At 35.1% G+C, this 144,179-nt stretch overlaps 10 protein-coding genes across 21 annotated transcripts; 5 read left to right on the top strand and 5 right to left on the bottom strand.

The window, feature by feature from the left end:
• Positions 1 to 36,101: 36,101 nt before the first annotated feature.
• LOC129807825 (tRNA-dihydrouridine(20) synthase [NAD(P)+]-like) lies at positions 36,102 to 37,764 on the bottom strand. The gene is made up of 4 exons (XM_055857345.1): positions 37,507 to 37,764; positions 36,682 to 37,441; positions 36,435 to 36,616; positions 36,102 to 36,375 (listed from the first exon to the last, which is right to left on the bottom strand). The coding sequence occupies exons 1-4, from the start codon at positions 37,691 to 37,693 to the stop codon at positions 36,125 to 36,127; spliced, it is 1,380 nt and encodes a 459-aa protein (XP_055713320.1). The 5' UTR covers positions 37,694 to 37,764; the 3' UTR covers positions 36,102 to 36,124.
• A 3,811-nt stretch (positions 37,765 to 41,575) lies between these two features.
• On the top strand, positions 41,576 to 62,295 carry LOC129807824 (muscle calcium channel subunit alpha-1-like). Of its 3 annotated transcripts, XM_055857341.1 has the most exons (21): positions 41,680 to 41,877; positions 45,719 to 46,449; positions 46,518 to 46,858; positions 46,923 to 47,669; positions 47,739 to 48,078; positions 49,710 to 49,908; positions 49,977 to 50,059; positions 51,915 to 52,041; positions 52,404 to 52,700; positions 53,007 to 53,094; positions 53,361 to 53,468; positions 55,313 to 55,420; positions 57,094 to 57,293; positions 57,418 to 57,889; positions 58,655 to 58,762; positions 59,191 to 59,637; positions 59,721 to 60,383; positions 60,446 to 60,654; positions 60,751 to 60,791; positions 61,275 to 61,399; positions 61,474 to 62,295. In XM_055857341.1, exons 2-21 carry the CDS (start codon positions 45,864 to 45,866, stop codon positions 61,630 to 61,632), a joined length of 5,448 nt encoding a protein of 1,815 aa, XP_055713316.1. In that variant the 5' UTR covers positions 41,680 to 41,877; positions 45,719 to 45,863; the 3' UTR covers positions 61,633 to 62,295. The 3 variants fall into 3 exon arrangements, with proteins under 3 accessions (XP_055713319.1, XP_055713316.1, XP_055713318.1); XM_055857344.1 differs by lacking the exon at positions 53,361 to 53,468 and having other exon boundaries at positions 41,576 to 41,877; positions 51,912 to 52,041; XM_055857343.1 differs by lacking the exon at positions 55,313 to 55,420 and having other exon boundaries at positions 51,912 to 52,041.
• A 2,694-nt stretch (positions 62,296 to 64,989) lies between these two features.
• On the top strand, positions 64,990 to 70,523 carry LOC129807821 (late secretory pathway protein AVL9 homolog). Its single transcript, XM_055857332.1, has 3 exons — positions 64,990 to 65,382; positions 65,443 to 67,049; positions 70,287 to 70,523. The coding sequence occupies exons 1-2, from the start codon at positions 65,122 to 65,124 to the stop codon at positions 66,970 to 66,972; spliced, it is 1,791 nt and encodes a 596-aa protein (XP_055713307.1). The 5' UTR covers positions 64,990 to 65,121; the 3' UTR covers positions 66,973 to 67,049; positions 70,287 to 70,523.
• A 4,721-nt stretch (positions 70,524 to 75,244) lies between these two features.
• Positions 75,245 to 97,418, bottom strand: LOC129807822 (cyclic AMP response element-binding protein B). 8 transcript variants are annotated; one of them, XM_055857335.1, is made up of 6 exons: positions 97,151 to 97,418; positions 96,096 to 96,273; positions 95,889 to 96,032; positions 95,620 to 95,788; positions 88,473 to 88,613; positions 75,245 to 75,608 (listed from the first exon to the last, which is right to left on the bottom strand). In XM_055857335.1, the coding sequence occupies exons 2-6, from the start codon at positions 96,237 to 96,239 to the stop codon at positions 75,400 to 75,402; spliced, it is 807 nt and encodes a 268-aa protein (XP_055713310.1). In that variant the 5' UTR covers positions 96,240 to 96,273; positions 97,151 to 97,418; the 3' UTR covers positions 75,245 to 75,399. The 8 variants fall into 8 exon arrangements, with proteins under 8 accessions (XP_055713310.1, XP_055713308.1, XP_055713311.1 ...); XM_055857333.1 differs by having other exon boundaries at positions 75,245 to 75,614; positions 97,151 to 97,313; XM_055857336.1 differs by lacking the exon at positions 97,151 to 97,418 and adding an exon at positions 96,589 to 96,865.
• A 2,731-nt stretch (positions 97,419 to 100,149) lies between these two features.
• On the bottom strand, positions 100,150 to 103,031 carry LOC129807819 (uncharacterized). The gene is made up of 2 exons (XM_055857330.1): positions 102,506 to 103,031; positions 100,150 to 100,391 (listed from the first exon to the last, which is right to left on the bottom strand). The coding sequence occupies exons 1-2, from the start codon at positions 102,903 to 102,905 to the stop codon at positions 100,357 to 100,359; spliced, it is 435 nt and encodes a 144-aa protein (XP_055713305.1). The 5' UTR covers positions 102,906 to 103,031; the 3' UTR covers positions 100,150 to 100,356.
• Positions 103,032 to 106,906: 3,875 nt separating this feature from the next.
• Positions 106,907 to 107,368, top strand: LOC129805202 (uncharacterized). The gene has a single exon (XM_055852969.1). The coding sequence runs from the start codon at positions 106,907 to 106,909 to the stop codon at positions 107,366 to 107,368; it is 462 nt and encodes a 153-aa protein (XP_055708944.1).
• Positions 107,369 to 107,702: 334 nt separating this feature from the next.
• Positions 107,703 to 108,270, top strand: LOC129807820 (uncharacterized). The gene has a single exon (XM_055857331.1). It carries the CDS (start codon positions 107,757 to 107,759, stop codon positions 108,216 to 108,218), a length of 462 nt encoding a protein of 153 aa, XP_055713306.1. The 5' UTR covers positions 107,703 to 107,756; the 3' UTR covers positions 108,219 to 108,270.
• A 12,255-nt stretch (positions 108,271 to 120,525) lies between these two features.
• LOC129807818 (PAT complex subunit CCDC47) lies at positions 120,526 to 122,285 on the bottom strand. Its single transcript, XM_055857328.1, has 2 exons — positions 122,183 to 122,285; positions 120,526 to 121,998 (listed from the first exon to the last, which is right to left on the bottom strand). Exon 2 carries the CDS (start codon positions 121,992 to 121,994, stop codon positions 120,567 to 120,569), a length of 1,428 nt encoding a protein of 475 aa, XP_055713303.1. The 5' UTR covers positions 121,995 to 121,998; positions 122,183 to 122,285; the 3' UTR covers positions 120,526 to 120,566.
• A 17-nt stretch (positions 122,286 to 122,302) lies between these two features.
• On the top strand, positions 122,303 to 123,075 carry LOC129807817 (uncharacterized). The gene has a single exon (XM_055857327.1). It carries the CDS (start codon positions 122,340 to 122,342, stop codon positions 122,682 to 122,684), a length of 345 nt encoding a protein of 114 aa, XP_055713302.1. The 5' UTR covers positions 122,303 to 122,339; the 3' UTR covers positions 122,685 to 123,075.
• LOC129807816 (transmembrane protein 268) lies at positions 122,673 to 140,668 on the bottom strand. Of its 3 annotated transcripts, none has more exons than XM_055857326.1 (4): positions 140,330 to 140,644; positions 134,085 to 134,960; positions 127,782 to 127,941; positions 122,673 to 122,846 (listed from the first exon to the last, which is right to left on the bottom strand). In XM_055857326.1, the coding sequence occupies exons 1-4, from the start codon at positions 140,540 to 140,542 to the stop codon at positions 122,791 to 122,793; spliced, it is 1,305 nt and encodes a 434-aa protein (XP_055713301.1). In that variant the 5' UTR covers positions 140,543 to 140,644; the 3' UTR covers positions 122,673 to 122,790. The 3 variants fall into 3 exon arrangements, with proteins under 3 accessions (XP_055713301.1, XP_055713300.1, XP_055713299.1); XM_055857325.1 differs by lacking the exon at positions 122,673 to 122,846 and adding an exon at positions 126,732 to 127,285 and having other exon boundaries at positions 140,330 to 140,668; XM_055857324.1 differs by lacking the exon at positions 122,673 to 122,846 and having other exon boundaries at positions 126,732 to 129,544; positions 140,330 to 140,668.
• Between the last annotated feature and the right edge of the window lie 3,511 nt (positions 140,669 to 144,179).

Raw genomic sequence — 144,179 nt, 5'->3', positions numbered from 1 at the left:
AAAATCCGCTCTAAAAACCGGAATTCTCAATATTTCTGGATGAAAATCACTAAGAATACTTGAAATGGTTCTACTAATTGATTTCCATTGCGGAATTTGCAAAATCTCGACAAAATTTTTTTTGACCAAAAAAATCAATGGACTAACCCCTTACAGTTTTTTCGAAAAATCGAAAATCCGCTCTAAAAACCGGAATTCTCAATATTTCTGGGTGAAAATCACTAAGAATACTTGAAATGGTTCTACTAATTGATTTTCATTGCGGAATTTGCAAAATCTCGACAAAATTTTTTTTGACCAAAAAAATCAATGGACTAACCCCTTACAGTTTTTTCGAAAAATCGAAAATCCGCTCTAAAAACCGGAATTCTCAATATTTCTGGGTGAAAATCACTAAGAATACTTGAAATGGTTCTACTAATTGATTTTCATTGCGGAATTTGCAAAATCTCGACAAAATTTTTTTTGACCAAAAAAATCAATGGACTAACCCCTTACAGTTTTTTCGAAAAATCGAAAATCCGCTCTAAAAACCGGAATTCTCAATATTTCTGGGTGAAAATCACTAAGAATACTTGAAATGGTTCTACTAATTGATTTCCATTGCGGAATTTGCAAAATCTCGACAAAATTTTTTTTTTACCAAAAAAATCAATGGACAGTTTTTTTCGAAAAATCGAAAATCCGCTCTAAAAACCGGAATTCTCAATATTTCTGGGTGAAAATCACTAAGAATACTTGAAATGGTTCTACTAATTGATTTCCATTGCGGAATTTGCAAAATCTCGACAAAATATTTTTTGACCAAAAAAATCGATAGGCTAACCCCTTACAGTTTTTTCGAAAAATCGAAAATCCGCTCTAAAAACCGGAATTCTCAATATTTCTGGGTGAAAATCACTAAGAATACTTGAAATGGTTCTACTAATTGATTTCCATTGCGGAATTTGCAAAATCTCGACAAAATATTTTTTGACCAAAAAAATCGATAGGCTAACCCGTTACAGTTTTTTCGAAAAATCGAAAATCCGCTCTAAAAACCGGAATTCTCAATATTTCTGGGTGAAAATCACTAAGAATACTTGAAATGGTTCTACTAATTGATTTTCATTGCGGAATTTGCAAAATCTCGACAGAAAATTTTTTGACCAAAAAAATCGGTAGGCTAACCCCTTACAGTTTTTTCGAAAAATCGAAAATCCGCTCTAAAAACCGGAATTCTCAATATTTCTGGGTGAAAATCACTACGAATACTTGAAATGGTTCTACTAATTGATTTCCATTGCGGAATTTGCAAAATCTCGACAAAATTTTTTTTGACCAAAAAAATCAATGGACTAACCCCTTACAGTTTTTTCGAAAAATCGAAAATCCGCTCTAAAAACCGGAATTCTCAATATTTCTGGGTGAAAATCACTAAGAATACTTGAAATGGTTCTACTAATTGATTTTCATTGCGGAATTTGCAAAATCTCGACAAAATTTTTTTTGACCAAAAAAATCAATGGACTAACCCCTTACAGTTTTTTCGAAAAATCGAAAATCCGCTCTAAAAACCGGAATTCTCAATATTTCTGGGTGAAAATCACTAAGAATACTTGAAATGGTTCTACTAATTGATTTTCATTGCGGAATTTGCAAAATCTCGACAAAATTTTTTTTGACCAAAAAAATCAATGGACTAACCCCTTACAGTTTTTTTCGAAAAATCGAAAATCCGCTCTAAAAACCGGAATTCTCAATATTTCTGGGTGAAAATCACTAAGAATACTTGAAATGGTTCTACTAATTGATTTTCATTGCGGAATTTGCAAAATCTCGACAAAAAATGTTTTGACCAAAAAAATCAATGGACTAACCCCTTACAGTTTTTTCGAAAAATCGAAAATCCGCTCTAAAAACCGGAATTCTCAATATTTCTGGGTGAAAATCACTAAGAATACTTGAAATGGTTCTACTAATTGATTTCCATTGCGGAATTTGCAAAATCTCGACAAAATATTTTTTGACCAAAAAAATCGATAGGCTAACCCCTTACAGTTTTTTCGAAAAACCGAAAATCCGCTCTAAAAACCGGAATTCTCAATATTTCTGGGTGAAAATCACTAAGAATACTTGAAATGGTTCTACTAATTGATTTCCATTGCGGAATTTGCAAAATCTCGACAAAATTTTTTTTGACCAAAAAAATCAATGGACTAACCCCTTACAGTTTTTTCGAAAAATCGAAAATCCGCTCTAAAAACCGGAATTCTCAATATTTCTGGGTGAAAATCACTAAGAATACTTGAAATGGTTCTACTAATTGATTTTCATTGCGGAATTTGCAAAATCTCGACAAAATTTTTTTTGACCAAAAAAATCAATGGACTAACCCCTTACAGTTTTTTCGGAAAAATCGAAAATCCGCTCTAAAAACCGGAATTCTCAATATTTCTGGGTGAAAATCACTAAGGAATACTTGAAATGGTTCTACTAATTGATTTTCATTGCGGAATTTGCAAAATCTCGACAAAAAAATTTTTTGACCAAAAAAAATCAATGGACTAACCCCTTACAGTTTTTTTCGAAAAATCGAAAATCCGCTCTAAAAACCGGAATTCTCAATATTTCTGGGTGAAAATCACTAAGAATACTTGAAATGGTTCTACTATTGATTTTCATTGCGGAATTTGCAAAATCTCGACAAAAAATTTTTTGACCAAAAAATCGATGGACTAACCCCTTACAGTTTTTTCGAAAAATCGAAAATCCGCTCTAAAAAACCGGAATTCTCAATATTTCTGGGTGAAAATCACTAAGAATACTTGAAATGGTTCTACTAATTGATTTCCATTGCGGAATTTGCAAAATCTCGACAAAATTTTTTTTGACCAAAAAAATCAATGGACAGTTTTTTTCGAAGAATCGAAAATCCGCTCTAAAAACCGGAATTCTCAATATTTCTGGGTGAAAATCACTAAGAATACTTGAAATGGTTCTACTAATTGATTTCCATTGCGGAATTTGCAAAATCTCGACAAAATATTTTTTGACCAAAAAAATCGATAGGCTAACCCCTTACAGTTTTTTCGAAAAATCGAAAATCCGCTCTAAAAACCGGAATTCTCAATATTTCTGGGTGAAAATCACTAAGAATACTTGAAATGGTTCTACTAATTGATTTCCATTGCGGAATTTGCAAAATCTCGACAAAATTTTTTTTGACCAAAAAAATCAATGGACTAACCCCTTACAGTTTTTTCGAAAAATCGAAAATCCGCTCTAAAAACCGGAATTCTCAATATTTCTGGGTGAAAATCACTAAGAATACTTGAAATGGTTCTACTAATTGATTTTCATTGCGGAATTTGCAAAATCTCGACAGAAAATTTTTTGACCAAAAAAATCGGTAGGCTAACCCCTTACAGTTTTTTCGAAAAATCGAAAATCCGCTCTAAAAACCGGAATTCTCAATATTTCTGGGTGAAAATCACTACGAATACTTGAAATGGTTCTACTAATTGATTTCCATTGCGGAATTTGCAAAATCTCGACAAAATTTTTTTTGACCAAAAAAATCAATGGACTAACCCCTTACAGTTTTTTCGAAAAATCGAAAATCCGCTCTAAAAACCGGAATTCTCAATATTTCTGGGTGAAAATCACTAAGAATACTTGAAATGGTTCTACTAATTGATTTTCATTGCGGAATTTGCAAAATCTCGACAAAATATTTTTTGACCAAAAAAATCGAAAGGCTAACCCCTTACAGTTTTTTCGAAAAATCGAAAATCCGCTCTAAAAACCGGAATTCTCAATATTTCTGGATGAAAATCACTAAGAATACTTGAAATGGTTCTACTAATTGATTTCCATTGCGGAATTTGCAAAATCTCGACAAAATTTTTTTTGACCAAAAAAATCAATGGACTAACCCCTTACAGTTTTTTCGAAAAATCGAAAATCCGCTCTAAAAACCGGAATTCTCAATATTTCTGGGTGAAAATCACTAAGAATACTTGAAATGGTTCTACTAATTGATTTTCATTGCGGAATTTGCAAAATCTCGACAAAATTTTTTTTGACCAAAAAAATCAATGGACTAACCCCTTACAGTTTTTTCGAAAAATCGAAAATCCGCTCTAAAAACCGGAATTCTCAATATTTCTGGGTGAAAATCACTAAGAATACTTGAAATGGTTCTACTAATTGATTTTCATTGCGGAATTTGCAAAATCTCGACAAAATTTTTTTTGACCAAAAAAATCAATGGACTAACCCCTTACAGTTTTTTCGAAAAATCGAAAATCCGCTCTAAAAACCGGAATTCTCAATATTTCTGGGTGAAAATCACTAAGAATACTTGAAATGGTTCTACTAATTGATTTTCATTGCGGAATTTGCAAAATCTCGACAAAAAATTTTTTGACCAAAAAAATCGATAGGCTAACCCCTTACAGTTTTTTCGAAAAATCGAAAATCCGCTCTAAAAACCGGAATTCTCAATATTTCTGGGTGAAAATCACTAAGAATACTTGAAATGGTTCTACTAATTGATTTCCATTGCGGAATTTGCAAAATCTCGACAAAATATTTTTTGACCAAAAAATCGATAGGCTAACCCCTTACAGTTTTTTCGAAAAACCGAAAATCCGCTCTAAAAACCGGAATTCTCAATATTTCTGGGTGAAAATCACTAAGAATACTTGAAATGGTTCTACTAATTGATTTTCATTGCGGAATTTGCAAAATCTCGACAAAATTTTTTTTGACCAAAAAAATCAATGGACTAACCCGTTACAGTTTTTTCGAAAAATCGAAAATCCGCTCTAAAAACCGGAATTCTCAATATTTCTGGGTGAAAATCACTAAGAATACTTGAAATGGTTCTACTAATTGATTTTCATTGCGGAATTTGCAAAATCTCGACAGAAAATTTTTTGACCAAAAAAATCGATAGGCTAACCCCTTACAGTTTTTTCGAAAAATCGAAAATCCGCTCTAAAAACCGGAATTCTCAATATTTCTGGGTGAAAATCACTAAGAATACTTGAAATGGTTCTACTAATTGATTTCCATTGCGGAATTTGCAAAATCTCGACAAAATTTTTTTTGACCAAAAAAATCAATGGACAGTTTTTTTCGAAAAATCGAAAATCCGCTCTAAAAACCGGAATTCTCAATATTTCTGGGTGAAAATCACTAAGAATACTTGAAATGGTTCTACTAATTGATTTTCATTGCGGAATTTGCAAAATCTCGACAAAAAATTTTTTGACCAAAAAAATCGATAGGCTAACCCCTTACAGTTTTTTCGAAAAATCGAAAATCCGCTCTAAAAACCGGAATTCTCAATATTTCTGGGTGAAAATCACTACGAATACTTGAAATGGTTCTACTAATTGATTTCCATTGCGGAATTTGCAAAATCTCGACAAAATTTTTTTTGACCAAAAAAATCAATGGACTAACCCCTTACAGTTTTTTCGAAAAATCGAAAATCCGCTCTAAAAACCGGAATTCTCAATATTTCTGGGTGAAAATCACTAAGAATACTTGAAATGGTTCTACTAATTGATTTTCATTGCGGAATTTGCAAAATCTCGACAAAATTTTTTTTGACCAAAAAAATCAATGGACTAACCCCTTACAGTTTTTTCGAAAAATCGAAAATCCGCTCTAAAAACCGGAATTCTCAATATTTCTGGGTGAAAATCACTAAGAATACTTGAAATGGTTCTACTAATTGATTTCCATTGCGGAATTTGCAAAATCTCGACAAAATTTTTTTTTACCAAAAAAATCAATGGACAGTTTTTTTCGAAAAATCGAAAATCCGCTCTAAAAACCGGAATTCTCAATATTTCTGGGTGAAAATCACTAAGAATACTTGAAATGGTTCTACTAATTGATTTCCATTGCGGAATTTGCAAAATCTCGACAAAATATTTTTTGACCAAAAAAATCGATAGGCTAACCCCTTACAGTTTTTTCGAAAAATCGAAAATCCGCTCTAAAAACCGGAATTCTCAATATTTCTGGGTGAAAATCACTAAGAATACTTGAAATGGTTCTACTAATTGATTTCCATTGCGGAATTTGCAAAATCTCGACAAAATATTTTTTGACCAAAAAAATCGATAGGCTAACCCGTTACAGTTTTTTCGAAAAATCGAAAATCCGCTCTAAAAACCGGAATTCTCAATATTTCTGGGTGAAAATCACTAAGAATACTTGAAATGGTTCTACTAATTGATTTTCATTGCGGAATTTGCAAAATCTCGACAGAAAATTTTTTGACCAAAAAAATCGGTAGGCTAACCCCTTACAGTTTTTTCGAAAAATCGAAAATCCGCTCTAAAAACCGGAATTCTCAATATTTCTGGGTGAAAATCACTACGAATACTTGAAATGGTTCTACTAATTGATTTCCATTGCGGAATTTGCAAAATCTCGACAAAATTTTTTTTGACCAAAAAAATCGGTAGGCTAACCCCTTACAGTTTTTTCGAAAAATCGAAAATCCGCTCTAAAAACCGGAATTCTCAATATTTCTGGGTGAAAATCACTAAGAATACTTGAAATGGTTCTACTAATTGATTTCCATTGCGGAATTTGCAAAATCTCGACAAAATATTTTTTGACCAAAAAAATCGATAGGCTAACCCCTTACAGTTTTTTCGAAAAATCGAAAATCCGCTCTAAAAACCGGAATTCTCAATATTTCTGGGTGAAAATCACTAAGAATACTTGAAATGGTTCTACTAATTGATTTCCATTGCGGAATTTGCAAAATCTCGACAAAATATTTTTTGACCAAAAAAATCGATAGGCTAACCCGTTACAGTTTTTTCGAAAAATCGAAAATCCGCTCTAAAAACCGGAATTCTCAATATTTCTGGGTGAAAATCACTACGAATACTTGAAATGGTTCTACTAATTGATTTCCATTGCGGAATTTGCAAAATCTCGACAAAATTTTTTTTGACCAAAAAAATCGGTAGGCTAACCCCTTACAGTTTTTTCGAAAAATCGAAAATCCGCTCTAAAAACCGGAATTCTCAATATTTCTGGGTGAAAATCACTAAGAATACTTGAAATGGTTCTACTAATTGATTTTCATTGCGGAATTTGCAAAATCTCGACAAAATATTTTTTGACCAAAAAAATCGATAGGCTAACCCCTTACAGTTTTTTCGAAAAATCGAAAATCCGCTCTAAAAACCGGAATTCTCAATATTTCTGGATGAAAATCACTAAGAATACTTGAAATGGTTCTACTAATTGATTTCCATTGCGGAATTTGCAAAATCTCGACAAAATTTTTTTTGACCAAAAAAATCAATGGACTAACCCCTTACAGTTTTTTCGAAAAATCGAAAATCCGCTCTAAAAACCGGAATTCTCAATATTTCTGGGTGAAAATCACTAAGAATACTTGAAATGGTTCTACTAATTGATTTTCATTGCGGAATTTGCAAAATCTCGACAAAATTTTTTTTGACCAAAAAAATCAATGGACTAACCCCTTACAGTTTTTTCGAAAAATCGAAAATCCGCTCTAAAAACCGGAATTCTCAATATTTCTGGGTGAAAATCACTAAGAATACTTGAAATGGTTCTACTAATTGATTTCCATTGCGGAATTTGCAAAATCTCGACAAAATTTTTTTTGACCAAAAAAATCAATGGACTAACCCCTTACAGTTTTTTCGAAAAATCGAAAATCCGCTCTAAAAACCGGAATTCTCAATATTTCTGGGTGAAAATCACTAAGAATACTTGAAATGGTTCTACTAATTGATTTCCATTGCGGAATTTGCAAAATCTCGACAAAATATTTTTTGACCAAAAAAATCGATAGGCTAACCCCTTACAGTTTTTTCGAAAAATCGAAAATCCGCTCTAAAAACCGGAATTCTCAATATTTCTGGGTGAAAATCACTAAGAATACTTGAAATGGTTCTACTAATTGATTTCCATTGCGGAATTTGCAAAATCTCGACAAAATTTTTTGACCAAAAAAATCGGTAGGCTAACCCCTTACAGTTTTTTCGAAAAATCGAAAATCCGCTCTAAAAACCGGAATTCTCAATATTTCTGGGTGAAAATCACTAAGAATACTTGAAATGGTTCTACTAATTGATTTCCATTGCGGAATTTGCAAAATCTCGACAAAATATTTTTTGACCAAAAAAATCGATAGGCTAACCCGTTACAGTTTTTTCGAAAAATCGAAAATCCGCTCTAAAAACCGGAATTCTCAATATTTCTGGGTGAAAATCACTACGAATACTTGAAATGGTTCTACTAATTGATTTCCATTGCGGAATTTGCAAAATCTCGACAAAATTTTTTTTGACCAAAAAAATCGGTAGGCTAACCCCCTTACAGTTTTTTCGAAAAATCGAAAATCCGCTCTAAAAACCGGAATTCTCAATATTTCTGGGTGAAAATCACTAAGAATACTTGAAATGGTTCTACTAATTGATTTTCATTGCGGAATTTGCAAAATCTCGACAAAATATTTTTTGACCAAAAAAATCGATAGGCTAACCCCTTACAGTTTTTTCGAAAAATCGAAAATCCGCTCTAAAAACCGGAATTCTCAATATTTCTGGATGAAAATCACTAAGAATACTTGAAATGGTTCTACTAATTGATTTCCATTGCGGAATTTGCAAAATCTCGACAAAATTTTTTTTGACCAAAAAAATCAATGGACTAACCCCTTACAGTTTTTTCGAAAAATCGAAAATCCGCTCTAAAAACCGGAATTCTCAATATTTCTGGGTGAAAATCACTAAGAATACTTGAAATGGTTCTACTAATTGATTTTCATTGCGGAATTTGCAAAATCTCGACAAAATTTTTTTTGACCAAAAAAATCAATGGACTAACCCCTTACAGTTTTTTCGAAAAATCGAAAATCCGCTCTAAAAACCGGAATTCTCAATATTTCTGGGTGAAAATCACTAAGAATACTTGAAATGGTTCTACTAATTGATTTCCATTGCGGAATTTGCAAAATCTCGACAAAATTTTTTTTGACCAAAAAAATCAATGGACTAACCCCTTACAGTTTTTTCGAAAAATCGAAAATCCGCTCTAAAAACCGGAATTCTCAATATTTCTGGGTGAAAATCACTAAGAATACTTGAAATGGTTCTACTAATTGATTTCCATTGCGGAATTTGCAAAATCTCGACAAAATATTTTTTGACCAAAAAAATCGATAGGCTAACCCCTTACAGTTTTTTCGAAAAATCGAAAATCCGCTCTAAAAACCGGAATTCTCAATATTTCTGGGTGAAAATCACTAAGAATACTTGAAATGGTTCTACTAATTGATTTTCATTGCGGAATTTGCAAAATCTCGACAAAATTTTTTTTGACCAAAAAAATCAATGGACTAACCCCTTACAGTTTTTTCGAAAAATCGAAAATCCGCTCTAAAAACCGGAATTCTCAATATTTCTGGGTGAAAATCACTAAGAATACTTGAAATGGTTCTACTAATTGATTTTCATTGCGGAATTTGCAAAATCTCGACAAAAAATTTTTGACCAAAAAAATCAATGGACTAACCCCTTACAGTTTTTACGAAAAATCGAAAATCCGCTCTAAAAACCGGAATTCTCAATATTTCTGGGTGAAAATCACTAAGAATACTTGAAATGGTTCTACTAATTGATTTTCATTGCGGAATTTGCAAAATCTCGACAAAATTTTTTTTGACCAAAAAAATCAATGGACTAACCCGTTACAGTTTTTTCGAAAAATCGAAAATCCGCTCTAAAAACCGGAATTCTCAATATTTCTGGGTGAAAATCACTAAGAATACTTGAAATGGTTCTACTAATTGATTTTCATTGCGGAATTTGCAAAATCTCGACAGAAAATTTTTTGACCAAAAAAATCGATAGGCTAACCCCTTACAGTTTTTTCGAAAAATCGAAAATCCGCTCTAAAAACCGGAATTCTCAATATTTCTGGGTGAAAATCACTAAGAATACTTGAAATGGTTCTACTAATTGATTTCCATTGCGGAATTTGCAAAATCTCGACAAAATTTTTTTTGACCAAAAAAATCAATGGACAGTTTTTTTCGAAAAATCGAAAATCCGCTCTAAAAACCGGAATTCTCAATATTTCTGGGTGAAAATCACTAAGAATACTTGAAATGGTTCTACTAATTGATTTTCATTGCGGAATTTGCAAAATCTCGACAAAAAATTTTTTGACCAAAAAAATCGATAGGCTAACCCCTTACAGTTTTTTCGAAAAATCGAAAATCCGCTCTAAAAACCGGAATTCTCAATATTTCTGGGTGAAAATCACTACGAATACTTGAAATGGTTCTACTAATTGATTTCCATTGCGGAATTTGCAAAATCTCGACAAAATTTTTTTTGACCAAAAAAATCAATGGACTAACCCCTTACAGTTTTTTCGAAAAATCGAAAATCCGCTCTAAAAACCGGAATTCTCAATATTTCTGGGTGAAAATCACTAAGAATACTTGAAATGGTTCTACTAATTGATTTTCATTGCGGAATTTGCAAAATCTCGACAAAATTTTTTTTGACCAAAAAAATCAATGGACTAACCCCTTACAGTTTTTTCGAAAAATCGAAAATCCGCTCTAAAAACCGGAATTCTCAATATTTCTGGGTGAAAATCACTAAGAATACTTGAAATGGTTCTACTAATTGATTTCCATTGCGGAATTTGCAAAATCTCGACAAAATTTTTTTTTACCAAAAAAATCAATGGACAGTTTTTTTCGAAAAATCGAAAATCCGCTCTAAAAACCGGAATTCTCAATATTTCTGGGTGAAAATCACTAAGAATACTTGAAATGGTTCTACTAATTGATTTCCATTGCGGAATTTGCAAAATCTCGACAAAATATTTTTTGACCAAAAAAATCGATAGGCTAACCCCTTACAGTTTTTTCGAAAAATCGAAAATCCGCTCTAAAAACCGGAATTCTCAATATTTCTGGGTGAAAATCACTAAGAATACTTGAAATGGTTCTACTAATTGATTTTCATTGCGGAATTTGCAAAATCTCGACAAAATATTTTTTGACCAAAAAAATCGATAGGCTAACCCCTTACAGTTTTTTCGAAAAATCGAAAATCCGCTCTAAAAACCGGAATTCTCAATATTTCTGGGTGAAAATCACTAAGAATACTTGAAATGGTTCTACTAATTGATTTCCATTGCGGAATTTGCAAAATCTCGACAAAATTTTTTTTGACCAAAAAAATCAATGGACTAACCCCTTACAGTTTTTTCGAAAAATCGAAAATCCGCTCTAAAAACCGGAATTCTCAATATTTCTGGGTGAAAATCACTAAGAATACTTGAAATGGTTCTACTAATTGATTTTCATTGCGGAATTTGCAAAATCTCGACAAAATTTTTTTTGACCAAAAAAATCAATGGACTAACCCCTTACAGTTTTTTCGAAAAATCGAAAATCCGCTCTAAAAACCGGAATTCTCAATATTTCTGGGTGAAAATCACTAAGAATACTTGAAATGGTTCTACTAATTGATTTTCATTGCGGAATTTGCAAAATCTCGACAAAATTTTTTTTGACCAAAAAAATCAATGGACTAACCCCTTACAGTTTTTTCGAAAAATCGAAAATCCGCTCTAAAAACCGGAATTCTCAATATTTCTGGGTGAAAATCACTAAGAATACTTGAAATGGTTCTACTAATTGATTTCCATTGCGGAATTTGCAAAATCTCGACAAAATTTTTTTTGACCAAAAAAATCAATGGACTAACCCCTTACAGTTTTTTCGAAAAATCGAAAATCCGCTCTAAAAACCGGAATTCTCAATATTTCTGGGTGAAAATCACTAAGAATACTTGAAATGGTTCTACTAATTGATTTCCATTGCGGAATTTGCAAAATCTCGACAAAATATTTTTTGACCAAAAAAATCGATAGGCTAACCCCTTACAGTTTTTTCGAAAAATCGAAAATCCGCTCTAAAAACCGGAATTCTCAATATTTCTGGGTGAAAATCACTAAGAATACTTGAAATGGTTCTACTAATTGATTTCCATTGCGGAATTTGCAAAATCTCGACAAAATTTTTTTTGACCAAAAAAACCAATGGACAGTTTTTTTCGAAAAATCGAAAATCCGCTCTAAAAACCGGAATTCTCAATATTTCTGGGTGAAAATCACTAAGAATACTTGAAATGGTTCTACTAATTGATTTTCATTGCGGAATTTGCAAAATCTCGACAAAAAATTTTTTGACCAAAAAAATCGATAGGCTAACCCCTTACAGTTTTTTCGAAAAATCGAAAATCCGCTCTAAAAACCGGAATTCTCAATATTTCTGGGTGAAAATCACTAAGAATACTTGAAATGGTTCTACTAATTGATTTCCATTGCGGAATTTGCAAAATCTCGACAAAATTTTTTTTGACCAAAAAAATCAATGGACTAACCCCTTACAGTTTTTTCGAAAAATCGAAAATCCGCTCTAAAAACCGGAATTCTCAATATTTCTGGGTGAAAATCACTAAGAATACTTGAAATGGTTCTACTAATTGATTTCCATTGCGGAATTTGCAAAATCTCGACAAAATTTTTTTTTACCAAAGAAATCAATGGACAGTTTTTTCGAAAAATCGAAAATCCGCTCTAAAAACCGGAATTCTCAATATTTCTGGGTGAAAATCACTAAGAATACTTGAAATGGTTCTACTAATTGATTTCCATTGCGGAATTTGCAAAATCTCGACAAAATATTTTTTGACCAAAAAAATCGATAGGCTAACCCCTTACAGTTTTTTCGAAAAATCGAGAATCCGCTCTAAAAACCGGAATTCTCAATATTTCTGGGTGAAAATCACTAAGAATACTTGAAATGGTTCTACTAATTGATTTCCATTGCGGAATTTGCAAAATCTCGACAAAATATTTTTTGACCAAAAAAATCGATAGGCTAACCCGTTACAGTTTTTTCGAAAAATCGAAAATCCGCTCTAAAAACCGGAATTCTCAATATTTCTGTGTGAAAATCACTAAGAATACTTGAAATGGTTCTACTAATTGATTTTCATTGCGGAATTTGCAAAATCTCGACAGAAAATTTTTTGACCAAAAAAATCGGTAGGCTAACCCCTTACAGTTTTTTCGAAAAATCGAAAATCCGCTCTAAAAACCGGAATTCTCAATATTTCTGGGTGAAAATCACTACGAATACTTGAAATGGTTCTACTAATTGATTTCCATTGCGGAATTTGCAAAATCTCGACAAAATTTTTTTTGACCAAAAAAATCAATGGACTAACCCCTTACAGTTTTTTCGAAAAATCGAAAATCCGCTCTAAAAACCGGAATTCTCAATATTTCTGGGTGAAAATCACTAAGAATACTTGAAATGGTTCTACTAATTGATTTCCGTTGCGGAATTTGCAAAATCTCGACAAAATTTTTTTTGACCAAAAAAATCAATGGACTAACCCCTTACAGTTTTTTCGAAAAATCGAAAATCCGCTCTAAAAACCGGAATTCTCAATATTTCTGGGTGAAAATCACTAAGAATACTTGAAATGGTTCTACTAATTGATTTCCATTGCGGAATTTGCAAAATCTCGACAAAATTTTTTTTGACCAAAAAAATCGATGGACTAACCCCTTACGGTTTTTTCGAAAAATCGAAAATCCGCTCTAAAAACCGGAATTCTCAATATTTCTGGGTGAAAATCACTAAGAATACTTGAAATGGTTCTACTAATTGATTTTCATTGCGGAATTTGCAAAATCTCGACAAAAAATTTTTTTGACCAAAAAAATCAATGGACTAACCCCTTACAGTTTTTTCGAAAAATCGAAAATCCGCTCTAAAAACCGGAATTCTCAATATTTCTGGGTGAAAATCACTAAGAATACTTGAAATGGTTCTACTAATTGATTTTCATTGCGGAATTTGCAAAATCTCGACAAAATTTTTTTTGACCAAAAAAATCAATGGACTAACCCCTTACAGTTTTTTCGAAAAATCGAAAATCCGCTCTAAAAACCGGAATTCTCAATATTTCTGGGTGAAAATCACTAAGAATACTTGAAATGGTTCTACTAATTGATTTCCATTGCGGAATTTGCAAAATCTCGACAAAATTTTTTTTGACCAAAAAAATCGATAGGCTAACCCCTTACAGTTTTTTCGAAAAATCGAAAATCCGCTCTAAAAACCGGAATTCTCAATATTTCTGGGTGAAAATCACTAAGAATACTTGAAATGGTTCAACTAATTGATTTCCATTGCGGAATTTGCAAAATCTCGACAAAATATTTTTTGACCAAAAAAATCGATAGGCTAACCCCTTACAGTTTTTTCGAAAAACCGAAAATCCGCTCTAAAAACCGGAATTCTCAATATTTCTGGGTGAAAATCACTAAGAATACTTGAAATGGTTCTACTAATTGATTTTCATTGCGGAATTTGCAAAATCTCGACAAAATTTTTTTTGACCAAAAATATCAATGGACTAACCCGTTACAGTTTTTTCGAAAAATCGAAAATCCGCTCTAAAAACCGGAATTCTCAATATTTCTGGGTGAAAATCACTAAGAATACTTGAAATGGTTCTACTAATTGATTTTCATTGCGGAATTTGCAAAATCTCGACAGAAAATTTTTTGACCAAAAAAATCGGTAGGCTAACCCCTTACAGTTTTTTTCGAAAAATCGAAAATCCGCTCTAAAAACCGGAATTCTCAATATTTCTGGGTGAAAATCACTAAGAATACTTGAAATGGTTCTACTAATTGATTTCCATTGCGGAATTTGCAAAATCTCGACAAAATTTTTTTTGACCAAAAAAATCGATGGACTAACCCCTTACAGTTTTTTCGAAAAATCGAAAATCCGCTCTAAAAACCGGAATTCTCAATATTTCTGGGTGAAAATCACTAAGAATACTTGAAATGGTTCTACTAATTGATTTTCATTGCGGAATTTGCAAAATCTCGACAAAATATTTTTTGACCAAAAAAATCGATAGGCTAACCCCTTACAGTTTTTTCGAAAAATCGAAAATCCGCTCTAAAAACCGGAATTCTCAATATTTCTGGGTGAAAATCACTAAGAATACTTGAAATGGTTCTACTAATTGATTTTCATTGCGGAATTTGCAAAATCTCGACAAAATTTTTTTTGACCAAAAAAATCAATAGGCTAACCCCTTACAGTTTTTTCGAAAAATCGAAAATCCGCTCTAAAAACCGGAATTCTCAATATTTCTGGGTGAAAATCACTAAGAATACTTGAAATGGTTCTACTAATTGATTTCCATTGCGGAATTTGCAAAATCTCGACAAAATTTTTTTTGACCAAAAAAATCAATGGACTAACCCCTTACAGTTTTTTCGAAAAATCGAAAATCCGCTCTAAAAACCGGAATTCTCAATATTTCTGGGTGAAAATCACTAAGAATACTTGAAATGGTTCTACTAATTGATTTCCATTGCGGAATTTGCAAAATCTCGACAAAATTTTTTTTGACCAAAAAAATCAATGGACTAACCCCTTACAGTTTTTTCGAAAAAACGAAAATCCGCTCTAAAAACCGGAATTCTCAATATTTCTGGGTGAAAATCACTAAGAATACTTGAAATGGTTCTACTAATTGATTTTCATTGCGGAATTTGCAAAATCTCGACAAAATTTTTTTTGACCAAAAAAATCAATGGACTAACCCCTTACAGTTTTTTCGAAAAATCGAAAATCCGCTCTAAAAACCGGAATTCTCAATATTTCTGGGTGAAAATCACTAAGAATACTTGAAATGGTTCTACTAATTGATTTTCATTGCGGAATTTGCAAAATCTCGACAAAATTTTTTTTGACCAAAAATATCAATGGACTAACCCGTTACAGTTTTTTCGAAAAATCGAAAATCCGCTCTAAAAACCGGAATTCTCAATATTTCTGGGTGAAAATCACTAAGAATACTTGAAATGGTTCTACTAATTGATTTTCATTGCGGAATTTGCAAAATCTCGACAGAAAATTTTTTGACCAAAAAAATCGGTAGGCTAACCCCTTTCAGTTTTTTCGAAAAATCGAAAATCCGCTCTAAAAACCGGAATTCTCAATATTTCTGGGTGAAAATCACTAAGAATACTTGAAATGGTTCTACTAATTGATTTCCATTGCGGAATTTGCAAAATCTCGACAAAATTTTTTTTGACCAAAAAAATCGATGGACTAACCCCTTACAGTTTTTTCGAAAAATCGAAAATCCGCTCTAAAAACCGGAATTCTCAATATTTCTGGGTGAAAATCACTAAGAATACTTGAAATGGTTCTACTAATTGATTTTCATTGCGGAATTTGCAAAATCTCGACAAAAAATTTTTTGACCAAAAAAATCGATAGGCTAACCCCTTACAGTTTTTTCGAAAAATCGAAAATCCGCTCTAAAAACCGGAATTCTCAATATTTCTGGGTGAAAATCACTAAGAATACTTGAAATGGTTCTACTAATTGATTTTCATTGCGGAATTTGCAAAATCTCGACAAAATTTTTTTTGACCAAAAAAATCAATGGACTAACCCCTTACAGTTTTTTCGAAAAATCGAAAATCCGCTCTAAAAACCGGAATTCTCAATATTTCTGGGTGAAAATCACTAAGAATACTTGAAATGGTTCTACTAATTGATTTCCATTGCGGAATTTGCAAAATCTCGACAAAATTTTTTTTGACCAAAAAAATCGATAGGCTAACCCCTTACAGTTTTTTCGAAAAATCGAAAATCCGCTCTAAAAACCGGAATTCTCAATATTTCTGGGTGAAAATCACTAAGAATACTTGAAATGGTTCTACTAATTGATTTTCATTGCGGAATTTGCAAAATCTCGACAAAATTTTTTTTGACCAAAAAAATCAATGGACAGTTTTTTTTCGAAAAATCGAAAATCCGCTCTAAAAACCGGAATTCTCAATATTTCTGGGTGAAAATCACTAAGAATACTTGAAATGGTTCTACTAATTGATTTTCATTGCGGAATTTGCAAAATCTCGACAAAATTTTTTTTGACCAAAAAAATCAATGGACTAACCCCTTACAGTTTTTTCGAAAAATCGAAAATCCGCTCTAAAAACCGGAATTCTCAATATTTCTGGGTGAAAATCACTAAGAATACTTGAAATGGTTCTACTAATTGATTTTCATTGCGGAATTTGCAAAATCTCGACAAAATTTTTTTTGACCAAACAAATCGATAGGCTAACCCTTACAGTTTTTTCGAAAAATCGAAAATCCGCTCTAAAAACCGGAATTCTCAATATTTCTGGGTGAAAATCACTAAGAATACTTGAAATGGTTCTACTAATTGATTTCCATTGCGGAATTTGCAAAATCTCGACAAAATATTTTTTGACCAAAAAAATCGGTAGGCTAACCCCTTACAGTTTTTTCGAAAAATCGAAAATCCGCTCTAAAAACCGGAATTCTCAATATTTCTGGGTGAAAATCACTAAGAATACTTGAAATGGTTCTACTAATTGATTTCCATTGCGGAATTTGCAAAATCTCGACAAAATTTTTTTTGACCAAAAAAATCGATGGACTAACCCCTTACAGTTTTTTCGAAAAATCGAAAATCCGCTCTAAAAACCGGAATTCTCAATATTTCTGGGTGAAAATCACTAAGAATACTTGAAATGGTTCTACTAATTGATTTTCATTGCGGAATTTGCAAAATCTCGACAAAAAATTTTTTGACCAAAAAAATCAATGGACTACAGTTTTTTCGAAAAATCGAAAATCCGCTCTAAAAACCGGAATTCTCAATATTTCTGGGTGAAAATCACTAAGAATACTTGAAATGGTTCTACTAATTGATTTCCATTGCGGAATTTGCAAAATCTCGACAAAATATTTTTTGACCAAAAAAATCGATAGGCTAACCCCTTACAGTTTTTTCGAAAAATCGAAAATCCGCTCTAAAAACCGGAATTCTCAATATTTCTGGGTGAAAATCACTAAGAATACTTGAAATGGTTCTACTAATTGATTTTCATTGCGGAATTTGCAAAATCTCGACAAAATTTTTTTTGACCAAAAAAATCGATGGACTAACCCCTTACGGTTTTTTCGAAAAATCGAAAATCCGCTCTAAAAACCGGAATTCTCAATATTTCTGGGTGAAAATCACTAAGAATACTTGAAATGGTTCTACTAATTGATTTTCATTGCGGAATTTGCAAAATCTCGACAAAAAATTTTTTTGACCAAAAAAATCAATGGACTAACCCCTTACAGTTTTTTCGAAAAATCGAAAATCCGCTCTAAAAACCGGAATTCTCAATATTTCTGGGTGAAAATCACTAAGAATACTTGAAATGGTTCTACTAATTGATTTTCATTGCGGAATTTGCAAAATCTCGACAAAATTTTTTTTGACCAAAAAAATCAATGGACTAACCCCTTACAGTTTTTTCGAAAAATCGAAAATCCGCTCTAAAAACCGGAATTCTCAATATTTCTGGGTGAAAATCACTAAGAATACTTGAAATGGTTCTACTAATTGATTTCCATTGCGGAATTTGCAAAATCTCGACAAAATTTTTTTTGACCAAAAAAATCGATGGACTAACCCCTTACAGTTTTTTCGAAAAATCGAAAATCCGCTCTAAAAACCGGAATTCTCAATATTTCTGGGTGAAAATCACTAAGAATACTTGAAATGGTTCTACTAATTGATTTTCATTGCGGAATTTGCAAAATCTCGACAAAATTTTTTTTGACCAAAAAAATCAATGGACTAACCCCTTACAGTTTTTTCGAAAAATCGAAAATCCGCTCTAAAAACCGGAATTCTCAATATTTCTGGGTGAAAATCACTAAGAATACTTGAAATGGTTCTACTAATTGATTTTCATTGCGGAATTTGCAAAATCTCGACAAAAAATTTTTTTGACCAAAAAAATCAATGGACTAACCCCTTACGGTTTTTACGAAAAATCGAAAATCCGCTCTAAAAACCGGAATTCTCAATATTTCTGGGTGAAAATCACTAAGAATACTTGAAATGGTTCTACTAATTGATTTCCGTTGCGGAATTTGCAAAATCTCGACAAAATTTTTTTTGACCAAAAAAATCAATGGACTAACCCCTTACAGTTTTTTCGAAAAATCGAAAATCCGCTCTAAAAACCGGAATTCTCAATATTTCTGGGTGAAAATCACTAAGAATACTTGAAATGGTTCTACTAATTGATTTCCATTGCGGAATTTGCAAAATCTCGACAAAATTTTTTTTGACCAAAAAAATCGATGGACTAACCCCTTACGGTTTTTTCGAAAAATCGAAAATCCGCTCTAAAAACCGGAATTCTCAATATTTCTGGGTGAAAATCACTAAGAATACTTGAAATGGTTCTACTAATTGATTTTCATTGCGGAATTTGCAAAATCTCGACAAAAAATTTTTTTGACCAAAAAAATCAATGGACTAACCCCTTACAGTTTTTTCGAAAAATCGAAAATCCGCTCTAAAAACCGGAATTCTCAATATTTCTGGGTGAAAATCACTAAGAATACTTGAAATGGTTCTACTAATTGATTTTCATTGCGGAATTTGCAAAATCTCGACAAAATTTTTTTTGACCAAAAAAATCAATGGACTAACCCCTTACAGTTTTTTCGAAAAATCGAAAATCCGCTCTAAAAACCGGAATTCTCAATATTTCTGGGTGAAAATCACTAAGAATACTTGAAATGGTTCTACTAATTGATTTCCATTGCGGAATTTGCAAAATCTCGACAAAATTTTTTTTGACCAAAAAAATCGATGGACTAACCCCTTACAGTTTTTTCGAAAAATCGAAAATCCGCTCTAAAAACCGGAATTCTCAATATTTCTGGGTGAAAATCACTAAGAATACTTGAAATGGTTCTACTAATTGATTTTCATTGCGGAATTTGCAAAATCTCGACAAAATTTTTTTTGACCAAAAAAATCAATGGACTAACCCCTTACAGTTTTTTCGAAAAATCGAAAATCCGCTCTAAAAACCGGAATTCTCAATATTTCTGGGTGAAAATCACTAAGAATACTTGAAATGGTTCTACTAATTGATTTTCATTGCGGAATTTGCAAAATCTCGACAAAAAATTTTTTTGACCAAAAAAATCAATGGACTAACCCCTTACAGTTTTTTCGAAAAATCGAAAATCCGCTCTAAAAACCGGAATTCTCAATATTTCTGGGTGAAAATCACTAAGAATACTTGAAATGGTTCTACTAATTGATTTCCATTGCGGAATTTGCAAAATCTCGACAAAAAATTTTTTGACCAAAAAAATCAATGGACTAACCCCTTACGGTTTTTACGAAAAATCGAAAATCCGCTCTAAAAACCGGAATTCTCAATATTTCTGGGTGAAAATCACTAAGAATACTTGAAATGGTTCTACTAATTGATTTCCGTTGCGGAATTTGCAAAATCTCGACAAAATTTTTTTTGACCAAAAAAATCAATGGACTAACCCCTTACAGTTTTTTCGAAAAATCGAAAATCCGCTCTAAAAACCGGAATTCTCAATATTTCTGGGTGAAAATCACTAAGAATACTTGAAATGGTTCTACTAATTGATTTCCATTGCGGAATTTGCAAAATCTCGACAAAAAATTTTTTGACCAAAAAAATCAATGGACTAACCCCTTACGGTTTTTACGAAAAATCGAAAATCCGCTCTAAAAACCGGAATTCTCAATATTTCTGGGTGAAAATCACTAAGAATACTTGAAATGGTTCTACTAATTGATTTCCATTGCGGAATTTGCAAAATCTCGACAAAATTTTTTTTGACCAAAAAAATCGATGGACTAACCCCTTACAGTTTTTTCGAAAAATCGAAAATCCGCTCTAAAAACCGGAATTCTCAATATTTCTGGGTGAAAATCACTAAGAATACTTGAAATGGTTCTACTAATTGATTTCCATTGCGGAATTTGCAAAATCTCGACAAAATTTTTTTTGACCAAAAAAATCAATGGACTAACCCCTTACAGTTTTTTCGAAAAATCGAAAATCCGCTCTAAAAACCGGAATTCTCAATATTTCTGGGTGAAAATCACTAAGAATACTTGAAATGGTTCTACTAATTGATTTCCATTGCGGAATTTGCAAAATCTCGACAAAATTTTTTTTGACCAAAAAAATCAATGGACTAACCCCTTACAGTTTTTTCGAAAAATCGAAAATCCGCTCTAAAAACCGGAATTCTCAATATTTCTGGGTGAAAATCATTAAGAATACTTGAAATGGTTCTACTAATTGATTTTCATTGCGGAATTTGCAAAATCTCGACAAAATTTTTTTTGACCAAAAAAATCAATGGACTAACCCCTTACAGTTTTTTCGAAAAATCGAAAATCCGCTCTAAAAACCGGAATTCTCAATATTTCTGGGTGAAAATCACTAAGAATACTTGAAATGGTTCTACTAATTGATTTTCATTGCGGAATTTGCAAAATCTCGACAAAATTTTTTTTGACCAAAAAAATCAATGGACTAACCCCTTACAGTTTTTTCGAAAAATCGAAAATCCGCTCTAAAAACCGGAATTCTCAATATTTCTGGGTGAAAATCACTAAGAATACTTGAAATGGTTCTACTAATTGATTTTCATTGCGGAATTTGCAAAATCTCGACAAAAAATTTTTTGACCAAAAAAATCGATAGGCTAACCCCTTACAGTTTTTTCGAAAAATCGAAAATCCGCTCTAAAAACCGGAATTCTCAATATTTCTGGGTGAAAATCACTAAGAATACTTGAAATGGTTCTACTAATTGATTTCCATTGCGGAATTTGCAAAATCTCGACAAAAAATTTTTTGACCAAAAAAATCAATGGACTAACCCCTTACGGTTTTTACGAAAAATCGAAAATCCGCTCTAAAAACCGGAATTCTCAATATTTCTGGGTGAAAATCACTAAGAATACTTGAAATGGTTCTACTAATTGATTTCCATTGCGGAATTTGCAAAATCTCGACAAAATTTTTTTTGACCAAAAAAATCGATGGACTAACCCCTTACAGTTTTTTCGAAAAATCGAAAATCCGCTCTAAAAACCGGAATTCTCAATATTTCTGGGTGAAAATCACTAAGAATACTTGAAATGGTTCTACTAATTGATTTCCATTGCGGAATTTGCAAAATCTCGACAAAAAATTTTTTGACCAAAAAAATCAATGGACTAACCCCTTACGGTTTTTACGAAAAATCGAAAATCCGCTCTAAAAACCGGAATTCTCAATATTTCTGGGTGAAAATCACTAAGAATACTTGAAATGGTTCTACTAATTGATTTCCATTGCGGAATTTGCAAAATCTCGACAAAATATTTTTTGACCAAAAAAATCGATAGGCTAACCCCTTACAGTTTTTTCGAAAAATCGAAAATCCGCTCTAAAAACCGGAATTCTCAATATTTCTGGGTGAAAATCACTAATAATACTTGAAATGGTTTTACTAATTGATTTCCATTGCGGAATTTGCAAAATCTCGACAAAATTTTTTTTGACCAAAAAAATCAATGGACTAACCCCTTACAGTTTTTTCGAAAAATCGAAAATCCGCTCTAAAAACCGGAATTCTCAATATTTCTGGGTGAAAATCACTAAGAATACTTGAAATGGTTCTACTAATTGATTTCCATTGCGGAATTTGCAAAATCTCGACAAAATTTTTTTTGACCAAAAAAATCAATGGACTAACCCCTTATAGTTTTTTCGAAAAATCGAAAATCCGCTCTAAAAACCGGAATTCTCAATATTTCTGGGTGAAAATCACTAAGAATACTTGAAATGGTTCTACTAATTGATTTCCATTGCGGAATTTGCAAAATCTCGACAAAATTTTTTTTGACCAAAAAAATCAATGGACTAACCCCTTACAGTTTTTTCGAAAAATCGAAAATCCGCTCTAAAAACCGGAATTCTCAATATTTCTGGGTGAAAATCACTAAGAATACTTGAAATGGTTCTACTAATTGATTTTCATTGCGGAATTTGCAAAATCTCGACAAAATTTTTTTTGACCAAAAAAATCAATGGACTAACCCCTTACAGTTTTTTCGAAAAATCGAAAATCCGCTCTAAAAACCGGAATTCTCAATATTTCTGGGTGAAAATCACTAAGAATACTTGAAATGGTTCTACTAATTGATTTCCATTGCGGAATTTACAAAATCTCGACAAAAAATTTTTTGACCAAAAAAATCGATAGGCTAACCCCTTACAGTTTTTACGAAAAATCGAAAATCCGCTCTAAAAACCGGAATTCTCAATATTTCTGGGTGAAAATCACTAAGAATGCTTGAAATGGTTCTACTAATTGATTTTCATTGCGGAATTTGCAAAATCTCGACAAAATATTTTTTGACCAAAAAAATCGATAGGCTAACCCCTTACAGTTTTTTCGAAAAATCGAAAATCCGCTCTAAAAACCGGAATTCTCAATATTTCTGGGTGAAAATCACTAAGAATGCTTGAAATGGTTCTACTAATTGATTTTCATTGCGGAATTTGCAAAATCTCGACAAAATATTTTTTGACCAAAAAAATCGATAGGTTAACCCCTTACAGTTTTTTCGAAAAATCGAAAATCCGCTCTAAAAACCGGAATTCTCAATATTTCTGGGTGAAAATCACTAAGAATACTTGAAATGGTTCTACTAATTGATTTTCATTGCGGAATTTGCAAAATCTCGACAAAAAATTTTTTGACCAAAAAAATCAATGGACTAACCCCTTACAGTTTTTTCGAAAAATCGAAAATCCGCTCTAAAAACCGGAATTCTCAATATTTCTGGGTGAAAATCACTAAGAATACTTGAAATGGTTCTACTAATTGATTTTCATTGCGGAATTTGCAAAATCTCGACAAAATATTTTTTGACCAAAAAAATCGATAGGCTAACCCCTTACAGTTTTTTCGAAAAATCGAAAATCCGCTCTAAAAACCGGAATTCTCAATATTTCTGGGTGAAAATCACTAAGAATGCTTGAAATGGTTCTACTAATTGATTTTCATTGCGGAATTTGCAAAATCTCGACAAAATATTTTTTGACCAAAAAAATCGATAGGTTAACTCCTTACAGTTTTTTCGAAAAATCGAAAATCCGCTCTAAAAACCGGAATTCTCAATATTTCTGGGTGAAAATCACTAAGAATACTTGAAATGGTTCTACTAATTGATTTTCATTGCGGAATTTGCAAAATCTCGACAAAATATTTTTTAACCAAAAAAATCGATAGGCCCCTTACAGTTTTTTCGAAAAATCGAAAATCCGCTCTAAAAACCGGAATTCTCAATATTTCTGGGTGAAAATCACTAAGAATACTTGAAATGGTTCTACTAATTGATTTTCATTGCGGAATTTGCAAAATCTCGACAAAAAATTTTTTCACCAAAAAAATCAATGGACTACAGTTTTTTCGAAAAATCGAAAATCCGCTCTAAAAACCGGAATTCTCAATATTTCTGGGTGAAAATCACTAAGAATACTTGAAATGGTTCTACTAATTGATTTTCATTCCGGAATTTGCAAAATCTCGACAAAAAATTTTTTGACCAAAAAAATCAATGGACTAACCCCTTACAGTTTTTTCGAAAAATCGAAAATCCGCTCTAAAAACCGGAATTCTCAATATTTCTGGGTGAAAATCACTAAGAATACTTGAAATGGTTCTACTAATTGATTTCCATTGCGGAATTTGCAAAATCTCGACAAAATATTTTTTGACCAAAAAAATCGATAGGCTAACCCCTTACAGTTTTTTCGAAAAATCGAAAATCCGCTCTAAAAACCGGAATTCTCAATATTTCTGGGTGAAAATCACTAAGAATACTTGAAATGGTTCTACTAATTGATTTTCATTGCGGAATTTGCAAAATCTCGACAAAAAATTTTTTGACCAAAAAAATCAATGGACTACAGTTTTTTCGAAAAATCCAAAATCCGCTCTAAAAACCGGAATTCTCAATATTTCTGGGTGAAAATCACTAAGAATACTTGAAATGGTTCTACTAATTGATTTTCATTGCGGAATTTGCAAAATCTCGACAAAAAATTTTTTGACCAAAAAAATCAATGGACTAACCCCTTACAGTTTTTTCGAAAAATCGAAAATCCGCTCTAAAAACCGGAATTCTCAATATTTCTGGGTGAAAATCACTAAGAATACTTGAAATGGTTCTACTAATTGATTTCCATTGCGGAATTTGCAAAATCTCGACAAAATATTTTTTGACCAAAAAAATCGATAGGCTAACCCCTTACAGTTTTTTCGAAAAATCGAAAATCCGCTCTAAAAACCGGAATTCTCAATATTTCTGGGTGAAAATCACTAAGAATACTTGAAATGGTTCTACTAATTGATTTTCATTGCGGAATTTGCAAAATCTCGACAAAATATTTTTTGACCAAAAAAATCGATAGGCTAACCCCTTACAGTTTTTTCGAAAAATCGAAAATCCGCTCTAAAAACCGGAATTCTCAATATTTCTGGGTGAAAATCACTAAGAATACTTGAAATGGTTCTACTAATTGATTTCCATTGCGGAATTTGCAAAATCTCGACAAAATTTTTTTTGACCAAAAAAATCAATGGACAGTTTTTTCGAAAAATCGAAAATCCGCTCTAAAAACCGGAATTCTCAATATTTCTGGGTGAAAATCACTAAGAATACTTGAAATGGTTCTACTAATTGATTTTCATTGCGGAATTTGCAAAATCTCGACAACATTTTTTTTGACCAAAAAAATCAATAGGCTAACCCCTTACAGTTTTTTCGAAAAATCGAAAATCCGCTCTAAAAACCGGAATTCTCAATATTTCTGGGTGAAAATCACTAAGAATACTTGAAATGGTTCTACTAATTGATTTCCATTGCGGAATTTGCAAAATCTCGACAAAATTTTTTTTGACCAAAAAAATCAATGGACTAACCCCTTACAGTTTTTTCGAAAAATCGAAAATCCGCTCTAAAAACCGGAATTCTCAATATTTCTGGGTGAAAATCACTAAGAATACTTGAAATGGTTCTACTAATTGATTTTCATTGCGGAATTTGCAAAATCTCGACAAAAAATTTTTTGACCAAAAAAATCGATAGGCTAACCCCTTACAGTTTTTTCGAAAAATCGAAAATCCGCTCTAAAAACCGGAATTCTCAATATTTCTGGGTGAAAATCACTAAGAATACTTGAAATGGTTCTACTAATTGATTTCCATTGCGGATTTTGCAAAATCTCGACAAAAAATTTTTTGACCAAAAAAATCGATGGACTAACCCCTTACAGTTTTTTCGAAAAATCGAAAATCCGCTCTAAAAACCGGAATTCTCAATATTTCTGGGTGAAAATCACTAAGAATACTTGAAATGGTTCTACTAATTGATTTTCATTGCGGAATTTGCAAAATCTCGACAAAAAATTTTTTGACCAAAAAAATCAATGGATTAACCCCTTACAGTTTTTTCGAAAAATCGAAAATCCGCTCTAAAAACCGGAATTCTCAATATTTCTGGGTGAAAATCACTAAGAATACTTGAAATGGTTCTACTAATTGATTTCCATTGCGGAATTTGCAAAATCTCGACAAAAATTTTTTTGACCAAAAAAAATCAATGGACTAACCCCTTACGGTTTTTAAGAAAATTCGAAAATCCGCTCTAAAAACCGGAATTCTCAATATTTCTGGGTGAAAATCACTAAGAATACTTGAAATGGTTCTACTAATTGATTTTCATTGCGGAATTTGCAAAATCTCGACAAAAAATTTTTTGACCAAAAAAATCAATGGACTAACCCCTTACAGTTTTTTCGAAAAATCGAAAATCCGCTCTAAAAACCGGAATTCTCAATATTTCTGGGTGAAAATCACTAAGAATACTTGAAATGGTTCTACTAATTGATTTTCATTGCGGAATTTGCAAAATCTCGACAACATTTTTTTTGACCAAAAAAATCGATAGGCTAACCCCTTACAGTTTTTTCGAAAAATCGAAAATCCGCTCTAAAAACCGGAATTCTCAATATTTCTGGGTGAAAATCACTAAGAATACTTGAAATGGTTCTACTAATTGATTTCCATTGCGGAATTTGCAAAATCTCGACAAATTTTTTTTTGACCAAAAAAATCGATAGGCTAACCCCTTACAGTTTTTTCGAAAAATCGAAAATCCGCTCTAAAAACCGGAATTCTCAATATTTCTGGGTGAAAATCACTAAGAATACTTGAAATGGTTCTACTAATTGATTTTCATTGCGGAATTTGCAAAATCTCGACAACATTTTTTTTGACCAAAAAAATCGATAGGCTAACCCCTTACAGTTTTTTCGAAAAATCGAAAATCCGCTCTAAAAACCGGAATTCTCAATATTTCTGGGTGAAAATCACTAAGAATACTTGAAATGGTTCTACTAATTGATTTCCATTGCGGAATTTGCAAAATCTCGACAAAAAATTTTTTGACCAAAAAAATCAATGGACTAACCCCTTACAGTTTTTTCGAAAAATCGAAAATCCGCTCTAAAAACCGGAATTCTCAATATTTCTGGGTGAAAATCACTAAGAATACTTGAAATGGTTCTACTAATTGATTTTCATTGCGGAATTTGCAAAATCTCGACAAAAAATTTTTTGACCAAAAAAATCAATGGACTAACCCCTTACAGTTTTTTCGAAAAATCGAAAATCCGCTCTAAAAACCGGAATTCTCAATATTTCTGGGTGAAAATCATTAAGAATACTTGAAATGGTTCTACTAATTGATTTTCATTGCGGAATTTGCAAAATCTCGACAAAATTTTTTTTGACCAAAAAAATCAATGGACTAACCCCTTACAGTTTTTTCGAAAAATCGAAAATCCGCTCTAAAAACCGGAATTCTCAATATTTCTGGGTGAAAATCATTAAGAATACTTGAAATGGTTCTACTAATTGATTTTCATTGCGGAATTTGCAAAATCTCGACAAAATTTTTTTTGACCAAAAAAATCAATGGACTAACCCCTTACAGTTTTTTCGAAAAATCGAAAATCCGCTCTAAAAACCGGAATTCTCAATATTTCTGGGTGAAAATCACTAAGAATACTTGAAATGGTTCTACTAATTGATTTCCATTGCGGAATTTGCAAAATCTCGACAAAAATTTTTTTGACCAAAAAAATCAATGGACGGTTTTTACGAAAATTCGAAAATCCGCTCTAAAAACCGGAATTCTCAATATTTCTGGGTGAAAATCACTAAGAATACTTGAAATGGTTCTACTAATTGATTTTCATTGCGGAATTTGCAAAATCTCGACAAAAAATTTTTTGACCAAAAAAATCAATGGACTAACCCCTTAGAGTTTTTTCGAAAAATCGAAAATCCGCTCTAAAAACCGGAATTCTCAATATTTCTGGGTGAAAATCACTAAGAATACTTGAAATGGTTCTACTAATTGATTTCCATTGCGGAATTTGCAAAATCTCGACAAAAATTTTTTTGACCAAAAAAAATCAATGAACTGTTTTTACGAAAATTCGAAAATCCGCTCTAAAAACCGGAATTCTCAATATTTCTGGGTGAAAATCACTAAGAATACTTGAAATGGTTCTACTAATTGATTTTCATTGCGGAATTTGCAAAATCTCGACAAAAAATTTTTTGACCAAAAAAATCAATGGACTAACCCCTTACAGTTTTTTCGAAAAATCGAAAATCCGCTCTAAAAACCGGAATTCTCAATATTTCTGGGTGAAAATCACTAAGAATACTTGAAATGGTTCTACTAATTGATTTCCATTGCGGAATTTCCAAAATCTCGACAAAAAATTTTTTAACCAAAAAAATCAATGGACTACAGTTTTTTCGAAAAATCGAAAATCCGCTCTAAAAACCGGAATTCTCAATATTTCTGGGTGAAAATCACTAAGAATACTTGAAATGGTTCTACTAATTGATTTCCATTGCGGAATTTGCAAAATCTCGACAAAAAATTGTTTGACCAAAAAAATCAATGGACTACAGTTTTTTCGAAAAATCGAAAATCCGCTCTAAAAACCGGAATTCTCAATATTTCTGGGTGAAAATCACTAAGAATACTTGAAATGGTTCTACTAATTGATTTTCATTGCGGAATTTGCAAAATCTCGACAAAAAATTTTTTGACCAAAAAAATCAATGGACTACAGTTTTTTCGAAAAATCGAAAAACCGGAATTCTCAATATTTCTGGGTGAAAATCACTAAGAATACTTGAAATGGTTCTACTAATTGATTTCCATTGCGGAATTTGCAAAATCTCGACAAAAAATTTTTTGACCAAAAAAATCAATGGACTAACCCCTTACAGTTTTTTCGAAAAATCGAAAATCCGCTCTAAAAACCGGAATTCTCAATATTTCTGGGTGAAAATCACTAAGAATACTTGAAATGGTTCTACTAATTGATTTTCATTGCGGAATTTGCAAAATCTCGACAAAAAATTTTTTGACCAAAAAAATCAATGGACTACAGTTTTTTCGAAAAATCGAAAATCCGCTCTAAAAACCGGAATTCTCAATATTTCTGGGTGAAAATCACTAAGAATACTTGAAATGGTTCTACTAATTGATTTCCATTGCGGAATTTGCAAAATCTCGACAAAAAATTTTTTGACCAAAAAAATCAATGGACTACAGTTTTTTCGAAAAATCGAAAATCCGCTCTAAAAACCGGAATTCTCAATATTTCTGGGTGAAAATCACTAAAAATACTTGAAATGGTTCTACTAACTGATTTCCATTGCGGAATTTGCAAAATCTCGACAAAAAATTTTTTGACCAAAAAAATCAATGGACTAACCCCTTACAGTTTTTTCGAAAAATCGAAAATCCGCTCTAAAAACCGGAATTCTCAATATTTCTGGGTGAAAATCACTAAGAATACTTGAAATGGTCCTACTAATTGATTTTCATTGCGGAATTTGCAAAATCTCGACAAAAAATTTTTTGACCAAAAAATCAATGGACTACAGTTTTTTCGAAAAATCGAAAATCCGCTCTAAAAACCGGAATTCTCAATATTTCTGGGTGAAAATCACTAAGAATACTTGAAATGGTTCTACTAATTGATTTCCATTGCGGAATTTGCAAAATCTCGACAAAAATTTTTTTGACCAAAAAAATCAATGGACTAACCCCTTACAGTTTTTTCGAAAAATCGAAAATCCGCTCTAAAAACCGGAATTCTCAATATTTCTGGGTGAAAATCACTAAGAATACTTGAAATGGTTCTACTAATTGATTTCCATTGCGGAATTTGCAAAATCTCGACAAAAAATTTTTTGACCAAAAAAATCAATGGACTAACCCCTTACAGTTTTTTCGAAAAATCGAAAATCCGCTCTAAAAACCGGAATTCTCAATATTTCTGGGTGAAAATCACTAAGAATACTTGAAATGGTTCTACTAATTGATTTTCATTGCGGAATTTGCAAAATCTCGACAAAATTTTTTTTGACCAAAAAAATCAATGGACTAACCCCTTACAGTTTTTTTCGAAAAATCGAAAATCCGCTCTAAAAACCGGAATTCTCAATATTTCTGGGTGAAAATCACTAAGAATACTTGAAATGGTTCTACTAATTGATTTCCATTGCGGAATTTGCAAAATCTCGACAAAAAATTTTTTGACCAAAAAAATCAATGGACTAACCCCTTACAGTTTTTTCGAAAAATCGAAAATCCGCTCTAAAAACCGGAATTCTCAATATTTCTGGGTGAAAATCACTAAGAATACTTGAAATGGTTCTACTAATTGATTTTCATTGCGGAATTTGCAAAATCTCGACAAAATTTTTTTTGACCAAAAAAATCAATGGACTAACCCCTTACAGTTTTTTCGAAAAATCGAAAATCCGCTCTAAAAACCGGAATTCTCAATATTTCTGGGTGAAAATCACTAAGAATACTTGAAATGGTTCTACTAATTGATTTCCATTGCGGAATTTGCAAAATCTCGACAAAAAATTTTTTGACCAAAAAAATCAATGGACAGTTTTTTCGAAAAATCGAAAATCCGCTCTAAAAACCGGAATTCTCAATATTTCTGGGTGAAAATCACTAAGAATACTTGAAATGGTTCTACTAATTGATTTTCATTGCGGAATTTGCAAAATCTCGACAAAAAATTTTTTGACCAAAAAAATCAATGGACTACAGTTTTTTCGAAAAATCGAAAATCCGCTCTAAAAACCGGAATTCTCAATATTTCTGGGTGAAAATCACTAAGAATACTTGAAATGGTTCTACTAATTGATTTCCATTGCGGAATTTGCAAAATCTCGACAAAATTTTTTTTGACCAAAAAAATCAATGGACTAACCCCTTACAGTTTTTTCGAAAAATCGAAAATCCGCTCTAAAAACCGGAATTCTCAATATTTCTGGGTGAAAATCACTAAGAATACTTGAAATGGTTCTACTAATTGATTTTCATTGCGGAATTTGCAAAATCTCGACAAAAAAATTTTTGACCAAAAAAATCAATGGACTACAGTTTTTTCGAAAAATCGAAAATCCGCTCTAAAAACCGGAATTCTCAATATTTCTGGGTGAAAATCACTAAGAATACTTGAAATGGTTCTACTAATTGATTTTCATTGCGGAATTTGCAAAATCTCGACAAAAAATTTTTTGACCAAAAAAATCAATGGACTAACCCCTTACAGTTTTTTCGAAAAATCGAAAATCCGCTCTAAAAACCGGAATTCTCAATATTTCTGGGTGAAAATCACTAAGAATATTTGAAATGGTTCTACTAATTGATTTTCATTGCGGAATTTGCAAAATGTCGACAAAAATTTTTTTGACCAAAAAAATCGATGGACTAACCCCTTACAGTTTTTACGAAAAATCGAAAATCCGCCCTAAAAACCGGAATTCTCAATATTTCTGGGTGAAAATCACTAAGAATACTTGAAATGGTTCTACTAATTGATTTTCATTGCGGAATTTGCAAAATCTCGACAAAAATTTTTTTGACCAAAAAAATCAATGGACTAACCCCTTACAGTTTTTTCGAAAAATCGAAAATCCGCTCTAAAAACCGGAATTCTCAATATTTCTGGGTGAAAATCACTAAGAATACTTGAAATGGTTCTACTAATTGATTTTCATTGCGGAATTTGCAAAATCTCGACAAAAATTTTTTGACCAAAAAAATCAATGGACTAACCCCTTACAGTTTTTTCGAAAAATCGAAAATCCGCTCTAAAAACCGGAATTCTCAATATTTCTGGGTGAAAATCACTAAGAATATTTGAAATGGTTCTACTAATTGAATTTCATTGCGGAATTTGCAAAATCTCGACAAAAATTTTTTTGACCAAAAAAATCGATGGACTAACCCCTTACAGTTTTTACGAAAAATCGAAAATCCGCCCTAAAAACCGGAATTCTCAATATTTCTGGGTGAAAATCACTAAGAATACTTGAAATGGTTCTACTAATTGATTTTCATTGCGGAATTTGCAAAATACTTGACTTGAATTGAATACTTGACTTAATTTTTTTTTTCGAGATTTTGCAAATTCCGCAATGAAAATCAATTAGTAGAACCATTTCAAGTATTCTTAGTGATCAAAAAAATCAATGGACTAACCCCTTACAGTTTTTTCGAAAAATCGAAAATCCGCTCTAAAAACCGGAATTCTCAATATTTCTGGGTGAAAATCACTAAGAATACTTGAAATGGTTCTACTAATTGATTTTCATTGCGGAATTTGCAAAATCTCGACAAAAAATTTTTTGACCAAAAAAATCAATGGACTAACCCCTTACAGTTTTTTCGAAAAATCGAAAATCCGCCCTAAAAACCGGAATTCTCAATATTTCTGGGTGAAAATCACTAAGAATATTTGAAATGGTTCTACTAATTGATTTTCATTGCGGAATTTGCAAAATCTCGACAAAAAATTTTTTGACCAAAAAAATCAATGGACTACAGTTTTTTCGAAAAATCGAAAATCCGCTCTAAAAACCGGAATTCTCAATATTTCTGGGTGAAAATCACTAAGAATATTTGAAATGGTTCTACTAATTGATTTTCATTGCGGAATTTGCAAAATCTCGACAAAAAATTTTTTGACCAAAAAAATCAATGGACTACAGTTTTTTCGAAAAATCGAAAATCCGCTCTAAAAACCGGAATTCTCAATATTTCTGGGTGAAAATCACTAAGAATACTTGAAATGGTTCTACTAATTGATTTTCATTGCGGAATTTGCAAAATCTCGACAAAAAATTTTTTGACCAAAAAAATCAATGGACTACAGTTTTTTCGAAAAATCGAAAATCCGCTCTAAAAACCGGAATTCTCAATATTTCTGGGTGAAAATCACTAAGAATACTTGAAATGGTTCTACTAATTGATTTTCATTGCGGAATTTGCAAAATCTCGACAAAAAATTTTTTGACCAAAAAAATCAATGGACTAACCCCTTACAGTTTTTTCGAAAAATCGAAAATCCGCTCTAAAAACCGGAATTCTCAATATTTCTGGGTGAAAATCACTAAGAATATTTGAAATGGTTCTACTAATTGATTTTCATTGCGGAATTTGCAAAATCTCGACAAAAATTTTTTTGACCAAAAAAATCAATGGACTAACCCCTTACAGTTTTTTCGAAAAATCGAAAATCCGCCCTAAAAACCGGAATTCTCAATATTTCTGGGTGAAAATCACTAAGAATATTTGAAATGGTTCTACTAATTGATTTTCATTGCGGAATTTGCAAAATCTCGACAAAAAATTTTTTGACCAAAAAAATCAATGGACTACAGTTTTTTCGAAAAATCGAAAATCCGCTCTAAAAACCGGAATTCTCAATATTTCTGGGTGAAAATCACTAAGAATACTTGAAATGGTTCTACTAATTGATTTTCATTGCGGAATTTGCAAAATCTCGACAAAAAATTTTTTGACCAAAAAAATCAATGGACTACAGTTTTTTCGAAAAATCGAAAATCCGCTCTAAAAACCGGAATTCTCAATATTTCTGGGTGAAAATCACTAAGAATATTTGAAATGGTTCTACTAATTGATTTTCATTGCGGAATTTGCAAAATCTCGACAAAAATTTTTTTGACCAAAAAAATCAATGGACTAACCCCTTACAGTTTTTTCGAAAAATCGAAAATCCGCTCTAAAAACCGGAATTCTCAATATTTCTGGGTGAAAATCACTAAGAATACTTGAAATGGTTCTACTAATTGATTTCCATTGCGGAATTTGCAAAATCTCGACAAAATTTTTTTTGACCAAAAAAATCAATGGACTAACCCCTTACAGTTTTTTCGAAAAATCGAAAATCCGCTCTAAAAACCGGAATTCTCAATATTTCTGGGTGAAAATCACTAAGAATACTTGAAATGGTTCTACTAATTGATTTTCATTGCGGAATTTGCAAAATCTCGACAAAAATTTTTTTGACCAAAAAAATCAATGGACTAACCCCTTACAGTTTTTTCGAAAAATCGAAAATCCGCTCTAAAAACCGGAATTCTCAATATTTCTGGGTGAAAATCACTAAGAATACTTGAAATGGTTCTACTAATTGATTTCCATTGCGGAATTTGCAAAATCTCGACAAAATTTTTTTTGACCAAAAAAATCAATGGACTAACCCCTTACAGTTTTTTCGAAAAATCGAAAATCCGCTCTAAAAACCGGAATTCTCAATATTTCTGGGTGAAAATCACTAAGAATACTTGAAATGGTTCTACTAATTGATTTTCATTGCGGAATTTGCAAAATCTCGACAAAAAATTTTTTGACCAAAAAAATCAATGGACTAACCCCTTACAGTTTTTACGAAAAATCGAACGTCCGCTCTAAAAACCGGAATTCTCAATATTTCTGGGTGAAAATCACTAAGAATACTTGAAATGGTTCTACTAATTGATTTCCATTGCGGAATTTGCAAAATCTCGACAAAATTTTTTTTGACCAAAAAAATCAATGGACTAACCCCTTACAGTTTTTTCGAAAAATCGAAAATCCGCTCTAAAAACCGGAATTCTCAATATTTCTGGGTGAAAATCACTAAGAATACTTGAAATGGTTCTACTAATTGATTTTCATTGCGGAATTTGCAAAATCTCGACAAAAATTTTTTTGACCAAAAAAATCAATGGACTAACCCCTTACAGTTTTTACGAAAAATCGAAAGTCCGCTCTAAAAACCGGAATTCTCAATATTTCTGGGTGAAAATCACTAAGAATACTTGAAATGGTTCTACTAATTGATTTTCATTGCGGAATTTGCAAAATCTCGACAAATATTTTTTTGACCAAAAAAATCAATGGACTAACCCCTTACAGTTTTTACGAAAAATCGAAAGTCCGCTCTAAAAACCGGAATTCTCAATATTTCTGGGTGAAAATCACTAAGAATACTTGAAATGGTTCTACTAATTGATTTTCATTGCGGAATTTGCAAAATCTCGACAAAAAATTTTTTGACCAAAAAAATCAATGGACTAACCCCTTACAGTTTTTACGAAAAATCGAAAGTCCGCTCTAAAAACCGGAATTCTCAATATTTCTGGGTGAAAATCACTACGAATACTTGAAATGGTTCTACTAATTGATTTTCATTGCGGAATTTGCAAAATCTCGACAAAAAATTTTTTGACCAAAAAAATCGATGGACTAACCCCTTACAGTTTTTTCGAAAAATCGAAAATCCGCTCTAAAAACCGGAATTCTCAATATTTCTGGGTGAAAATCACTACGAATACTTGAAATGGTTCTACTAATTGATTTTCATTGCGGAATTTGCAAAATCTCGACAAAAATTTTTTTGACCAAAAAAATCAATGGACTAACCCCTTACAGTTTTTACGAAAAATCGAAAGTCCGCTCTAAAAACCGGAATTCTCAATATTTCTGGGTGAAAATCACTAAGAATACTTGAAATGGTTCTACTAATTGATTTCCATTGCGGAATTTGCAAAATCTCGACAAAAATTTTTTTGACCACAAAAATCAAATCTTTCTGGATGAAATAAAAACAATAGACTTCTTTAAAAAAAATATCCTTCTTTATTCCAGGATACTTCCATTTTCGCTGAGAGTCTTCTCATCCATCAGTCCCAAATGGAGGAGGCAGACAAGAGCAGCTCCCTGCTCGGCAAATTTCTTGTTCTTCTCCCAGAAAGAACTCGTGTATCTCTTTCCATCAAACGATATCACACTCCTGAAGAGTTTCTCTTCTCCGCAAGTCTCATACGTCGGCAACTTGAGGGAGTTCTTGTTGGCATGCAGATGGAGGATGCTCTTGGGAAGGTCATTAGCTGCAAGAATCAGGATTTATTAAAAAAAAATCCTAATGGAAAGGGGAATTCCTTCTCACTTTCTTTGTAGTTTGCTCTGACAAAAGCCACATTCTTTTCAATAATGTCCGGATCCAGTTTGATTTTCTTCTTCTCAGGTCCATCTTGAATGAGTATGGCAGCCTCCCGGCGACTGAACATACCCCGTTGCTGGTATTCCAGTTGCTTTCGCCTGCAGTAGTCCCCAAGGTCCCAGATTTGGCTGGAAGTGGTCAAGGAAAACGCTGTGGAGAGAATTTGAGGGCATCTAATGGACTTTTAGCCTACCATATTTGCTCAAGTGTTTGACTCTCAAGGAAGATCTTCCCTCGTGGAGTCTCCTGCAATTCCCGGAGCATATTCTGGACGCAGTATTTCGTGTTGTGGGCTGAATTGTCAAAGTCCACGCAAAGTTTCAGGTACTCCGTGATTACTTCGTCGAGCGGAAGCATAGAACCCTTCCGGAAAATTGATACATTCCACTCGGCAGCTCGAGCAATCATCACACTCGAAGCTCCACACTCTTCCCTAAATTTGAGGATGTCACTGTGCCTAGCAATCTCCCTGGAGCCCCCATTGGCAATCACAGGGATGGAAATTTCCTTCGCCACGGCTCTAATGACATCCGGATGGACAGGATGCTGTGGCCTTTCGTCCCTCGTGCGCCCGTGAATGGCAATTGCAGCGATTCCCAGGGCTTCAAATTCCTTCACAAGTTTCACAGTATCCTCAACTTTAGGGAAGATGCGGATTTTGCAGGTAACAGGAATACTGACATGATCCAGAAGGGCTTTGAGGATGCTTTTAGCCCTCTCAGGATCACTGAGCAGTGCAGCTCCCATTCCGCCCTTTATTGAGAATTCTTTCGGGCAGCCCATGTTGATGTCAATGGCAGAAACATCTTTCTCAACCATTTGGGCTACCCTTAAAGCCCTCTTGGGACATGCAGTGCCAATCTGAATGACCAAATTCTCCTTTTCCAAAGGACTCGTCCGGAAAACTACACTCCCATCGCTGGGATCAATAAAGTCCACAGTGTTTAGGACATCTGACAAAAAAGATCCCTGAGTATGTCCTCTGACCACTGAAAACCTTCCCAACAGCCTGACTCACCGTTAACCATCCGGATGGACTTGAGAATCTTGAAGTCAATCAACTCTTCCGTGTAAACAATGTCAGCTCCGTATTTCAGTGCTAAAAGTCGCATTGGCAGGGTTCCTATCCTCACCATTGGGGCCAGGATGATCTTATCACAGTACGAGAGCCTCTGGCTCAAGAGTTTTGCACCTTTATTTAACATTTTTTTTAAAGAGAACCTCCTCACGTGCACTGCACAACAAAACAATAACAAACCAAGTAAGGTTACCCCGGCTGAACCAATGCTAGCAAAAGAGAAGTATTGCCTGATGAATATATCCCAGCCGGACTTCTAAACATCTTCTACACGTAATGTATAAAATAATGATTATTCATTGGTAGAGCTATAGGAGAAACGGTTGTAGATATCCACGAAGTGCCTTGAAAAGTCCCCCATAATTCAACATTCACATTAATGAAATAAACTTTATTTTATTCCACTCGTTATCTTTTACGTAAAAAATATGCCTTTTGGATTATCTAAAAAACCTAGCAAGTATAGGATAAAATACCCAAGCTTCACAGTGACTAAATTTATCCTACGTTTCTGAATAAATGTGCCTTTGCAATATATTTTAAAAGCAGGACATTTTCTGGAGATAGTAATATAGATGTTTTTTATGCAAAAAATACTAAGTTATTCCAGTCACTGAATTTGAATTCTCTATGTTATAATTTTTTACAAGTTGTACTATTTATTTGTAAAGTGTAACTATCTAGTAAAAGAACTTATCAATCAGAATTCAAATAAAGAAAGAACATAGAGGAAAATTTTATCAAAATCCACGTAATGTCACATTTTCTTTGCGAAACTTCGAGCAAAAACTATGCATGATTCGACGAAGCGAGAGAAGTGCAACAAAATTTATCTCTACAGTCTACATGCATGGGGTCCCGGGGTTATGCATATTTTCAGGACCGCGCATGCGAAACGGTTTTATGCATACAGAAATTTTGCATAATCTCAGGCTAGTCCCCGGCGAGTGGCCTTCAAAATTGAAGCCAATTTCTTACTTTCACATACAAATGCGTATGGGAATTTTTCTGCACTCGTGATCGTTATGCTAAATATTTAAAAATTGAGAAGTTTTTCCGTATTATAAGATAACTTTCCGTAAGGAGGGATAAATATACTAAATATTTGTTTAAATAAATATTTTCCTCGAAGCATTGTGAGCTGAGTCCGAGATCAATGTAGGAATTGGCTTCAAATAGCTCCATAGAAATATAGAAATAGAAAGTTTCTGCAGATTCTTTGACGAATCTCTCTGCATACTCTGACGAATTCTTGCCAATAATTTGCCGATTATTTGTAGATTTTTTTAAAATATTATGTATGAGCATTATAGTTTCTTTTCCAAAAACGGTTTTGCTTAAAAGAAAATTAGAAGTGTAAAAAATAATTAGAATCAATTATCAATATGAGAATTTAAAAATTCCTCATTTTTTAGCTTAAATATTTACTATTTAGCAAATAGCTGGAGACTTTCAAAAAATATCCTAAATTCCTTCAACCTTCTACTTTACAATTATGTGCAGACATAAGAAAAAAATAACTTTAGGTAGTCAGGAAAATTTTTTTTATGGGAGACCGGTGTTCCAATCGTCCTTAAAGAGCTAAGAACGAGACGCTCTTCAGTGATCGAAAATCAACAATAATAGTGAAATAAAACAAAAGCAATGAAATGTCTTACATCTGACCTTAGAAAATCCAACAGATAAAGACAAAAAGAGCCCAAAAATTTAAATTTTCTGACTGTGTTAATGAATGATAATTTTCACTCTAATGAAAAATATTATTTATATTAAAAAAAGAAAGATTTGCTTAAAAAATTAGAAATATAAAAAAAAATGAATAAAAAAATCACACATCAATACGGTAATTTGAAAGTTCGTCACTTTTGATCTTAAATATTTAGTTATAGTATCAAACAGTTGGAGATTTGCAAAAAAAAAGTATTCTAAATTTCTACAACCTTCTACTTTACGATTACGTACGAACATTTGACAGAAATTCCATTAGGAAGTGAGGTAAAATTATTTTCTTTTAGAAGGTTTTAAAGGTCACTGAATTCAAATTCTTTATATTAATTCATTACAAATTCTATTAAATTAAGAGTAGCTATTCAGGAAGACAAATTGGTAACCAGAATTCAAATTAGGTAAGAGAATGAAGGCATATTTCAAAAAATTCGACTGGAAGTCAAATTTAATCTTCGAACCAAAACGATTCTTCAAGATTATTCACTTTTGTTAATTTTACTGAGGATTGCTACTGAGTAATACCTCTGCATGTCCCTTTACGTTGCTGTTCAAAGATTTCACTGAATGTTAATTTTGTGTAAAAAACAGATTGTGAAATAAACAGAGGAGATATTAAAAAAAAAAAGATTATTCACTGTTTTTCAAAAATTATCTATACGAAGTCATGTGTCTGTGCAAGTAATATTGGGATCTTGATCGAAAGGTGAGCAGAATCCTTTGCAGCGTTGTAGCTTAGTTTTGATGTAGGAATCTAAAATATTTTTTGCAACTTCCCAGATATTTACTGTATAATAAATATTTCAGATCAAAAGTAAAAATAAATTCAATTTTTCACATTGATGATTGAATCTTAATATTTTTTATATTTCTATTTTTAGTGCTCGAACTCAAAGAGAGAGCTGTGAAACATCTTTTTAAGCAAAAATTTTTTGAAACAAAAAGCTACATAATTTCAACAAAGTAAAAGTTATCATTATTTGGTATTTACAGGAATACTTCTTAAATTTCATGGATCATATCGTCAAAATGATACCAATCGTAAATAAGGGATTCTGTGATTCCATTTGATTCCAGTGATTCCAGATTCCAGTGATTCCAATTGATTCTAGTGATTCTGTATGTATTCTATTTGAAATTCTATCAGAGTCTGATCAGTGGTTCCATGGATTCCACGGATTCTAGCGAAAAAAATGTGTCGGTATTCCATACTTGAATAACCCCTTGCTTATTACTTACATTTTTGTGAAACAAGGGACTAAAACTCAAGCAAGTTGGTCCCTCGCACTATAATTTCAGGAAAATTTCATTTAAAATGAGAAGGAATTAACTCATGAAAAAATGTTTTGAAAAGTGAAAATATGTGTATTTCGATGTGCTCATACAAATTGAAAAGAAAAATAAATTGTTTTTGTTCAATTTGAAGCAAGATAATTATTTACACACAATTGAATCCTTCATGCTGTCTCCTGAAAAATGTCTGGGGATTAGTCAGTCCCTTGTAATTTCCAAGGAGTGATATGACAAAATTGTAATATCTATATGTAGTCCTAGAGCTCAAAGTAGCTTCACTCTCCCCTAAATAATACTCCCTATCAGTTCTGAAAAACTACATTTTATATGAAAAAATGTAGGGGGAGATGGGGCTACTTTGAGCGTACAATTGTTATATAATTTCTTCACATATTTCTAAAGGAAACTGGATTTTAACATGATGTAATTTGGATAGACAAAGCAATTGTGGATCTAAATAAAATAATTTGCAAGGACCAGCTTAATCTAGAATAGGCAAAAAATCATATGAGACGCTCAGAGCAGAAGTGGTCTCCTTTGTATGCATTTCCCTATTAAAAGAGTCCACTTCTCATATCAATTTAGCTGATGTAGCCCCACCTCCCCCTACGACTATTTTTCGGAACAGAGGGAGTAATCTTTTTCAGTTATAAAGCTTATTTTAATTGACAGAGTCTTTGATTTTATATTTTTGAATCGAGATTAAATTACTTTATTTAATCGTTCTAACTTGTTAATAACGGATAATCACCTGTTAATTGATTTTTCTTTGGAAATCCAATTCCATTTTTTTGGCACTTGGGGGAAAGTTAGATAAAGAGTTTATATTAGTACAGTTGCTAATTGATATATGGGACGAAATTCATTCATTGAGCATTCCGCAAACTTTAAGTTATTTTGCTGTACCTTAAAGACGTACATTTTTTATTAAAATATTAAGCAAGATTAATTTTCGCTACTTGGGTAGGACGGAGCAGCATCTGCGCCCGCGCGAAACCTGTTAAATGGCCCAAAAATGACTTTGAAAGCTTCAGTGGCGCCAAAAGCGATTCAACGAATTTTCATAGGAACGTCTCGGCGCTCAAAATTAGACATCAGTCAGAATCTATTTATATTTGGAGGGTCGTGGTTGAGATATCTGGCAGTGCCTTTCTTCGGGGTATTTCCCAGAGCCACTCATCACCATCCACACCAGACACCATCGTAGACATCCGCCGAACTTCCGGTGAGGTTTTGAGAGGATCTGCCACCCTTCTGCAACGTCTTTTGCGCTGGCTTTTCATTTTTCCTCAGGTCAGTCATCTCCTCGAGCCCCACACTTCCCCCCACCCCACACAGGAAAAGTGCGCGAGTGGATTTGTGCGTGAGTCACTTTTCGGCTACCCCGGAACTGTCACGATTCTTTCCTCAAAATATACGCATTCCAATTCTTAAAAACATTTTTATCAAAAAATAATCATTTCTGTGAGGATTTTTTCGATCTTTTGTAGACATAACGAGGTAGTGGAATTTCATAATGAATAGTTGAACTTTAAAATGGAAATTATGTTTTCATTAAATGAAAAGTGCTGTAAAGAAGCTTGTCTATATCTTATACTTTATAAAAATTTGGTTAAAAAGGTATTTCTCGGCCGATTTAAGTGATCCTGATACGATTAAAATTTTTTTTTTAAATGTTTAAGTTTGTTATTAAAAATGTACAAGAAATCTTTTCATAGTGCAGTTGGTTTAGAAAAAAAAGTTTAATGTGAAAAAACTAATACTAAAGGCTGTTTTGAATATAACATAGGCTTGATCTTAAAGCCCAAAAGAGCTTTTAAAAATTGCATTTGACAATGAAGATAACGCGCCTTTTATTACAAAGGCGCATTGGTTTTTTTCTTCTTAATAATTTTGAGTTATTGCTGTTTATTGGTGAGAAAATTATTTAAGTATTAATTTTATGTATAATATTCTCAACAACTTAAGACATTTATAACCAAAGAAATACACCTTTACTGGTTTTAGAAAGATTTTGTTGAATCGTCCGAGCTCTCTGAAAAGTCCAAAATTATTCAATATGAATTAGAAATGGATTTTTGGTGAATACGTTTTCTTAAAACCGGAAAAAATCTAATTTTAAAACTTCAAATGGATATTATAGGAATAACTTTTGACAAGATGTTGATCAATTTTTCTTACAGAAAGCTGCTACTTTAGAAGAACTTTTATATAGTTTATTAAACTTTCATCTACCTCAAAATAATTAAAATTGGTTTAACGGTTTGACATTGAAGTTCTTGTACGTTTTTGAAAGAAAAATTACGGAAAATAACTTTTGCGACTCTTAAGATCATTTTCACTCGATTGATCATCAATTTCTCGGGATTTTTTTTAAGAAAATGTCTTAAATAATCTTAAAATTTCAAATAAAGAAAATCGGAACGTTTTTTTTACAATTTTTAATTCCAATTTTCACCTAATGCCTCCCATCAAGAAAAGCCCATTTGGAAATATGTTTGAGGAGTTTATTATGGAAATGTTTTTGTCGTTTGCAAATAATTTGAAGATCAGATAAAAAAACTTGGAGAAAACTTCCAAAATTTCAAAGGATAATTTAAACTATTTTTGATGCATTTTTTTTTTTTTTTAAAAAGAGATCTCAAAACGTCCCATCAGCTTTGCGGAATGCTCGAACTCATAAGATAGAGCTCTCCGTGAATTAATTGTTCGCATGATCTTTCGGTGCTTATTGATCTTACAAGAGATCAAATTAATTCATAAATCACAAAAACATTTCAAAATCAAAAATTGGTAAATAAATTTTCAATTTAGAATGTTCTGGTATAAATTACAAGCATATGGACAAACAAAAAATCTAAACACGAGAAAAATAAATCACTCATGGATATTCAACCGATTCATTATACTTGACTTCAGGACCAGTTAAACTTTGACTTTTCGAAAATACAGGATAGCGATTTTTTTAGGTCATAGGTATGTTTGGACGAAATTTTCGCATGGACCAACTCCAAAACATATTCAAAAATAAAAGAAATCGTAGGGGGGTTCTCCGAAGATCAGAATTTCGTATCTCTTATCGTTTCGCCTCTGGATGGATAACAATTTTATGGACAGAAAAAAAGAATATTTAAAAAAAATTGATCAAAAATATATAGGGGAAAGTGACCATGCTTGATACTGTAAAATGATGTTCAAGGTTTGTGATTATTTTCTGATTAACACACAAACCGAAGCGATTCCTCCACTATGACAAAAAAATGTCTCACTTATTAAGTTCATAATCCATCCTCAAATAGTTCTTGGAAATCCTTAGATTTTCCTCAAGAAGAAAATGGAAATTCAGTAGCGATTTTTGTACAAGTTGGGTCCCGGGCCTTCCTGTATAATAATTGATTCGACAATTCAGATGCCCATTTTCACTGCAAAAAAATCACCGGATACAAAAAATTGCACATCAATATTTAGACGGAACTCTAATCTATCTGCTTAAGTCGTTTGTAAGACTGGTTATTAGTTTTAAAATCACTTTTATGTAATTTTTCTAAGCCATGTTTTTATGACATTAGGGCGCTAGCGAAAACCATTTTTTCACTTTGAGTCCATGAAAATGTCATTCTGCAACCTTAAAATTCAGGCAACAGGATTGAAGGCTATGTCAATTGTCGATAAAATTGGCGGATTACAATATGTGTAATTATGAAATAATCACATCTAATGATATAGTTGCCACATTAAAATTATCATTCATGGACCCTTCTTAAAATATAGGATGGACACAGGTAGAATTTATGAATTTGTTACCACCCACAAAAACAGTGTCCACCAAGTAAAAATATTTTTACATAAATATTAGTACTGATGACCCCTCAATGTGCCTATGATATTAGTTTTCGTGAACAGCGACATTAATTAAGAAATACTTATGAAATATCATGTATCGAAATTACAGTTTTGGGCCTATTTTTGATTTTTGCTTCCTGAAACTAGGAAAAAAGAGCTAGGATCCTAATTTTTTTAGGAAATGTGAGGCTTAGCACCAGCTATTGAAATATATTGCGATGAGTCATAAATATTGATTAACATAGGAAAAAAATAGTTATTATCAAGCTTGGATCGTATCAAGCATGGTCACTTTCCCCTACACGGTTAAAGAGCCTTCAATTACCCTTGGTCCTATGCCAAGTTTCTGATTTGTACTTCTTTTCACAGAGGAGTTATAGTGGAAAAAAGTCATTATTTTGTATGGGGGCTACAAGAGGGAGTGGAGAAGGGAAGAGCCTATATACAGTAGACTCTCTCTAAATCGGGCATTTCGGGCGAAATGTCATCCGGTTTTTCGATAGATTTGGTGGTCAAAGCCTTTATAAATTCCACAAAAAGCGCTCAATTATAAAGAATCACGATAAAATAGGAAGAACTACAGTAAATTTGAGCAAATTAGCTTCATAATTAAATCTGAAAATTGTCAACAAAATTTTTCGTCCAATTGAAAAAGAGCCGATTGAGCGAGAGTCTACTGTACGCGGCTAAAAAGTCTTTCATAAACTTTGATCTTATGCCAAGTTTAAGCTTTTTACTTCTTCTCAGAGAAAAATTATAATGAAAAAATCCACATTTTGTATGGGGGCTACTGGAAGGAGAGGTGGGGGAGGTGGTAGTATCTATGGATAAATAGCTAGTCATATATTGACTCCATACCGAATTTTATGAAGATCCCTTTGGCTGATGTTGAGTAATTCAATAATGTCAAAATAGTATTTTTTCGAAAGGATAAAGAAGTTTTTACATGAACTCCCAGCGAATATCGTCCTGAGTCTCGGTAGTTTTTCATCCTACTCCATTACCTATAAAATGCGTCTAGTCCCATCTGTGGTAGCCACATAGACCAACTCCTACATGTTTTTGCCCAATGTCCTTTATAAAAGAACAAAGCGAAACTTTTCCACTTAGGAGTCTAAATTAAGAGTAGCTTATTACCCTTATTCGTCTCAAAGGGCTAAACAAATTATTTGTTAAATTAATTACATAGTGGTTTACTAACTAATTTTTACAAGACTTTTAAATAAACTTAAATAGGTCATTGTCTGATATAGCAACAGGTAATCCTACTAAAATTTGTATTGTCTTGCAGGCGAGAGGAATTCGTAATCATCGGAGGATTGCGTGTGCAACAAGAGTAATAAGCCAGATTTCGCCTACATCCTCGTCAAGCGCCATCTATTGGCGATTCGTCTGTCAATAGCGTATGGCAGCAGGTACTGACCGTTACTACAGCCATGACGACGGCACCAGAAGCCGTGAATACCGAGCCGGTTGCCCAGGATCCTGGTTCTCCGCAACCGGCACCCATGACTAGCGAAGATGGCGGTGCTGCAGCTCCAAAGAGTCCACCCAAGAAACCAGTACGCCGCGGTGGTAAACCACAACCAGATCGTCCTGTGAGAGCACTCTTCTGTCTCGGTCTCAAGAATCCCATCCGGAAGCTATGTATCGACATTGTGGAATGGAAGCCATTTGAATGGCTCATCCTCATCACAATCTTTGCCAATTGCATTGCTCTGGCTGTTTACACGCCATATCCCAATTCTGACAGTAACACCACAAATGCTGCACTTGAGAAAATTGAATATATCTTCCTGGTCATCTTCACGGCTGAGTGCGTAATGAAATTAGTGGCATATGGATTTATTATGCATCCAGGAGCTTATTTACGCAATGGATGGAATCTTCTGGATTTCACCATTGTGGTCATCGGTATGATCAGTACGGCTCTGTCCAACATCATGAAGGAGGGATTCGATGTGAAAGCTTTGAGAGCTTTCAGAGTTCTTCGGCCCCTTAGGCTCGTTTCTGGTGTTCCAAGTAAGTTATCTTTCCTCTTCAAAAAAGGAAAATTGTACTTATAAAAACTTTTCCACTGCTAATTACAGGTCTGCAAGTGGTGCTTAATTCCATTCTACGAGCCATGATTCCACTATTCCATATTGCACTGCTTGTCCTCTTTGTTATCATCATCTACGCCATCATTGGTCTGGAACTATTCAGTGGAAAGTTGCATAAGACCTGTTTCGACAACAGCACCGGAACACCCATGGATGATCCTCATCCTTGTGGCGATGGCGGTTTTCAATGTGAAAGCATCGGACTTGTTTGTCGATACTACTGGGAAGGACCAAATTTTGGCATAACTAACTTTGATAACTTCGGGCTATCTATGCTGACAGTCTTTCAATGTGTCACACTTGAAGGATGGACTGATGTTCTCTATAATGTAAGTCCTGTCCTTCAAATCTCTTTCCTGAAATTCAAAATTCACTTCTAATTTTGAATTTCAGATTCAGGATGCTATGGGTAACAGTTGGCAGTGGATTTACTTCATCAGTATGGTGATTTTGGGAGCATTTTTTGTCATGAATTTGATTCTTGGTGTCCTGAGTGGAGAGTTCTCCAAGGAGAGGACAAAAGCCAAAAATCGTGGTGATTTCCAGAAATTGCGCGAAAAACAGCAAATTGAGGAGGATTTGCGTGGCTACCTGGACTGGATAACGCAGGCTGAGGACATTGAGCCGGAAGCTGAATCATCCTACGCCGATGGTGGGATGAAGGGCAAAATGGGCGAAGGTGGTGGGGCTCCGGTGGACTCAAGTGAGCATCTGGGTGACGAGAACGAAGTAGTGCAGGAATCTTGGATGAGGACGAAGAAAAAAGATCTTGAAAGGATAAATCGAAGATTGAGAAGAGCTTGCAGGAAAGCTGTTAAATCTCAGGCATTCTACTGGTTGATCATTGTGTTAGTGTTTCTCAATACAGGTGTTTTGGCCACTGAACACCATCATCAACCACCGTGGCTGGATGAATTTCAGGAAGTGACGAATCTCTTCTTTGTGGCTCTCTTTACCATGGAGATGATCCTCAAGATGTATAGTTTGGGATTTCAGGGATACTTTGTTTCTCTCTTCAATCGATTCGATTGTTTCGTCGTCCTGGGCAGTATTGGCGAAATGGTCCTTACCAATACTCATATTATGCCGCCGCTTGGTGTATCGGTGCTGAGATGCGTTAGGCTCCTCAGAGTCTTTAAGGTGAGTCTAACCACTTATCAATGGTAAAGACGGAATAGTAAGAGATATTTACCGTACTTTTTTATATAGGTGACCAAACATTGGCATGCTCTGTCAAATCTCGTGGCATCACTTCTCAATTCCATCCAATCCATCGCTAGTTTACTGCTGCTGCTCTTCCTGTTCATTGTCATCTTTGCTTTATTGGGCATGCAAGTCTTCGGTGGAAAGTTCATCTTCAATAGTACCGTAACCAAGCCTCGATCTAACTTCGATAGCTTCTGGCAGAGCCTCCTCACTGTGTTCCAGATACTCACCGGTGAAGACTGGAATGCTGTCATGTACGATGGTATCCAGGCTTATGGTGGAGTCGCCTCAATTGGCATCATAGCATGCATCTATTTCATCATCCTCTTCATTTGCGGCAACTGTAAGTTCAAATCAGTTTTGCCTTTTAATGATCGATGTAACACTGCAGTGTACTTTCTTGTACATTTCTCCAATGGAGAGGCAAGTAATGAGGGATTATTGGAGTTGAAGAGTTATCCTTGAGATCCTGCAGGTTATTATTATTATGAATCGTATCGGGGTATTTTTGTTACAATGTAATCATATTATGTTATATTGTTGTTCCCGTGTTGGAAGAATCTGCGAAGTCCATTGTAGACCGCCCAGGAGCGCCTTACCGTGATGTGAATGCTTCTTCCATGCTCTCGGAGTGTTGGGCGAAGGCGGTGCATTATATTACGTTATTGTTACATGAGAAAATTGTCTAAATCAGACATTCAGATCTTTGCACCGGGCGGGACTCGAACTCACAACTGTGAGTCAATCCTGCAGGTTATGAACACTTTATCTGCGATGTGTTAAGTTTTTTATGTCAAACCCGGATCTGGAGAGTATAAAATGCTGAATTCTTATGATCCATATCGTGAGTAATGACTACCTCAATCACCTCAGTTTTTCTTTATCTTAGGTGGTGCTACGTTCCTTTAAGGGACAGGTTCTCTTGCCTCTTGCACCACACCTCGGCACTCTCCGTGATACAAAGCAGCAACTTTCCAGCGCAACAGCATGCCCAGCTATTTAAGGACCTCGTCCACTCGAACCTCGAACGCCTTCCCTTCGGTTTCGCATTAAGTATCTCGTCGAGTTAAGTTAAGTCGAAATATCTTGGACAGTACCAAAAATCTGTCGAATGATTCGTCTCTCAAAGATCAGTAGCGTATTTTCATCGGCGCGTGTCAGTGCAACTATATCCTTACTAGTTTACTTACTTAGGTGGCTGCAATATCCTCTCGGGGGGTTCGGGCCTCTCCAACAAACCTCTTCCAGTACTGGTGACTCTCTGCCATCTCGCTCCAACACCCCAGCACCCCCTGCTGTTTAAGAACACTTTCCACTACTTACTTCCATTGTTTTCTGGGGTGTCCTCTCATCCTTGTTCCTTCAGGCTCACTGTTTAGTAGCTTTATAGGCATCCTTTCAGGTAGCATTCACTGGTTATGTCCCAGTGCTCTGATTTAGCGTGCACTAATGGTGACCATAATGTCTGGTTCTTCATAAAGGAGTTCCAGCTCATGGTTTGTCCTCCAGTTTATAGATATAAAGATGGGCTAAACTATGCTTGATCTTTGAAGACCTTGAGACGTTCTTCGCACGAAAAATTGATAAAACACCAAAGAATCTGCTTCTTGTCGCGAATCACTCATTAACCTCTACCTTAATGTCATTGTCAATTGTCAATACCGAGCCAGGGTATCTGAACATTTTTACAACCTCAAAATTCCACTGCTCGATAGTACCATTTTAACGGACGCTTGGAATCGCCTTAGACGCTCTTATGTTTTCGCTAATGATCTTCACTCCACCGCGATCCAGCTCGAACTGATTAACATTCACTCTCGTATTTCGATTCCCCTCCGCAGGGGTAAGTCACTGACATTTCGAACATTCTGCGAGTGACATCTGTATGACAAATTCAAATCTCAACGAGGCGGTTTTAAAGGACACTGCCTTGCTCAAAGGACACTTTCCAAAACATTTCCTTTAATCTTTTAGATATCCTTCTGAACGTCTTCTTGGCCATTGCTGTGGACAATCTGGCAGATGCTGATTCCCTGACCACCATCGAGAAGGAGGAGGATAAAGAAGAGGAGGGAGAGGAAGCAAAGGTCAATGCGGTTAAATCTTCACGGAGTCCTTCGCCAATTCTCGATATGGATGATCTTGGGGATGAATTCGACGAGACGGAAAACTTGTGAGTAGTTTGATTTGAAGATCGAATCCTCAACAATTTTAAATTTCCCATTTTATCTTTATCACTAGTTCTCACCATGAGGACGAAACTATATCACAGACTAGAATTCGTCTTCAAGAGGAAGAAGAGGAGTTTGAGGAGGAAGAAGAAGGTAGGCTTTATTGACTTCAAGAGTGTGTGTGAGAGAGATTTTAGGGTTCTTCCTGGTGGGTAGGCGAAAAGGCGAATTTTTAGTTACCTAGCTTTCCGAAGGAAAATTATTCCAGATCTTTCAGACCACCTGTTAATTAGTACAGAAGATTTAACTAAAAGAGACAAAAACCTTTTCTAGCAGTTTTATATAAAGAAAAAATATTAAGATTTCTCCTTAATTACGTGTCTTACGGTTTTCAAAACGAATTTGAGACAAAATAGTTGAAAACGGAAAAAATAATTTCTTGTAGTTTTCTTGACAATTGATTCCTGTAGCTTACGTTAGATCAGAGGTGTGCAAAAACCGTTTGAAACCGAAAAAACGTCAAAATAAGTTTGTTCAGGTAGCGTTTTGACCCTTATTGTACTTATTGAACTTTCATTTGACGTTTGTTCGGTTTCAAACGGTTCTTGCACTACTCTGCGTTAAATGGATAACATATTTCAAGAAAAATACTTATAGACCTATACCTAGAGACGTCATAATGCTTTGTATTTCCGACAAGATTTCCGATCAATTTCCAGAAGTCTTCTGCAAAAGAATAAATCAAAATAAATTTCTTCAGGGCTTGAAAATTAGTGTTCCAAAGGAAAAACTTCTAAAAAAATTATTGAACTTATCTTATATTCTTCGAAAGTATTGAAACACTAATTTTCATAATTTTATTTAGCAGTCAATTAGGACTGCTTGAAATACTATTCCATAAACCAACTACTAGAAAAATTCGTCTTATTGCAGTTTTCCAATGTTCTATGAAGATATAAAAATACTAATTTTCACTATTTTATTTGGCAGTCAAAACAATACTGCTGCTCGAAATACTATTCAGTAAACCAACTCTTAAAAAATAGTTTTATTGCAGTTTTTTAAGGTTATGAAAGCTCAAAGAAATTTTCAGTAAGTTCAGTGACGTTAGAGTTACGTTTTCTTGACACTATTCTCCACTATAGAAAAATGTTGCTACTCGAGTAGTCAATCTCTTAAGTTTGTAGAAAAAGCCATCAAGTACAATATTTTTGTCTAGAATTAAAAAAAACAAAAACAATTTATATCTTCCGATGATGGATATTATTTGTTGTGATATTGGGTCAACAAAATGAAAAAAATGCAATTTAAAATACTGGGAATGCTGTGGGATGATCAGAGGAGGAAATGAGCAGTAGACATGAAGCTGTAACAGCTCGTCCGAGGCGTATGTCTGACATTAGCATCAAGAAGGCCAAGAAGACTATTCCACGTGGTTCTGCCTTCTTTATCATTCCCCACACAAACAGGTAAATTTTTGGCGGAAAAATATGAAATTTTGACTTTTTTATTTTTTTAATAACGTTTTCTACATAGTTTTTCTTTTGTTTCTTTTGAATAATTGGCTTTTAAAATTTAAAATTTAAAAAAAAAAAAGAAAAAGCTAAAACGACAGAAATATTATTCTATCTCTCTCTCGCACATGATTTCATCTACGAGAAATATCTCGCTGTGTGTTGTGTTTTTGTGCCCAATGATGGTTCCCTATTCTCTGAGAGATTAATCCTTCAATATGAGGTTATGTACTGTACAAAATTGTCCCTTTCTACCAACATAACCTATACATATAACTTTTTACTCTTTTACTATTTCGGTTGTAAAAACAAGTATTTTATCTAGGATGAAAGTGTCATCCGTGCCATCTTTGTTAAAAAGTAACACAATTTTGTGTGATTACACCCAACATAACCTCATATTTAGTGATGAAAATGTGTATTTGAAATGGGGACACCATCTTATGGGTGATGTTTGGATGTGTAGCTCAAATGTCGCCACTGGTGTCCAGTAGGTGGCGATGAGGATCGTGCTATGGTGTCGGCTCGACCACGCCGAATGTCAGAACTCAATCAAATGCCAAATCAAACGCAACCAATTCCACCAGCTTCTTCTTTCTTCATCTTTTCGCAGACCAACAGGTGATCATTTGACACAACAATTTCTGTGTCCAGATCCCCTTCCAGAAAATTACATAACTGAATTAACAATAATTTATGGCACCTGCAAATAGCAAGTCCAACTAATAATTTTCTGTACTTTCCCGAAGTGCAAAAAAATTGTACTAATTGTACTAAAAAAACTTAATATTGTCGCCATATTGGATTTTTTTTGTTTTGATTTCTTTCTATTAATACTCTATTTTGCACCTTCTCTAAGTATTTCTGAATATGGAGGTTAAGAATGAGGCAGGTAATGGATCTGCTGAATTCTAACCTCATAAAATAATAACCTCATCAAAGTTTTGAAATTATCTATATTCTAATTCTGGATATTTTGACAGAATCCGCGTTTTCTGTCACTGGCTCTGCAATCACAGTCACTTTGGAAATATCATCCTGGCTTGCATCATGTTCTCCAGTGCCATGTTGGCAGCTGAAGATCCTTTAAATGCCAACAGTGAACGAAATCAGATTCTCAATTATTTCGACTACTTCTTCACGGCAGTCTTCACTATTGAACTACTCCTCAAGCTCATCTCTTACGGTTTCGTGTTCCACAAGGGAGCATTCTGTCGATCAGCCTTCAATCTTCTGGATCTTCTTGTTGTCTGTGTATCCCTTATATCCATATTTTTCAGGTTAGTACAAGTACTAAAATCCAAAAACAAACTATTTAAATATTTTTGCTATATCCTTGAACCAAGATTTTTACACACTCAAAATATAGCACATTTAATAAAATGTACTAAACACGTGATTAAATATTTGGTCCCACTAAATATTTTAGTACAACTTTCGCGGTTTTGTATTGAAGATAATCGAGTACTTGGACCAATCAGAGAACACGCTGTAATTAAAATATTTAATTTGACTGTGTACAATAGTAGAACTTATTAATAAAGTAGTACTAAAATCAAGTACTAAATAAATTTCCTTATTTTCAGTTCTGGAGCTATTTCTGTGGTGAAAATCTTGCGAGTTTTTCGTGTTTTGAGGCCACTTCGAGCCATCAATCGAGCCAAAGGACTAAAGGTATGCTTTTAGAAAATTTACTATATCAATTTTCAGATTCCACAGTTTTAGTACAACGAAAAAAATAATAATTTTTGATATGAAATCATCAGATTTTGTACAAATTTCTATTTTTGAATTTATTCCAGTATATTTTTTTACATTTATATTGTTATTGAAGAAAAAGAACTAACCGTAAAGATGATAATCCCTCGTGAAGGTTTATCTTTGATTTTCTCTTGAAAAAAATATGATAATTTCATGATATCTCGATAAAATTCTTATAGCACGTAGTGCAGTGCGTAATTGTTGCGGTTAAAACAATCGGAAATATTGTTCTCGTGACGTGTCTCCTTCAATTCATGTTTGCTGTCATTGGAGTGCAATTGTTTAAGGTAGGCCCGTCACTTAGTACACACACACCACTCTCTTTCCTATCTTTTTGTCTATCTCTCTCTTACTTTGCTGCCACGCCCACGCCACAACGTGGTCGCCTTTACGAGACTTGACAATTAAAACAAGAAAATTAAAAAAAAAATCAGCACGATGATAATGATCATTTCAAAATTACACCTGAGACTAATTTAACCTAAATTTGAAAAATTATATACTAATAAAAAAATAACAAATTAAAAAGAAATAAATAGAAATATATAAAAATAAATAACCTAAATACAGTAGACTCTCTCTCAATTGGGCATTTGGGGCAAAATGTCATCCGGTTTATCGATAGATTTGGGCGTCAAAGCCTTTGTAAATTCCACAAATAGCGCTCATTTATAAAGAATTTCGATAAAATAGGAAGAACTACAGCAAATTTGAGCAAATTAGCTTCATAATTAAACGTGAAAATTGTCAGTAAAATTTTTCGCCCGATTGAAAAAGAGCCGATTCAGGGAGAGTCTACTGTATTCCGATCTCTAAACCACAAAAGGTTAAAAAAAAAGATCTCTGAGAAAGATCACTAAATCATCGATCAGTAAACATCGTGCTGATATTTTTATAATTTTGTATGTGTGTGCGTGTGTTTTTACCCTCCCCCCCACACAAAATACAAATAAAATATAGTTTCGATTAAATCCAATGAAACGTCATTTTGACATATGTCAAAATTAAGCAAGTTTGGTTTTTTTGTTTTTATCCATGGTTTTTATTTTAGCACCGCATTTTTCCCGTTTGTATTATTGGTTGTCCTGCAAGATTTTTTTTTGGAATTACCCTTACTTAAAATAGTATGAAGAATGTAATATAAAACCAAGTCAAACGGTTTAGAAGCAATATCTGTAAATATGAAAATTATGCCTTTCAGTTTTTATACCAGGTTTCTGTTAATTATTGACATTTACACTTTACTGCATTTAATTGTTTTAATTTCATACAGAAGGGATAGTATTTAACTTTTTGAGTAAGCTCCACCCAAAAGAATATTAAAGCCACGCCTCTTTTAAACGAGTCTTTAAATGTTAAAAGATTTTTTTTTGTGATCTAAAGAACATTGATACGCTGCACATCTGCATCATAAGCAAATGCTACAGACCTTGATCCATTCAATTCATAAATACCTGTAAGCAGTATTTGTTCACATTACTTGGAAGGGGCGTGGCCTAAAATTATCCTGTTGAAAAAACTCATTAGGAACCTCAAAATCTATCTCTTCTAACCAACAATACGGATTTTTTGTAAAAAAAAACAATATATCCCTTAAGTAAAGTGTAGTTATGCCAATTAATTTTTTTGGGCCTATGATAAACAAGCTTTGTGGTGTGTGTTTAAGTTAACGACGATTTTACCACGTAAACAAAACCGAGCAAAATCTTTAATAAAATATCCTTACGAGGTTTTTCTTTTTGTTTTTTTTCGTAAAAAAAAAAATAAAATAGGTAACCAAAACAAAAATTTACAACAAAAAAATTACTTGTACTCTGTCTCTCTCTTTCTCTCACGCATCTCTTTCTCTCTCTCCCGCTCTCTTATGCATTCGCTCATATTGCCGAAAACAACTGACGATTGTTGTGTTTGCAATTGCTGGCGGCACTTTCTGGTTAATCATCATGGCGCTACAACCATGACCATCCGCCAAAATCTATCATTCAAACATACTACTATAATTTTTTGTTTTGTTTTGGCACATTTTTCCTGCCCAAACTACTCCTGTGCACCCCTCCCCGAAATAATTCCCTTTTGATCTCCGTCAATTTGACAAAAAAAAACGTTAAAATAATAATAAAAAAAAGCGCAGTATGTGGTGAAGTGCGTAGTAGTTGCCATTAAGACTATTGGCAACATAATGCTGGTCACATATTTGCTGCAATTCATGTTCGCCGTTATTGGAGTTCAACTATTCAAGGTAAATCGATTATTAGAAGCTCAGTGATGGCTCACTATTCTTACAATTGCCGATTTTTTTCATTCTCTATGTTACGCGTTTTCTGGCAGTTTTCTAGCAGTTTCTTCCTCTAAAAAAATCTTTAATCTATTATTGTTAAACCATTACTTTTCTTATTCTGAAGAATAACTGTAAGTAAAAACCAATTAAAAATATAATTTCTTTTTCTAGCAGTTTTTTGCAATTAAGAATTAAAGAGCACAACAAAAACTTTGCCTTTGCAAAAAGTAAGAATTCATTATAATTTTCTACTAAGAGTAAAACAATAAATTAATAAAAATTTATCTTGAAAAATTTGTAGAATCTTTTCAATAATTTCTAGTAGTTTTGTTCAATATATAAAAATATTAAAGTATGTTCTAGGGCTCATACTAATCAGATATGTAACGAATTTAAGTGGTTCATAATAAATTTAAGTCGAGAAAGTTAAAAGTAAACTTAGTTCACTACTATTTCTAGCAGTTTCATTTTAACAAAGAAACACAAAACAATTTTCATTGTGGTTTCTGTATGTTTCGTACATGAAATTCCAAAAAAATGCCAGCAGTTGTTGACTTTTAATACATATTAAATTGAAAGCCAAAACACTCTTAAAAATACTTAAGAAATGATAATTATTGCAGTTCTCTGGGAATTAAAATTCATAGAATAGTACTAGAACAATATATGGTGTTGAGAACAGGAGTTGGCTGTTTTAATAGGGAAATTCATATAACTATAAAGATCCATTTTTTAGAATCTCGTATGTAGTTTTTCTCATTAACAAATTCTTGCAGTTATAGTGTGAATTTTATGAGAAACTGTAATGTACAGCATAGTTTTTCAGTAACTAAAAGTACATAGGGGAAAGTACTCTCCTTTCGAACGTTCTCATACCTTCGAATAATATGAATTTTCTTTTAGTTTTCCTAAGAGACTTATACATTTTTATTAAATATTAGTTAGTTTATTATCAATTATTGATAAATATGTGATAATTATGTGCAAGCCTCTTAGGAAAAGTAAAATAAACTCACATTATTCGAAGGCATGAACGTTCGAAGGGAGAGTACTTTCCCCTATAAACTACTAACAAAGTTATCCATTGTTTTCTTTTATTTAAAAAAAAAATAATTAAGTTATCCTCTTCCAGAAAACTGCTAGAAAATGTCTTATTGGACATAATAAGTTGAAGTAAATTATTAAACATTCAAGATTGAATTACTAATGAAACGGCAATTTGGGAATTAACAGCCAGAAAATGCCATCTATTGGCAAATTCAGAACTTTCACAATATAATCGATGTCTTTTATTTTGATATTATAATTTTTGATATAAACAAGTTGAGCCTTGCGTAGTAAATGGGTCGCGTTTTATATAAATATCTTCAGAGGGATATTATTTGATATGACGGAATCGCACAGAAAAACACAAAATTAATTACTTCAAGTGAGAGCTGTAAATTTAAAATGCTTTTGAAATTTATTGACTATTCCTCTGACATAAATTCTTTGTGTGCTTTGGTTTTTTTTTTGGTTTTAAACCTGGATTTGCATGCTAAGCGTGTTTAAATGCATGCTAGCGTCTCAGTGTCCTTACTTACCAACAAAATTGTATTTGTCTGTGCTAAAGATGGTTTGGGTCTTTGCTACAGGGAAAATTCTATTCGTGCTCAGACGGTTCGAAAGCCATCGAGCCTGAATGCCATGGAACTTATTTGGTATTTGAGAATGGAGATGTGGATAAACCAGTGCTCAAAGAGAGAAGCTGGTCTAGGAAACGGTTTCACTTTGATGATGTGTCAAAGGCCATGCTGACACTCTTCACCGTATCAACATTTGAAGGATGGCCAGGGTTAGTTTCTAGAACTACCAACATAATGAGATTTTAGCCTAGATTACGATCTTTTTCCTGTTCGTTATTTTTTGAAATCCTCCATCTTTGTTTTTTTTTTCTTTTTCTTGATTTGCATTCATAGACTTCTCTACGATTCAATTGATTCAAATGCGGAAGATTCTGGTCCCATCCATAATTTTCGTCCAGTTGTAGCTGCCTATTACATCATTTACATTATTATCATAGCTTTCTTCATGGTGAACATCTTCGTAGGTTTTGTGATTGTGACATTTCAGAATGAAGGTGAACAGGAGTACAAAAATTGCGATTTGGATAAAAATCAGCGAAATTGTGTTGAATTCGCTCTCAAGGCTAAACCCGTTCGACGGTATATACCAAAGCATCGGATTCAGTATAAAGTCTGGTGGTTCGTAACGTCACCACCATTCGAATATACTATCTTTATCCTGATCATGATAAACACGATCACGCTCGCCATGAAGTACTATCGACAACCAGCGATGTATACTAATATACTCGATGTGCTCAATTTAATTTTTACGGCGGTTTTTGCCCTGGAATTCGTCTTCAAACTTGCGGCATTTCGATTTAAGGTAAGCCATTGGAATTGACGTTTAATATTAATTTAGTAGATAAACTTATATAATAACTGAATATAACGGATTATATTCACCTATAACAGCATCAAGCCTAGGTTTCTTAGGGAAGTTTTGAAATGGATTATAAACACTGGTGGCTGTATAGACAAAGTCATATGCGTTGTCCTCTCGACGTATAGTTCTTAAGTGTAAATCTTTAAAACCAAGTCAATATACTTGAAAATTAAACCTCATAAGGGTATATGGGACTATGAAAGACCCAAATGTGCACGAAGCATACTCGTGACAAAAAAGTAAATGCTTATCCCTATTGAGGTCGCGGGCCCATGACATCCAGTTTAGCAGCCCACACTTGTCGATCCTCCGCCACTTCAGGAAGATGTTCAGGTTCGATTCCAAGGTGCTCCAAGGCAAGATTCTGAATTTGATTCAGCACCTTGTCCTAGGTCTGCTTCGAGGCTGACGCGTCCTCACATTGGTTTGCATAGCCCTATACCAGAGGTGTGCAAGAACCGTTTGAAACCGAACAAACGTCAAATGAAACTTGTACGTCAATGATTAAAACGCTACGAGAACAAATTATTTTGACGTTTATTAGGTTTCAAACGGTTTTGCACTCCCCTGCCCTATACGCTCTTGATAATCAAAATTGGTCCTGATTCTACATTTAGTTGAAGATTAGATTTTTATATTTAGAACTAAACCGACTTAACATAATCATATCAAGAAAATTAATAATCATTTCTGTATCAATTGCAGAATTACTTTGGTGATGCCTGGAACGTATTTGACTTCATTATCGTTCTGGGGAGTTTTATTGATATTGTTTACTCTGAAGTTAATTCAGTAAAAACACAGGGCTCGAAGGTCAGTAAAAAGCCTATGATCAGATTTTTAACCTCATTGTTTTACAAATTTGTTATCATCGGTTCACTCACCTTGAAATATCCGTCTCAGATCTTGCACAGCGGTTTAATAACCTCAAAACGCCTGTACAAATCTTTTTCCATTAGTTTATTGACCTCAACATACCTGTATAGGTCTTATCATCTTGCATTTGATTTACTAACCTCAATATGCTCTTTTACATTGATCAACTAAACTCATCATGCCTGTATTGGCTCTTTCATATTGGTTTACTAACCCCAATATGCTTCTAGAAACCTTTTCTCTTGCTTTAGTAACCTCACGATCTTTGTATAGGATTTTTCCTATTTGTTGTCTAACCTCAAAAAGGTCGATAGGAAAAGATCTTAATTATATGTCTCTTTTGATGGATTCCTCATCTTATGTAGTCCGGTTCCACTATTATCTCCATCAACTTCTTCCGGTTGTTCCGAGTAATGAGACTGGTGAAGCTACTGAGTCGTGGTGAGGGTATCCGTACGCTACTTTGGACATTCATCAAATCCTTCCAGGCTCTGCCCTATGTAGCCCTCCTTATTGTCATGCTCTTCTTTATCTATGCCGTAATTGGGATGCAGGTCTTTGGGAAGATAGCCCTGGATACTGAGACATCTATACATCGCAACAACAACTTCCAGAGCTTCACCCAGGCTGTTCTGGTGCTCTTTCGGTCAGCCACTGGAGAAGCCTGGCAGGACATCATGTTGGACTGCAGTTCACGACCGGGTGAAGTTAATTGCGATCCCAAATCCGATGATAGTGGATCAAAGGAAGGATGTGGCTCAAGCATTGCCTTTCCCTACTTCATATCATTCTATGTCCTATGCTCATTTTTGGTAAGTTTTACCAAGCTTGAACAAATGACCTTGAAATGACCCAGATGATAAATCCTCCATGTTTTCTTCTTGCAACCTGATAGATCATTAATCTCTTTGTGGCTGTTATTATGGACAATTTTGACTATCTAACCCGGGATTGGTCAATTCTCGGTCCTCACCATCTCGATGAATTCATTCGACTTTGGAGTGAATATGATCCAGATGCAAAAGGTCGCATTAAGCATCTGGACGTGGTGACTCTTCTGCGGAAGATAAGTCCACCACTAGGTTTTGGGAAACTCTGCCCTCATCGGGTGGCCTGCAAACGTCTGGTTAGCATGAATATGCCACTCAATAGCGATGGAACCGTCTTATTCAATGCCACCCTATTTGCTGTGGTCAGGACATCGCTTAAGATTAAAACAGAAGGCAATATTGATGAGGCCAATGCAGAACTCAGGGCTACCATAAAACAGATATGGAAGAGAACGAATCCAAAGTTACTAGATCAGGTTGTTCCACCGCCAGGGGTTGAAGATGAGGTGACTGTGGGAAAGTTCTATGCCACATTTCTCATTCAGGATTACTTCAGGCGCTTCAAGAAGCGCAAAGAGCAGGAACAGAGAGATGGTGACAGAGATCACAGTGCCACGATGACACTTCAGGCTGGGCTCAGGACTCTCCATGCGGCTGGACCGGAGCTCAAGAGAGCAATTTCAGGGAATCTCGATGAATTGGCTGAAGAACCAGAGCCTATGCATCGGGTAAGGTTTTTTCTAGGTTAAATCAAGGTCATTGAGCTAAAATTGGGATTTCTTCTAAACAGCGCAATCATACGCTCTTTGGAACAGTCTGGTCGTCAATTCGACGACGATCAGCAGCACCAGCTGTAAAGAAGATGGGTCCGGGTGCTACGACAAATGGACTCAATCATGTTCAGAAACCGCCACAATCAATGCTCCATGAGGATCAGAGTGGACAAGACGGTGCTGAGCACATTCACATGCGCCCCCTTGTCATGTCCAACGTCTCCATGTGAGTAGAATTCAAAGCCTGCCAAAACCTTAAGTGAAAGAATTGGATGAATGAATAGGGATTGTCTTAAGATAAAGCTTTGTCCTCTTGTATCAGGCCTTCAGATTCATCTTGGCAGTTAGCTGGACGGCAAATTGGTAAGAGAGATTGATAAAAAATGATTTGGATACTTGTCCAAGTTAGGTGTTTACTGCTAATTTCTGAACGTTTTGTATCTCTAACTCTATTTAACAAATGAAACAATATTGGTTCAAATACGGCTCAAAGGACCAAAAATGATCTTAAACATTATTAGTAGAGCGATTGAATCTTGCGTGAATTTGTCTTTTTTCACAAATAGAAGAACAATTGCTTTTACTTTGAGTGTGTCCGCAGGGTCTGCAAGAAGTTAATTTTTTGACGTAATTTTGACAATGGCTCTATAGGCCTTTTTGTTAGCATGCTAGTAAATTTTACAGCATCTCACGCTAATTGTGTGAACAAAGACACTAAAATATTTGTTTTCATTTTTTTGATTTTGTATGTCAGATTGTCTCCTTAATGCTAAGGCTAACATTAAGTTAAGGAGTATGTCTCCGCTAGATATAATAAAATTATTTTGCTACTGGGTGTTCGTTTAGTGACAAGTGACTTCAATGGGAGTGCAACGGCTGAGAGATTCGGTCGTACCACACTAGGATCACCTCAGGATCACCGAACAGGATCAACAGAGGTTGTTGGATCGGCAGAAAGTCTGGTGGGAAGGGTAAGATGTATCTTGGCTTTATCTATCCCAAAGTATCTTTGCTAATTTTCTTTATTAAAAAAAAACATAACCAGGTTCTGGTAGAGCAGGGCCTAGGGAAGTACTGCGATGCTGATTTTGTTCGCTATACTTCGCGTGAGATGCAAGATGCCCTTGAGATGACTAAGGAAGAAATGGATATGGCTGCCCATGAATTGCTTCAGCGAGGCCCTAGGCGTCATGATGCATTATAGCGCATTTCTGTGGCTGTCAAGTGATTAGCGACAAAATGTGAATATCGACACATTTACCCAAAGTTCCCGCCTTTCATAGAAAAAAAAACACAATAAAATAAACTGCCTAACTGGGGTCACACGTAAGAAAATTTTCATTGGCAACTTTATGACATATTTTTGATCACCTTCATTTCGTTCTCCTGTGCCTTTTTTACATGATTTGAAAGAGTAAATATTTAGAAATTTGAGGTTATACTGAACATAACCTTTAAAAATTTATTCATATGAAATGGATTAAAATACATGCAAATCAGTCTACATCTGAGGCACTCTAAAACGTTTTATGAAATTTTCTTCCGTGTAAATTCAGTAAACAAAAGTATACAAATTTTCTGCAAACATAACCTAAAAATATAGAAGAAAAAATCCAATAAAAATGTGTCAAGGGAAAAACCTGAACAAAAACTTGCCGGCCAAACTATCTTACCATTTTCCCAAAAAAACACTCACTAAATTAAACAAAATTAAAATGACGGACAGTTTTAGGATTAAAGTAAAAATTATGAATCTTTTTCAATAAATGACGTCACAAGCCATAAAATATTTATGATTTTAATAAATTATGCTTGTTGAAAAATTTGTCAAATAAAATTAAGAAATGAAGAAGAAAAATATATCGAATACTTTGTTTTTTTTTACAAGGAATCGAATCATAATCGTGGACATCGTAAAAGTTTCTTTATGTAAGTGTCAACTCAGTTTAGATATTTTTCAGGACGAAGAGAATTGCAAGGATTAGCGTATAAAATGAAATAGAATCTTACACAAAATCAAAAACCCAAATAATAAAGGCCTTTTTGTAACTGGTCGAATTCCAGTCAAATGAGGGTTTGTGTCTTCGCTCAACCAACCCGATTCACCTGAAATCTTATTAGAATGAATAGACCCTTTCCAATTAATCATGGTTAGTTATTCTAATACAGTGGTGGAAATAAGTATAATTCCATCCCATTATTCTTAAAGAAACTCAACAAAAAAAGAAGTTTCGAAAAAAATCATACCTTGACCATAACGTCCTTTCATGACAACATAAAAATTGACATTTTGATTTTTTTATTCTAAGTTTTTCAGAATTATAATAGAATTTTGTTTTTTAGGTTGGAAATAAGTATAAATCCACTCAATAAATTTAGCGCTAAGTTATTTATTTCTGACCTGCAGCGGCTTTCTTTTGAATAAATCGGTCGTAAAATGAATTTCACGCGGAGTAAAAGTAGTTCAATCATAAAGATTCAATTGTTTAATAGAAATGCATTAACAAATAGTACTTTTTGACCAGAGTTCTTCAATAAATTGTTATAATATTAAAAAAAAATTACCTTAATAAAAGAAATTAAAGTTTTATTCTGAAAAAGTAGCAAAATATTTTCAAATTTCCCGCGTCGCAACATAGTATACATTCAGGCGTATTTCAAAAATGATTTCATAAATTGACTCCCAATGGTAGGCAAAGTTGCATAATTGTACGTGCATAATTCCGTCAGGTGCATAATCCCGAAGGACATAATGCCGGGACTGAGTGTACCTTAAATTAGTCAAAAATAAATACCCTAGCGCTAGATTTATTTAGTGGAATTAGGGGAAGGTTTTGCACCTTCATAATGTTGCAGCTTCGTAAAAGTTGAAGCCTAGGCCTTTTTTCTGGGTCCAAAAGGCAAAAATAAAAAATGGGTCTAAAATCGTAATAATGATGCGTAATATTTTATGCATTTTTGCACACTGCAAGTGTCTTTTCGATTTCAAGTTATAGAGGGTTTATTAGGGTTAATATTTACCGTGAAATTCTTTGGCTTGAAGTGGGTAGTTTTTGTAAGTGGAGGTAAATTCATAAAAATTACCACCCTTGCAGCTCAGGAAAATTGAATTTTGCAGATTCGTAAAAAGATCTGTCAAAATTACTGACCTCCGAATTTGATGATTCCTCACTGTTTTGGGTCACACAGATATTTGACTCATCAGAGATTCCAGATTCCACTGAATAAATTCACAAGAAAATACGGATATTGAACAATTTTCACTAAAATCTCGAAGGAAAACACGCACTTCCCCATCAAAATGAGACTTCATCAGATGTTTTTGTTTTACTTCTGTCAAATCAAACATTAAGCCTGAATCTGCCTATGGTAGATGTGATTCTTTCATTGCCACTTCGATGTATTTTGAGTATTTCTCATTCAATTTTCCTTATTTTAAAGTGGAATTTCCCACTTTTCACTTTAAATTGGTGGCTGGTCATTTTCGAAATCAGTTACGTCCGAAATATGTTCTGTGAGACCAATTGGAGGTGTCAGAGAAAATCCGAGGATTACAATAGGTGTGATTATAAAAGAATCACAACTAACCGAGCTTTTATCTGACTGTCAGAATGCAGGGAAAAAATGGTTTTCCGAGTGTCAAAAAACATGTGTTAGAAAAATAGCTTAAAAATGATTTTTAATGCGTGATACCTCCTACAAATGGTGAAAACAAGTAGATGAAAGTTCCATCTAAGAAGTGATGCCCAAATTTTTGTATCCAGTGTAATGTTTTCGGGGAAAATGAGGCCTACAGAGGTGGGAAAAAGTGGTACGAAGCTGAGTTAACCAGGGCACCTTCGTAAAAAATACCGCTACATTTTCATTTTCATGTAGAGGAAAATCCAAGGACTTCCAGGAATTTTGTCAGGCAGAATTATGAACCCAATAAGTAAGAGATTTTTTTTGATATAGTGATATAATTGATTCGGTTTGTGTGGCATTCGGTAAAAAATCTTAAATCTTGGACTCCTTTTTTAATACGAACCTTCAAAACCTTCCCCTATACTTTTTTCCAGACAAAAATGCAATATTCTATTATTATTCTGAAAAATACTTCGAATAAAAAATCAAAATGTCGATTTTTTATGTTGGCATGAAAAGACGTCTACGCATGAATTGTTTTTGAGACATCTTTTTTAATGATAATGGGGTGGAATGGGTTGGAATTATACTTATTTCCACCACTGTATTTTATAAAGTTTAGGTATTTTACTGACCATTTTGAATTATTTATTGACCCCTGGACTCATTTTAAAATTTTATAACCATAAATATTTTTCCCAATTTTGTTTATGATTTATATTTCTTAAAAAAAAACATGTTCTTTCATATTGTGAAAATATTTTAACAGAATAGAAAAGAGTGCAAATTTTTACAAACTTTTTGTAAAATCTAGTTGGCCGCATACAAACATTTTCAGTTGGAATATTCAAGCTGGATTTGAATATTCCATACGCGTATTCCTTACTGAATATCAATACGCGTATATGAAAAATTTGGCTAATGGTATGCCCACCGGGCTGCAGGTTGCTTGTCAAAAACTTCTTGGTGGAAAAACAAAATATTCTGTGCTAGTGCAAAAATTATGTTATTTCCCCGATTTTTTGGTATTTTCTGGACTTTAAAGTGAAGTTGAAGTGTAACAGAGGTCATGGCGCCTATTTTGCACATCCTGGTCGTGGGATTTCACCACAAAAAAGGGTGCCAGGTGGAATTTTCCCATCCACCCTTAATTGAAGGGAGTTCCGGAACGAATGAATGTCCTTCCGGATGGAAATATCTACCTACCCTGGCACTCCCAGATGGATCGCACAATTTCACCGATGACACGGTGTTTTTTAACCTTCCTAGCCTGAAGGATCCCACTGAGAGCATCTACGGAGTGTCCTGCTATCGACAAATTCCATCAGAAGTATGAGTAATTGCGAGTTAAGTCTGGAATGGGAGATAACGCCCCTTTTTTCTTTTGCAGAGGCTGAAAATCAGAACGGCTGATGTCACCAGGAGCACTGTGCAGAAGGCTGTCTGTGCTTTGATGTCCTATCCCATTTATGGGTATGTTGAGGTGAAACTTTCTCTGATTGCTCAGTGCTTCTTCGATCAGGGAGACTTCTCATCCGTGGACATTCTGGTGAATGTCTTTGAGCAGCTAAATGCTTGCCTGACGCATGAGAATCTCACGGGATTGTCGCCGGAGAGGTACTTCAGCGTTGGATTGAATTTGAGAGAGATTGTTCTGAAGTGGAAGCACAAAATCTTGCTGATCTTCAAGATGATGTTGCTGCAGCGGAAAGTGATCATCTTTGGATCTCCTGTGAGGCCTATTTGCAATTTAATTGTCGCTGTGGCTTCACTGCATCCTGGACAACTCACGAGAGGATTCCGGCAAGTGGCGTGCATTAAGACTTCCCGGCCAATGTCCCCTCTTCCGGAATATCCGGAATCTGAGCCACCTGAGAAGCCGGAAACGGAGGTTCTGGAGCCGGGAACAGTTGAGGGGGATTCGCATGTCCAGGAGCTGGCGGAGGAGAAGGAGGAAGCTAGTCAGAATTGCGAGGATAATCGCTCAAGGGATACCAGTGTCGATGCTCTCGTGCAAATCCTAACCAATCTTGGTTCCTTCGATCCAAATCGCTGGGGAGCTCCTCTGCAGCTCTTCACGGACGGCCATCTGGTCCTTCCGTACCTCTCCCTGCCGTACATGGATCTCCTGTCCGATCCTGCAGTCTCGGGATTTGTCATTGGAGCCTCCAACATTCTCTTCCAACAGAAGCGCCAATTGGCCGACGTCCTGATCGATGCAGAGACCACGACAATCGACGTGGGCAGTCCTGAACTCCGGAAGCAACTCCAGCTGACCACGGAGGATCTCCGTTTCGCTGACTACATCATTCGCAACGTCCTGAATCCACGGGAAGCGGCAGAGGGCAGTGAACAGTGGATCAAAGCTCAATTCCAGGCCTACATGTTGGCCCTTCTGCGAGCATCGCAGCTTCCGGAAGGTTCCAAGGAGCACGAACACTTCAATGGGGCCTTCATCGGCGCCTGGCGGAAGAGTCACAATTGGCAGGAATGGCACCGGAGAAACCCTCTCAATCTCCAGGAATCACCCCTCCTGGCCACAGTTCCCAACATCCATCCCTTCGCCGGTAGTCTCTCAGTCACTGACATGAAACTCAAGCTCGCTCACACCATTCAGAGCACGGAAGGCGGCCGGAAGCTCAATCAGGCCGTAAATACAACTTCCAGGGCCGTCGGAGGGGCTCTGATGCAGGCCAAAGGGGCCCTGAGTACGTGGTGGTCGACGATCACGACGCCTCCGCCACAGCCTCAGGGACAGACAAAGGCTGGCGAGAGGGGCCTGGAGAAGACGCCGGAAGAGATTCAATGTGATAAAAGGGAGGAGCAGGAGGAGGATGAAGGAGAGCAGAAAGTGGACATTGCCAAGGAAGCCGAACTCATTGACTACTCGCGCGATCTCGGGGAGATTTTCACCATTTAGGACGACGGGAGGAAGGGAAGGAGCCGAGATGATCTCATACGGAACTGGCCACGATACAGTCTCAGCACAAATCTATGGTACGTTGCAATCTGCATTTTTATCATGTTCAACAGTAAAAAGAAAAGAAAAGAGGCTGAATCATAACTCTGAATCATAAAACATAATTTTTCTGATTGTTTCTTTTGAAAAAAAAAAACAAAATATTCAATGGGGAATCTTTTGGATCAGTAGGCGCATGAAGCATATGCATCATGTGAAAATAGCTCTTTGTGCTCGATATTACACTCGAGAAAATGCTTTTTTTCCAATCTTTCCAATCGCAGCAATAAAATATAGAATTGTGTAGATAAACATTAAAAAAAGATAATATACTCTAGAAATAAGTTGCCTAATCTAAGAAATTATGACTGACTCACTCTGGATAATATCAATTTTATTTGTTGAGTATAAAATTCCCGCCAGTAAAAAAATCATTTATGATAAGAAAATATTACCTCTTTCCGGACCGCAGCATATGCTGCAAGTCAATTTCACAATTTTTAATCAAAAATATCTAAGCTCAGGAAATAATTGAGGTCCTACAAAAAATATCTTACATTTGGACATCCTTATAGTTTGTAATCATCCACAAAAATCGGATTTTTATCAGTTCTGAATAATTAAAAAACATTGTTTTTCATAGAATATTCATATGCTTCTTTGGGTACTACAGTCCCAAAAGAGACGAAAGAGTTAAGAAATGCTATTAAAAAATTCTAAGTAATTGGCAATTAATTGTTGACTAATAAAAAGGTGATACTGAAATGAGTCCTTCCTAGAGGATAGCCAGGCAATTTCAAGCAAAAAAAAATTCTCAGGACCTTTTACACAAATGAATATACAGTGGCGGCCAAAATAATAGAATCACTTTGCAAATGTTATATTTTTTAACTTTTGTATTTCTTCCCAATTTGTTGATAAAATTCTGAAGTCGAAATCTTCAAATTATTAGAATCGTAGTATAAAGGTTGTTTTGGCAGCTAGAGGTCACTATTTTACACAGAATACGTCAATAGTGAAATTCAGTTCGGCCAAAAAAATGGGAAACTCATTTATGATTTCTAAATTATGGCTTTATTTAAACTTATTCGATTTATAGACCACATTCTTTAATTTTAATGAAACTGGTCATATCGTGTTGATCAAACCAAATTTCACTATTGATCCATTCTGTGAAAAATAGAGACCTCTAGCGGCCAAAACAACAGGGGAGACTGGGGCAAAAAGTCACAAATTGAAAATTTGAAAATTCAATATCTTCCAAGATAAAAGAGATAGCGACTTAAATTTTTTTCCATAGATGGCCTCCATAGACCTTCTTCAAAGTCGCAAGTTTCTTAGAATTCGAACAAGGAATTCAGAAAATATTAAATATTGAAATTTTTAGCTCTATTTTTGAAATGTTTTCCTTACAGCAGACATCAATTTTTATCTACTTATTTCCCAAAATTGATGCACTGGTAAATATTCCCTAAATGATTTGGATTCTTTGAATACGAAACCACTATCTATTTTAGAATTTTACAAAGATTCTTATCTCCAGAAATTCCTTTAATTAAAAATGACCACTTGGGGTAAAAAGTAACAAAAGGTATGGAGCAAAAAGTAACAAAGACCGAAGCAATTTCTGATGTCTTACGGCGAAAAGAAACGTCATTATCATGTTTCTCCATGTTTGCATTGGTCAAACGATAACAGTCTCTTTTGTGTTTTTTTCTAAAATAGCTTGAAAATCACTTTTCTCGTTCAGATAGAGGAAACTGTGTTTTAAAAAAGTGTAGAGGAATAAATTTCCTATGAAAATATGTTATCTAGGATTTTTTTTAAATTCACGGAATCCCGTAACAAAGCGAACCAAAATGCGATAACATCCCATGCCTGATACTATTTGCCCCAGCATTTTTGAGAATAGTCACAAAATTACGTTTTATAAAACGGCTCGATAAATGTATTTCCTTACAAAATAGAGGAGAATTACTTTCACAAAGTTGTAGAGCGGTAAATTTCGGTGTGTTTACGAACATTTACGAACAAATGTTTGTAAAAGTACAAAAAACACAAAAAACATGTTTGTGGGTTACACGATTCACGAGCATTTCGTAACTCCCCCATAGGAATTCACAAACATTTACGAACATTTTTACAAAATATTTTTTTTTAAGTGAGAAGTTTTTCCGTATTATAAGATACTTTTCCGTATGGAGGGATAAATATACTAAATTTTTGATTAAATAAAATTTTTCCTTGGAGCACTGCGAGCTGAGTCCGAGATCAATTTAGAAAATTGGCTTCAAATGGCTCCATATAAAAAGGTCAACTTGCCAGGAGCTTGAAATTATACCTAAAATTTAACGGTATTTGTGTTAATACGTCCTAAAATGAATAAATATTTAAAAGCAAAATTAAATAATTGACTATTCGAAGATAACTTACATAATTTTAATTAATTTATTTCCATGGCCGAAATTACACTCAAAGTGGTCGAAATTAGAAGCTGGCCAAAATTTGGCACACTTCCCCTAACTCCGGTTCTAATTGTCAGAATTTAAAAAGTAAGAGCATTTTGAAAAGCTCTAGTGAAATGCCACTTTCCTCGGAAGTTCGAAAACCACCGTTAGGGGCGCTATTATTAAAAATAAGATTTTTAAATTTTCTAAGATATATGTATAACTCAAAAACGGCTTTGTGCATCGGGCTAAAATTTTAGTATGTTTTAGCCGCACATTATAACTATCAAACAAAAAAAAACTTAAGTCGCTCTGAAACCCCTAACCTGAGTTATAAGGGGTCAGAGTTCGAAAATTAGCCGGCCTCAATCTTTGATTCTAATTAACATTTTGAGGTTTCGAATTTACTTGTGACAATATCAAAAAGTATAAAATTCCCTACTGCTGTAAAATTTTTAGTATAACAATTCAGAATTCTATATCAATGTTTCAATTTTTCGAACATCATCGACTTTTTTTGCAAATAAAAAACTACCTATTAATCAAACTCCGACTGGAAACACAACAAGTATACATAATAATTAATTACTTAATTGATATTAATAGTTTCAGCCTCTACGATCGATCATTATAAAAAGATTATAATATAATTTCTTGACTTTTTTAAAATAGTAAGAAAATCGTTTCTTGAATCAGCAATTGTTCTACCTACTCTATATTTATTCAGGTAGAACATTTGTTGATTCAAGCGACTGTCACTAAGTAGCGTGACGTCACTGTTTAAATGACCAAACTGATGCAGATTCTTTTGCAAATTGCTTCTTTCAGAATTTCTGCGTTTCTTTATGATTTATTTCCAACGACGTGGAATGCTACAGAAAGGACACTCTCATGCCAACTTCTCATGTTTCTTTTTCTGACAAAACAAATAAAAAGAACACTTCGCCTCAATGTGATGCTTCAAAAAAAAAAACAAGGAAAGAAAACAAATCTTCTGACACGCGCCATTCCTCTTTTGCCCAGTAAAAGGATAAGTCAAAAAATAAATTATTGAAAAAGACAAAAGCGTTTTTTTATCTCTTTTTCATCATTTTTATTGATCTCTCTTGATGTTTTTGTTTTTATTTACATAAATTGTCCATTGTCAAATACTAATTTAATATAGTTAATCACCAAATTAAAATTTGCCCAAACTATCTTAAAACACTTTAAAGATTTCACCGGAAAATTTCCTTACGCGCATCTTTCTCTCAAATCTCTCTTTTTTTCTAAATAGTTTTTCTTTTGGAAAAATTGTGGCTCGCAAGAATTTTTTTTCATATAAATTTTTTAGCTATTTTTTTTTCAAAATTCCAAAGTATTTTCTATACAGTAAGATAGAAGGGATAAAAATTTATCTGTCCATCCTGATATGTCTTGCTATTTTAGCTCATTTTTGCTGATGGTTTTTTTTTTATAATAAAAATTTCATTTTTGGAAGAGAAAAAGAAGCTGCTAAATTAGTTTTGTTTTCTTTGCAATATACAATTAAAATATATATATTTTCTTTGTCTTAAGTACCAAAACGAAAAAAAATCGCATTGAAATGGCTTAAAATGATAAAATTCTTGATGACTTAAAGGCACTTTTTTGTCTCTTTCACTTTACAAAAAAAAAATATCTCATCCATTGTGGTGAAATTTTGTGTGAAAAATTGATCTGTCGTGTTGGGAAAGTTGTTAAATTTCTATTAATTGTTTATTTATTATTATTATTTTTGAAAGGAATTATTGTATTTTAGGATACCTCTGCTTTACTGTGTTTGTTTGGTATTTTAGAGAAGTAAAAAAGTGACAATTCGAGCTAGATTTCATTTAAAAATAAGCCACGCCCACTTTAGAAAGCTAGGCCTAAAGACAAAACTTCTAGAAAGGGATTTTTAAATGTTTCACTAAAGGGATAGGTTGACAATCCCTGAGTAAATACACCTTAGAATATGAATTATGGACCATTCCACATAAACTTTGCCATTAAATAATAAGCCACGCCCCCTTGCGTACTTCAAACACATCAAAATAAAATAAATTAAATTTTCTAAAAGGTTTCTTTGGACATCTAAAGGCTACTGTTTCTCTAATCCCAGGAGACTATAAATAAAGCTTGAGGATTTAGTTAAGGAGAATCTACAGAGAACCAGTGGGCGTGGTTAAAATTTGGCAAGAAATATTAGAAGAATAATGCAAAGAATTGCCTTATTCTTAGACTCAGATCAATACCAAAATTTCAATTTGTCAAAAAATCACAAAATAAATATTTCTAGCTGAAAATAAAGATTCCAAGATTGCCTACACTTAGCTAAACGTAACTTTTTGCCTTAACAAAATCATCTAGATACAGGAATCAAGAAATCAATATTGATTAATCAAGAAACATTTCTAGGAGAAATTAATTCAAGATTCCTCATTTTTTGTTTAAATTAATTTTCACCTTTTGGGATTGATTCTCGTTCACTATTAGATTTATTTTATGCCATCATATTGAAGGTCTATTGCATTTTTCCTATTTTTTAGCCGAAAACAGCGTGGAGAGCTAGTAAGCTGAGCTCAAATAAGGTAAATAAAATAATAAACTTCGAAGTCGAATAGCACAAAAAATAAAATAAATAATGATCAGTATGAAAAGATGAATCCCAAAAAGAAATAAATGAAGTTTCACCGTGGGATTGAAGTAATTGCACAATACGATAGAATACATCCTAAAACGGAATGAAATCCTTCTCAAAATGAGACAGAATCCAATCCCAAATGATATAGAATAAATCCCATTATGTGATATAATTAACGACAGATTAAGGCAGAATCCAGAGAATCAATCCTGAAATATCATAAGGATTCTCCAATCAGATAGAATCAATCCCAAGACAGATTTACGATAGAAATCCCAAAGTGGATGAAATCAATCACGAAATGATATTGAATTATCAAATGAAGAGGAATTGGGCCCCAAATTTGGAGGGAATAAAATCTCATAATGAGATAGAATCAATCCCACAATGGAAGGAATCAATCCCAAAATGGAAAAAATCAATCCCAAAATGGAAGGAATCAATCCCAAAGTGAGATAGAATTAATCCCAAAATAGAAGGAATCAAACCCAAAATGGAAGCAATGAATCCCAAAATGAGATAGAATCAGTCCCAAAATGTAAGGAATCAATTCCAAAATGGAAGGAATCAATCCCAAAATGAGATAGAATCAGTCCCAGAATGGAAGGAATCAATCCCAAAATAGAAAGAATTAATCCCAAAATGAGATGGTATCAGTCCCAAAATGGAAAGAATTAATCCCAAAATGGAAGGAATCAATCCCAAAATGAGATAGAATCAGTCCCAAAATGGAAGGAATCAATCCCAAAATGAGATAGAATCAGTCCCAGAATGGAAGGAATCAATCCCAAAATAGAAAGAATTAATCCCAAAATGGAAAGAATCAATCTCAAAATGAAAAGAATCAATCCCAAAATGGAAAGAATCAATCCCAAAATGAAAGGAATTAATCCCAAAATGGAAGCCATCAATCCCAAAATGAGATATAATCTATCCTAAAATGGGATACAATTGTGAAACGAGAGGATTAATAGCAAAATGGATGAAATCAATCTTAAAATGAGATAGAATCAGTCCCAAAATAGAACAGAATTTTCGTTTGAGAGAAAATTAATCGCAAAATGGAATACAATTCTTAAAATGAGAAAGAATCAATCCCAAAATGAAATGGAATTAATTCTAAAATGGAAGAAACAAATCCCAAGACAGATTGAAGATATAAATCCTAAAGTAAATGAAATCAATCTCGAAATGGGATTGAGTTCTCAAATGAAAAAGAATCGGGAAGGAATAATATCTCAAAATCAGATAGAATCAATCCTAAAATGAGATAGAATCAGTCCCAAAATGAGATAGAATCAATCAAAAATTGAACAGAATTCCGAAATGAGAAAGAATCAAACGTAAGATGAGATAGAAGCAATCCAATGTTGGGATAAAATCAATCCCAGAATTAATGAAATAAATTTAAAATTTGTGATGGAATCAATCTGAAAATTATTAAATGAAAATCAATCCCAAAATGAGATAGAATCAATCCCAAAATGCGATATAATATATTTCTAAAATGTAAAGATCAATCCCAAAATGGAATACTTCAATCGCATAGTGCGATAGAATAAATCCCAAAATGGTATTGAATCTGCCAAAGATTAGGACAAAATCCGCTGAACCAATCCCAAAATGAAGTAAAATTAATCGCGTGGGATTGATTCGACCACTCAATGGGTTGAAATCAATCCCAAAATGGTATTGAATCTGCCAAAGATTAGGACAAAATCCGCTGAATCAATCCCAAAATGAAGTAAAATTAATCGCGTGGGATTGAATAGACCACTGAATGGGTTGGAATCAATCCCAAAATGGCATTGAATCAGTTCTAAAATATACAAGAATTAAAAAACTGTGATAGAACCAATCCCATGATACTATAGCTTCAATCCCATTTCTAAGTTTCAGGATACTTGTGGGATTGAATGGTATTGAATTAATCCCATTGGTATTGATTGAGGATAGTTCAGAAAGGCTCTGTGAGCATTTATAAGGCTTAAAATATTCGTTTAATCGTAGCAGCTAAAGGGGGCGTGGTCTAAAATGATTTACGGGCGGAGCTTAATTGCCTTCGTGCAATGTGTGAGATTTTCAAAGAAAGTTACAGTAGAGCAAAGGAGTCCTCGAATACCAAAATTCTTTCTGGTTTTTCTTTTTATTTTGCTCTTGAAAATTATCCTGATTCTTTTTTGTCTATTTTTAGTATTTTTCACAGTCATAGCAAAAATATGGTTATTTTCTATTATTTCTTTTTCTTTTTGTATCTCTTAAATTTTCTCTTTCACTCTACATATTTTTTTTCTCCATTTTTTTCTGTCTATACCCTTAATCTCCACAGTAATATATTACAGTAATTTCTTGTGTATGTGTGTGTTTTCTTTAAGTTTGATTACACCTCAAACAACTTAATACAAACTCTCTTACACATTTAATTGTTTTTTTTTTTACTTAGTGGTTGTCTCCTAAGGGGGGATATACATTTACAATTGGGCATTTTTTTAATAACCACCTCGCTTTTCCTCATTTATCTCTTGTTACAAGTAGTTAAGAATAATTTATATATAGTTCCTTCATTTTTTTTCTTTAAATTTATTTATATAAGTTTTTTTTCCTTTTATTTTAAAATTCTCTCTTCATTCATTTAAATTATCTATTTACACAAAGAAGAAGAAGAAAAGAAACTTTCATCATGAAACAAGCTTAAACATCTGTGATTTTTTTCTTCACATTTTTTTTTACTTTTGTTTTACTTAAAAGATTCATCATTATCCGCTAAATGATCATTTTCCCTCGTGGTCTATCTGCCTGTTTGGTACTTTGTTTTTTTCTTTTTTGTTTGTCCACGAAAAAGGAGAAACCGAAGATATTTCATTTTTGTTTTCTGTTTTTCCTCAAAAAACCCTTTTTTCTGCTTTCTTCCGTCACAGACAAAAATTGTACAACATCCAATAAGAAGTTTTATTTTTATTTTTTTTTTAAATTGGAAAAAAGAAATCATAAAACAATTCCCCTATTCGTTGATATTTCAATGACATTTTCTGCACTTTTTGTTTGTTTTTTTTTTGTATGACTTTTCCTTTTCCCTAAACTTTAGAAATTGCTACAGATCATTCGTAAATTTTCTTCCTTAAAAAGTTTGTCCATTTCTTCATTTAAAAAAAAAAATCTGATCTTTTTGTCTGAAAGAAATTCTTCTTAAAAGGACAGAAGCAAATTCCCAGGAGGATGGTATCGAAGAAGTAGCAGAAGGAAATGGTACATCCAAGTGGAACAATGGAGTAGCAGGCAAATGGCATAGGCCTGGCCTCAATCATTCTTTGTCTGACAGTAGAGCTCCTTGAGTGTCTTGAGCTCCTCGATGAGCGCCTTATTTTGATTTTCAAGCACAGCAACTCGATTCTCCAGGCACTTGATGTACTCCTTCTTCTTACGTCGACATTCTCTGGCCGCCTCACGGTTCTTCTGCAGCCTGATCTCGCGCTTTCGCGACTGATCTTCCGCCAGCACCGGACCACCTAAAACTTTAAACGGTCAATTTACATGAATTCCACTTTTTGCAATGGCCCCTCACCAAAATCTTCCAGTTCTTCTCTTTCTCTCTTTTTTTTTACTAGAGGAGGTATTTTTTTTTGGAACTCCTTCTTTACGTCCACCAAAGCTCACGATTATTGTAAAAAAAAATCTAAATAAAAATCTAGGTTCTTCCAAAAAGAACCACCGCCATGTTACAAATGATGTTGCATCTGGCAACTCCAATACGATAATCTTTCAAAAAAATCAAAAATTTAATACTTGATTCAATGAAAATCAAAATAGAAAACAGAATGGCAAAGCGTCCCAGGCTTTGCCGAATGCTCGAAGTCGTAACTTAGATGCTAACTTAGATTGAAGTAAAACTGAAATCTATAGTTACTAATGATATTGTTAAAGTTCTTAACTTTTATTATATCTAAACACACTTTATAAAACAGTAAAAATAATTAAACCTTTACAGTTGTCAAAAACTAGTTAAAGAAATACCCTGGGTTTTCTAAATTTGAAAAGAAAAAGTAAAAATGTGTGAGATAGTAAAGATTTTCTCTAGTTGGCTAAGTGCTCGATTTTCGTTTGAACCTCAATTTCGAGGTAAAAAAACAATCTGAGAGAAAAGTTGCACATGGATGAAAATGTAGCTGATTAAATTCTCTATCAAACTCACAAAACAGATTGTTAGGGACAGTCCTAGTTTTCGACATATTTTTCATTAAAGTTGCTAAAAAGTTCGATTTTTCCATGTTTTCTGACATTTATGAGACTACAGCGCCCCTGGTGTCAGTTGTACGAACTTCATCTGTCCAAATGATTATCGGGCATGTAAAGAAGAACAAATGTTTCCATATTAAGAAATAAATCGGTTCAGCAGAATCGGAGATATAGGCACCCAAGTATCAAAAAACGGCAAAAACGGTTTTGCCTTGATTCCAGGCGCAAAAACAAAATGAAATCAAAATGATAAGTATTTAATTTTTGGCAAACTTTATTGAATAGTTGTGATAATTATGATCCATAATGAAGAGAGCGAGGACAAGTACCACAATCGCAAAGAAAGTGGAAGCCGTCGAGCAAGTTCAATACTAAAAGTCGTTGATCATTTTAAAATAGACATGGACTATAGTGCGACCCAAGTGTCAAAACTGGAACCAAATATGGCCTATAGCGAGGCTCTACTGTATCGGTAAATAACCGGTTCATTACCAGTTCACAACCGATTTAAACCAATTAATAAATCACTCAAAATATTTCCCAAAATACAACTCAGTAGCAATTCAATTGAATTTCGTATAAAAAGTATTTATCGGTTATGAACCGATTCATTACCGATTTAAAACCGATTGAAACCGGTTCGGTTTTATAGGCAATTCCAAGATCTTTCCAACGAGCCCAAACCGTTATTAGAAATGATTCAACGGTATTTTCGTATAAGGGCGAAATGTTCGCGTGGGTAATCTCTAAAACATATCCGAAAATAAAAAAAAACACGATGCGTTTTCGAGCAATCCCAAAAGAAACATGGTTTTGGAGGGGAAGGGAAGGGGTGGGGGAGAAATGAGGGGCATGTTAACGATCCTTGGGTCGACTTATGGGGGAGTCTCTCGAAGGTCTCAAGTCGCTATCTCTTACCGTTTGGCCTCTAGAGCTAGCGAAAGCCGGACGGACAGACGGACAAACAGCGTGACGACATTTCTCAGAAATCGTGTGAAACCTGAAGATTTGTTGACAAAAGTGATATCCGGGGGTTGGAAAGTGGAAATTTTGGAGGGGGGGCGTGAAAAAATCGCGGAATTATTATATACTGCTCTCTCCGTGGAGTTCCAGCAGTAAAACTAGGGGAAAAATGTCATAAAATCGAAAACGTGAAAAGCTTTAAGGAATTGAAGCAAAGCAGAAGGGGAAAAGCTTTCAGGCTTCGCACATATTTTACCTTCGAATACAGTAGAGTTCCTCAAATTTGAACATTGGTTGTGAAATTCACTTTCCCTAAATTCAGAAAAATAAAGAGAATATATCGTCGGTTGCGTCTACCTCTGTCGTATCTGCATTTCTTTTGTGTCAGCATTTCACGCAAGAGGTGACGTCTGTATTGTAGCTTGCACCGAATGCAGATACAAAACAAATGCAGATACGACAGAAGTAGACGCAACCGACAATATCAATGTAATTTATTGAGAAATAAATGGAATTTGTTGCGATAATATTAAAGAAATACCAGAGAAAAATGGTTCTAATTCAGACCCCGCGCAAAGCTTTCTTAGCATAACCTCAAATTTTACATTTTGAATTCAACCGTCGTTCAAATTTGAGGAACTCTACGGTACTTCTTATTTTTTCCTATAGGGGAAAACGCGCTACCTTCGGATAACTGAACCTTCGAACAATTCATTTTTTAAATTGTGTTTCAAGTGAATTTGGCCCAGTTTAATATTATATTTTAATAGCTACAGTAAAAACAATATGAAATTGGCAAGTTGAATTCTATTAGTTGAACTGAACTAGTTAAAATTTCGAAAAACAACCTCTGAAAAAACAACTTTTAATTGAAAAGGCATTAGAATCGAAAATTCAACTTGCTTGTTTTACAACTTTGCTTACTACGATAATCATTGCAAATTTATTACAATTATCGATGCTCTTCTATTACACGCGATAATCGTAGTAATTATTTTTTACTGTGTAGGCTTTTTCTGGGACTTCGTCTCGATTGGTGACAAGGATGATGTCTTTTCTGGGTACATGGATAACAGAGATAACACACTTTTAGATAACTTTATAGCGATTAACAAAAACTTTCTACAATAAATAATTTCTTTGGCTAAGCACTTTTCTTTCTTTCATATTTGGCGCTCTGATGTGGCTGCCTTAACTCCAGTAACTCCAGTTCCTGTAAAAAGGAAGCCACATCAGAGCGCCTAAGAAAAAAAAGAAAGAAAAGTGTTTACAAAAAGAAATTGTTTATTGTAGAAAGTTTTTGTTAATTGCTGTAAATTTATCTAAAAGTGTGTAAGTCCCAGAAAAAGCCTAACATTTTCGACCAGTTGAGAAAGTGCGTAGAGCACCGAAAGCTCTGGGAAGAAAAGAATTTTTATTCTGGGTTGAACCTCCTCCCATCTGACGATCACCGGATTTGTTCTTTGATCATTATGCATCCCCAATTAAATTCACCCCTGTTAATTTCAAGATGGTTCAAGCCAGCCCGTTTTTCGGATAAATTCCATTAAACAGGGCAGCTATAATCTTGCTATAGTTAGCACAGTTGCCTTCCCCTAGGCTTTAAATTTTTACCATGAATAGCCTACATAAATCTCCTTAAACTTAAGAAGTTTGAAGGAATTTAATCAGACAAATATGTAAAATAAGAATAAGATATACAAGGGAAAGTGTATTACATCTTTGAACGACTGAAGCTCAGGACAAATCAATTTTTTTCTATTTCCTTTTGGATTTCACCCATGACTCTTTTCAAGAAATTTGTAACATTGGACTAAGTAAAATTCATAAAAAACATATTGAAAAAAAAATTGTTCAAAGCTTGACTCGTCTGAAGATAGCCCGCATGCCCCTATTGAAATTTTGTAATCTATTTTAGATAAAATTTCCTTTCAAAGAAGTTAATAATTTTACACAAAATAACTTTAAAAATTTAAGTATTGTTGATAATTTTCCAGTTTCCAATACATGGATCCGTTGAAAAAGAATCAGTTATCCGGTTTAGGATAACCAGGAATTCTTTAATAAAAAATAAATAAAAAAAAGTTCTAAACTAGATTGAAAAAATTACTACGATTATCACGTTTAATTGCAACACGACAATTGTATTTACAACAATTAACATAGCAAATAAATTAAGATGAAGTAATTTGGAATAAAGTCTGATTAGGAACTGTGAAATTTCGAAAGTTTTAGATAGCAAAAGGAAAAAACAACGAAGAAGTAGGGGAAAGTATTTTCTCTTCGAACGTTCATCATAATGTGATTTTTTTTAAATTCTTCTAAGAGAGATCCTAAGAGACTTCACATTATTCGAAGGCATGAACGTTCGAAGGAAGAGTACTTTCCTCCACTCTCGATTGTAAAGTTTTGTACTTTTTCGTGATTTTCTTTTTCTCTTCTACCATCTGAAACAGTGAGAAAATCTCAAAATTCCAAAATAGACATGATTCCGAATTACCCTATCTTACCCTACTCCATTTTCAGATGAAAATTGATCGAATATTGTTTGAAATTTGTTGACTGATACAATAAAAACCAAAATGCTGATTACAATAGGTGTGATTGTGTAAGAATCGCACATGAAAATGTCAAAATTTCCTAGTTCGATTTTAAAAAGTCCTAAAATAAAAGAAGAAGAAGAGTTTAATCGATAACCGTTGTAATATTCAACTTTAACCCTTTAAGGACGATTGGGTCACCGGTGACCCAAAAATGAAACTTTTTCTACCGTCATCTAAAGTTGTGTTTTGCTCTAAAAAGTCAGAAAAAGTGTTTTTTTCTGACTCCCGATTTTTTACCTTCTCGTCCTTAAAGGGTTAATAGTTGAAATTTCAAGCGATAATCGTTGTAAAATTCAACTTCGGGTTGAAAAATTAAATTCTTACTACGAAAATCGTTAAAATAATACTACGATAATCGTATTATATTCTATTTCAAATGGTACTCTGATATAAGTAAAAACTAGGTAGAATTTCTTTAGATGAATTCTCAAAATTGAAACAGCAATTGCTGTAATATTCCGCTATGAAAGGAATATGGGGAGGCTGGGCTACTTTGAACTGTGGGGCTACATTAATATGTATGATTTTTTTCACACAATTGTTTTGTCTATCTAAATTACATTTCGTTGAAGTCCAGTTTCCTTTAGAAATATGCGAAAAAATCGTATATCAATGTCTTTCACAGACCAAAGTAGCCCCACCTCCCCCTACTTTTATTTTAGGAAAGGGACAGATAATCCTAACCGGCTTATGTAGGTGAGATTCTTAACGTGAGCTAACTCGGAGTGCATGCAAATTCGATTTGATGCTGAAGTAGGGAGACGCCATTCAGTTATCTTGAACCAAATTCGTGCAATTATACAAGTTTTGTATTTGAACCAAAATGTCAAGGATTTGGATGAACTGACAGAAAAGTGTTATATGGGTGAAATGTAGACCAGAATGTTCTCTATAATTTTGCCGTAGAACATGATCTCATCGATTACTCAGAAGCCAAGATAAGCGAGGTTTTTTGTTTCTTAACTCGTTTTTTCATCCAGAGTGCCCCAAGTGTTCATTTGTTGAACTTCAACTATATCAAAGAATTGTTGTATTTTGCGGGACTTTCCATTTAAACCCTATTTTAAGTGTCTTGGTGGAGTAGAGGCAGTCAAATTGGCATCTGAGTGATTTCAAAGCGTTATTATGGGAAAAATCAATTTTTTCACACTTAAACGGCAAAATCGGAGTGATAGCGTAGTCTGAGCGGAAAATGATGTATGGACGAAATGTAGAGACAAATGTGCTCTACAATTATGTTGAAGTAATCATCAAAATCGGTTCAGCGACAGTCGAGATAATTGAGGTTATGTGATATTGAAATTGGTTTTTCGACTGTGGCGCCCCTGGTGTTGGTCCCACGAAGTTCAAACATTCTAGAAAGTTGTAGCATTTGGTGAGATCTTTCGTTTAAGCCCTCATTCATCAAAATCGGTCACATAGAACCGGAGATATGATTTTTTGAATTTCGTGAACTTTGACCCCTCATATCTCCGGTTCTATTGAAACCACAGCGCGCATACGCACCATTTTGGAAACGTCCTAGACTGGACTACAACATACTAAAATTTCATTAACTTGCACAATGCCGTTTTTGAGAAAAGTGACTTTGAATTTCGATGAATTTTGACGCTATCACAGCGCCACCTGTGGTGACTTTTTGAACTTCCATCTGAAAGTGCTCATCGAGGCGAAACCAAAAAGGTAAAATTTAGGTCGCTATGTTAATTAGAACCGGAGATAGAGGCCGGTCAATGTTCGAACTTTGACCCCTTATAGCTCGGGTCAGGGGTTATGGATCGACTTAAGGTTTTTTTTGTTTGATAGGTATAATCAACGGCTACAACATACTAAAATTTCAGCCCGATGCACAATGGAATTTTTGAGTTATTTAACTTTTAAGATTTAAAAATTTTCTTTTTAAAAAAAGCGCCCCTAGCGGTGGTTTTATGAACTTGCGATGTTAGAAGAGGAAATGGCATTTCACGAGAGCTTTCCAAAAAGCCCTCACTTTTTAAATTCTGACAATTAGAACCGGAGTTATGGCCATTTTAAGAAATTTTTTTTGGACCCTTATAGCTCGGGTCAGGGGAGTCGGGGGACCTTAAGTTTGGTATTGATGGAAAGCTCTAAGGCCCAGCTATAACATACTAAAATTTGAGTCCGCTGAATGCCATAGGGGCGGAGCTATTGAGAAAACAAAAAAGGGGGGTCTTCAAAATGGCGGAAGGAGGGGTGGGGGGTGGGGGGTCTATGCACCAAGTTGCAATTTTCACCCGATATACACTGCTGGCAATAATCATAGCTCCACTTTTTCATACTAGAAAACCTTTGAAAAAAAATTTTTTTTGGAAAAAAATAAAAATATCATTTGAAGGTATTTTCAAACCGATATGAAAAATTGCCGTTTGAATTTCATATCGTTAGAACTGTGAGTACTGTGATAGAATCTTTATCAAAATGGCGATTTTCGGGTGGCAATAATTATAGCTCCACTCAATAAATTTGGCTTCAGGGTATTTATTTTCAATCAGTGAAGGTAAATATCTTTTAGTAATTCAATTAACAACTTTATTAAGCTAATTAGAATCATTTTTATAAAATTTTTCATGAATTTTGCTGAAATTTTGTAAGAAAAATGTTTAATGAACAATAATAAGGGATTAATTAAGGTCTTGAAAGACATGAAAATTGACAACCAAAAAATTTCCATAAAAATGACAAGATCTTATCACCTTTCATCTGAATTGGTCCATATAACTGACATATTTGCATTTTAAACCACTCCCAGGGCTAAAAATCCTCTTTTGTTAGAGGCAAAAGTGTTCAATTTTCCATGTTAGAGTCGAAAAAAATAAGTTTTCTACCGAATTTTGATATAAAAACAATGCTGACTGCTCAGTCTCATCATGTTCTGTTGATTCTGCCCCAAAACAGAATTCCAAGTGACTAAGGTGGTCTTCAGAATACTGAAATAAAAAATTATCAAAAAGAAACTTATTGCAGTTTGATGAATAGAAGGCGTTTTACCTAATTTAAGTGGTACAAAATTATTTTTTTCGACTAAAACAATTGATAGGTCTTGTCTTAACTTGTTTTCTGTCTGAAAAAATAATTTTAAACCACTTAAATGACGTAAAACACCTTCTATTCATCAAACTGTAAAAAGCTTCTTTATGATAATTTTTTATTTCAGTATTCTGAAGATCACCTTAGTCACGTGGAATTCTGGTTTGGGGCAGAATCAACAGGACATGATGAGACTGAGCAGTCAGCATTGTTTTTATATCAAAATTCGGTAGAAAACTTATTTTTTTCGACTCTAACATGGAAAATTGAACACTTTTGCCTCTAACAAAAGAGGATTTTTAGCCCTGGGAGTGGTTTAAAATGCAAATATGTCAGTTATATGGACCAATTCAGATGAAAGGTGATAAGATCTTGTCATTTTTATGGAAATTTTTTGGTTGTCAATTTTCATGTCTTTCAAGACCTTAATTAATCCCTTATTATTGTTCATTAAACATTTTCCTTACAAAATTTCAGCAAAATTCATGAAAAATTTTATAAAAATGATTCTAATTAGCTTAATAAAGTTGTTAATTGAATTACTAAAAGATATTTACCTTCACTGATTGAAAATAAATACCCTGAAGCCAAATTTATTGAGTGGAGCTATAATTATTGCCACCCGAAAATCGCCATTTTGATAAAGATTCTATCACAGTACTCACAGTTCTAACGATATGAAATTCAAACGGCAATTTTTCATATCGGTTTGAAAATACCTTCAAATGATATTTTTATTTTTTTCCAAAAAAAATTTTTTTTCAAAGTTTTTCTAGTATGAAAAAGTGGAGCTATGATTATTGCCAGCAGTGTATAACCTTTGCCGAAAACCGCAAGTCGATATCTTTTTTAGTTTAGGAGCTATTAAGCTCCAAAGAGCGGCCGGCCGGCCGGGAACGTAAATTAGCCACATATATATTCGTGATCAGGAAGTGCTGAAACACATTTTGGCCAAATTTGAGGTCGATCGGACAACATGAAATTTTGTTAGGATTATAGTAGGTGAGATTGTTAAGAATCTCACCTAATACTCTATACCCTTTAGGACTAACATTTTGAATTGATTTAAATCAAATTGAATCTGCCTCCGAATTAAAAGATTTTAAAATGCGTCCTTTTGATAGAGTTCTTTTGATAAACTTTTCTATCAAATTAGGAACCAAAAAAATCACATAAAATCTGCGATTCGCTAATGCATTAACATGAAAATTTAATATTGTGAAACTATGATTTTTTTTGTGGTACTTAATCTGTTTTCGACTAAAGAAGATATTAAAAGACATGTCAATATAAGTATTACTTCTCTCCAAACATGAGCTTTTCTTGAAAAACTGAAATATAAATATTTACTCGAAGTGTGTAGTAGACGTCATATAACAAAATCTTTGCGTCATTTGCCGCAAATATCTTGGGAAAAGTCAGTGATGTCATATTAACTTTATCTTGCGCAACGACTTTTATAATTAAACTTTAATGGCTCTTCACTTCCAAGTGAAAAATTTTATTGGTTTTACTTCTTGAAAATGCAATTAACTGTTTTCCAATGTTCAATAAAATCATTGAGAAGTAGGGTGAAGTCGTAACTTATGGCCTCTACGCACTATATAAGAAATTTATCTCAATATTTGGCATACCGAATGCAATTTGTCTAAGCCTGTTGATCAATAAAATTTCTCTAGTGTTAGAGAATTAGAGCCACATTAGCCATATATTCCGTCGCTTGTATCAGCAATTGTCGTAACTTACTTTGTACCTTAATCAACAAATCTTGTTTAGGGTAAATGTCCTAATTCAAAACCATTTCCAGGCACTTTAACTTTGACAGAAGATTCAACACATTAAGTTCATATTTTTTCTGAAGAGAATTACATAAATTTGCTCCTTGACTCTTCTAGAACGTTACAGTTTAGTGAAAATTCTTATAATTTAAAAAATTTTTAAATACAAGAAAAATACGCGAGTGTAAAATGCTTCTATTGGAAACATATTAATCCAAATGGAGACAAGAAAAATTTTCTAATTGGAGACAAACAGTGTAAGTGAAACCGCGACGAAAGGTTTCCCTTGTTGTTCCCCTTACAAAACCTTGTTGAGTTGCTCTTGAGTGCAGGATTTATTCTTTTCTCCTTTCCCATCTAAAACAATAGGAAAGTTTCTCCAAAAAAAAATCATATTTCCGGGGTTTCCTATTGAAGCATTTGCAGATACTTGAGAAAAACCCTTTTTGTTCACGAAATAGGTAATTATTTCATTTGAAAACTTTACGTAACGTTAACAATAAAGATTAGCACTTAATTTAACTAAAATTACCCAGAAATATGACATAAATGTTAAACAAAACGAATAAACAACAGTCACCTCATTGTGTTTTTCATTGTGTTCGATGAAAAATTCAAGGGTGAAAATGTACACTTTTAATTTTTCTGAGAAATTAACAAATTAAAATTTGTGAATATGAATGGATTCTCGCTTTATTTGGAGCAAAATTAACTAAATCTGGTATAGAAAATATATAAATATAATAATTTAGTAATGAATTTATCATGAAAATAATGACGTTTCCATTTGGAATAGAGAAAAAATTCCATTTGGAGCTGGTTGTGAATTAGCTTAATTTACCCTAATATCAAAAATAGTAGGGCGGAGTAACCACTTATCGCCACTTTTAGGAAAAAGTGAAGTTAATTGTATTATAACATTTGACCTCTTATTATTAGATAACTCAAATTTGATACAAGGCTACTTAGATATATTGGCTCTAGATTCGTAAAAACAATTGTCCTACAATTTAACGCGAGAGTACCTAAAAAACTGGTTTTTATTAACAATGTAAAATAAACACTCCGTAGCCAGTTTTTACCACTTTTCGCCAGTTCTGCAACCACTTCTCGCCACCCACTTGGAAAAGTTCAAACTCGATTATTTTGAGCAATATTATGCAAAGAATACATTCAGCATTTCTTTTTCCTCATGATTACCTTATTAGTACTCATATTAAATGATTTTTCTTCACTTTTATTTGATAAATCAAACTATTGGACTATTGCAGATAGTAAGCAAAGTAGATTTAGCAATTGAGAATCTATGAAGTGAAGTTAGCGTCGCCTATTGAAAAGCTATGGCGACAAGTGGTGAATCAATTTTAGAATATTACCACTTTCCGCCATGGCTCATTTTTACAAAAAAATAATATAAAATGAAATATTAACTAATTAAATACAAATTTTATGTATTCGCCGAATGTAATTAAATGTTCAATAGGCAAATTGCTTATTCAAAAATTAAATTTTGTTCGATAAAAGTTTCATGACACTTACTATATTTGGTAAAAAATATTGGATTCGACGCACTTGCTTAAAATATTCCTCTCAAAAATGCTCAAACATTTAAATTCAAAACAAAAAATTAGTGTTTTTCGACTCTATACGTAGCATAAATCGTGAAAAATAGCGATTTCAATATACGTGGCGAGAAGTGGGGCACTGGCGAGAAGTGGTGATTCCACCCTAGGGGGAAGTGTGGTACTTTCGGACGTCTAAAGCTTCGTACAAAAAAATCATTTTTTTTCTTTTTTTGTGTTTTTTTTTGTGATCTTAATGGATTTGTTTTTCGAAACTTGAGTTGTCCGAAGGTATCGCGCTTTCCCCTTAATGCAATGATTTACAAATTAGTATCTAATGACTCCGGCACACTTTTTAGATCAAGAAAATTTCATAAAATCAAGATTTGCCTCCCTCTTTTAAAAGATTTGCATAAGTGCATTCTGTGTATTTAATTTGGTTTGATGTTCAAAAAAAGAAGAAGAGTGTGAAAGCCTAGGATAGTCATATACAGAACTTTTAAGAAAGAAAGGGATACGAACTTTGACTTCATGAAATTTTCTCAATTTTCCTGATCTAAAAGGTGTGCCGGAGCCATAGGGTAAGTGTGCCAAATTTAGGCATAGTTGCATGCAAGCGTCAAAGTCTCGAGTTTGAAATGTAATATCTTTAATAGAAATTGATTTTTTTATTCCTTCTACTTTAGAAGTGTTGCTTAGAAACTTGTAGACAGTTTACCGTCTTTTTTTACTTTCAAATCGTTCTTAATACATTTTAAAATGAATAAAAATGTAGACATAGCTTTGGTGCCCTATTTCGGCCACCTTCATTCTCATAGTTCCTTGTCCTTCGGAAATTCTTCCAAGGTCTTTTTCACGTCATCTCGTTTGACAAAGCTACATTTTTTGTTTTTCTTTTGCATTGTATAATCTCTAGAGTACGTAAAAACTAAAAAATCATGGAAATTCGGGTTACAGAAAAGGTGGCCGGAATTGCAAGCTGGCCGGAATTTGGCACACTTACCCTATAGTAAAGATTTCAGATCAAAAGTGAAAATAAATTCAATTTTTTACATTAATGATTGAATTTTAATATTTTTTATTTTTCCTTTTTTTACTGTTCGAACTCAAACAGAGAGCTTTTTTTTTTTTTTTGTATCCCCCCTTCCCTAACCCCCCTTACCCAGGTCTTAGGTCATGAGACCTATTTTGACCATAGTTCCCGATATTCACACAAACACCTAGCACATTATCAAACAGAGAGCTGTGATATATTTTTTAAGCAAAAACTTTTTGGAACAAAATGCTACATAATTTCAATAAAGTAAAAGTTATCATTAATTGGTATTTTCCGAAATACTTCTTAAATTTCATGGATCATATTGTCAAAATGATAGAAATCGTAAATAAGGGATTCTGTGATTCCATATGATTCCAGTGATTCCAATTGATTCTAGTGATTCTGTATAGATTCCATTTGAGATTCTATCAGAATCTAATCAGTGATTCCATGGATTCCATGGATTCTAGCGGAAAAATGTGTCGGTATTCCATACTAGAGTAACCCCTTGAATTTTCCTGATCTAAAAGGTGTGCCGGAGCCATAATAGAGTTGCAATAAAAGTAAAATTACTTTAAAACTCTCAATTAATCAATTGAAAATATGAGCCTATTTTATTGGATGGCTGTAATAAACCTTTTGGCATTAAATTGGCTCTCAATCCGAAATATGCAATATTCATGTTTAATTGAATCTAACATATTGGAATACCAGCATCACAGCATGGTACTAACAATAAGAGATTTAGAGAGAAGCCCAAATGAATACAAATCAATTGCAAAACGCATGATTAATTCACAATTCAGTGCGTCAATCTTCAATGTAATTGCTTTTCTCTCCATGTGAACAATTCTCAACTTTAGGAGGAGTATGAGAATTTTCAATTTATACTCAGAAATCTTGAATTTCAAATTAATCATTCAGACGCATTTGGAAATGTGAGCTTATTTTCTTTGGTGGATGTCAGAAGGAGTTCCTCCTTTTTTTTTGATTTTTTTGAGAAAATCCTCCCAACGTCTGATATTTTTTTTGTGGAGGATATCACTCATCCTCATCACTGGTTTCTCAAACACACTTCTCTCGCTCTTTGCATCGCAATCCGCCACGAATGGCGTGAAACACGAGGCGCAAGTCTCACACGTACCAGGTACAAAGAACTGCCCATCCTGACCCTGGGTATATTGCACTATCGTACCGCCGCCGCCGGGAGTGGATATTGTGTGTAAGCTACCAGTTGCGTCACCGCCCTGGACGTTGGTGATTTGCAATGTGGTCGTCGGCAGGACTTTGGGCGCGCCGCGGACAAACCGAGAAAAGAAATATTTTCATTGGTTTTTTTGCCAGTTAGTCAGTGGACCTCTCTTTTGTTTTCTCATTTATGCTTAACTTGCGAATTGTGTATTTTTACTTAAACAATGGATTAGTTAAAGCTCTATCTTTTTTGTTTAAATTTCTTATCAAAATTTAATAACAAAAATAATCAGATTAAACACTTTTTTTGGCGCATTTTTGGTTGGGCGAAGGAGATGCAAATGAGCGAGATGATGGCAAAAATGAAGAAATTGATTTTTTCTGTTTTGTCATTTTTTTTGTTTATCCTTTTTACATATTCATAGAAAATAGAAATTCTGCCTTATGGGGTGACCAAGTCCATATTGAGATTTGTTTGTCATAGGAAAATTCCCAAGTAAGCCCCCTCGTGCAGTGTACAATCGATTTTAATCAATACACAAATGACGCGACTTGTTCTTTCGTCCAAGACAAATTAATTGCAGAAAGAGAAATTTTGCTAGATAATCTCCACTTGGGATTTAGAAGCATGACTCAGACAGATATTCTTGTAGACATTGTAAGACATATAACACACAATAGTTACATATCGGAGGAAATTTTAGTGGGTTAAAATGTTGCGATAAAAGAAATCGTTGGGAAGCACACCTTCGAGAATTCTTCTAATATTGATTAATGTGCTAAAAATATTTTCCCAATTATTCATTTCTATCACATGAGGGAAATTTTGTGAATTGGATTTATTACTCATTTTAACACTTCCATCTGATATGTTAATCTAAATAGATCTTATTCACGTTCAATCCATCATGAGAAACGCTAAAGTGATTTTTTATCCAAGATACAAAACAATTAGCCAAGACACACACCACAAATATAGGGTGGAGTAATCGCTTTGGCTATTTTAAGCTCCTATATCGGTTTCAGTAAGATCTAAGACTGGGTGAACAAGAAATCATCCTTAATTCTCAAATACTGGGGTAGAATGATAACTTTTCGATACTATCGAATCGATAGTCCAGTCGAGCCATTAGGAAATCTTTCAAGCTTTCTATATCTGTTCCAAAGTAATCAACATCGGTTTAGCATGGAATTTTTTAACGGATTTTTGAAAGGAACCTTTTTGAGTTTTTGAGACTAAATAGCATTTTCTATTCAATTTTTTAACCCATTCAGTCAATGTACCAGAAATACTTTAGATAGAATGTTCATATTTTGGGATTAGTTTCCTACAGATTAATAGATGAATTTTTTGAAAAGAAAGAAATTTTATCTATTATGGGGGCGCAGGGAGCCCCTGTCAAACACACGTCTTAACGGTCGCTGAATTTAAATTCTGTGCCTTAATTGATTACAAACCCTATTGATTTAGATAGAGTAACTATCCAATAAAACAAATTGGCAACTAGAATTCAAATCAGGAAAGAGGATGAAGGCCAATTTTAACAAATTAGATGGGATGTCGAATTTTCCGTCCGCCATTTTGAGCAAAAATTTTGAATGATCTTCCGCGAAGCAAGAAAACAATAACAAAATGTGTTTTCATCTCTGTCAGACTATTTTTCCCAAGTAATTGAAGAACTAAAGTTACTAAAAATCCATTCTCGACAGCAATTCGGATAAAAGTTGCCCAGGAATAAATTATCTAAAATCACTCAATTTGCGTATGATGTATAATACCATGGTAAGGAATGGGTTAATCGATATTCCGGCATTTTCTTTTAAGCAAATTCTTGTAGACAGCTTGTACACAATTAAGAAAGAAAGTTCCAAAGGAAAATTACAGCTGCTTTTGATTCCTAAATCGAAAAACTAATGAAGTCAGCCATTCCGAATTACTTAAAATCATCAAAATCGGATTAATATAGAAGTTATGCAGATATTTCAAGTAAAGTCAAAAGCATTTTTTGGTTGAAGATCAACGCAATCTCCTCCAAGAAAAGCTACTCCAGGATTCATGAGAACCTTTTCGTACTGTTTCGAAATCCGACAAAATTTCCGAAATCGGCGAAGAAATGCATTTAAGAATACTTAGGAGGCAATCTCCGTCCGTTTGTGTGAGAATCCTGAGATCCTCCGGCCAAAATTATAAGATTCCCAACCAAAAAAATCCCACAGATTTACGTCATCACTCAATCACTGAGAAAGACACAAAACGCGTCGAAAGCTCTGGAAAAGAGTTAAGTTGTTTGAAAGAGTTAAGAAAAGAGTTAAGTTCCTTTCGACAATTTCACTCCAATTAATCGACAAATTTCCCCACGTATTAACACGCCCTTAGTGGATTGTCAAAGTGTCATAGCTACTCCCACGATTTCATCCAGGTTTGCTGGAGGCAAAGGGAAATTATCCGTGTTTTGGGAAATTATTTCCACAGATTATCTCCCTTTCGTATTATTTCGACTCTTTCAAGATTTTGACAATTCGGAATTTTAAATTTCGGGATTTTGGCTGCCATCTTTTGGTTTAACTTTCTTTTGTTTCTTTTCAATGAGGGTTCTCGGAAAAATTGATCTACGATTACATGTTAAGATCAATTTAATAAATCGCTAAAATTGCTTGTTATTTGGGATTGGGAGATCTCGGGAAACTGGGCTAGAGCTCCAGACTGAAACCTGTATTAAATACTTATCTAAAAAACGAGAGCTTAATGGGGCATTTGAAACTTGAGAAGAATTCTCTCTGAGTTAATAGTAAAAAAAAATATTCCAAGTTGCATTCTTCAAGAACCAAGGCCTTTTCAAACTTTGCAAAAACACCGCATAACCGCTTGAAAAGAGAGAACGGAGAAAGATAGGGTAAGTGCTCATAATTTTGGACAGTTTCTAAATTTGGACACTTTGAGGGTAAAATTGGACACTAAAAATAAATTGATTAAAATGATGGATTTTTATTCCAATATTTGATGAAAAATGAATTCTATCTAAATATTTGTTCTTTTTGGAAGATTTTGACACTAAATACGTTAAATTTTGAATATGATTTGAGTTGAAATTGCTTTGTTGAAAATTCAGTGTGAGCAATTGCTTACGAGAAATATGACAGAACTTCGTGGCTTACTTCAGTCTTATTTAGTTTTGGTGAAGTACTAACAAAGTTTGTTCGCTGTTTTTGAGTGATATTATTGAATATTCATTGAATATTGTGTTGATTCACGTTACTGATGATTTGTACATTTGACCTGAAGTGAGATTTGCCTTGTGAATTAGATTTTTCGTGTGAAAAATGGGAAATGTTTTAAGACATTCACCAGTGAGGTGATGATTCTTATTTTGGACAGGTGTTTTTCTCACGAAATTTCGTGAAGTTTTAGCTTTTGTGATGACTAGGTTGGACAAATGCCTGGAGAAACAAAGGAGCATCATCTCTACGAAAGAGATGTAGCGAGAAATGTCCTGAAAGGCTCCCGGAAAGGTCAGGGAATGAGCGAATCCGCACGTACTTGGAGTATCGAAGTCAACTCACTTTAATGAATGATATGGAAAGTTTCCGGGCTTCTGTGACATTCTACGTTTCCCTTACATGAACAGGAAGAGGACTTGGTAAGATTGGTTCATCAAATGAAGAACAATGGGCATCCTATTGAGGCGGATTAGCTGTCCAAATTTACAGTCAAGTTGGACAAATTAATAATCAAGTTGTCCAAAATAAGAGCCAAAGTCACCTCTACATATCAATTCATTTTTAAACGTATTAAAACTAATTTTAATAAAAATAAGTCGATAAATAGCTTGCTAAGTTTCTAAACAACCCTTCTGAAAAGAGAGTAACAAGAAATGTCAATTAGTATAGAAAATATCGCACTTCAAACTTGGAACTTCGATGCTTATAAGCAGACTGTCCAAAATTATAAGCACTTCCCCTATGGCCTTACGGTTTTCATTAATTAATAAACTGAATCATTCTTTCTGATTTTTCGACCCGATAAGAAAATTAAAATAAAAAGACCATAACTGCTATTTTATAACGAAAAGTACCCTGAAATCCTATAAGTACGACCCATCAAAGGTAAGAGCGCTGAAATCGTAAAACCGATTTATAAAATTTCAATTTAGAATTCAATGAAATTTTAATGGGTTGTAGGAGAATATAGCATTGGCCGTGATGTTTTCTCATTACCGAATTCGTTATCGTTTAATAAGAAAACCAGTGCACAGTGGGGCCAAGACGGCCAAAACCTATTTTTTCAACCATTTTTAATCGAACCAAAATTATGTTTATTTCATTCAGCGATAAATGAAGAACATTTTCCCAAATTTTCATTAAGATCGGTCAAAAATTGTAGCCTATAGAGATTCTTAAAGTCACCTTTTTATAAATTTTTTCGTCATTTTTGGCTTTTTAGCGACGTTTTTATGGATTCTAATTGATATAGCCAAGTATACTTTTCTAAAGAAATTATGCCATATTTATTCAGAATGCAAACTGACCATTTAAAATTGTCCTCATAAGGATTTACCAGGATTTCGACTCATATAATACGTATTATTTGAAATAAATTTCAAATTCTTGAGATTCATCAAAGGTTCTACTTATGAAGCCGCTACTTTCCGCTATTCTGAAAAGCTTTTTTTTCCTTCAAATTTAATCTACTTTCAGGAAATATTGACTTCATTTTGCCCAAAAGTTGCCCGGGGACCCTTCCGAAGCAATTTTCTGAGACTATGCACACCCAGAATGAGGTTTTATTTAGTATCTAGGAGCAAAGGGATTAAAGATACAGACTTGATATCTTAGGAGTACCCCCATAATTCGACTCAAGAATCGTTAACATGCCCCTCACTTACCAGCCCCCACCCACTCCCTCCTATTTAACCGTCAAAACCATTTTTTTTTTAGGATTTCTCGAATTTCTGTTTTTTGCGATTTTTATTTCAATTTTGGGTATGCTTTAGAGATTACTTAAGATTAGTATGTTTTAGAGAATATTTTAGGATTATATATGTGCATAAGAATTACTTCTAATAACGGGTTTTCAAAGTATAGAAGTTTAAAAAAGCCCTAAAGAGCGTATTTCTTTACCGCATGGTATCATGTTTGAACTCGTCAGAAAGGTTTTGGAATTTCTGACAAGTCTGAAGCGGTTTTAATCGGTTATGAACCGGTAATGAACCGATTCATAAATCACACAAAAGATCCCTCAAAATATAGTTTAAAAGTAATAGAATTGATTTTTGGACCAAAATTACTTATCGGTTATGAATCGGTTTATTACTAGTTCATAGCTGATTGGAGTCGGTTCAGGCTTGTCAAGAATTTCAAGGCCTTTCCAACAAGCCCAAATATGATACCATTCGGTTGAAAAATACGCTCTCTAGGGTCTTTTTACCCTTTGACCTTGAAAAACCGTTATTGGAAATGACTCAACGGTATTGTCGTTTAACGGCGAAATGTACGCCTGGGTAATCTCTAAAACATATCCAAAAATTAAAAAAAAAAATCGTACCACATGTTTTCGAGTAATCACAAAAAGACATGGTTTTGGTGGGGAAGGGGAGGGGAAGGGGAGGAGTGGGGGGAAATCGAAGGTATCATAACAGTCCTTGGGTCGCCTTATGGCGAGTCCTTCGAAGATTCCAAGTCTCTATCTCCAACCGTTTGCCTTACTAAATATGATTTCTTGGTGTTCATGTGCCCTATGTACGTTTTACCTTCCTTTCCCCTAAAATTTTTTAATTTTCATGACCATAAATGAATTCAGAGACCCCAAATTACCTATATATGACCTTCTTGCCTTAGAGTTAGGGTTTTTCCCGCATTTTGTATGGAGTGGCCCCACTGTGCAGTGGTAAACCCAGATAAGCTTATGGTAGCTGAGATTCTTTACAGGAAACCTCGGAGTGACTGCAGCTTCAAACTCGGTTTCTCGTTACCGATTTCCTTACCGTTTAATAGGAAAACCAGTGATAAACCCAGATAAGCTTATGGTAGCTGAGATTCTTTACAGGAAATCTCGGATTGACTGCAACTTGAAACTTGGTTTCTCGTTACTGAATTCGTTGCCGATTTCGTTACCGAATTCGTTGCCGATTTCGTTACCGAATTCGTTACCGTTTCATAAGAAAACCAGTGGTAAACCCAGATAAGCTTATGGTAGCTGAGATTCTTTACAGGAAACCTTGGAATTACTGCAATTTGAAACTCGGTTTCTCCTTACCGATTTCGTTACCGAATTCGTTATCGTTTTCGTTACCGTTTAATAAGAAAAGCAATGATAAACCCAGATAAGCTTATGGTAGCTAAGATTCTTTACAGGAAACCTTGGACTGACTGCAACTTCAAAGTCGGGTTCTCCTTACCGATTTCGTTACCGTTTAATAAGAAAACCAGTGATAAACCCAGATAAGCTTATGGTAGCTGAGATTCTTTACAGGCAATCTCGGGGTGACTGCAACTTCAAACTCGGTTTCCCGTTACCGAATTCGTTACCGATTTCGTTATCGACTTCGTTACCGAATTCGTTACCGTTTAATAAGAAAACCAGTGATAAACCCAAATAAGCTTATGGTAGCTGAGATTCTTTACAGTCAACCTCGAAGTGCTTGCAACCCGGTTTCAATTCGACTCGAATTCGAATCGCATCGAGCCAATTTTATCCATTTCGTCCGTGGAAGTCATCGCAGGATTTGGGTATTATCGATGTTATTAAACTTAAGGCCTCTACACATTGTGAAAATTGAACTTTGAAACCAGTAGCCTTATAAAGCCCCAGATCCTATGCCCTGTGAACCAAGGAGACCTATGACAAAGCAAGAAGAGAACAGATTTGACCACTGAGGAAGGCTTGGAGTCTGAACCGAAAGCTTTGGGAAGAATCAACATTGTGAGAAATTTTCGTCAAAATTTGGCATTTTGAAGTAAATCGGTGTTCTTCCGTAGTGAATGTCCCATTCTCAAATGTTTTGGTCACCCCATAGAATAGCCACGGATAAAATATGCAGACGTGTGTGAGATTCCTGGGGAAATGTTTGTTTGTGCATGTAGGATTAGGGGTAAAGACATACCGGCTATATCTGGTCCACTGATCTCTTTCAGGATTCGATGATAGGATGGCCGCCTGGTGAGCAAATCTCTTCGTCGCTTTGGCGACTCATCGTCCGTTATGCTGTCATCTTCGCTATTTGTATCATTTACTTGTACTTGGGTAGGTGTTGTATTTGGTTCGGGTTTTATCTGTTGAGGGAAGATAGATAGATGAAGAGTTATTAGTTGTCCTTTGGAGGAGTTTTGCAGAAGAGGCTGGAGGGGTATAGTAAGGGTTTGTTCTTAGTACCTTAACTTGAAGCCCGGCCGGAGCTGTGTGTATCACTGAGTTACTTTTATTCACATACAACACACCCTTTGCGAGGGTCATCGGTTGCAAATTGGTCGCTGTCTGGATCACGGACGATTGATTGGCCTGAATCACGGACTGTGACTGTGGAAGATGAGGATTGATGTTTTGGGAATAATTCGTTGGGTATTGTTGATGTTGACCTACCACTTGAACAGCTTGTGTGGGGATAAATTGCACTATATTGGCTGCTGTGGTCAGAACGGCTCCGGAATTCGCCTCCGAGGGCGATTGTTGATCCGACAGTGGATCAATACTTGAATTTCCGTTTTCCTCCACCATGCTATCCATAGCACCTCGAAAGCTAAATCCTTCGTCTGCTCAGCTGTTTCCACAAAAAAAAAAAATAAAAATAAACCAAAGGAACCATTGATTATTCACTGTTCCCAGGGCCTTGATCTTGAGAACTTGGATGTAGGGGAAAGTTCTTGGAAGGTGCCAATGGATCCCACTCAGGTAATTCTTCAATTAAACCACCCTTCCTGACCCCTGTTCCGTGGCTATCACAAATTATTTCAATTTTTTATGTAACTCCCTCCAATAGCAAAACACAAATCTTTCATCAGCAAATTCATCTCAAAATCCCTTTTGAATCCCAATAAAATGCATAAAAAAACATTCCAATACTGCTTCAACTCACACTCAACACGTCGTAAGCGTCACAAATGACCGGGAAAATACAGCAAAATGATAATTTGTGGATGTCACGAAAAATTCAATGTTTTCTTCGGGAGCCATTTTACTTATGACACCATATTGTGTGTGAGCGAAAGAGAAGGCATGCGTCTTTTGGGGGCGAGAGAGGAAACATGATGACATTTTCCGAGGGAAAAAAGGTACCATTTTCGCACAGCAAAATACAACTTTAGCCCAATCTCAAACACTTCCAAACTACATAAATCAACCAACAAACAAACCAAGCAAACTGATAGCCAAGGACATTCCTCGAAGAAGTCCAAGGAAAGCAGATAAAATTGAGATGGGAAGTTTCTTGGTTGAGGAGAGAGGGCGCATGAAGAAAAATTTGTCTATGCATCAACAGCACAAAATACGCAACATTTTAGCTAAAAATGTCCATCTGGTGTACCTGAGCCCCCATGGGGAGTACTTTGGGTGCTTGATGGCGACCATGGGGATTGGGCTTTGGGAGAATTGGGCCCAAAAAGGGTGGTAAGTGAGTGAAAAAGTGAAAAAGCACTTACCAATTACGTATAAATCCGTCACAGTGTAACTACGTAAAAAGAGCCAGCCACGTCAAATTTTATTACATGCGAGGTGACGTCATCGTGTGACAGATACCCGAGTACTCTCCCATGTCCGAGAGAGCGCGAGAGCTTCCGGTGGGAGAGCGAGAGAGAAAGAGAGACCCTGAAGCTCAAACTCAATGGCATGAAGTTAGCTAATATAGTCAAGAGAGATTTTGAAAAGTAACTGATACACTGTTGTGAGTCTTTAGCTCTGTCATTAATCTTGGTTTAACTACACAGTAAAAAAATAAGTATCACTACACAGTAAAAAAATTTACAACCATTATGGTTGTGAGTTTTGTGTATTGACAATGTTGTGTATTGTCAATTTGTGTATTTTATGAAATGGCTTTCCTGTCTATACCCAATGGGCAAACAATTATTCCGACTCAAAAATGACTGGGTTTTGTTGTACAAGAAATGGTCAAAAAAATTACTCCTAATTGGAATCTTAAAAATTAGTCGTATTCGCGTCGAATTTTAGTCAAAGCATTCCTCAAAATTGAGTTAGTAATACATTTGTTATTTTACGTGCTTAAAATTTACTCTAACATGAAGTAATAAAAACGACACCAAGGGACGGTCCTTTTCCGTACGAAAAAATGGCGCGCCAAAAACAATGCATTTGCCATCCTTCTCTACCGCATATGTGCGATATCGACGTACGTACTCTCAATGAAAAAGTCAAATGCACTCCACAATTTTGTACTATACTGTCACCTTAGACACTGTTTTCTCATTAATTCCTCACATATTTTATTGTTTTCTGCTACTTTATCGACTATTCGACTATTGCTGAATGAGCCGCCCGACATGTCGAAAATATTGTAATTTTATTTGCCATTTGACAAGTGAAATTTTGCTCAGACATACCCAGCGAGGGGAAGATTATTTATAGGGACACTGGAAGTCACTGGAAGAGCCCATTTTGGCGCGTCATATTTTAGTCGTGGGTGAGTAATCTCAGAGTTATTACGACGCCAAGTGTTTCGTAATAACCATCATATTATTCCCCACTTTCCGTCATTCGACGCTCTGACGACCGTCACAGGACCCATATTTGTGGAGCTCAGATGCAAAATGACACATATCCTATGGCTAAAGCTTAGGATATGTGTCACTTTGCCTCTGAGCTCCACATTTGGATCCAGACTACATACATCCAACAGTAATCTTCCTCAAAATTGCCGTTTGGGTAATTTTGATTGTAGAGCAATTTTGTTCAGTTTATGTGTATTATTTGTGAAAAGTCTCTACAGTAGAGCCCCGCTATAGGCTATCGCTCTATATTCCACAACCGACCGTTGATTTCAAAACACTGATTTTAAGTTAGGTTATATTTTTTAGTACGCGCGACATGCAATGTTGTCATTTCTTTTTCTTCTTCTTCTATTTTATGTAAGGCTGTGAGACTCAGTCGGGCCCATATAGCCACAATTATGTTTTTTTAGTACGCGATATGCAATGTTGTCATAATTATTTTAATATTTTTGGCAAATTTTATTGAGTAGTTGTGATAATTGTGATCCATAATGAAGAGAGCGAGGACAAGTACCACAATCGCAAAGAAAATGGAAGCCGTCGAGCAATTTCAATACTAAGTCGTTGATAATTTTAAGTGTCAAATCTGGAACCAAATATGGCCTATAGCGAGGCTCTACTGTATATTAAACTAAGAAAAAAAAACTACAAAAAAAGGAAAAACAAAGAAATCCCATAACCTTTGCGTTGATGGTCGCACGTTTTCCGGCCGCGCCACGAACTTGCTTACTTCTTTTAAGCAAATGGCCAAGAGTTGCATCGTCAATTTTTCTAATTTACATGATGCTTCCTCTGTTTTCTGTTATTACATAATTATTTCTCATTTTTCACGACTGAGGCACATTTTAAGAATCCAATGAATGATTCTAGAAGACAATTAGGCAGTTAGAAATGCGAAAAATGTCTAAAATCTTACAAAAATTGCGATAGTAAACAATGAAATTTTGATATTTCTCACACAAAATTTTCCCATACACAAATTTCATTACACAAACATAATTTTAATAACATTATGCTAGTATCATACTGCAAATATGATAGTAATTTTACAATTTACAACCAAAATGCTTGTGACATTACACAACTTTTCCCACACATTCTCATACAATGTTTTACTGTGTACAATACACAGTAAAAAAATTTACAACCTCTACGATTGGTAATTTTTGCACGAGCGCTATGGTTGTAAATTTTGTGTATTGGAAATGTTGTGTATTGGCAAAGTTGTGTATTTTCAATTTTATAAAATGGCTTCCTGTCTATAATTTTGATTGTAGAGCAATTTTGTTCGGTTTATTTGTATTATCTGTGATATGTCTCGGTATTAAACTAAGAAAAAAAAGAAAAAAAGAATAAAAAAAGGAAAAAAAAATAAGAGAGAGTCTGAGACTTGAACCCATAATCTTTGCGTTGATGGTCTCGTGTTTTCTGCCTGCGCTACCGACTTGCTTACTTCTCTTCAGCAAGTGGCCAAGAGTTGCATCGTCAATTTTTCTAATTTACATGATGCTTCCTCTGTTTGCTGTTATTACATAATTATTCCTAATTTTTCACGACTGAGGCACATTTTAAGAATCCAATGAATGATTCCAGAAGACAATTAGGCAGTTAAAAATGCAAAATCTATCTGAAATCTTAGAAAAATTGCAATAGTAAACAATGGAATTTTGACAGTTCTCACACAAATTTTCCAATACACAAATTTCCTTACACAATACATAATTTTACTAGCATTATGTTAGTATCGTACCACCACTATGATAATAATTTTACAATTTACAACCATAGTGCTTGTGAATTTACACAACTTTTCCCATACACAACTTTATTTCTCACACAATTTTTTACTGTGTAGTAGGTAATTTTTGACATCTCTATTATAGTGGTAATTTTGGGAAGTGTAATTTTTAAAACGTGTAATCTTCAGCGTGTAATATTTTTTGCGTGTAATTCCCAACATGTAATGTTTTTCACGTGTAATTTGCAGAATGTAATTTTTAAATGTGTAAAAAGGGGTGTGTAATTTTATTTCTTTGCAATTTTTCTTTTCACGTTTTTTTTTAAGTATTTTTTTCATGGCCGCCAGAGATTCCTGCACGTCTAGCATCAAATTGCCTCGTTTATTTGGAAGGAGAATGTGATTTTGGTGACAGATCTGTAAATTAGAAAAAATACAATCAGTTTTTAAAGACGGAAAATAGAAATTTAAAATTTGTAGTTCCGGGAGCGACATAGACGCGATTGTGAAAAGATAAGAAAAAACTCTAAGCTTAGGGGGCTGCTAGCTTCCTTTATAAGCTATTCCTCCATCATCATCTTTCTAAATGCTCTATTCCAGGTTCCAGCCTTTTCGTCAGCATCTATACTTTCATTTCGTCTGGTTGTCCATCTCCGTGATCCAGTTTCCTCTGTACATATAAAATAAGCTAAATTGTATGAAAGGTATTGACGTGAAAATCACCCACAGAAGTAAATGCACTATAAACAGCACACTAAAAGGGATATCGTTCCCGGAACTACACAATCGTAATCGTAGAAGTTTAATATCGGAAAAAATACGCTTTAAATTTTCACTGGAACTTGGGAGGATCACTGAGCAGGATGCAACTCAAAGTGACGCCACGTAAATTTCAACACTGGATTTTTTTCACAATCAATCGTATGAAATCTTGAAAATACCCACTAGCAGGAGTATTTCACTTTTTTCTTCAGGGATTTGATCTTTTTTCGCAAAACTAGAGGCTACAAAACTCGAAAAACTAAAGAAAATACTCGCAGAGGTGGATGCTTCCAGCAGCTGTCAAACTATAATGGCGATTTTACACGTTTCTGATTACACGCACCAAATTTTACACATACTGCAAAATATTTACCACTTTTTAAGTGACACTGTTCTTCTTGAATAGTGATAAAAATTAAATGTTTGAATTACACGCTGAAAATTTTTACACAAATTATTTTTATACAAAATTTACCATTTTAATAGCGGTAAAAATCAAAATTTACAATTTTTTAGTGGTAATTTGGAAATTACACGTTATTTTTTTACACGATTTTTTACTGTGTACGTTGCACTCAGTTCGGCGAGTTCAGAACTGATTGAAATCGGTTTAGTTTTATTGGGAATTCCAAGACCTTTCCAATGAACCGAAACATGTTACCATTCGGATGAGAAATACACTCTCTAGAGCCTTTTTAACCTATGATCTTGAAAAACCGTTATTAAGAATGATTCAACAGTATTCTTGTATAAGAATGAAATGTATCCCTGGATAAAAAGGTAGATTTAGTGGGGAAGGAGAGGGTTGGGAGAAATGAGAGGTATGTTAACGATTCTTGGGTCGACTTATAGGGGATCCCTCGAAGGTCCCAAGTCGCTATCCCTTACCGTTTGGCCTGTAGAGTTGGCGACAGCCAGATGGACAGGTAGACAGACGGGCAAACAGAGTGACGCCAATTTCTTATAGAAATTGTCTGAAACTCGAGGACTTGTTGTTAAGAAAAGTGTTAAGTGTTACAGTGTAGTGTTTAATTTAACGGACAGACGTTCAACCGGAGGCTGCGTATCGGCAGTAACTGTGAGAAAGCCTAAGACCTCAGAGAGTGTGAGAGAGAGACTCAGTCGAGCCACCACTCAGGACGAGGTGAGACGGCTGAGAGGACTAAAGCCAGTTGGTTCAGCGAGATGCTGGACCTGGAGCTGGCCAGGGCAAGGAAGGCTCTCCAGTTGTTCTGGCAAGTAGTATCCTCGGGTACTACACAAGTTCTTTACTTTCTATGCCAGTAGCGTTTAAACAATTAATGAAACCTTTTAATAGTGCACCACTTTTACATAAAGGGAAGTGAGGCACTTTTAAATTAAGAACGTTTTGAAATAGGGTTTTTCCTATTTTGAATTGAATTGAACTTGAATTTATTTCATTTCATTCTTGACTAAAAGATATGCTAACTTGTTCAAATTCGTTTTCTAAAGAATTTCACAATGTAATTTTACGCTTTCTAAAAAAAAATGGACAAATGTGACCGCAAGAGGGTTGACATAACAAATTTTAAGTACATTCTATCAGAGGGCGCTCGTGTACTCAACGACTTTGTGCTAAATCCGCAAAATCCATAGAATAAAACTGCCATATGGATTATTAAAGAGAAGAATTTATTTTATGAAGAATTATAATGATTTGTATACGGTTTATACACCGTAAATTTCAGCAATATAGGAAAATTTATAAGTATTTACAGCTACAATCATGAAACCGATTTCTCTTTTACCAATTCCACCAAAGAAAACAAAGTCATCGCCTATAATCGATGTCTGATTAACGAAGACACTGACATAGGATATCACAGCTCCATATTCACCATTGGTAGGATAAATCACAATGGCTTGTACACTCTTTGAAGATTCCCAACTGTCAGAAGACTCTTCGGTGTATACAAGGCGATCCCCAGTCACTCTTTGACCCATAGCATAGTGTTTTGTGTGTATATCTCTTCCTGTTCTAGGAGTGTCCAACTTGGTTAGAGTGACATCGGGGTGTGCTCGAACGAATTTATTAATATCCTTAATTAGTTTAATCTTGGTGGGTACTGCCTTAGGATTAGTTGTGAGGACCGATCCCATAGCACAAGTCACTAGAAAGCACAGCAAACAATTCATTTTGCAATCCATTATTAAACTTGTACTGAATGAAGCTGTGTATACCTGTGTGGTGCTTATATATCGCGAATTCAATTCACTATTTGAATAGTAAGCACAGCCAAGAATGACGCAAAGCAATGCATTCCACTGCAATCACTGTCAATTCCATATTAAAGAATTTCAGAAATTATCACGAGGAGAATTCGCGATTGCGACATTCATTCACTTTTTGAGTAAAGAGACTCGAACTACAAAAAACCAAACCAGAAAAACGCTTTATGAATATATTGTAAGCGGATTTCAGAACATTCTACGAGAGAATTTCTTCATAATTTAGTTGATTGTAAGCCCCGGACTTGCTGACTACTAAACTCGGTGAGCATTTGACCATTTGATATCCTATGATGTCATCTATTCATTCATGGATTATTATTAATCGTATCGAGGCCTAAAGTTAAGTTTGTCTTGCCCAAAAACGAGCAACGTCAATGGCAAGCGGACTTGCCGACATCAAATCCCCTCTTCCGTATGAGGCAGGGGACAACGGACAAACACACAAATGGGGGATGGTTTGGATCACCCCACAGTCACATTCGGAGAATCCCCATCGCCGTTTGTTGTCTCTCGAATGCGCTACGCCGCTTCTCAAACGATTGAGAGACTTCCATATCTTCCAATCTCGGTCACCACCAGGAACAAGGCCTTCCCTTAATTCAACAAAATCTGGTTGAAAGACTTCCTTCCCCAGATTGAGTCTAGCCTCCTCCAGAGATAGGTCAAGTGCTTTGACAGAGTGACAAAAGCTCCTGCAAGACTTCAGCCTTGCTCTTGGTGTTTTGTGACCACGGAGAAGATGCTTCGGTTCAGAAAGAACCTTGGACATCTCTCTTACTACTTACTTACTTATCCGGCGCTACAACAAATTACTGGTCTTGGCCTGACTCAGGACCCGTCGCCACTCGAGCCTGTTACGCGCTACTGTTCTCCAATTTCGCACCCCTAATGAGCTGGCGTCCTGGTCCACGCCGTCGGTCCATCTGAGGCTGGATCGGCCTCGTCTCCTCGTAGCATAGAGTCCGCCCCTAAAGACTTTCCAGGCTGGGTCATCTTCATCCTTGCGAACCAGATGACCAGCCCACCGGACCGGAGCCTATTGAGGCGTATTTGCTTGACGACAGTTACCTCTCGGTAGCGCTCATACACCTCATGGTTGTATAGGCTCCGGAATCGTCCCTCCTCAGATATGGGGCCAAAAATCCGTCGTAGGATCCTCCTCTCAAACGCGGGTAAGAGTTCGCAATTCTGTTTGCTGAGGACCCACGTCTCAGACGAATACGTGAGGACTGACAGGATCATAGTCCTATACAGCAGTAGCTTAGTCTTTATGCTTAAATTTCTGGACCGGAAAACTCTTGATAGACTGAAATAGGCCTTATTGGCTTTCAGCAGCCGTGCGCGGACTTCTGTTGAGATGTTGTTGTCGGCTGTGATTGTTGACCCAAGGTACACGAAGGAGTTGACAACTTCAAAGTTGTAGTCCCCCATCGGGAACCCTGTTTGACCGACACTCCGTAGATGTTGCCGGAGTTGCTGCTTACGAGGTCACCATGTACTTCGTTTTGCCTTCATTTATCTGTAGTCCCAGATTTCGTGCCGCATGTTCAATCTGAATGAAAGCCTCTTGTGGACATCTCTCTACTGGAGATAATTTGTCTCCTCACCCGTGGTGGAGCAATTCCTGCTAAGGGATAGTTTGTCCATCGGAGTGCTTTTTAAGCATCCTGTTTTAATACGGGCGGTATCTTTATACGGGTTTCAGACTAGAGACTTATGGCTGAGACTTAGCGCTTAAGTCATAGTCTTAAAAGATCGGGTTGTGGCTAAGCCCAAAAATTTGGAGACTTAGCTAAGTCCTCGTTGAAACAAAGATTTAGTGCATTGTTAGTGGCTTATCGAAGATGACGCACCCTTACAGTGCCACAGTGAAACATGAAATCCCCGGCGGGACCAAAATACACAGTTCACATGTCATACAATGTATTTATGACTTATTCGTGGAGGAAAGATACACAGTTTACACATGTATAATGTATTTGATGAGTACTTGTCATTCAAAAAGACAAGTTCACTCATATACACAGTATAAACTACGTATTTCTGTACTGAAAGTACATAGTGTGAGATCAAAATAACCGAGGACTTGGAAAACGGGCATAGTAGCACAACTGGTGGTGGTGGCCCGACAAGATTTCTCTTGTTAAGGGTGTGTTGATGAACTCGTAGCTCAGGATCAACTGACTGTCGGCTCAGAGCATTATATACCATCGGAAGGCTTGATCGCTCTCTGCTTAAAGATGCAAACCCTTCACCTCCCACTCAGAGGTCTTACCCTAGGGACAAGCAACGACTCCTTCATATTACCAGGAGTCGATGAAGGAGTCGTTGATTTACTCTGTAAGAGATAATACTTCACACAGACACACTCACATAAAAGCACACTTCGGGTCTCATTTGGTGCAAATAGTACTGAGTAAAAAGTATGGGCGTACATGATGATACTGAGTATTCGTACAACGTAAATACACAATTTATACGAAGTTTGGTCCCGCCGGGCCAGTCATAACAGAGATGAAAAAAGAATTTTGGGGTGTTTTAAGATGGTTTGAACGAAAAATTTTAATACCGAAAAACCACAAAATCAAATTTTTCACTATATCACTATTTTTATCAGAGAATACGAATCGGCCCTTAAACGGCGATTTAAAGATTTAATACTCAAAGATTTATCTCAAAATTGGGGGAAATATTTTATAGGGTAAATGTCCTATTTCAAAACCATTTCCAGACGTTTTAACTTTGACAGAAGATTCAACACATTAAGTTTATATTTTTCTGAAGATACATAAATTTGCTCCTTGACTCTTCTAGAATGTTACTGTTTAGAGAAAATTCTTTAAATATAATTTGAAAACTTCTTAAATACAAGAAAAATACGCGAACGTAAAAAGCTTCTATTGGAAATATATTAATCCAAATGGAGACAAGGGAATGTTTCTAATTGGAGATAAACAGTGTAAGTAAAACCGCGACGAAAGGCTTCCAAAACCTTGCTGAGTTGCTCCTGAGTGCAGGATTTGTTCTTATTCCTGGTCTTTTCTCCTTTCCCATCTAAAACATAGGAAAATCTCTCCAAAAAAAAAATCATATTTCCGGGGTTTCCTATTGAAGTATTTGCAGACACTTCAGAAAAACTCTTTTTGTTCACGAAATAGGTAATTATTTCATTTGAAAACTTCACGTACCGTTAACAATAAAGATTAGTACTTAATTTAACTTAAATTAGCCAGAAATATGACATAAATTTTCAACAAAACGAATGAACAAAGTCACTTTATTGTGTTTTTCATTGGAAAACGTGGTCGATCTATGAAAAATTCAATAGTGGAAAAGGTACACTTTTAATTTTTCTGAGAAATTAACAAATTAAAATTTGTGAATATGAATGGATTTTCGCTTTATTTGGAGCAAAATTAACTAAATAATGAAACTGTGGTATAGAAAATATATAAATATAATAATTTAGTATTGTATCATGAAAACAATGACTGCCTTTATAATTTTTTTTCACAAATTATACGCAAAAAAAAGTTTCGTTTACTGATGCTGGTTAAGTGTTCTCCTGTCTCCCCTATTTATTAATTACGATTGCTTTTTAATGATATTGTAACTTTCTGTGAATCCCCTCTTGCGAGATATCGTCATTGAGAAGTGTAGCATTCTTGCGTAGATTGATATAACGATTATTATCTCGTTATCGTAATCATAACATTTACAAATACACCGGCTTTTACTTCCATGATTTTTTTTTATGTGGACTACTAGATTATTTACTGAACAATTGCAGATGTCCTAAATTATGCATAAGATTTATCTTGCAGCGATAAGGTCAATGTTGTAAACTTTTCCGCAAGGAAGTATAAAAGGTGTCTGATCTTAAGAATAGGGTATCAGTTGCAAAAAAAACATCAGAAATGATTCGCTCAGCAGTCTTTTTTGCTTTAATCGCGGTTCTGGGTACTTTGGCATACGCAGAAGAGCCTGCTGCCCAGGAAGTACCAGTGGAAGTGAGAGTTGTTGACCAAATTGACGATTACGTGAAAAAAAATCCTGGACAGAAGCTCGTTGAGTTGCAACCTGAATCGAGAGCGGTTCGAAGTAAAGTTTACACCCTTGGACGACGAGTTCTAGGAGATGGTCTTGTGGGGTATGCTAGAGGAACTAACAGCTATACATCCTTGAAAAATGCCTGGGCTGTGATTCGCTTCACTGGTAAAGTGATTACTCATGTGAGGGTGACCGTTCTTCAGACGTCCAACATTGGGAGACTTTATGTGACTGCCGGAGGAATTAACAGGAGTTACATTACGTTTGTCATCGAAGCTAAGAGTACTCGTCTCTTTAACTTCAGAGCTGATATCTATGGAAGACGTTGAACTGGTTTCTCTTCCGGGAAATGATTATAAATCTTTAGTAATAAAGCATTTTTCATTGAGATTGCAGGAGTGTATGAACAATCTAGCCGGTTATCTCTGGTAGTTTATTGTTTTGCTTCAGTTTCATTCACAAAATGATAAGTGATGTGATAAGCTGAATTGATACAGTTAATTATGTTGATTACCTCAATAAGAAATTAATTTTCCCAGAATTCATCAATTTCTTATCTCTCAAGGACTTCTTTCTCTTTCAATTTCTCTGAATCTGTTTTTTTCCTGTTTAGTGTCTCAAGAGGCTTCTAGAGAGGTTCTTCTCTGGCTATATAAGCACATACACGGTGTAGACGACTTCATTCGACCAAGTTAAAGAACTTCTAACGATTACAAAATGAATAGTTTGTTGTGCCTTTTGGTGATTTGTGCTGCAGGATCCGTCCTCACAGCTCCTGATCCTGAGACAATATCCGCTAAGATTACATTGGTTGAGGATGTTGATGAATTCGTCCGAGCAAATCCCGGTGTAACTCTGACCAAGTTAGACAATCTCAGGACAGCAGGAGCCATTCACTACTCTCTGGGTCAGAGAGTGTCTGGGGATCGCCTTGTAGCACGCGGCCAGGATTCTGCCAGCTGGGGATCGCCACAGGACGTGCAACTCACCCTGAATTATCCTGCCAATGGTGGATATGGAGCCGTAGTGTCCTATGTCAGCGTCCTTGTTGATCAAACATCGAATTTGGGTGGTGGTTACGTTCTATATGGCGGGATTGGTCAGAGGCAAATTGGCATCCTTATTGAGGCTAGGAATACCTACACATTTTCCTACATTGCTGAAGTCTATGGTCTATAAACCGTATTACAAACCATTCGGAATCAATATAATAAATTTTACTCTTCAGTGATCTATGTGTATTTTGATTGTTCTAGAAATTGTGCTAAAAGATTCGCATAAAACTTGTAAAGCTATCACAGGATCCTTTTTTCGTTCTACCTTTGCTGAGTCATTGTAACTTGAATGGGAATATATTCCCACCAGTTCCTAGAACTGGTCTATAGACCAGTTCTAGGAACAAAATTGGGGTTGGCTCGTGGACTCTAGACTCTCTGAACTGTTCATGACAAACTGGGCTTGACTTCAGAACTTCTGTCGAACAATCAGTGGTTTCCTAATTTCGCAACCAAAAGACTGTTAAAGAGCCTATCTGCCCGAAGACAAACAAATTCAAGGTTTAATAGACTACAGGATGTAGGCTTTTTATCAACTGAATTCACTCGTGACAGATTGCAAGGATTTGAATTCAATGTGATTTACTGAATGATTCTTTAACTGATTCTTTCATCTCAAACGGACTCCATTTCCTTCTTGCATCAACCTCAACGTATTTCAAAAGTTTACAACCAACTACCAGTCTACGTCTGGTCACTAACTAATTCAGTCTCTCGTCAGTCTCTTATTAGACTCTCTGTATTAGCAATCGACTTAGGGGTGTAGAAACTTAAATGTTGAAAATAACCATACCATGATGTTGTCCCAGCATAACACACAGGTTAGGTCATCTTCATGAATGAATGAAGAACTTTCTGAAACACAATTTCACACAATTTCATGTACCTTGAAGTAACTCTCAATTGAACTCTCACATACAAGACCCAATTCAGTAATGTCAAGAAAAAGGTAAAAACACAAAATTATTATTAATCGTATCAAAACACATTATTTGCTATTTCAATGTAATCATTTCAAAGTGCCCCGTGTTGGAAGAATTGCTGATCGTACATCGCCCAGGAACGCCTTCCTCGTAGTGAATACTTCTTCCGTGCTCCTGAAGTTTTTTTTTTTGGGCTGAGGCGGTGCATTTTTATTACGTTTTATCACAGTGAAAATGTCTTTTTCTAGACATTCAGTTGTTTGCATCGGGCGGCAGAGCCGGACTTAGAAATGTGGAGGCCCAATGCCCATTTGTGGGGGCCCCAAAAATTTGACGTTTTCCAACAGTGTCGCAGCTTTAACATTTTATATAAAATAACGGTATTCCGTGCTACACACGGTAAAAACTTTTGGACACTGACCAAAATATTGGAACAAGTTTTCCTTGGAACAAATTTTTTTGGAATCAATTTGTACCTAGAGAAGATATTTGTTTGTTCCAAAAAGTTTTCTTTACAGTTTCGTTACAAAATATAGTTACAATCCGTTTTGGAACCGTTTTGATACAGAGGAATGTCTACAAATTTGAATTGATTACGTTTTATACAAATTTGTTCCTGAAATTTGGAACAGAATTTGTTGCACTCGGCTGTTTTGTTCCCACTGTCAGGAACAAATTGGTACATATTTTTATAACAATATTATTCCTACATCTGTAACATATTTGTTCAAAACATTTTCGGTGTCCGTGGACGAGGTAATTTTTGGAACGAAATTGTTACTCATATGGGGAATCTTTTTGTTCCCATTGTGGGGAACAAATTCGTATAAAAGATTTCGTCTTACACTTAAGGCCTATACTTTAGTCGAGATGGATTTCGGTGGCGAAAATTCATAAGGAACATCAAATAAACATCAACTTGAGAGTGTTTTATACAGACGCGTGCATGACGAAATCATATCCGAGTGCTGGCAGTAGGAGGGGAAGGGAATCTCGAATTAAAAAAAGTGAAACCATGTAGCACGAAAATTGCCACAGATTTGGCGTCCTCCTTGCTTCGTTGGTGACGGGTGAGTGAGTGTGAGAGTAGGGATACGATTTTATACTAGACGAGCTATTTATTGGAACAAATTCGTTACTAATATTGGGTATCTTTTTGTTTTTCCTAGAAGGTACAAATTTATTCCAAAAAAAATTTCGGTGTCCGTGGACGAGCTACGTTTTGGAACAAATTCGTTACTAATATTAATTATCTTTTTGAGTCTCGTAAAATGAACAAGATTGTGCCAAAAATTATGGTGTCCGTAGACGAGCTAATTTTTGGAACAAATATGTGCCGAAATTTTTTACCGTGTATGGTGATAACGAGTGTATAATCAAGAAATAAAGAAATTACTAAGTTTTACAGTATCTTCTCAAAGAATGCCTCACACTTTTGTCAGTAGTGCTCAAAGAACTTCCTGAGCATCTTAGTAGTGCGCCACTTTTACATATAAGGTTCACTGAGACTCATTCGGGAGTACTACAAGCGGTATTTAAGAAAAGCAGAGTATCGTATTTTAAGAACGGTACAAGCCAAAATGAAGGAGAAAATACTTCTTGGACGCTCCCATGGTATTTTTTTTTATAAATTAAAAAGGTGCAAGTGCCACTGAAGGACAAAAAAAATTAAAAAAAAAAATAATGGTACAAACGGTACAAACTGATAAAAGTGGATTACTTTAATTTTTTGTGGAAATCATGATATTTTTCACGTGGAAAAAAGTGTTAGTGTAGGGGGAAGTGGGGCACCTTTAAAATGAGAATGAAGTTCTCACTTTGAACTTCTTTCCTATATTATAGGTATAATAAATGAAATATATTATAGCACAAATAAACTCTCTTGCTAATTGTAATTCCTAACATGTTTAACTTTTAGGTGTAAAAACTTCTGATATATCCTAAAATGGACAATTAAAAGAACATTACATTTTTTTCAAAGGTGCCCCTCGTGGGGTAACTTTGAAATGGTTTGGGGTACATTTGAAAGGGACTTTCTTACCTATTATTTTATAATAAAATCACTTTTGAACAGTCTCACGGATAGAACATAGTGTAAAGTCCGTAATAAGCCAGTTTTAAGAATGAAAAGATTTGTTAAATTAATTTTTAAGGATGTTTTTCACATCGTGTTTTGAGCATAAAATAATGTAAGTGAAAGTCATTTTTTACAATGAGTTTTATATGGTAATCCCAATAGCAGATAGCAACTGTCAAGAAAAAATGTAAACAGTGTGTTTTGTTTGGCGAGAAATCTCCCGAGAATCTTTCAACGCGGTAGATTGTGTGGGATTCCAATGTAATTATTGCTCTAGATCAGGAAGGAACCACAGCGAAATATCAAATTGTTGAAATTGACGAGCGGGTTAGGCGTGTTTTGGAGGTTTAGATGAAAAGGGGGCAGCTGAACTGAAGCGCCCCAAGACGCCACCAATACAAAGAATATGGATCTTGATTAGCCGGAAAGAAAGACAGGACTAAGGAAACTGATGAATTCGTCAACTGGAGCTCTAGGAAATCCACCACACCAGACACTTCCCTGCTCATGAAAGCTGCATTATCAAATGGATTTCGAGAATCAGTATAAAGGAACTATCAGTGACTATTTGCAATTGCAATATGAGTACAGTGATGAGAAATAAGTGACCATGTTTTGCTGGCAATGAAAAGTTTTTCAGTGCTACGAGAAATGAGATGCTATGCTCTTTACAGTTAGGTAGAAGAAGGAATAAGACTCTCATATGCATAGGAGACAGAAACAGGACTACCATCAGGTTTTGTTTTGGGTAATGTGGGTAATGGATATTTACCGGCAAGACGGAATAAATTTCTAGAGACTATACATTGTCAGTAAAGTCTTTATGGAAAAAATTAAAAGAAATTGAACATAAGAAATTCATTATGTGTTTGAAAGCTGTGCCTCTTTATGTGCTCCTTTCTTTGCTATTTTCTTTGCCGTTTCAAGTAGAGGGATCTTCCTCGGCCTTCCTCTTTTTTTCTGTGGTAACGGCATCTCATTATCAGTGACCGAAACGTTTATCGATTGTTCCGGTTTGTTTTTCTCAAGACCCTTCTTTCCATCAAGTTTTAGCTTCTTTTTCATTTCAATTTCCTCTTTCCGCTTTAATTCTGGTGACCCGGTTACGATTGTTGAAGACATCCCACGGCTTGATTTTGGAGTATTGTGAAATACTAATGGATTTGGGATTGGGCGAAGAATTTCAAGTCCACCAAACCTTAGTTGAGCATGAGACACTGACATCGGATTCGATGACTTAGTGGACAGATTTAGTGGATAATCAGCCATAGGATATGCTCTCTTACAATGATTCACTGGAACCTCATGGTCTTTATAAGAATTTGAAGATGTCATGGAGAAGTCCAATGGTGATGTTCGGCAGTAACTCACTGGCACGTCACTTTGATTACTGAAGTCTGGAGGTGTATTAGTATCATCCAAATGGCGCAGTGGAATCTCACACATTGCCCTGGGTGGACTGAATGTGTCGAATGGGGCATAGCTATCAGTGTTAATGTCCGGAGCTAGACCAGTGTCACCAGAATAGTTCATTGGAGGCTCGCATATTGCACTGGATGAACCGAAAGTCTGAACTGGAACATAATTTTCAGCATGGAAGTCCATAGGTATGTCAATATCAGTATCACCCGAAAAGTTCAGTGAAGGCTCATATCTTCCACTGGATGAATAGAAAGTCTCAACTGGCACATAATTTTCAGCCTGAAAGTCCATAGGTATGCCAGTATCACCCGAAAAGTTCAGAGAAGGCTCATATCTTCCACTGGATGAACAGAAAGTCTCCACTGGGCAAATTCCACTGGACATTCCACTGGAGGTATACAATGGTCTACGACAATCAGCACTGAAGTTTGTTAGTTGAAGATCTGTATTCATCTCATTGGGGATTTGTTGTATGGATGCTGCGGCATTCTCCACAGATTGTAGATCTTTGAAAATCCTTGATCTGTCTAATGGGTAAATACCGCTTTTGGCGAATCCTGACATGATATTTTGCCTGCTGAAACTTTTTGTGATTGAACTGGAGGAAATTCGAACGATATTATGCAAAGTGATGCGCTGTCCAGGATGCTCTGTAAGCCAAATGTTGAATGCCTTCTTGCAGTATGCTTTAAATGGTCCGAACACTGTGAGATCAAGTGGTTGCGTCTTGTGGCTAGTGTGTGGAGGAAGCGATATCATATGAATACCAAATTCACGGCACATTCTAATGGCATCTATCGTTAAATGGGAGGAATGATTATCGAGGATTAGGAGAATGGGATCTTCCTTCGACGGCACAGCGTGAGTTTTAATGTGTTCCAGAGTTCTTAGGAAACCCGCGGAATCCATATACCCCTTACTATTGAAAAGGGCGATAGAATCTTTCGGAGCTCCCTCCATGTATTCGAAGTGAGTCCTCTTTCTTGGAAAGATGTACACAGGGGGTACATAATCACCCGCAGCACTAATTATCCCAACAATGCTCACTTTTTCTCCTCGCTCATTAGAGACACACTGTCCAACCTGTTTTGCACTGGTTGGACCGAGTACTTTGGGAGCCTGTAGGACGGTACTCAAACCTGTCTCGTCTAAATTCCAAATTCTGGAGGCACTAAAATTGTGCTGCTCCACAATCATTTCTAAATTGCTGTAGAAAGTAGTCAAATTTTCGCGGTTAAAACCGGAATTCCTGGCAATGGAGGTGTTTTCGGGTTTTCTTAGGGAAATTGCCCTAGAAACAAAACAGTTTTTAAATGTCACACGTAGAAACTAAATTTTCTCAACTACCTGTGCCTTTTAACAAAGCCTAACGCCCACTCCTTGCCAGCTTTCTTGTCATGAGCCCACTTTTCCGGAAACTGGCGATCCAGGCTGACCGCGAACAAATACGCCAGTTCCCGGAGGGCATCCATTGTTAGCCCGTAGTTCAGCTTTGAACAAGTTAGTAAATAATCAACTAATGCGGCTTCTTCGTGTTGCAGGAAAACTTGACGAGCTGCATTTTTCGAAATTTTTTGTTTGGGTTTAATTCCCATTCTGGGTGTGATTTCCGGACAATCTTTCTGATCAAATTGTGTTCCCATTTGTTGCTTCACTCTTTTTAGGCGGAAATACAAGGTGGAATATTTAATCCCATAGTGGGCTGATGCTTCTTTGGTTGTCATCTTTCGCATTTGGATACTTTTCAGCGCTGCCGCAATGTCTTCTTCGCTGATGTCAGCTCTTTCAGTTTTTCTTTTATATGTCCTCATTTTCGCACTATAATAATCACTAATCTTCCAAACACAAATATCATTCCGTCCTACTTAAGAAATGTCACATGAAAATAGTGTTGCCAGCAGTGATTTAAATAAACCCCATTTTTCGTTTTAAAGTTACCCCAAGAGACATTTGTGAAAATTTACAGCTCTATTAATTAAAAAAGCCTTGCTCGGTCAAAATTTAAAAACAATCTTTTATCTATATAAGGTAAATGTTCCAGCGATCGTCAGTGTTCCTCGGATCGGAAGGCTGTCCCGCGTATCGGATCCCCAAAATAAAATGAATTTTGGAAAATTATTCGCTGCATTATAGCAATTATCTTTAGCAAGATGCATTACGTTAGGTCATATTTGATCTACAAAACTAAATTTCTCTTCGAGTTTCCAAGAAAATTGTTATTATTTGCCTCATTATTAAATAACTGTGTCAGAGTCTTAGCCAGAAATCCGCCATTCACCACTTTCTTAAAATTTTACAGGAGAATTTGGCAGTCAGAATATTAGGAATTATACTTTATTAAAATAATTTAGAAACCTGTGGAGATTATAAAATTAGACCTCAGTCATTATAATTTCATAATCAATGAATTTTATTAATTATCTCAGCAGAAATTATTGAAAATAAATTATTTTTTCGCTACAAGTGCACTTTCTTCCCTCTGTTCCTCGGATCGACACAATTTTTTTCCGGGAAATTGCGCTCAGCGAGCTCAAGTGTCATCCGCACGACTATTTTTGGTTATGTTTTTGCCGTGAGAGTATCCTAGTGAGTTTAAAAAGTCAATAATCTTAGAAGTTTCTTGTGAATACAAAGTGAAAGAATGCCAAAAAAGTTACAATATTCAAAGGAAGCTTTGCGGAAAGCGTTGGATGCAATGAAGGCAGGGGAATCCGCATCGAAAGCATCTGCCCATTACGGAGTGCCCAGAAGCACTTTGAGCGATAAGTTTTCCGGCAAACAGCCAGAAGAAAAATACGCTGGTGCACCTGTACTGAGTAAAGACGAGGAATCTAAGCTGGCACAGTGGATTATAAAACGAGCTGAAACAGGGTTTCCGGTCGTCAAATCAGAGCTGCAAGATACAGTTAGCATCTGGGTGAAAAACAAAAATCTTCAGACACCATTCAGTAACAACCTTCCTGGAAGGAAGTGGTTTAATGGTTTTTTAAGGAGAAACCCAGAAGTGTCTGTGCGAATTGTACAGAATTTGAGTGAAAGACGAGCAAAAATCACAAGAGAGAACTTGGATTCATGGTTTATGGAGGTCCAGGAATATCTTACGGAGAGGGGGCTCTTGGACATTGAAAATCGTGTTTTTAATTGTGATGAGACAGGTTTTGAAATGTCCCCAAAGGGAGTAAAAGACTTGGCGAAGAAAGGAGCCAAATCAGTCCATTCGGTGTCATATGCAAACGATCATGAAAATATCACCTGTTTGTTTATGGTATCCGCTGATGGAGATATGGCGCCCCCTCTGGTGATTTTCGCATACAAAAGAGTGCCTGGACATCTGGCAAAGACGGTTCCCAGCGGTTGGGCGATTGGCCGCTCAGACAAAGGGTGGATGACGGGAGAGTGCTTCTTCGAATACGTCGCCAACACCTTTTACTCATGGTTAGTCAAAAACGAAGTCCCGCTTCCCGTGATTTTGTATGTGGATGGACACAAATCTCATCTCACTCTACCACTAAGTGAGTTTTGCTCCAGTCATGGAATTGAGGTGAATTCAAAAGTTTTTATTATTTTTAAATCAAACTTTTACCAAACTAAAATTATTGTCTTTTAGATTATTGTGCTGTACCCCAATTCCACACATATTATTCAACCCCTGGATGCTGGGTACTTCTCCCCGTTGAAGACAGCATGGGCCAAAGAACGTGGGCGGTGGCAATTGGCTCACCCGAGGGAGAGATTCAGCCGTCAAAATTTCACTCCGACTTTGGAGAAAGCTATTAGATCTCTAAGAAATAGGGAAATTCTAAGAAATGGTTTCCGCCATTGCGGCCTATTTCCCTTCAATCATCAGGCAATTGACACAGATAAAATTGTAGCAGGACCTTCCACGATCAAACGACGAATCATTGAATCTTCCGACAAAAATCTTGAAACAATTTGTCCAATTTTGAGAGCTCTGAAGGAACTCATTCCAGAGGACGTTTTGAAGCAATTCCAGGAATATGAATTTGAAGAATGGAAAGGAGCACCTGAATACAGATATTTATTTTCAGAATGGCAGAAGTTCAAGTATGAACTGGAATCAGTTCCTAAGATCGGAGACTCTCTGAATGTGGCGGAAGCTCAAATTAACCAGGACGAAAAATTCTCACATTCAGTGGAAGCTTCCTTGGAGCCGGTGCAAGATGTCCTAGAACCGGTGGAAAGTGTCCTTATTGAGCCAGTGGAAATTATCATACAGCCAGTGGAAAGCGTCCCGGACACAATGGAAGAAGTCATGATGCCAGCGGAAGGTGTCTTGGATCCGTTGGAAGACGTCCTGGAGCCAACAGAAGGCTTCCTAGAGCCGTCAGAATGCTTCGTTCAGCCCGCAGACACCATTATGGAGCCGACAGAAGCAGTCCTGAAGCCGGTAGAAGGCGTGTTGGATCGGACAGAAGATGTTCTGCAATCGGGGGAAGTTGCTCTGGAGCCGACGGAAATATTTCTACATTCGATTGAAACCCAACCCACTAAAGTTGAAAACGTTTTCGATGATGTTTTATTCTGGCCAAAGCCAATAATCGATGAAAGTAAGGATGGAAAGACCAGGAAAAAGGAAAAACTTCCTATATCAGTGACGTCTGAAAAGTGGCAGGAGTATCACAGGCGAAAAGAAACAGAAAAACTAATATTAGAAGAAGAAAAACAAAAAAAGCGACAGGAAAGGCTGAGAAAGAAGTTTGAAAAAGAACTGGGTGAAAAAGAAAAGAAGCAAAAACAGGAAGAAAGAAAATTGAAGAAGAAGCTGGAAGCCGATAAAAAAATAAACTCGAAAAAAAATCGCAAAATTTGAAGTTAAAAAAATACTGTACTAAACTAATTAAACTTGAAAATATAGAGAAATTAAATAAATAGCAAAATTTATTTTAAAAAAAAGGAAGACCAAATTCATTTAAAATTGTCAATATTTTTTGTCTGCCGATCCGTGGCACACCCCCTTCCGATCCGTGGAACACTGGATTAAGTCCCTTCCGATCCGTGGAACACAGTGCATCCTCGCAATTACACCTATTTTTTTTTAAATTCTAGTTAATAGTCAAACTGCAAATTGTCAGATATAGTTAAATGGAACACTAATACAGCAATTGGCACATACAAGAATATCAAATAGTGTTTTGGGGCTTATATATTCAACTAAATATGGAACACCTCTCTTAACATTCCGATCCGTGGTACACTTCCCTTAATGACTTTATCACTTGCAGCAGTGATTTTGTGGGTAATGTCCGTGAAAGTGAAGAAATTTAACAAAAACTCCAGGAGCAAAATCACACATTCAGATTGTTTTTAGAAAATTGCTCTTAAATCCTTAAATCTGCGAACTAGGATCATCAATTTATCACCAATTGTGTAGGTAAAGTTATTTTATCGTAAAATTATAATGAAGTTTAGTTCCACTTAAAATCAAGCGATAAAAAAATGCATTTCAAAGTTACCCCATTTCAAAGGTGCCCCACTTCCCCCTACTGAAAGTCTAAGATTCTTCTGTAGGACTATTTGCAGAGCAAATATGAGAATCTTATAGCAGTTTTTAGTATTTTTCCATATTGAACTCATTAGCATCGAACAGACTAGGCCATTGCTCTTTTAATCGATTTTCAAATAAGCAATGGAGAAGTGAATTTGACATCTTAATTGTTTTCGATTAATAACTCACTGAGAACAGCGCCATCCAGTGTAAGTAAAATCTATAAGGCGGGAAATATTTTCAGTTGTTCAAAACAATGTAGTTCACATTATTCACCTGTATTTTATACTAAACTTTAATTTCACTAATACCCAGACTCATTTTAAATACATTTCAAAAGTTTTCACAAGAGTTTTATGAGTAAAATTTCCTTTGTTTTGATTTTTCCTGGCATCAGCTGATTTCGATGGTGGTCGATGAAATTTCGAACAGTGAATTCAAATAGAGAATGTTAACGGACTATGTGATATGGAATTGTCAAGAAAAAGCAATTGACCGGGCAATTGCTTTTTGCTTTTTGTTCAAGGTATTTAAATTTGGCTAATTTTACTAAAATATCATTTTCTTTTTACAGAATATTGTCTCAGAGAACGGAAAAAGATCAAATTGATGCAAAAATTGGTTTGATGCTTCATTTTTTTCAATATTTTTTCCACGTGTAAAAAAGCAATGAAGGAGTAAAAAAGCAATGACCATGTAAAAAAGCCCAGTCTGTTCGATGTGATTGTGCTCTTCTATCCCAATAGAAAACTCACAGCGTAATTAATCTGTTTTCCGATTTTATTCATAAATTAGGAAGTAATAATTGCAAACAAATGGCAGAAGGGGCAGAAGGCTCTAGAAAATATTGAGCAAATTGATAAAATAGGACTACTTTGATTCCCATTAAGAAAATTACTAATATTTTCACGTGAAAAGGATTGTACTGAAAAAAGTCTATAAAAAGAACTTGTAGTACACCTTGAAATAAGATTAATAAGAAAATAGTTCTTAAGTCTTTTGTTCTTATAAACACATACTTTGAGCTTGATGTAAGTAAAATATTATAGAAGATATTTTCTTGAGAAATATTGTCTTATAAAAAGGGTTTCGTAGGATTGTATTACGCTTCTTATGAGACTTTTATGTCTCTATCCTATAATTCCGCTGACAGCTATTTAGAAGATCATTAAGAGATCATTTCAAGTACTTGGTTCTATAAGGCAGTTAATTTGCTAGTTGGGTAGGCATGCATAGAAACCTAAAAGATAAGAGAACTTTTTGGTGTAGAGCAATTCACTGCCCAGCCCATTTTATAGTTTAGTCAGAAAAAAATCCTGAACATGAAGCACGAAAAAATGTGCAAAGTCTGCCTACATTCCCATGAAATACTTGCTGAACGTACTCAAGAATCTGCGGGTGTACGAGTAGATTTCTCTCGGCTACTAAAAAGCTGACGGGTGGGAGTACGATTTCAATAATTGCCCTCTGTTCTAGAAAGAGGATAATGCAAAAAGTCCCTTACATTTGGCTAAATGTACCCCGGCCGGGGTAGATTGGTAGGTATAACCTCTCCAAGAAACGCCCAACTTTTCTTTTCCCATCTCGCCCCACTTTCCATTCTAAAGTGCCTCACTTACCATTTTACAAGTCCAGCATTTCCTTTTTAGAAAGCAAACAGGAAAAACCACCTTACTACAATTGATTTCAATATAAAATAATTAACACTGAAACATAGAGAGAACAAATTCACGAACAAAACATGGCACTGAAAGGCACAAAAACGGAAGCGCCTGTGAATTTGACACCACACTGAAGAAAATACAAAAACTTTTGGGTTAGTAAAAATTTTCTAGCAGTTCACACTGTAAAAAACAGAGTGAAGAAAAAAAGCTCAAAATTAATTTTACTTTTTCACTGGAATTACCGAAAATAGGAAGACAAAAAATATTTTCTTGCATGGTGATTTTGTAACAAAAAAAAACATTAATTCCGAAAGTAGGCCGTGAAGTAATTCTCTATTCATAAGGTACAAAATGGCAGCATTTATGGGTAAGACGAGACTTTACAAATATCCTATCCTGGGGATCGTGGGCATTTACAAGAGGACACGATACGATATACAGTAGACTCTCACTCAATCGTCTCTTTTTCAATCGGGCGAGAAATTTTGTTGACAGTTTTCACGCTTATGAAGCTAATTTGCTCAAATTCGCGTAGTTCTTCCTATTTTATCGTGATTCTTTATAATTGAGCGCTTTTTGTGAAATTTACAAAGGCTTTGACGCTAAATTCTATCGCTAAACCGGATGACTTTGCCCCATATTCCCGATCGAGAGAGAGAGTCTACTGTAATTCCGAAAAGTAGGCGGTGAAGTAAAGTGAGTAAAGTAGTTCTCTATTCATAAGGTACAAAATATGGCAATATTTATGGGTAAGACGAGACTTCATAAAATATTCTGGGGATCCTGGGCATTTACAAGAGGACACGATACGATACAATACGCTTCGCAAAATGCGTAAATTGTTCGAATTGCATTTTTTATTCGGAGAAAAAAATGATTTTTAAAGTGCCTTGATGGATAGTTGCTTCATCTTGGGCGCCTTCTTCTTGGCCTGCCTCTTCTGTTCCTTCTTCTCCCAGCGCCTCTGTTTCTCCGGATCATCCTCCGCCATTACGCGCTCTTTTTCCTGTTTGCGCTTCTCCTCCCTGCGCTGGGCAGCTGCTTCTGCCCTGGCAGCATGAGTGTTCTTCAGGAATTGCTCCTCGACGCGTGCCCTGTTCTTATCAGCCTTGGATTTGGCCTCCTTCGACAGCCGGAAGCGCTTTAGGCGCTCCATGAGGTAGAAGATGAGGATGAGGAGGGGCTTGGTGGTCTCCATGTCAATGTTTTGGGGAAGATTGAAGCCAGCCATGAGCATACGCTTAACTTCCGGCTGCTTGAGGTTATTGGGATCCTCTTGCTGAACAATGCCACAGAACTGGTCAGAGATATGGATGTACTCAATGAGGGGAGCGTATTTATTGAGAGCAGCCACCATTCGAGAATCCAGGACACCCTGAGATGCCTCGGGGATTTCAGAGAGGACAGAGAAGCCCATTGGGACTTTGTACTTCTCCTCGGACTTGTTGACTAGAGTGCAGAATTTACTGAGGTCAGATTGCTCCTTGAACATCTTCGTGACGGTCTTCTTGGTGCCCACACAGAAGACAAATGTATCCATTACATCCCTGCTCATCTCAATTTTCATGTGAACCTGATCCAAACTTGGTCGAATCAAGCCGGCAATTATTGCCACAAGATCCTGCCTCTTGATCATCTTCAGTTCTACCAGCATTCCCTCGCAGCACGTCCTGCCGCTGCACCAGAGCGTAAAAGTGCTCTCACTCTCTTTCACCAGGCCATGGGATTCATTTTCCAGCTTCCCATCATCTCCCACTAGGACAAAATTCTCCTCCAACAAACTACGATGTGTTGAGAGCCAGAGATTGGCCAATTTGGTGTTCTTACTCTTGCCCATGAAGAAATTGGCAAAGTAGGCAAAAAGCCCAGCAATCATGATCATCTCCATCCAGTAGGAATCCCAGTGAGTACGGAAGTGCATTGGTACTTTGGCCATTGTCAGCTTAGGTTCTCCCTTTTGCTGCTCAAGCGGAGCTCCACCTTCTGCACCCTGATCACCAGCCTGGCCAGCAAATCCCTCAAATTCCTCCTCATCGTGAAAATGCTCAAATTCACTATCTTCATCCTCCACTACAGCTTCATCTTCTCCATCATCAACATCTATCTCCTTAAAATCACCATTTTCCACTGCTTCCTCCTTCTTCTGTCCCCCAGCAGCCCCTGCAGGGGCTCCCGGAGTCACAGCCACAAAATCATCATCAAAATCCTCAAATTCAGCAAAATCATTGTCCTCAAAGTCCCCATCGGCCTGGGCCCATGCTCTGCCAGCCACCACAGTGACCACGAGCAGTAAAACTGCAATTTTCATGCCTCTGGCAACCAGAAAAAAGCCCCAAATTAGCACAATCACCCTTCCGGGAGGTAATTAGGTCAAGGTTTGAGGTTATGTCACTCAACTTATCTCCCAAAATCCCCTCAAAATACCCCATTTTCCACCCCAATTTTTTATTTTCCCAACAAAATACATCCCTAGGAATCATTTTATCTCAAACTTACCTTAGTTTTTCATTGATTTTCCCGTGGAAATACTAATTTTACTCAGCTGAATGCAAACTGCACGAATTATTTTCACAGAACTTTTGACAACTTTGCTAACCACGTGACGTGTGACGGAAACGTGTCAAAAAAGTGCTAGAAAAGTGAGAAGGAAAACATGTTCAGGAAACTCCCGCCAGCTCCTCCAATGCTATCCCTGGAGGAGATCCTCGAGGATATGGAGACATTCAGAGCTGAGAAGCCAGAAAGTCCCGAAACGAGACATCTACAGGAACCAGACAATCCTTCCGTGGAAGATTGGTGGAGGGTCTTTGAGACCTTCCTGAAGGATGTGGATCACCTGGCAGAGGTCAAGACAAGGCTGGAGGAACTTAAGAAGCATGTGCAAGAGAAAAATCAGACAATAAAGTCACAATCGGGAGAAATTCACGAGGAGATTGAGAAGAACCTGGAGGAGATTTCACTGTTTCAGGAGGAAATGAAGATGCAGTCTGAGAGATAATACTTTATTGCTTCATAGTCAACAATTTTATAGTTCCTCATCGACAGCCTGGGAATGTCTCTGGACGGAAACAGCAATTTTTATCTAATGGAATGGACTCTAAATGCTAGACGTACATCACGTTGGGATCAGTAACTGAAGCACAGCAGGAGCAAGGATAGCCTAAAAGATTGGAAGATCATGAGAAAATTCGCTCCCTGAGGCAGCGGTACTGTTGGTGAAATTATATTTAAGAGATCTGTACAAGAAATGATTGAGAAAATTCATATTTCTTGAGAATTTCTTCTGCTGACAATTTTTTTGAATTTGTTAAGAAGATTAATTAAGAATAGTAATAGTGTAAAGAAAAATGTTACAAAGCATCGCTAAATAAAAGAAATTAAAAATAAAATCAATTTTTAATTTTTTACACTGTTAGAAACGGTAGGGCAAATAATTTACAAATTTTTTTAACAAAAGAAAGTAAGATTTCTTATAGTTAAGCAGATATTCTTTTCAGATATATTTTGGTAGTACAGTAGACTCTTCGATATCCAGCACTTCGATATCCGGGTGACAGCTGCCAAACACTGGCGGTTAATATATTCAAAATTATTTTCACTAAACATGAAGTTTGTCCAGAGTGAATTAAAGTATTACAGTAGAGTCTCTCAAATCTGAATCTCTCAAATTCGAACGCCGGTTGGATTTAAAATGTCAATTGTAGGGTTATGTTAAAAAATTCGTGTTGTGGATGATTAAAAATCATATTTCCGTGCTGTTTCCTGAACATTTACACACATTATGTGCGAATAAAATTAAAAGGAAGTATGTTACCACTAAAACTTGTGAGAAATTACGGGCATTTGATTCAAAGTGCAATTTAATCTCACATAAATTCAGTTAGTTTTAAAAATATCGTTCGAATTTGGGAGGTGAGAAATGTCAAAAATACCCCCCAATCGTTCGAGTTTGAGAGACTCTACTGTATTAACATTGTATCGAAGTTTTTAATACATAATTGTGATAAAAAATGAAACATAAGCACACCATGAAGAAAATTCTCTTTTTCTTTGTCAGACAGAAAATAAATTCACACTGCACAAAATAGAAAAACCGTTGATCATTCAAAAAACCTAAATGTCATTTTGTCCCCCAGTCAGCCGGATATCGAAGAGTCTACTGTATAGTAGGATATATTTTGGTAGTGGTCAAATTTGAATTTTTATTCAAAGATAAAATTGTAAACCCGATTCCATCGGTCACAATCGGCAATGAATAGGGAAAATAACAGTATTAGCTCTATTTTAAAAATACTGTTTTCCCGTTTCCTCAGTCTTCTGACTCCTATAAGATTCAAACGGTAAGAGATATCGACTTACGGTCTTTGATGATCTTTCAAAAATGACAATCTCGAAACCTCTTTCTTTTTCCCCTCCCCTTTCATTTTTCCATAGCAAAAGGATGCGGAATAGGGAATCACAAAGAAAATTTTTTCGGAATTTTCCAGTATTTTTCCTCGGTAAATTCCACGGAAATTCTCTATAGTACATTTCCAAGGAAATTCCCATGAATTTACAGTAGAGTCTCCTAAATTCGAACGCTCGGGGGGTATTTTTGACATTTCTCACCTCCCAAATTCGAACGATTTTTTCAAAACTAACGAAATTTGTGTGAGATTAAATTGTACTTTGAATCAAATTCCCGTACTTTCTCGCAAGTCTTAGTGATAAAATACTTCCTTTTCATTTTACACAACCATAATGTATGTAAACATTCAGGAAAAAGCACATAAATATGATTTTCATTCACCAAGAATACGAACTTTCTAACATAACCTCACAATTGACATTTTGAATCCAAACGGCGTTCGAATTTGAGAGATTCAGATTTGAGAGACTCTACTGTATAGTGGATTTTTTGTGTGGAATATTTCCCAGGAAATTTACGTGGATTGAATATGGATTTTTCCACCTAAAGAAAATGGAGAACAAAAATGAAGCTAAAACCCTTAAAATCTGCACCTCATTTTCATTTCCCTATAAAAAATACAGTGCTCGCTTCGTTGGATGATTGGGAGACAAATTGACAGATATCCGTTTCGAAAATATAATACGACTTTTTTTTGTAGAATTGGTATAAAAGTTTTAAAGAAGATTAAAAAGACATAATTAGAGAATTCTATGCTATTATACTTCATTTATTAAACAAAAACATCACAGGATAATTCATTTTCATTGCTGAATACTCGTGCATACATAACCTCAATATTATTTTAAATATAACCGCGTCGTTTATATAAAAATAAACCGTCGATAACTCGTCCGGATTTGAGACCGGACACTGTAGTAAATTTCACGAGAATTTTGATATATTTTATTAAATCAGGGATAACGAATTTACACTTTAGATAAGAAAAAGCAATCGTACAAAAAAATTATTTTCATAAAAAATACATTCCATGAAATAAAAACACGCATATTTTAGGTCCGCAGTCTGTTTAATGTTATCACCTTATTATTATGTACACAAAACGCAGCGTCGCATTAATTCATTAGGGGAAAGTACTCTCCCTTCGAACGTACATGCCTTCGAATAATGTGAATTTTCTTTTAGTTTTCTTAAGAGACTTACACATTTCTATTAAATATTAGTTGGCTTATCATCAATTGTTTATAATTCCGTTATAATTTAGTGTAAATCTCTTACGAAAAACAAAAGAAATTTACATTATTCGAAGACATGAACGTTCGAAGGGAGAGCACTTTCCCCTATATTATAAATAACACAGATATCACTAAGAACTTTGCATAAAATTTGCGAGCAAAATAATTCATCCAATTTGTAGCGCCACAAACATTCTAGCGGTAAAACGGAGAAACAAACGTGTGGAATTTTCTTAGAAAACTGTATGGAAAGGTAGTGGAATTTACCGTGGAATTATCCCTTGGATTTTTGCCAGAAAATAAGCAGGAATTGTCCTATAAAAGATGGGGCGTGTTGCAGTAAAATCAATGGAAAATCCATAGGAAAGCTTGTGGAATTTTCCATAGAATTTTCCAGTGGAATCCGCGGACGTTTCACATTAGATTTTCCATACATATCTTCTATGTACTTGCACTAGAAGTGACGCTGGATTTCCAATGGATGTTATTCAAAATTTCCGTGGAATGGATGGACATTTTCCATGGCCTGTCCTAAGAAAAAATGCCATGCAAAACTTTGCGGAAATGAGTGGAATTTGACGCTAAATTTCCAATGGAATTTCCGTTCCCGTTTGCAATGGGGTGTTTTCATATATCCCCGAAAATATGACGAAAATTACGTTTCTAACTTTTAATATGGCCTGAGAAAAATTACTTTTAGAGGTTAGAATTTCATTTAGTTGTTGGCTTTATACATTCATATTTTCACTGAAATGATCACGTAAATTTTAAAAGCAAAATTAGGAATAAGGCTCTACCAGAATACTTTTTTTTGTGATAAATGCAGTTAAGCTAACCTGTTTTAGAAAATTTTTAGGTTATGATAAATCTCGTGTAGTAGAATCTCTATCTATTGTCAAGGATTTTTATTAAAAATAAATTTTAGGATTATAAAAACATATGTACTTAAGATATTTTAATTATTTTAAAATAATGTAAATTCTAACCTAAAAAAATATGGCAATTATGAATAATTCTAGACCATTTTCGTAATACTGAAAACAATTGTAGGCTAAATTGAACTTGGAAATTTTGTTTTTATCATGCCTAAATTCGACATAACCTCAAATTATAGAATCAGGGACATTAAAAGGATTTAAACAGAAATACAGTGACTATAACCTCACTTTTAAGGTGAAAAATGAATTTCCTCTCCCACAATTTACAAAAAAAAAAAATTAGTTACAAAAAAGTTAGACACAAAACATTAAAAACAAATCATATTTTTATAAAAAAAAATTACAACTATTCTTACCTCAATTTTTGTAAATTTTCCTGAAATAGAATACCGGCAATTTTTCTTTTTTTGAAAGTTTAAATACAGAATTTTTTCCTGACGTCCAAAAAATAATTTTTCAGAAAATTCTATCAATATTGCAATTTTTATTGTAAATAGAATAATATATATATTTTTTTACAACAAGTCCTTACAAATTTGTGAGCAAGAAAAAGGTTTGTCTTTTTCACTTAATTTTTTTTTAGTTCACCACCAATAAATGGAATCATTTTTTGGACGGAATGTGATGTTTTCCATTTTTATCAGACTTCACAACCAGATCTAAATATTGCAATCATCTTAAGTAGCAGTTCTTTTCAATATCTTTGTTGTTTTTTTTTAAGTACATCAATATCTTTTTTTTTAAATACTTTTAAGAAATATGGAGAGATTTTCAATTTGAGCAATTAAATAGAAAACTTTACCTTGTAAGTACATTTTTGGTCCTTATTTTCATTTTTTTAAATTTCTTTTTAAAGTTTTCTTTTAAACAATTCCTTTTTCTTTTTTTTTAAATATGTACAATATATCTTTCTTTTGTTTTTTTTACGTAATATTTAAAAGGTCATTTAGCTAGGCTATTATTCTTGTATCTCTGCTGTTAACTTCGTAGCAGATTTTTAACAAACATGATCCATCTCCTGACGTGTTAATTTTATTATTTTTATTTTTTAAAATTATTTTTTAGTGATAATAATTTTATTCAAAAATAGAAAATGGGAATGTTGGTCAAAAAATGAAGTGTTAAGAGCGATGAGAGAATAAAAAAAAAACACAAAATAATGAATAATTACATATTTAACGTGAGAAAACATATTAGTAGATTTTACAAATGTTTTGTTGAGTCACACAACGATGCCATGTTTTACATAAAAGTCAAAGTAAACAGTCGTGTGCAGGAGGAATAAAGGCCGTTTTTTGGGGCGTTGAAAAGATTTACAAAAACATACAAGAGAAAAAAGAAACATAATTGTTTTTTTGTGATTAAAATTAAATAAAAATTTGTACAGAAATTGTGAAAAAGGAGGTGGGAGAAAGATAGTGGAGGGGAAAAATTATTTTTTTGTTTAAGAGAAAATCAGTCATAGCGTTCAGAGGCCAGAACCCAGTAGAGAATACTGAAAAATTTGAACTTGCCTCGTGGCTTGCAGGAAAGGTGCTGCTCAATGTACTGGCACGGGCACTGCGATGTGGCGCAGTGTCTCGCCGGATCCACAACAGAAACATCAATGAGGCCCCGGACGGCTTCATTGCCCCACCTGGAGGCGTACCTCAGGTAGAGCAGAGTGGCTCTCTCCTGCAACACCACGAAGACGATTAGAGCGCGCACTCACAATCCCTCTTTCACTTGCATTCTTGCAATCATTCACTTTTTGCTTGTTTTTAGAAAGGAAAATGTATGGACAGAGCGGTATAACCCTAAAATTCTAACCTCACTTTTGTACTTTAGCAACTGTATTAATATTAATCCAGCCCCTTTCCCAAAATCTCGCAAAACAGTCTTCAAATTGAAAGTCTTGATCAACTTTTCTAATAATCTCTTATCATCCTCCGAAATTTGAAAACATAACCTCAAAAAGAAGTTAACTTTGTACCGATTATATTATACTCTCATCCAATTATCAAAGAAGGTTAAAGGTCTAGCAAATATTTGAGACTCAGAGCTTGAATTGTATTATTTGAATTTGAGGTTATGTATGCCATAACCTAGTATTCTATGTAAAATTCAGAAAATCAGCAATACTGTCAAGTTCTTCATATTTAAATCACTTGGTAATGATAAAAGGATAACCGGGGTTTCTTTAAAAGTATCGATAATTTGACGTGTATACAGGAAACTTGACTTTTCATTCACTTTTTTGAATGCAACCGTCGTTCAAATTTGAAGAACTCGACTGAAGTTTAACATTGGACGTTTTCTCTTAGAAATCACGGTCAAATTCTGGAGGATTTAGTTTAATAATCAAGAAGTTTTGAGGTTAGGTCTAACATAACCTAAAACAATTTGTAATAATTTAATAGCTAAAATAAAAATCAGCAATTTTTTGTATTCAAGTTTTTATGCTAAACAAACCACTCAAATTCAGTCAAACTTTTATGACTCAAATTCAATGTCACGGTCAATAAGAACACTGCTAAATATTTTTCCAGACTACAAAATTGCTCAAGACCTCTGGAAATTAGATCTTTTCAGCAACGTAAAATACTTCTCAATCCCGTGACTCACTTTTATGCCAATTGCCTTCTCTTTTTTTCCGATTCTAATCATTCTTTCACGAATTTACCTCTAAATACCCCTAATACCACTCTGTCCATTGAAAAAAAAATAGTTTAGAAGAAACAGAAGTTATATAAAAAACAAGTATTTATAAATAGAAAAACTGGAGCGATAACAAAATAGTGCAGAGAATACACACAAAAAATATAACAATTTACAAAAACAAACAATCAACAAGAATTGTTAACAATGAGGTGAGATGTTAAAAGACTCCACCGTGAGAGTGATAATTTTTGTTTTTGCAGCAGCAGGACCAAATAGAAAGAAAAACAAAACTAAAGGTGTTACTAGAGAAGAGTTAAAACAGAAAACCATCACCAGGAAAGTTAATCTATCGCGCAAAAGTCGAAGAAGTTTCGTTGTTCCGCAGAGATTGCCCTCAGCAACAATTTATGCCACGCGAAGTGAACCAATTGGTGATACAGGCACAACACTGACGCGGATCCTTCCTGGGCTTATTGAGAACAATCTCCTCAGCATACTGACACGGACAGATGGCCACTTGGAGATGCCTCGGACTCCCACTCAGTCCATTCTCCTCGAGAATCCAATCGAGGCGACGACGTAGGAAATCCTTACCCCAGCGCTGCAAATACCGCAGGAAGAGCTCCTCGCCAACGGTCTTTTGATTTGATGACAATGGATGACAAAGTGTCCAGGAGAACCAGGAAAAAGGGTCATTATTGTGGCCACATGGGCGATTGGGAAAAAGTGTGAGTGTTGAATAGGCAAAGTGAGAATCAATTTGTAGAGAAAACATCTCTTTTGTTAGCATTGAAACCACAAATGATTTTGAAATTTACCGAGGACTGCACCTGAATGCCCTCAAATTCCCCAAAAACTCTCTTTCACGGGACATTGAAAAGTTTCGTAACACAATGGAATCATGCAAGAAAGGATAAATCTGTGATGAATTTGAATTCTTCAGATAAAATGTTTTGGGCATCTGTGCACATCCTTAACATCCTGAATTAGTCAGGCTAACGCTAGAGGTGCTATTCCCAAAAATTCGTCTGAAAAAAGCAACATTTTCAGCATAATTTTTGCTGAGTCGATCAGCAAAAATATGCTGATCGGTCAGCAGTTCTCGAAGTAAAAGTGCTAAATGTGGAAGTGGCACTGACTCGCTAGTGTGATTTTAAGGTTATAAGAATTCAGATAAAAATACATATAATATTTATTTTTTCAGCTTAATTGAAATTTGGTGATCGCTGGATTATCACACAAAAGTGATTTCTTTTGTAGACATAACCTCAATAACCCATGCAAAATATATTTTCTGAGTTATTTTGTTAATTAAACTTGCTTATGCCATTTATAATTAAATTTCCTAAGTTGTCCACTTTCTTTTTTTTTTGTAAATATTACCATGTTTTCCTTTTTGCCTTATCTTAACCCTCTAACAGTGTTTTCTTTAATATCCAAAAAAAGTAGTTAAATAATTTTGTCTAGGGTAATTAATGGTCCACTGAACTCAAAAATACCATCCATTCTTCATTATCTCTTTCCGTTTGGGCGCCAGGTGATAAAAGGTAAAGACCGCCTCCAGGCGGTCATATCCGTTTAAGGCATAAAAAGACTGAAATATTTTAATTGAAAAATAGTGAACAAATAGTAAAATAAATGAATTTTAAACGTTTTTTATGGATGAATGTTGTATGATTATCTAAAAAATGATAATTTTTAGGAAAAAAACGTTTATAATTTTTATAATTAGACGTTAACGAAGCTCAAGGTGTTTCAATAAGACTGATTTTTACTGAATAGGTCAAAGATCAGCTATGAAAACGTCACCTTCTTGTATAATTTGAAGGTCCTTTGAAATATATTGCTCATCTTCTGGTTTTATTTCACGATCTGGGGCATTAAAGGACGGATTAGGGAACTCATCATCACTGTTGAAGTCTGCTTCTTTATCAATTTTGCTTAATTCGCAGAAATCGACCATTTTACTTATTCTGGATAGTCTTCGTGTAATCTCAATTGTTTTCCATGATTAATATCTTGCAAAATAATAATATATTTTACCAGAACAACCAAAACAATTAAATAAAAATATCGGTAATTTTTGAAAATTTTACCCTTGAACGGATAAGACCGCCCACAGGCGGTCTTCCTTTTTTTCTTCTAAAACTCTTACTTCTAGTTTTTTCACATTTATCAATTGAAATATACACACTAGAAGAACATATCTTTCAGGAAATAAGATTCTTACTAAAGTTAGATTACTTTAAAACAATCTTTTTTGCACTTGAAAACGCAAAATGTCGCGAGCGACATTTTGTTGTTTTTTCTCTGACCTGTCACACAAAACTGAAGATTGTAAGCAAACGGAAGGTCAAAATGAGTTCAGCTTCAGAAAATAAGTTAGTAAGACTATAACTGAGGACACTGTAGGTATTTCAACTTCAAATAAGTAATATTATAGCAGTAAATGCGATTTATAGAATGACCGCCTGGAGGTGGTCTTACCCGTTAGAGGGTTAATCTAAATGTCATTCTTTTTTTTTTGTTTTCACAAAGTCGCTTCAATTTTTGTAAGGAATCGGACTGTTTCCTCAGAGACATTATTTATAGGGTTTGATTTTTTTCTTGCGTTTCCTCGGAGACATTATTTATAGGGTTTGATTCTTCCTCATACCCATTGGTTACTGGGTTTCAATTGTCATTCTGAAGTTAGCCTTAAACGCGCGTCAAAAGCACCCAAAATCTAAAAAGGCTGTTTTGGGTGGTCTATGGACTTTTAGTGAATTATTTCACAACGGGCTGTAGTGACATTGTAAAAAATTATTACCTTGTAATACAAATATCACGATACGATAAATGATAATACTACACTCAAAGTGATCATTTCACGTGAAGCTCTTTCAAAGTGACCAGTGGGGAATTTTCTAACTATTGATGCAGGGCAGCATCTTCACCCGAAACCACACCTGAGTTTCGACAACTAAATTTAACAAATTTTCGGTCCAGAGCCTTAAGCATGTGAGGAAAGTTCCCATTGCATTAGATGACCCTGTTAGTCCCTTCGTATTTGTCTGAAATATGAGTCCTCTGCAAACAGAATTGCGCACTCTTAGCCGAGTCTGAAATGAGAACACTACGACGGATCTTTGACATCGTATTTGAGAAGGAACAATAGGGTTATTTATTTTAAATGAAAATCTGCCTTTGAAACTGTGTGTTTCTTAGAGGCAACATTACAGGCAGGAAATTATTTGCACCACCGCCGTCTCAGCGTTGGTGACCAACCTACTCCAGAGCTAAACGGTGGAAATGCTCCTTCTCAGGTTGTATAAGCCAGGGAAAGGACAGTACAGTTTAACAGAAGTGAAAAGAAGAGAAAAAAAAGAAAACAACCAAAGGCAAGAAAAAAAAGCAGTCAAGACGTCACAAAGGCTTGGATCAATCGCCGTTTTCTCTCTCTCGGTAATTCATTCCAGAGAGATACACCTAATACAAAAAGTCAATTGTGGTGAGTGCGGCTCAACGATCTGGGCACGACGAGACAGGAAGACCTGGTGGATGAGCCAGGCACGAGAAACTCGGTTAAATACTCAGGTTGTTTAGTTAATAAAATACGGCAAATGAATTCGACGGCTCGTGACTCCAGAAAGCGTGGTAAGGATTGCCCTAAGATAGAATTAGCAAAAGGAGAGATATGATCATAAGTACGAAGATTGAAAATATAACGTAAGCAGGTGTTGAATGCAACTTGGAGACGTCTTAAAGAAGCTTTATCACATGAAAAGAACAGTTCAGCACCATAGGAAAATAAAGGAATGAGCAGAGCTCGCACTAAAAGAAGCCGGACACTCTGAGGAGTGTAGAAACGATGTCTACGAAGGGTGAAATGGGAGAAGTTCACTCTTTTACAAATGTAAGAAGTGTGATCGTCCCAAGTCAGAGTATCATTGAAAATTATTCCAAGATTCCTGACTTTATAGACGCAGGGAATTTCCTCGCCATTGAGAAAAATGGGGATTGGGGAAGGACGAAGCCGATTACTTGACACAATCATAACCTGTGACTTCTTCGAGTTAAGGAGAAGATCGTTAGAAGACGCCCATCGTGAAACGGAATTCAGGATGTTATTTGCATCATCGAAACATTTCTCAGGAACCCGAATATCTCCAAAAAGATAAATTTGCAAGTCGTCAGCATATAAGTGGAAACTATGATTAACTAAAGCTGAGGAGAGATCGTTAACATATATAGAAAAAAGAAGTGGTCCAAGTACCGAACCCTGATCAATTCCCCTGGAAAGAGGTAAAGGGGACGAAATAATATCGTCAATTTTAACTGATTGAGTTCTGCCAGATAGATACGATTTGAGCAGTTTTATGCTGGAGGAAGAAAACGAATATAAAGTTTCCAATTTATTTAGAAAAATTTCGTGGTTGATACTGTCAAAAGCCTTAGAAAAATCTAATAGAATGAGGATTGAGAACTGTTTTTGATCAAGACTGACACAGATGTCGTGATGTACACGTAACAGCGCACTAATCGTGCTGTGATGTTTACGGAATCCGGACTGCAACTGAGAAAGTAAGTTACTTTCTTCGGGATATGTACTCGGGAGACACCAAGAAACCCGAAAATACCGGTTATTTGAAAAAACATTTTTTGCTGTTGCACAGTGTTATGAATGCTTAGTCGAGGTGGTATAGAAATTGATTTTGCGCCTCTTACATTGGTCCTTCGAAGTTCGGATGTTTGAGAAAGTACTAGAATTTTGCGAAACCCTTCCTTTGCGCCTTTAGTCATTAAATTTGGTCAAATAGAACCGGAAATACAGTGTTTAGAATTTTGTAATATAGAGAACCCATGCTAATTTTTGGCAACTTTAAAATTAAAATTAAATTTGTCAAATTTTTTGTTACCAGCGCCCCTAGCAGTGATTCTGCAAACTTCCGATGTACGAAAAAGTTTTTATTATAAATTATTATCAAAGGATTTCGTGTATGACCAAATAAAGGTCAGTAGATTTCCAATTTTCTCTGAAATAATTTATTAATTTGGTATTCACTAACTGCACTAAGTGCCTCCTTGCTCCTGCCAATAAAACTCTTTAATATGCCCAGAACTAAACCCAACGTGTCCCATTCAGATTCATCACAGAAAGATAGAAGGAGGAATAGCACAAAAGGATATTCACTAACCTGTTTTCTGGAGACGCGTGTAGTTGTGCTGCCTTGAATGACAATGTCCGCTGCTCCCAGATCCATCCTTGATTCCCATCCCCGCGGAACAGCATCCCCACTCTGCTCATGCCTGGCTATGAAGTCATTTAAGTAGCTGACACATTGACTGGAATCGAAGTAAAGGAAGCACAGATTGACTTTGTGACAGGAAATCTTTCCACGATCATCCAGAGCCAGTAGGATTTTGTGCCGTAGCAATTGTTTATTGACCAGAGCCAGGCATTTCTCCAGTCCCCGTGACAGTTTCAGCTTGATCCACATGCACAGAAAGATGGCTGCAGCATTGAGGAAGAGCCAGGCAACACCCAACACGAACAACGTGATGCCCGTGAGTCCGGAAAAGAGCAAACCCAGAAGGACGGCAAAAGCAAAGAGTATCCAACAAACCAGAACACGCTTATAGCAGACATTGTAAAGGGTGAACCGATAGTCATTGACCAGAGTCTCCATGGCATGCACATATTCCTCCACAGTCAATGTCAATCCCTGAGCCATCAGTTCTTCCGGCACCAGTTCGGGCCGGAAGATGGCTGGTGTCACCCAAGGCCATTTTGTATTGACTGGCAAAAGGGTCACAATAATATCTCCATTGGCAAAGCCCTCCCGGATACGTCCAGTGGACAATTCAATTGTCCTCATCCCACCACCAGAATCTCCTCCAGATCTTGTCGATGGCACCTCAATCACCGCCACCGAGGGCTGTTTCCCCGATTGGTGATTCATTTCAGGGCCAGAGGAACGTGTTGGAGATGAACTTGTGCTCACATTCACATGCACAGTTTCAGTGGTCAGGACGGCGGCCGGACGCGGTGGCGGCGCCAGAGGATGGGGACTCTGGAAGAAAGATCTTCACTAGAGACAAAACACAAAAAAAAAACTCCTCTTGTGTTCAATAAGTCTCTTTTCACTTTGAATATTTTCCAATTTATTCACTTGCATTAATGAATCATTCATGCGCGAATCGCAAATTCCAATCAAAATACTCGGTCAGATGCATTGAGTAATTCGAGAATTACTTGACGGAATACAATTGAATGATTCAAAATTTCAAAGCTAAAAATGTTCTTTCATTTATTTTAGAGATTGATTAATCTCTAAGATAGAATAGAGAAGATCAGAAGGAAAATAAAAATTACATTGAGATATTTTATTCATTGGAGAAAAGATAGATGGAGCCGATGGAGCGAAGATTCTGGTTCTTTTTTTCGCAAAGAGGTTATTCCAGATTTCTAGGTTATGTATGACTTAACCTCAAAAAAGAAAATAATTTTATTTCAATGTTATGTCCTATTTTATAAATATTTTCAAAAAATAAGGTTCTTTTCTAGAATAACATAGAATAAAATTAGAAACATTATTGATTATCGATTTTTTAGGTTAAAATTGATTCAGTTGAATTCCTTAGATATTGTGTTTATAACATTTTCATAGTATTGAAATAATTCTGCTAGCCAAATAATAATTAGTTAAATTTTTTATTCAGTAAAAGAATTATTCAAGAATTTGAGGTTGTGTGTCACATAACCTAAAAGGAATGCCACCTTGTAGCAAAACATTTAAATGTTCGATTTAGTATGAAATTTTCTATATGTAATTCAGAAATAAACAAACGCTCTAGTGACATTGATAATTGTCGGAATTTTTTATAAAATTTTTGAGGTTAGGATTTAAAATTTAAAGTTAAGGAAAGCTTTTAGGATGTTAGACTTTTTTTAATTATTAATAAACTTTTCTGGTTAAGTAAAACATAACCTAAAACTAACATTTTAATTTAAATAATTTATCAAGAGAATGATACTCAACATATTCAAAGGGAGTTTTCGTCACGTGAATTTCTCTAGTGCGTTCTTTTAAGATTACTTTGAGCGATGAACATAACCTCAAAACTTACATTTCAAAATATGACTCACAGTTTTATTCATTAAGACTTAAAAAATAAAAATTATTATAAAGAATATGCTTTTCATGTGTTAAGACAAACAAAATGTGCAGTTGAAACGTAAATATGACTTGTGGGACTTGTGAAATTTTACAGCAAAATCATAATCAGCATCACATTTTATCTCCATAATTATTTTCTTAATGATTGCTGATAACATTTTATATTTAACTTGTGTATGCGAGATTACCTTATGGTACATTTTGAAGGTAAATCGAAAGAATTCTGATTCATACTTCATTGAATTTGAAATTCAGAAAAAAAATCTTGTGTGAGGATTTTAATGGCTCCGTTCAGTAATAACCTTCCGAAGAGAAAGCCACTATCCAAAAAGCCAAGCCAAACCTTCGAAAATCTACCGGAAGGCTAAAGTGTAAGTTCACATACTCGCCGGAGCGCTAATTGTTCTGCCATTTCGAATTTCGATATTCTTGGCATTTCAATCGTCAACAAAGTCAAAAATTTCAACAATCATGTGCAAACGTTTGCTGCAAAAAGTGAATTTTTGTATAGTTGTGTCTTTAAAATGTCCTTTTCGTACATTCTTGTGTAACTCGTCTTTTTTAAACTTTCGAACTTCCAACGGGTTTTTGGGTTAGATCTCTCTGATTTATTTTTGAATCTGTACAGAAAAAAACTCAACTGGAGAGAGCTCTCAAATCGGGACGGTTGTTAGTTGTTACTATACGAGAGAAATAATTCTTTTGATTTATATTTGCCTTGAACATGTAATCTGAGCAATATTTTCATTATACACTATAGCCGATCGGTCGCAATGTTTTACTTTTTTAAAAGAAAATCATGTTTTTTTGTAGAAATTTTCTATGAAAACTCCACGTCGTTTTTAACCCTTTAAGGACGAGAAGGTTAAAAATCGAGGGTCAGAAAAAATCATTTTATCTAACTTTTTAGTACAAAATACATTATTAGAATGCCGTAGAAAAAATTTCATTTTTGGGTCACAGGTGACCCAATCGTCCTTAAAGGGTTAATCAAGTTTAGGAATTATTTTGAAGAAAAATATAAGAAAAAAATCCACTGGAAAAGTCGTGGAATTCTGTAATACTAAACCATGGAAGCCTCTAAGGTCGTTACATGAAAAATTCCGTGAAAACTTTTGTGAAAATAAAGGAATTTTTTAACCCTTTAAGGACGATTGGAACACCGGTGTCCCATAAAGAAAATAATTTTTCCTGACTACCTAAAAGTTATTTATTCCTTATGTTTGTACGTAATTGCAAAGCAGAAGGTTAGACGAATCTAGGATATTTTTTGCCTGTCTCCAGTTATGTGCTATATAGGGGAAGTGCTTATAATTTTGTACAGTCTGCATATAAGCATCGATATCCTAAGTTTGAAGTGCCATATTTTCAATACTAATTGACTTTTCTTGTTACTCTCTTTTCAGAAGGATTGTTTAGAAACTTGGCAAGCTATTTATCATCTCATTTTTACTAAAATTAGTTTTAATACGTTTAAAAATGAATTGATATGTAGAGGTGAATTTGACTCTTATTTTGGACAACTTGGTTATTAATTTTTACAACTTGTCTGTAAATTTGGACAGATAATCCGCCTCAACAGGATGCCCATTGTTCTTCATTTCATGAACCAATCTTACCAAGTCCTCTTCCTGTTCATGTAAGGGAAACGTAGAATGTCACAGAAGCCCGGAAACTTTCCATATCATTCATTAAAGTGAGTTGACTTCGATACTCCAAGTACGTGCAGATTCGCTCATTCCCTGACCTTTCCGGGAGCCTTTCAAGGCATTTCTCGCTACATTTCTTTCGTAGAGATGATGCTCCTTTGTTTCTCCAGGCATTTGTCCAACCTAGTCATCACAAAAGCTAAAACTTCACGAAATTTCGTGAGAAAAACACCTGTCCAAAATAAGAATCATCACCTCACTGGTGAATGTCTTAAAAAATTTCCCATTTTTCACACGAAAAATATAATTCACAAGGCAAATCTCACTTCAGGTCAAATGTACAAATCATCAGTAACGTGAATCAACACAATATTCAATGAATATTCAATAATATCACTCAAAAACAGCGAACAAACTTTGTTAGTACTTCACCAAAACTAAATAAGACTGAAGTAAGCCACGAAGTTCTGTCATATTTCTCGTAAGCAATTGCTCACACTGAATTTTCAACAAAGCAATTTCAACTCAAATCATATTCAAATTTTAACGTATTTAGTGTTAAAATATTCCAAAAAGAACAAATATTTAGATAGAATTCATTATTCATCAAATATTGGAATAAAAATCCATCATTTTAATCAATTTATTTTTAGTGTCCAATGTTATCCTCAAAGTGTCCAAAATAAGAAACTGGACAAAATTAGAAGCATTTCCCCTACTAAATATTTAAACTTAAAAATGGCGGATTTTTAAATTCACATTGAAAAATGATTTTAATTATTTTTTATACTTCCATTTTTTTTAAGCAAAACCCTTTTGGGAATAAAAACTACATTACTCATACGTAATATTTCTCATTACACTGAAAATTATTATTCATTGTTATTGTCAGGAAAATTACTTAAAGTTTCGGACTATTTTTGTCCCTATCGCTCATAAAGGTAAAAAATGCACCGAATCAGACACTGTTAAACTTTCCAAAGTTAGATGTAAAACGTTTCACAAATTTTGTTTACCGATTTAATTTTTATTATTGATCAGTCCGTAAAAAGTGTCTCGTCGTTAAAGGATTAAAGGGCCTGACGGCTGATTATACTGCTAATAATCCATAGGAAAAGACGTGGAATGATTCGTTGGAAAAGTCCATGGAAACTCGTGGAAATTTATTATTAGACGGTCCTATAGAGTTCAGCAAACGTCCATGGAACACTAGGAGGAAATTTAGCGTAAAATTCCTCATGGGAAGTCTACCCGGATTTTGAGCGGTAAAATTCAGGGAACTCCACGCGGATTTTTAGCGGTAAAATCAGCGGACATGGCAGAAAAGGCTGCTGGAAAATTGCGTGGAAATTCTCTATGAAAATTCCGCGATATTTTTTTATGAATTTTAGGAATGATTTTGAAGAAAAATATAAATAAATCCACTGGAAAAGTCGTGAATTCTGTAATACTAAACATAAAAGCTTCTAAGGCCGTTGCATGGAAACTTTCGTGGAAATAAAGAGGAGTTTTCCGAATTTTTAAAGGGCTGACTTATAATTATAAGGGAAACCCGCTCCCTTCGAACGTTCCTGCCTTGGAATAAATTTTCTTTTACTTTTCCTAGGAGACTTACACGTTTATTAATTATTAGTTAGCTTTTAATAATTATTTGATAATTAAGTAAAATCTCTTAGGAAAAATAAAAGAAAGTTCACATTATTCGAAGGCATGAACATTCGAAGGGAGAGTACTTTCCCCTACCACTAATAATCCATGAGAAAAAACGTGGAAATATTCGTCGGAAAAGTCCATGGAACACTAGGAGGAAATTTAGCGTGAAAATTCCATCTCGGAAGCTTACGCGGATTTTGAGCGGTAAAATTCAGGGAACTCCCCGGCTTTTTAGCGGTAAAATCAGCGGACTTGGCAGAAAAGACTGCTGGAAATCCAGTGGAATTGCCGCGGCCGTTGATTATAAGGTTCTTTATTCTTTACGTTCCTTTTTGAACAGCCAAATTTTGTATGGTAAATATTCTCAAGAATCAACCAGAGTCTATTTGGGTCATATCATTCTTACCACGTTGACTAATTCTTCTCTGACCGGAATGCTCTTCTTTCGATCTTAGCCTACATTCTCCTGAGTACAATCTTACATAATTCTAATTCATTGATTCCTCGTTGAGTAATTGTTCAAGAAAAAAAAACATTAAACAAATAGAATTCTGTGGTGAAGAAAAAGTTCTTGGAGGAAATATTGCATGACCATCTTTCAAATATTAATTACTCCCCCTGACCAGAGAAAAAAAGCACTTTGTCTATTCTTGAACGATTGAATGGGCTTCCTTCAGTGGAAAGGTCTTCCGAAATACCATCAGCATTATCTATTAATGGAATTCCTTCGCTTGAATGGACGTTGCGAGTTTCTCTCCCTCAATATTATGCAAAGAGTCTGGCAAAGAGAGCTTCAGCTTTCCGGACAGTCTCTATTTAATATTTTTTTTGTTATCTATTGCCACGCAGTTCGTCTGCCAGAGGCAATTAGCATAAGACCTTGGTGACGACATCCAGTGCATTCACTGGGATTCTGCTGGAACACCTCTTCCCAAGTTTCTCTCTAGCACTAATTCTTACCGTGTCCTCGGGCTTCCTGTCTGCCTCATCGGGATCGTCAAATTTCACCCAGTGACTCTTGGTGGGGGCCCTTGGGGTGGTGTCCTTTGCCTCGGAGCTATCAATGCCCCGGGCACTGCTTGTGATCACGTCAGGTGTGACTACGCCCCCATTCTCAGCTGTCTCTGTCCTCTGTTCCTTCGTCACTCGGTCCACCTCGTCCTTCTCACTCATCGCCAGCACACTTAGGCACCTCTCTTGTCACTTTTCACGCACTCACAGGGCAGATTTTCACGGGGAAAATGCAAAAACAAGACTACCCTGAAATTTTTACCCAACTCAAAAATCATACCCAAAAAGAGCACAACTGAGCAATTTCAAAATGACAGTTAATACAGAATAAAATACCTCCACAAAAAGAAGTGAAAAAAGATATTTAATTTCATAATATAATTAAAATACTTAAAAAAATATATAAGAATAAATATTAGGGAATAAAAAAATTGATCCAGACCACAATATTGAGAATTTTATATATAATATTTGCTCTAGGAAGTTTATTTGGTATGCAGGCAAAATGGAAGTTGGGGGTTTGGCCACGAACCGTAAAAACTTACTCAATGATTTCAGTGCAGGATGATAGTGGGATAGATACCGAATCTGATGCACCACATGAGAATTCCCAGTCAACCGTCAAAGTCTCCCAGATCCTCATCCCAACTTCCAGAATCTCCATTTTGTATGTAAGCATTTTGGAAGTTAGGTAGCTGGTCAGCACCAGCAAAAACTTACTCAATGATTTTAATGCAGGATGATAGTGGGATAGATACTGAATCTGGTGCACCACATGAGAATTCCCAGTCAACCGTCAAAGTCTCCCAGATCCTCATCCCAACTTCCAGAATCTCCATTTTGTATGTAAGCATTTTGGAAGTTAGGTAGCTGGTCAGCACCAGCAAAAACTTACTCAATGATTTTAATGCAGGATGATAGTGGGATAGATACCGAATCTGGTGCACCACATGAGAATTCCCAGTCAACCGTCAAAGTCTCCCAGATCCTCATCCCAACTTCCAGAATCCCCATTTTGTATGTATTTGGAAGTTAGGTAGCTGGTCAGCACCAGCAAAAACTTACTCAATGATTTTAATGCAGGATGATAGTGGGATAGATACCGAATCTGGTGCACCACATGAGAATTCCCAGTCAACCGTCAAAGTCTCCCAGATCCTCATCCCAACTTCCAGAATCTCCATTTTGTATGTAAGCATTTTGGAAGTTAGGTAGCTGGTCAGCACCAGCAAAAACTTACTCAATGATTTTAATGCAGGATGATAGTGGGATAGATACCGAATCTGGTGCACCACATAAGAATTCCCAGTCAACCGTCAAAGTCTCCCAGATCCTCATCCCAACTTCCAGAATCCCCATTTTGTATGTATTTGGAAGTTAGGTAGCTGGTCAGCACCAGCAAAAACTTACTCAATGATTTTAATGCAGGATGATAGTGGGATAGATACTGAATCTGGTGCACCACATGAGAATTCCCAGTCAACCGTCAAAGTCTCCCAGATCCTCATCCCAACTTCCAGAATCCCCATTTTGTATGTATTTGGAAGTTAGGTAGCTGGTCAGCACCAGCAAAAACTTACTCAATGATTTTAATGCAGGATGATAGTGGGATAGATACCGAATCTGGTGCACCACATGAGAATTCCCAGTCAACCGTCAAAGTCTCCCAGATCCTCATCCCAACTTCCAGAATCTCCATTTTGTATGTAAGCATTTTGGAAGTTAGGTAGCTGGTCAGCACCAGCAAAAACTTACTCAATGATTTTAATGCAGGATGATAGTGGGATAGATACCGAATCTGGTGCACCACATGAGAATTCCCAGTCAACCGTCAAAGTCTCCCAGATCCTCATCCCAACTTCCAGAATCCCCATTTTGTATGTATTTGGAAGTTATGTAGCTGGTCAGCACCAGCAAAAACTTACTCAATGATTTTAATGCAGGATCATAGTGGGATAGATACCGAATCTGGTGCACCACATGAGAATTCCCAGTCAACCGTCAAAGTCTCCCAGATCCTCATCCCAACTTCCAGAATCCCCATTTTGTATGTATTTGGAAGTTAGGTAGCTGGTCAGCATCAGCAAAAACTTACTCAATGATTTTAATGCAGGATGATAGTGGGATAGATACTGAATCTGGTGCACCACATAAGAATTCCCAGTCAACCGTCAAAGTCTCCCAGATCCTCATCCCAACTTCCAGAATCCCCATTTTGTATGTATTTGGAAGTTAGGTAGCTGGTCAGCACCAGCAAAAACTTACTCAATGATTTTAATGCAGGATGATAGTGGGATAGATACCGAATCTGGTGCACCACATGAGAATTCCCAGTCAACCGTCAAAGTCTCCCAGATCCTCATCCCAACTTCCAGAATCCCCATTTTGTATGTAAGCATTTTGGAAGTTAGGTAGCTGGTCAGCACCAGCAAAAACTTACTCAATGATTTTAATGCAGGATGATAGTGGGATAGATACCGAATCTGGTGCACCACATGAGAATTCCCAGTCAACCGTCAAAGTCTCCCAGATCCTCATCCCAACTTCCAGAATCCCCATTTTGTATGTATTTGGAAGTTAGGTAGCTGGTCAGCACCAGCAAAAACTTACTCAATGATTTTAATGCAGGATGATAGTGGGATAGATACCGAATCTGGTGCACCACATAAGAATTCCCAGTCAACCGTCAAAGTCTCCCAGATCCTCATCCCAACTTCCAGAATCCCCATTTTGTATGTATTTGGAAGTTAGGTAGCTGGTCAGCACCAGCAAAAACTTACTCAATGATTTTAATGCAGGATCATAGTGGGATAGATACCGAATCTGGTGCACCACATGAGAATTCCCAGTCAACCGTCAAAGTCTCCCAGATCCTCATCCCAACTTCCAGAATCCCCATTTTGTATGTAAGCATTTTGGAAGTTAGGTAGCTGGTCAGCACCAGCAAAAACTTACTCAATGATTTTAATGCAGGATGATAGTGGGATAGATACCGAATCTGGTGCACCACATGAGAATTCCCAGTCAACCGTCAAAGTCTCCCAGATCCTCATCCCAACTTCCAGAATCCCCATTTTGTATGTATTTGGAAGTTAGGTAGCTGGTCAGCACCAGCAAAAACTTACTCAATGATTTTAATGCAGGATGATAGTGGGATAGATACCGAATCTGGTGCACCACATGAGAATTCCCAGTCAACCGTCAAAGTTTCCCAGATCCTCATCCCAACTTCCAGAATCCCCATTTTGTATGTATTTGGAAGTTAGGTAGCTGGTCAGTAGGGTGTTTCAAAAAAAAAAAAAAAGATTCTTTTGGCCCGGCCGGAAAATTGTTCTATATGATGAGACAATAAAATGCTTCTTAGACAAGAATAAGTTTGGACGCTGTTTAGAGGTTCCTCAACGGCAATCTTTGTAGTGAAAAATCACGAAAATTCACAAATTCGCCAGGAATAAATTTCTCTGCGGAAGACTATTGAAAATTTCTTCTCAATATTTTAGAGGAACATTGCTCATTTAGTGGACAATGTTTTTGCAAAATTTCATTGAAATCGGATAAGAAATAGATTAAAAAAAAAAAATGGTAAGTTCAAAATGTTCAGAAATTAAAATGTACCAACTCACATATTCGCTTCTAATTCATGTTCTAGTGATCAGAAATTAATCAATGAGGGCTTGTTGGAAAGCTATTGAGTTATCCTACAAATTTAAGAACATACCAACTATCAATTGGAATTCTTTAAGGGGTCTCCTTAACTCTTTCGTCTCTTTTGGGACCCAAAGCAACATATGAATGTTCT

The sequence above is a fragment of the Phlebotomus papatasi genome, chromosome 3 (assembly GCF_024763615.1).
Source record: "Phlebotomus papatasi isolate M1 chromosome 3, Ppap_2.1, whole genome shotgun sequence".
NCBI classification, from domain to species: Eukaryota; Metazoa; Arthropoda; class Insecta; order Diptera; family Psychodidae; genus Phlebotomus; species Phlebotomus papatasi.
This window is presented reverse-complemented; position numbering and strand designations above follow the sequence as displayed.

Bases quoted from the DNA above. Each gene is read 5' to 3' on its own strand.
- LOC129807825 (XM_055857345.1), bottom strand. From the start codon at position 37,693: ATGTTAAATAAAGGTGCAAAACTCTTGAGCCAGAGGCTCTCGTACTGT. The intron at 37,442-37,506 runs GTGAGTCAGGCT...CTTTTTTGTCAG, and splicing joins GTCCATCCGGATGGTTAACG to ATGTCCTAAACACTGTGGAC. The intron at 36,376-36,434 runs GTGAGAAGGAAT...TGATTCTTGCAG, and splicing joins CAGAGCAAACTACAAAGAAA to CTAATGACCTTCCCAAGAGC.
- LOC129807824 (XM_055857341.1), top strand. From the start codon at position 45,864: ATGACGACGGCACCAGAAGCCGTGAATACCGAGCCGGTTGCCCAGGAT. The intron at 50,060-51,914 runs GTAGGCTTTATT...GGTGTCCAGTAG, and splicing joins GTTTGAGGAGGAAGAAGAAG to GTGGCGATGAGGATCGTGCT. The intron at 52,042-52,403 runs GTGATCATTTGA...ATATTTTGACAG, and splicing joins ATCTTTTCGCAGACCAACAG to AATCCGCGTTTTCTGTCACT.
- LOC129807821 (XM_055857332.1), top strand. From the start codon at position 65,122: ATGGCGCCTATTTTGCACATCCTGGTCGTGGGATTTCACCACAAAAAA. The intron at 65,383-65,442 runs GTATGAGTAATT...TTTCTTTTGCAG, and splicing joins ATCGACAAATTCCATCAGAA to AGGCTGAAAATCAGAACGGC.
- LOC129807822 (XM_055857333.1), bottom strand. From the start codon at position 96,239: ATGGATAGCATGGTGGAGGAAAACGGAAATTCAAGTATTGATCCACTG. The intron at 88,614-95,619 runs GTATGTCTTTAC...GCGCGCCCAAAG, and splicing joins CAGTGGACCAGATATAGCCG to TCCTGCCGACGACCACATTG. The intron at 75,615-88,472 runs GTACGTGTGAGA...GACCGTTTAAAG, and splicing joins TGGGCAGTTCTTTGTACCTG to TTTTAGGTGGTCCGGTGCTG.
- LOC129807819 (XM_055857330.1), bottom strand. From the start codon at position 102,905: ATGGATTGCAAAATGAATTGTTTGCTGTGCTTTCTAGTGACTTGTGCT. The intron at 100,392-102,505 runs GTAAAAGAGAAA...TCTAATTTACAG, and splicing joins TGTTTTCTTTGGTGGAATTG to ATCTGTCACCAAAATCACAT.
- LOC129805202 (XM_055852969.1), top strand. From the start codon at position 106,907: ATGATTCGCTCAGCAGTCTTTTTTGCTTTAATCGCGGTTCTGGGTACT.
- LOC129807820 (XM_055857331.1), top strand. From the start codon at position 107,757: ATGAATAGTTTGTTGTGCCTTTTGGTGATTTGTGCTGCAGGATCCGTC.
- LOC129807818 (XM_055857328.1), bottom strand. From the start codon at position 121,994: ATGAAAATTGCAGTTTTACTGCTCGTGGTCACTGTGGTGGCTGGCAGA.
- LOC129807817 (XM_055857327.1), top strand. From the start codon at position 122,340: ATGTTCAGGAAACTCCCGCCAGCTCCTCCAATGCTATCCCTGGAGGAG.
- LOC129807816 (XM_055857324.1), bottom strand. From the start codon at position 140,542: ATGAGTGAGAAGGACGAGGTGGACCGAGTGACGAAGGAACAGAGGACA. The intron at 134,961-140,329 runs GTAAGAATTAGT...TCTTTCTTCCAG, and splicing joins ACAGGAAGCCCGAGGACACG to AGTCCCCATCCTCTGGCGCC. The intron at 129,545-134,084 runs GTTAGTGAATAT...TCAAATCAAAAG, and splicing joins CACGCGTCTCCAGAAAACAG to ACCGTTGGCGAGGAGCTCTT.